Source organism: Homarus americanus, unplaced genomic scaffold, assembly GCF_018991925.1.
Source record: "Homarus americanus isolate GMGI-L3 unplaced genomic scaffold, GMGI_Hamer_2.0 scaffold40248, whole genome shotgun sequence".
NCBI lineage: Eukaryota > Metazoa > Arthropoda > Malacostraca > Decapoda > Nephropidae > Homarus > Homarus americanus.
Genome location: NW_024712526.1, coordinates 8,015,867 through 8,146,509, shown reverse-complemented (window position 1 = coordinate 8,146,509; position 130,643 = coordinate 8,015,867). Strand labels below are relative to the sequence as shown.

At 37.9% G+C, this 130,643-nt stretch overlaps 3 protein-coding genes across 20 annotated transcripts; 2 read left to right on the top strand and 1 right to left on the bottom strand.

Moving 5' to 3' along the window:
- Positions 1-41,676: 41,676 nt before the first annotated feature.
- LOC121861958 (uncharacterized oxidoreductase ZK1290.5-like) lies at positions 41,677-56,297 on the top strand. Of its 9 annotated transcripts, none has more exons than XR_006088159.1 (10): positions 41,677-41,775; positions 44,259-44,340; positions 45,461-45,585; positions 46,018-46,141; positions 46,656-46,741; positions 47,495-47,674; positions 50,073-50,243; positions 52,695-52,865; positions 53,798-53,945; positions 54,972-55,106. XR_006088159.1 is itself a non-coding variant. In XM_042359924.1 (10 exons), exons 2-9 carry the CDS (start codon positions 44,265-44,267, stop codon positions 55,128-55,130), a joined length of 1,092 nt encoding a protein of 363 aa, XP_042215858.1. In that variant the 5' UTR covers positions 41,678-41,775; positions 44,259-44,264; the 3' UTR covers positions 55,131-55,145; positions 55,876-56,297. The 9 variants fall into 9 exon arrangements, 8 of the variants coding, with proteins under 8 accessions (XP_042215863.1, XP_042215871.1, XP_042215858.1 ...); XM_042359924.1 differs by lacking the exon at positions 53,798-53,945 and adding an exon at positions 55,876-56,297 and having other exon boundaries at positions 41,678-41,775; positions 54,972-55,145; XM_042359929.1 differs by lacking the exon at positions 53,798-53,945 and having other exon boundaries at positions 52,695-52,917; positions 54,972-55,113.
- Positions 56,298-56,422: 125 nt separating this feature from the next.
- LOC121861946 (2-oxoglutarate and iron-dependent oxygenase JMJD4-like) lies at positions 56,423-68,873 on the bottom strand. Its single transcript, XM_042359917.1, has 8 exons — positions 68,463-68,873; positions 67,451-67,596; positions 66,616-66,764; positions 65,840-65,992; positions 65,531-65,645; positions 64,861-64,947; positions 64,356-64,503; positions 56,423-64,213 (listed from the first exon to the last, which is right to left on the bottom strand). The coding sequence occupies exons 1-8, from the start codon at positions 68,692-68,694 to the stop codon at positions 64,023-64,025; spliced, it is 1,221 nt and encodes a 406-aa protein (XP_042215851.1). The 5' UTR covers positions 68,695-68,873; the 3' UTR covers positions 56,423-64,022.
- Positions 68,874-68,926: 53 nt separating this feature from the next.
- LOC121861918 (centrosome-associated protein CEP250-like) lies at positions 68,927-129,897 on the top strand. 10 transcript variants are annotated; one of them, XM_042359830.1, is made up of 26 exons: positions 68,928-69,301; positions 93,247-93,432; positions 94,057-94,200; positions 94,659-94,762; positions 95,175-95,286; positions 95,985-96,134; positions 96,403-96,513; positions 96,958-97,083; positions 98,187-98,354; positions 99,838-100,041; positions 101,201-101,278; positions 104,998-105,108; positions 106,229-106,321; positions 107,210-107,347; positions 108,133-108,279; positions 108,481-108,576; positions 115,163-115,246; positions 116,947-117,126; positions 120,583-120,687; positions 122,208-122,327; positions 124,140-124,319; positions 125,561-125,665; positions 125,986-126,141; positions 128,411-128,518; positions 128,877-129,005; positions 129,649-129,897. In XM_042359830.1, the coding sequence occupies exons 1-26, from the start codon at positions 69,059-69,061 to the stop codon at positions 129,880-129,882; spliced, it is 3,612 nt and encodes a 1,203-aa protein (XP_042215764.1). In that variant the 5' UTR covers positions 68,928-69,058; the 3' UTR covers positions 129,883-129,897. The 10 variants fall into 10 exon arrangements, with proteins under 10 accessions (XP_042215787.1, XP_042215833.1, XP_042215764.1 ...); XM_042359907.1 differs by lacking the exon at positions 68,928-69,301 and adding an exon at positions 83,134-83,403; XM_042359901.1 differs by lacking the exon at positions 68,928-69,301 and adding an exon at positions 83,134-83,421.
- The last annotated feature ends 746 nt before the right edge of the window (positions 129,898-130,643 follow it).

Sequence of the window (130,643 nt, the reverse complement as noted above, 5' to 3'; positions counted from 1 at the left end):
GTTGGGTTGAGTTGGGTTAGGAAATGTTATGTATGTTATGTTATGTTATGTATGTCATGTATGTTATGTCATGTATGTTATGTCATGTATGTTATGTTATGTATGTAATGTTATGTTAATTAATGTTATGTTAAGTAAGGTTTGATTTGATTAGGAAAGGTTATGTTATGTTAATTTATGCTATATTATGTTATCAACGAGGTCTTTAATCATCAGGTGAAATAAATCTAGGGGTTCAAAACCTTTACATTATGAGATGCTTAAAAAAAAAAGAGCGACTCAAACACACAATCTCTGTATTGACGAACGAAACACAAACACTAACCACGTTTAATTTACTGAGAGAGAGAGTTTTGGTGACAGTAACTTGACACAGGTTATTGCGCCCCCGTGACATAGTTGTTTGTAGATAATAGTAAGAATTGTATGAATTGAGTTGTAACTGAGTGTTATTAGATTTCAACATGACATGGTGTAGTAGTGGTGTAATGTATAGTGAAGTCTCGTTGAGTTGTCGATTCTGTCTAAAGGAATTTGGTATCTGGTTTACCCTCTAACGTATGTAAATATGACCTACAGTAATGTAATGTAATCTTTTATTCCCAATCTAACACAATATAACCATTCCTTCCCTAACCTAATCCAATCGATCCAAACATAACCTAACTTAATCTACTGTAATTAAACCTAATCTAACTTAACGTAATCAAACCTAACCTAACCCAATCTAACCAAACTGAACCTAATGTAACCGAACCTAAGTTAACCCACACATATAGAGCTGGGGTGTCTAATCATCAGGTGAAATAAGCTGGGGTGAAGGAGGAGGGAGATGATGTGATGTTTCATAATCTTTAAGAAATCTCCTCATTTTTCTTTAACTGATTTAAACTGATTATATTGGAGCGAACTTGAACTGGGTCCCATTAGAACTGGGGCCCATTTGATCAGTTATCTTGATTTGGGCCCCTTGATTACTAACGATAACAGGATCACACCAGAACAGCCACAGGGGTTGGATTCTTTACGGTTCGTATGACAAAACATTCCTCGGAACTGACAATACTAAATGAAGAAAAAATAAAATAAAAATAAGTAAAAAATAAATAAATAAATACATAAGTAAAAATAGATAAAAATTAAACTTATACTAAAACTCTACCTTAATTATATAGTATGTTCACTTACTGGAGTGCCAATTAGAGAACAGTATAAATTGGGAAGTAATAAGCATATCAATGTTGTCTCCGTATCGGATTGGCAGTGGAAAAATAAACCGTATCTATATAAGGAAGTTAGGTTGTTAGGTTAGGTTAGGTTAGGTTAGGAGGAATAATTATTCATCTTACGCATTTTCTGAGAATCTGGAGTCTGGATAATGTGTGTGTGTGTGTGTGTGTGTGTGTTTTTCAGGGGTCGAAAGTTGAACACACTTTCACCTCCACGCCAAGAGAAAGCAAGGTACAGAATGTATGGTTGGCAGAACTTATTGCCCCTGACTGGTGCTTTCTCCCCTTCACTGACACTACCCCATCTGACAGGTGGGGGGAGAAGGGAGGGGGAGAAGGTGGGGGGTGGGGGGAGGAGGGAGATGAGGGATGTGTAGAGGTTTTTAGAGGTAATAAATGTATGTCTGTCTGTTTGTCTCTGGAAGCGTTGGTTGGCTGTCAGACTGGAATGTGTGAGGCTGTTAGGAATGTGTATATAATGTGAGGTATGTGTGTGAGGTTGTAGAAGCGTAGAGGATGCGATAACATACGAGGAATGTGTGATGAAGGATGTCTGTCATGTGCTGAAGGCTGTTAGAAATGTGTAGGCGCTGTCAGATATCTATAAAACTTATTAGGGATGTGCAGAATATTTAGTTTTTTTATATCTTAGAGTCTGTTAGAGATGTGTGATGGAGGTTCTTGATCAATAAAAGGTTGGTAAGGATGTCTGAGATCTGTCAGGCGTCGACGAAATACTTACTAGGAAAGAAAGGAAACAGCCAGAATATGAGATGTGTTGGAGGTTTCAAAAGATGTGCAGGAATCAATTTGGGGCTTCTCGTATCATAATCTATTCCTGTAAATTGCGTTTCTAATTCACTCTGACGACACTTCACGTAAAACACCACTTTCTCATCTTGCCACTAATCATATGGACCACAGAGTCCTAATAGGCCCCAAGTTAACTTTAATAACCATTTGGATTTGGGAGGGGGGCAATTAGAACTGACACCGAGTTAGAATAGGGGTCCATTTAAGACCGGGTCCACATGGTCCGAATCTGAATCCAGGTACAGTATACGTGCCCGGAGTCGATGGAGTTTGATTAGGCGTATCATTTTATCGTAATGTTTCCGGCTGGTGAGATTACCCACCCACCAATCATTACCTTCCGTCCGCTAAAAGTGACAGGAGTGATGATTACAACTGAAGATAAGTCAGTTTACCATGTCACACCACCTCGAGTCGACCACCATCACCACCGCACACTACCGGGACACTGGCTCGTTCCCGCCATGATGCAATGTTTACATATGCCGTGACTCCTGTATCCCCGCCCCCTCCGTGACATTACGACCTTCTCCCACCGTAATTTTCCTACGCTGTGATATTATTACTCCCCCCCCCCCCATATTATTTTACTAACCTCATCATTTTAATGTTACGTTATATCAATGCTTCCATTTAATTATTACACCTGTAACATTACTACCCCCATGATATCTACCCCAATGACACAACTACCCCCATGAAATCAGTACCCCATTACAAAACTACCCCATGACATCAGTACACCATTACACAACTACCCCATAACATCAGTACCCCATGACAAAACTACCCCCATGACTTTACGACCCCCCTCCCGTGATTACACTACACCTCATGACTTCTAACTGTGTAATCGACGGAAATACAATATTACGAAAGAATGTAACACCGTACTGCACACGAGACGGATATCCCCGATAATAATTTAATTCACTGAACTCATTTTATTTTATATTTTTCCTTCCCCAATAGACGGTGGTGGGTTGGGGAGGTGATTGATCTGTAACGGATGATAGCTTAATAGGGATGATGGTTTAACCCCTTTGGCGATATTTTAATTCTTGTAAGATGATGGTTTAACCCCTTTGGCGTTATTTTAATTCTTGTTCGATGATGGTTTAACCCCTTTGATTATGTTTTAATTTTTGTAGGATGATGGTTTAACTCTCTGATGATAGGATGAACCCTAAAGAAGTGAGAGTTTAAAGTCTTTATCATCATGGTTTATTTACTTTAAGGCGATGGTTTAACCCCTTCACAATAATGAGTTAAACCATCGTCATTTAGGTTTCAAAGTTATTAGAGTTAGAGAGAGAGAGAGAGAGAGAGAGAGAGAGTAGAACAGTATACCTCGCCAAATTTACCCCCCCCCACCCCTCCCTAAAATTATCCCTTAAAAAAATACCAAAAACATACTCATCGTTTACGCCTTTACTAAATTCAATATACATCACCTTCACTATACACCAAGGGGACACTTAACCATAATGAGGTGTATTAAAACCGTGTGCCGGCATGAATACAATAGTTCCCCCCCTCCCTGATATTTTATATTTTGGGTATAGAAAACGGAATAGAAAGTATGACGTCACAGTTGCGTCACTAACAAATCTGTAACCTTCCCTCATGACCTGTAGCTTCCCCCTCATGACCTGTAAGTTCCTGTAACCTCCCCTCATGACCTGTAATATACTACATAACCTGATTTTTTTTGTATTTTGGTGTCAATAATAATTCTACAGGTATATGAGGTGTAAACAGTTTCATTAAAAAGTTTGTAAATTTGTACAAGTATAAAGATGTGTTGGAAGGTGACAACTTTGCTTTTACAGTGACCCTTGATGTTTGTGTTTACAGAGACCCTTGATGTTTGTGTTTACAGAGACCCTTGATGTTTGTGTTTACAGAGACCCTTGATGTTTGTGTTTACTGGGTCCATTATAAAATTTACAAAGTTATATACAGACGATAATGGAGAACATAACATTGTTTTGCATCTGTAACATCCTTAAGGGTCACTGTAAACACAAACATTAAGAGTTTCTGTAAACACCCTGTATTAACATAACATCAAATAAACACAGCGATATACAAATTTGAGAGAAGCTATGAATACGTGTATGTATGTTTGTATGTATGTATGAACAGGTATGTATGTATGAACGTATGGTCTGAACAGGTATGTATGTATGAACGTATGGTCTGAACAGGTATGTATGAACTGTTTTGACCCAATAATGTTAGCATGTCGTCACTTACATCACCAAGCAGACTGTGTGTGTGTGTGTGTGTGTGTGTGTGTGTGTAGTGATTTGTAACCTCCCTCAGCCTGTAACGAGCGTAACCTGTCTCTTGTGGAGTAAATTATGATGACTGGCTTAACGACACCCATGACCTACGTGGGCGGGCGGGTGGGCGGGTGGGTGGCAGAACATGTGAAAGTGTAGCCAAGTAAGGGTGTGGGTGTGGTAGTGGGTGTGACTAGACAGTTGGGTACTTAACATAACGACCTGTGTGTGTGTGTGTGTGTGTGTTACCAGATGTCTGTCACTACCACACAGTCAAACTCCTCAATCATAACAGTACGGCTTCTTTAACACCCCCTCACAACGTCAGTCTGTCTTTATGAACTAAAATCTTAATTAATACTGAATTATCCCCATAAGTTCTTTTATCTCTTAATTTATACAAGATTAGGATTTTTTTTTTTTTGACGTATTTTAGATTATTTTTGTATTGATTTTATCTTAAGGGAATTTTTTTTATCGTACGTCTATTATTGGTAAAGAATGATGGTGAATTTCTACGGTTTATATATAGACAAATACGGGTTAAAATATTATCAAATCATCTTTATTGTTGATGTAATTTTAACTCGTATTATTATTTTTTTTTTATTATTATGCAGTAAGTTAATCGTCTTATTATTTACGTATTTTAACCACTTATTCATAATTTATTTATTTCGTTATTTTTCTAAAGTGGGATTTGATGTTATATAATTGTTCTTATTTTTTATTAATTTAATAGTCTAATTTTATTTTTTTTTATTTTTTTAGTAATGTTTAATTATCATGTGACTATTGTTGGGTTTTTTATACATAGTGGTGGTGCTGGTAAGAGAAGGTAGCGAAGCGTAATTATGCTGACGTATATACTGTTTAAGTTTCGGTAGCTGGTGTGTGTGTGTGTGTGTGTGTAGATATTTTTACGTGTTGTTGGTAAGTTTATAATATGATGTATGTACATACAGTATGTATGCTGTCTTTCTTTATTTTTTGTCTCTAATTATCTTTCTTTGTCTCATTTTCTCTTTTTCCCCCTACTTCTCTCTCTTCTCCCTTCCTCTCTCTCCGCCTACCCCCTACTTCTCTCTTTCTCCCCCCTCTCTCTCTCTCCCTCATAAGTAAACTAAGGTACACCAAAGTACTTCACCATCGCCATAATGTAAACATGACTTCAGGTGGTGGTAGTGGTAGTGGTAGACGTGTTTCATGAGCCAGGTGTTACAAGAGTGTGACCACCTGAGCTGCAAGTTAAAGGAATATTTTTCTCTTTTTTTCTCTCTCTCTCTCTCTCTCTCTCTCTTTCCTCTCTATTTCTTATCCTTATTTTTTACTCTCTCACTATGATAACTCTTAAACCTAGATGACGATGGTTTAACCTTTTATCCTAAAGGGGTTAAAACTAAACCATCGTCTTCAAGTAAATAAACCATGACGCTAAAGATACTAAAACCATCACTTAAAGTTCCTCCTACCATCAGAGTTAAACCAGTTAAACCAATCAGACCAGTTAAACCAGCATCATAGGTGCCATGTTCCTAGGAGGAGTATCTCACCAGACTGGAAACACCGTGTTTATATAGTAAGTTAGGAGTTAATCATTTAGTGAACATGTGTTGGTGCTTGACTCAGTGACACCTGGTGGAAGACGCAGGTGTGTGCATGTGTATGTATGTGTGTGTGTTCGCTTGGTTCAATCATACAACTGGTGAGACAGTTGTTTGGGGCTCGAATATATATGTGTGTCTGTATCAGTGTCTGTATGTATGTGTGTGTGTTATGAAGGAGAGAGAGAGATGACGTCACCCCAGGTAGATGAGGGCAGGTGTGGTGAGCATGTTTATTACTGACTGGTTGAAATACTCGTGGATGGACTTGTTAATGAGAGCCAGAGAGATTGACCATGACCTCAATAAGTTTTTTTTTTTATAATTTTTCTTCCTTCTGTTTTTCTTCTTTTATTTGTTCTCTTTTCATCGTATTCTGTGTTCATATAGTTAACTTACATACGTACAACATTTAGAAACACATACACATATATGCATACATATTTACATATACACACACTTCATAATATCAGTTTACAAGCAAGTAGAAATATCCACACACAAATACACAAACATACATACATACATACACACACAAACACAAAAAACATACATACATACATACACAGACACACACACACACACACACAAACACACATACATACATACACAGACACACACACATACACACACAAACATACACATACATACACAGACACACACACAAACACACAAACATACATACATACATACACAGACACACACACACACACACACACAAACATACATACACAGACACACACACACACACAAACACACAAACAACATACATACATACACAGACACACACACACACACAAACATACATACATACATACACAGACACACACACACACACACATACATACATACACAGACACACACACATACACATCGGTTGTTTACCTCCTCAACCTATTTCTACACATCGTACATAATAAATCACTCTGAACAAACACACACACAAAAACAACAACAGCGTCTGGAGGTGATGTATACCAACTGTGTGTGTGTGTGTGTGTGTGTGTGTGTGTGTGTGTATGTGTGTGTGTGTGTGTGTGTGTGTGTGTGTGTGTGTGTGTGTGTGTGTGTGTGTGTGTGTGTGTGGGAAGACTAACTAAGCTCGGGTTAATAATCTTCCTCTTATCACATAAATAAAAGATTATATCCAAGGAACAGTTCTCAGCCACCACCACCGCTGACAGTGTGTGTGTGTGTGTGTGTGTGTGTGTGTGTGTGTGTGTATTCCTGGTATTTGAGCAGGTACGCCCAGTCAGTTTACATACTATCTGTGGTCGAATGTTGAAATTCGGGTGGGGGCGTAGTTAGGGTGGGGGCGTAGTTAGGGTGGGGGCGTAGTTGGGGTGGGAAAGCTATAATAATCCTCAGGTAAACAACTATATCAACCCTCAGGTAAACAGCTATCAGTAGGTATAAGCACCAAGGGTTCAGTATACAAGAGTAACACTGAATCACATTTTGTCCTCTCACCTGCTGCATTGCTTACACTGACGAACTAAAAACTCAAATCTTAATTAAGGCCACAGGTGTAATAATGATAAAGACAGGTATTCAACGTTTCATCTGGTCATTCTCTTCGGGAACTGGTTACTTATTGTGAAAGATTTATCCTCGATTATGATATCGCTATAAACAGATAAATACAATGCTTGATTTTCCTACCAGGCGAGAGGCAGTTTAACCTAACCTAACCTAACCTACCAGACAACAGCCGAATTTAACCTAACCTAACCTCACCCCCCAAAAAAATAGCTTTAGAGTGTTTTTTTAATCTTTCGGTGAATTAAGCTATATGGTGGAGATTGTTCAGGTGATCCGTATGAGTGTTTAATCAGTGTGTTAAGCCTGTCTGTCTGTCCAGGTCCCAAGTGGTGTGGGTAGAGTGGATACAGGGGAAGGAATATGAGGGAGACTCCAAGTGGATTATATCTGTAACTCTCGTGTGAATCTGTACCTAACTTTGGTGTGTTTATATTATGTTATGTTATGTTATGTTATGTTAATAAAAAGACACTGTTGTTTTATTATTAATATTATTATCATCTCTATTATTAATCAAATCTTTTGTTACAATTAGTATTATTATTATCATCTCTATAGTTAACCTTATTGTTCTTATTACAATTAGTGCAATTATTATTATTATTATTATTATTATTATTATTAGTAGTAGTAGTAGTAGTAGTAGTAGTAGTAGTAGTAGTAGTAGTAGTAGTAGTAGTAGTATCATCATCATCATTATCATCATCACTATTAATACAAGTCCATTACCGCCACAAACAAACCCGTCCATTACCAGACCACCATCATTAAGTAACCCAACCTGCCAAAGAAATATCTATTGTAAACATGAGAAGCAAGAAGTGACTGTTTATAACTCACACTGTCGTAATTACCGTCTTAACAAGGCAGTAAATGACGGTACTCTGTCAGCGATAATTACCTGTTATTACCTCGAAAGTGGGATTGATGTTATGCTCTGCGTCACTCAAACAGAATGACGTCAACGGTGAAGAAACGGGAATACGTCAACGGTGAGGAAACGGGAACTGGAGGAGGAGGAGGAGGAGGACAACAGCACCACCAACAACAACAATAATGATAATAACAACCATTTCGCCGATGACGTCACCATGTAAACAAACACCCTATCGCGTTTTATCTGACGAAGAAGATCCCGTTCAAGATAACAACAATCCCAGTGACAGCACCTCACCACCTCTTCTACACAAGGACAGTACAACCATACCACCCTCGCCTTGCCCACTGTGGACACCCATTCACAAAAACATACTAATACTAATAATAAAAAATAAATAAATAAATAAAAAAAATAAATGACAAAAATAAATAAAAAAACTCCAATGATAAAGATAATAAAAATATCACGATACTATATCAATTATCAGACGATATCATAATTATCATATTCTGGTGATAAATAATAATTGATACGTCAACACACTGACCTATATATTGGAGATACAGATAGAGACATGTGTACCTAATAATATATCATGTGTATGATATATCTAACTAGGTAACTGGACAGTATGACCTTAGTAATTATCTAACTAGGTATTTGGAGAGTATAACCTTAGTAATTATCTCACTACAGTAGGTAATTGGACAGTATGACCTGCCTACTTAAACACACGAGCCAATAATGTGTGGTGACTCTAGATGAGAAAATAACTACGTATAATAATAATAATAATAATAATAATAACAATAATAATAATAATAATAATAATAATAACAGGAATTCTTATAAGATTATATATAGTAATGGTAATGCGTAACTAATAATAACAACAACAATAATAACAATACAGTAAAAATACAGTACCACCTCAACATTACCAGCACGGGAGCTACAAGGGGCGACTGTATCCTGCGGTCTGAGTGAGTGTCTGAGCTGCCTGCCGCCAGTTATAACGAAGGCACATTATGGAGTCAACAAGTGAAGTGTATTGGGGATGTGTTGAAAGCAGACGGTGTGTGTGTGACATTACTGAACTGCTTACGTGCTTCTGGCCTTACATGCTTACGTGCGTGTGTGCATATGCGGCTCTACTTTATACAGTATGAGTGTTATCTTATCTGCACACATACACACACATGCACACACACACACATACACACACACACACACACACACGCATACACTCGTTACAAAGAAGATATTACAAAATTTCTCCAATTATTTTTAACCATTGTTCAACTTACCTCAACACACACATACACACACAGCAGATAAACACACATATCCTCAACATATATATCCGTGTGTGTGTGTGTGTGTCTCAGTAAGCAATAGATGCCCCACTTTGCACACTGACCATAAAGGTTAACCACACAGTATCACCCACAACACAAAGAGATCAACCGAAAAGTTCACCAAGTTCACTGTCACAGAGTGTGATAGTGAGTCGTCGTGGTGATGGTGAAGGTTCATCACTGTCTGGCCTTTAGTGTTCGAGTCATGAACTACAATCAAAACAATCAGGAACTAGTCCAAACAATCAGGAACTAGTCCAAACAATCAGGAACTAGTCAAAACATTCAGGAACTAGTCCAAACATTCAGGAACTAGTCCAAACATTCAGGAACTCGTCAAAACAATCAGGAACTAGTCAAAACAATCAGGAACTAGTCCAAACAATCAGGAACTAGTCAAAACAATTAGGAACTAGTCCAAACAATCAGGAACTAGTCAAAATAATCAGGAACTAGTCCAAACAATTAGGAACTAGTCAAAACAATCAGGAACTCGTAAAAACACTCATAAGCGAATTAAGTTAACATATGTAACATAATGCTCAGAGGAAGATTATAAGTAATGGCGGCGCCTTTATCCAAGCTTTACTGTGACTCTTGACAAGGTGCCTAGATAACACACATACATAATTATATATCCAACATAGAGTACACCACAAGTTCCATGGTACACCCAGCATACACTCATCTGGTACGATTAGGTGAAAGTAGTTAATAATTAGGTACATATGGAGCATAAACAAGTAATTATGTATAGTATGTGGATTTTGTTTACATGTGGTTCCTGGAAAGCAATAACTTGTTGTGTGGTGGACCGTCAAGCACACTCATCCATGCCTAAATCAACACTGTTTTACTCTCCCAGGAATTCCGACTTTAAGTAGTACCCAGAAGTTCGTCCACTGGTACGTCACAACATTCTTATCATCCTATTGGTCCTCCAGGAAAGAAATGTTGACGTCATGCTCAACATTATAATCTCATTGGTTAAGAAATTTCAGGGTTTTTTCTATTCCCTTTCCCAAATTGAACTGAATTATTAATTGTGGCTATTTCTTTATATTATTCACAGGTAGTCAAAAGATTAATACCTGTCTAAATTGTTTATATTCATGTGTAACAGGGTAGCATGCTAGGCTCTCTCTCTCTCTCTCTCTCTCTCTCTCTCTCTCTCTCTCTCTCTCTCTCTCTCTCCTGGAGCTGATGACGGAAGCTTTGTGAGACAGTCCAGACACAACATACCGCCACAGCAGGTCTCCTCCACACAACACCTTAACACACACGTCACCATCACAACAACACACACACACGTCACAGCACACACACACACGTCACAGCACACACACACACACACGTCACAGCACACACACACACACACACGTCACCAACACACACACACACACATGAAAAATACAAAACAAAGAAAAAACAAAGAAACCTACACACACTATATTTTTTGTTTACCTTAGGAACAAAAACTCCTCTTGTCTAACATTACATCAGTAAATAACAAAGCCTCCACACACACACACACACTGAACTCATTGCAAAAAAATAAAAAAACACCTGTAGTTTGACAATGTAGGAGTGAGGAACCAATGGGTGAGAGATGAGAGAAAATATACCAAATAAAAAATACCTTCATGTGAATAAATAAGTTTGATGAATAGATGTGACGCCATTTCTTCTTTTTATTATTATTATTATCATTTTCAAGTGGAGGTAAGTGGGTGAGGGGGGGATGAGGTGGTAAGGAGGTGTGAGGGGTGTGGGTAGGTTGGGAGGTGTGAGGGGTGTGGGTAGGAGGTGAGGGTGAGGGGGCGTTGGTAGGAAGGTGTTTGGGTGTAGGTAGGGAGGTGGATGGGGGTATGGAGGTAGGTGAATGCGGGTAGGGAGGTGAGGGTAGGTACGGAGGTAGGTGAAGGGAGGTAGGGGGGTAAGTGGAGGGAGGTAGGCAGGTAGGAAGAGAGGTAGGTAGATGCGGGTGGGGAGGTAGGTGGATGCGGGTGAGGAGGTAGGTGGATGAGGGTAGGCAGGTGAGACTGGGGTTAGGCCTAGTGAGGGAGGTGTGAGGAAAGGGGTAGGTAGGTGGGGGGGGGTGAGGAGAGAGGTGTGGGTATTGTTTGTGTTAAAATGGTTGTTGGTTTGTTTTGGGGAGAAAAGACTTGGGGGATTCTTTTGTTGTTGCTGTTGTTGGTAGGTGAAAGGGAGAACATTCTGTACCTGTCATTTTTCTGATCTGAAGCATTTGTGTGTGATACTTTTTTACCTCTCTCTCTCTCTCTCTCTCTTCTTTATCTTCGCATTCGTGTGTGTGTATGTATTTATGTATACGTGTGTGGTGTATGTATTTATGTATACGTGTGTGTATGTATGTATGTATATATATAATTGAAAATCAAGAATAAATAAAAAAAACAAAAAACAGACTAAACAACTTACTGTATATACTTACGGAGGATAATAACTAATTAACTCACATACGGACGCTAACCAATGTTTATATTTTGGTGTAATGGTCAGCATGCTCGCCTCGCAGGATGAAACTGTGGGCAAGTTTCTTTACACCATTTGTTTCTGTCTACCTAGCAGTAATTGGGGACCTGGATGTTAATCGATTTGCGGATCGTATTCCCGGGTAATGGTTAGCCAGTGCAGTTGGCGAGTTGTCCAGTCTTCTCGGACTATTCCTTGACACTTGGTCATGCAGCTCGTTAATTCAGGGTGTGGTTGTTGTGTTGGCGACAGCTTCTACACCTTAAACAAATTCACGTTTAGGTTGTCCTTGGGCCGGCCATCCTCGTTACACGAGGGCAACCATTAAACATCTAGTCACCGAACACAAGTGGTTGACTAAAATGGCGGGAAGCAACCGAGACATCCATAAATACATTTCTATTCATCTCTGTAAGGACAATTTCTAAAATTATATAACTCAGAACTCAAAAACATTTCACCACGAGAATAAATTGATTTTCCAGGAATTCAAACAATCATCAAGTGCATAATAATAATATTTCGATGTGTATTTTTTTTTTGTGGGGGGGCAACCCGAATGACTTGTGGCGTCATCAGTTCAGCGTTCGTGTACAACAGTGTCGGAGTAATATCAATAATAACATTACAGGCGTCAATAGCAAATAATAGCAACATTACCCGTGGCGTCACTTAATAATATCACCCTGGCGTCACACTGATCAAAACATGCAGCGAAATCGACAGCAAATAGCAAAAATGAGTTAATTATAAAGATGAATATCGCGCCTATTTTCCATCATGGCGGACTGAGGTATCATACACATTTTTGTCGCTTCAAATCGTGTAAAAAAAGAAAAAAGAAATAAAAAACGATCTAACCTTACGTAAGTTTGGTTGGTTAGGTTACGTTAGACTAGGTTAGGTAAGGTTGCCAGTGTGTATAACAATAATAGCACCGTTATTCCACACAGCTATATCAACAGTGTTACCAATTCGCGTTTCCTTCTTGTGAATCCAATTATCAACGGTATCGGTAACATGTGTTAGTTACATTATACTTGGTAACATTGTTGATCCAAACTGTTTACAATAATGTTCCTAAACACTATTTAGTTGGTGCATAAACATGTCTGCAGTAAATATTATGGCATACACTGTTGATAACTTTGGTCCGGAATTTTCCCAGCAAAAAAAAAAAAAAAATACTGGCAGCCACAACAACAACAACATACTACTGGCAGGAACACCACATACAACAACAACACACTGGCAGCCACAACAACAACAACATACTGGCAGCCACAACAACTACTGGCAGCCACAACAACAACAACATACTGGCAGCAACAACAACAACAACATACTGGCAGCCACAACAACAACAACATACTGGCAGCAACAACAACAACAACATACTGGCAGCCACAACAGCAACACATACTGGCAGCAACACAACAACAACAACATACTGGCGCACAACAACAACAACAACATACTGGCAGCCACAACAACATACTGGCAGCTACTGGCAGCCACAACAACAACATACTGGCAGCAGCCAACATACTGGCACAACAACAACATACTGGCAGCCACAACAACAAACATACTGGCAGCTACAACAACAACAACATACTGGCAGCCAACAACAACAACATACTGGCAGCCACAACAACAACATACTGGCAGCCACAACAACAACCCACAACATACTGGCAACAACATACTGGCAGCAACAACAACAACAACATACTGGCAGTACAACAACAACAACATACTGGCAGCTACAACAACAACAACATACTACAACAACAACAACAACATACTGGCAGCCACAACAACAACATACTGGCAGCCACAACAACAACAACATACTGGCAGCCACAACAACAACAACATACTGGCAGCCACAACAACAAACACCACCACTCATAACACTACCGTACACCTGAGAATACAAAGCTCATCTCCCTTAATTAATCACAAAGGCATCTTCCCCCTCTCTAAGCCTCACGTTGGAATCCCTGGTCAAAGCTATAGGTGGTTAGGCCTCGCTCCAATGGTATGTTGGCAGATTAGGTTAGAAGAGGATAGGTTTGGTACAGTTTCCTGGTACTGTATTAATTTTCAAGCGTATAGAAGGAAAATTCAAGTGTTTATATATATATATATATATATATATATATATATATATATATATATATATATATATATATATATATATATATATATATATATATATATATATATATATATATATATATATATATATATATACACCTTTGGGGGAAATGTGTGTGTGTGTGTACAGGTGTCATGCATGCATGTGTGCGAGTGTACAGTGTGTGTGTGTGTGTGCATCAGAGAAACACCAACAAGCCAGGACCTACAGTATACAGGTAACACGTACACAGTATATATCAGTATACAGTGGTGAGGCTATAGCTGTCGTGAGAAGGGTTTACGGGTGAGGTAACCTGAGGCAACACAATCCCCGTTAAGATCACCTCTATTGATCCCATCCTGTGAAGAGAGAGAGAGAGAGAGAGAGATATTGGTCTCTCCCTCCATATACAACTAACAACACCCAACACGCTGAAAGGCTCCGAGTACATTATACCCAACAACCCCCTCCCCCTCTACCTCACTTCTCACTGAATGTAGCAACACTTAACGATAAAAATCTCCAGAAGAAAAGTTTGTATCAACGTCTCTCCAACCCCCTCACTCACCTCGCTCTCTTAAACCTTCTCAAAGATTCGTAAGGGCCTCCCTCTCCCCGACCCCCACAACCTACCTAACCCCCACTCAGAGACTCACTCCAGGATACACCCAAGAGTCTTTATACATACATAGTTACATACATAAGAAAAATAATAATAATAATAATAATAAAAATAATAATAATAATATTAATAATAATAATATTAATAATAATAATATTAATAATAATAATATTAATAATGGTTGCCCTCGTGTAACGAGGATGGCCGGCCCAAGGGCCACCCAAGCGTGAATTTTTTAAGGTGTAGAAGCTGTCGCTAACACAACAACCACACCCTGAGTTAACGAGCTGCATGACCCAGTGTCAAGGAATAGTCCGAGAAGACCGGACAACTCGCCAACTGCACTGGCTAACCATTACCCTGAAATACGATCAGCAAATCGATTAACATCCAGGTCCCCAATTACTGCTAGGTAGACAGAAACAAATGGTGTAAAGAAACTTGCCCACAGTTTCACCCCACCCGGGATCGAACCATGGTCCACTTGCTTGTGAGGCGAGCATGCCGACCATTACACTACATACATACATACAAAATCCTACGTGTTCAGAGTTTCCCTTCAAGATAGAATGGAGAAGGATGCACTGAGATATGTAGTCCCAGTGTGCTCTTACATCACTTGCAATCTCGGTGATATGTCCTAAGTCTAGAGAGAGAGATATATATATATATACGTTTGTTACTTTAGTTACGTTAAAGGTCCAATACGTAACGGAGATAAATTTGAGAAACCATCTTTGTGTCGTAGCTAAAGTGAGACAGACAGACATTCAGACAGACAGATGAGTTCCCACATGACCAATTATGATCAAGGCCACCAGAGAGGAAGACCTTGTGGACCTCTTGAAGGTGGTGACGTATATATGTCATGTTATCTCCTTCAATTAACCTCGACGGGATTTTCAAGGAATTTCTTAAGTATAAGCCGTTTGTGTGTGTGTGTGTGTAGAGAGAGAGAGAGTTCGATCTGTAGGTGAAAATGTTTGGGGGGGGCCTGATCGTCACGTAAAAATATCTGAAGGAGAGCTAATCTTCAGGTAAATCAAGGGGCTTATCTTCAGGTAAATCAAGGGGCTAATCTTCAGGTGAATCTAGGGGGCTAATCTTCAGGTGAATCTAGGGGGCTAATCTTCAGGTGAATCTAGGGGACTAATCTTCAGGTGAATCTAGGGTTCTAATCTTCAGGTGAATCTAGGGTTCTAATCTTCAGGTGAATCTAGGGTTCTAATCTTCAGGTGAATCTAGGGTTCTAATCTTCAGGTGAATCTAGGGGGCTAATCTTCAGGTGGAACTATCTGGGGGAGGGCTAATTTTCAGGTAATACCATTTACCACCTGTAGCTATCCTAGTTAAAACATGGTCCACAGTTGTGTCAGATGAATCACGTCAGCTGGTCAAATAACCAATGCGTTGGCTTATTAAGGTCATCAGTATATATTAATTTAGTTAGTTTACGGGTGAATATTTAGGGGTAAGTACATGGTCACCTACAGTACATGCAACCTCTCTCTCTCTCTCTCTCTCTCTCTCTCTTTCATCTCGTGACTCACATACATACATACATTCATAAACAAACAAATATACATACACATAAAGAGAAAAAGAGACCTCCAAACACACACACATACATAACCACCAAATGCAAACATGAAAACAGATACACACACACAAACTACCACTGACCCACACATTTTTTTTTTACAGAATTATTAACTAAACACTTCAGCCAATATACCGAAGCTCATTGACGGAGAATATTACCTTCACTACAGTAATTAAATCGTATTACTCTTTTGACCCCCTCTCTGCCCCCCCCCCCTATCCTGTACCCCATCTCCCCCACCCCTCCCCTCAACCCCCAATCCCCCCCTCAGTCTTCCTCTCTTAGTTCCGGGTTAGAGGGGTATTTAGCCTACCTGGTGGAGTTATGTCCGATGTTTTGGCCAGGTTTATAAGTGTGTTTTGTCCGATGTGATTTTTGTCCAGTGATGTGTGCTTAGTATGTGTCCAGTGATATATAGACGGACATTGAGTACATACAAGTACTGTACACATCGATTCAGCCTGTACTTAGAGCTTGTACACAATATACTGTACTGTATACATAGACAGTGCAAGTAAACAAACATAGATAGTGCAGGTATACAAACAATACACATAGACAGTGCATGTATACAAACAATATACATACATACATACATAGATAGTGCATGTATACAAACATACATACATAGACAGTGCATGTATACAAACAATATACATACAGTACATACATAGTGCATGTATACAAACAATATACATACAGTACATACATAGTGCAGGTATACAAACAACGGTACTATAGCGAGTGAAAGAGAAAGGCTAAAACACACTCACAAGGCCAGAGATAACGATAATAATCAAGGGGTTATCAGGATAATTGTCTCAGAGGGAAGATAAGGCAAGGTTTAAAAATAAAGATTTAAAAATTACGCTAATACTACGCATCAACAACCAGTGCGTCTAAGGTCTTAAAGTGCGTCAATAATTATAGGCTAAGGTCTTAAAGTGCGTCAAACAATAAAGACGTGTGTGTGTGTGTGTGTTTGTGTGTGTGTGTGTGTTTGTGTGTGTGTGTGTGTGTATGCGTGTGTGTAAGGTCTTCAAGTGTGTGAACAAGATCAGGAAGTGAGAAGGAAGATGAGGGGAAAGAAGGAGGGAGGAAGAAGATGAGAAAGAAGGAAGTGGGGAGGAAGAAGATAAGGAGGAAGAAGGAAGTGTGGAAGAAGATGAAAAGAAAGATGAGGAGGATGATGAAGAAGAAGGAAGTGAGGAGGAAGAAGATAAGGAGGAAGAAGGAAGTGAGGAGGAAGATAAGTAGAAAGAAGGAAGTCGGAAGTGAGGAGGAAGATGAGGAGGAAGAAGGAAGTGAGGAGGAAGATGAGGAGGAAGAAGGGAGGAAGAAGATGAGAAAGAAGGAAGTGGGGAGGAAGAAGGAAGTGAGGAAGATGATAAGGAGAGGTTGGAGAGGATTGAAATGTGAGAATCAATCATAAATAAAGTAACAGGAACAATGGTAATGAAAGTGAGAAATAGAGATAGACAGATAATTAATTAGAATAAGATGATATTGAGAAAGACACAAAGGAGAGGAACGAGAGGAAGCATAGGGGGTGATAATTGGGAGAGAGAGAGAGAGAGAGATAAGGAAGATAGGAATAATAAGAGAAGCACAAAAACAATAACTAGGGAGAATGAGAAAGAGGAACAAAGAGAATAAGACACACACACACACACAGTTGAGAATGACAAGAGAAAGACAGAAACAACAAGAGACGAAGCATAAAACTGATAAAACTGTGAAGGCAGACCCCCCCCCTCCCCGCACCTCCTCACCAACACCACAACAAACACGAGATTTAACAAGACTTAATATATCCAGACAGACAGAGATTCACTATACAGCCATAATAGTCTAAGTTTTCTCCTTGAAATTAGGTTAGATTATGTTAGGTTAGGTTAGGTTAGATTAGGTTAGATTAGGTTAGATTAGGTTAGATTAGGTTAGGTTAGATTAGGTTAGATTATGTTAGGTTAGGTTAGATTAGGTTAGGTTAGATTAGGTTAGGTTAGATTATGTTAGATTAGGTTAGGTTAGATTATGTTAGATTAGGTTAGGTTAGATTATGTTAGGTTATGTTAGGTTAGGTTAGATTATGTTAGGTTAGGTTAGATTAGGTTAGATTATGTTAGGTTAGGTTAGGTTAGATTATGTTAGGTTAGATTATGTTAGGTTAGATTAGGTTAGGTTAGGTTAGATTATGTTAGGTTAGGTTAGATTATGTTAGGTTAGGTTAGATTAGGTTAGATTAGATTAGGTTAGGTTAGATTAGGTTAGGTTAGGTTAGATTAGGTTAGATTAGGTTAGGTTAGATTATGTTAGGTTAGGTTAGATTAGGTTAGGTTAGATTAGGTTAGATTATGTTAGGTTAGATTAGGTTAGGTTAGATTATGTTAGGTTATGTTAGGTTAGATTATGTTAGGTTAGATTATGTTAGGTTAGGTTAGATTAGGTTAGGTTAGATTAGGTTAGGTTAGATTAGGTTAGATTATGTTAGGTTATGTTAGGTTAGGTTAGATTATGTTAGGTTAGGTTATGTTAGGTTAGGTTAGATTATGTTAGGTTAGATTATATTAGGTTAGGTAGTGTAAAAGCTAGGAGGATGAGGAGGAAGGTGGTGGTTAGGTCAGGCGGCTGTTTGTGGTGTGTGTGAATGGTGGTTGTGGCTGTTAAAACTCTCAAGTGGGGAGGAAAGAGTTTATATCTGTCAAGAACAATAACTTATTTGTGTGTCTGTCTGGTGGTTTACCTTCACTTATGAGCCATTAAATGTATAAATATATATTGTGTAAGATACAGGAAACGACACCAACCTTCCCAATTACACTCACTCACTCACTCACACACACACACACACACACACACACACACACACACACACACACACACACACACACACATTTCCAGGGTGATCGAAAAGTCATTGTGCAGCTGAAATAATCAACAATGCAAGAATAACACGAAACAACTATATTCCTTCAATGACTCCAACTGCACAGGGTCTTTTCGATCACCCTTTATAACTAACACTCATTTAACTATTTATAAAGGCAGGATATATACCGTAACTACATCAAGGCAGGATATATACCGTAACTACATCAAGGCAGGATATATACCGTAACTACATCAAGGCAGGATATATACAGTGACTAAATGAAGGCAGGATATATACCGTGACCACACCAGGAAGTATTGTACGTGGCCCAGGTGTGCAGGTAGGTGGGGTAGGTAGGTAGGTGGGGTAGGTGGGTAGGGAGGCCAGGTATAGGTGGTGAGGTGAGGCAGGAACTACACTCACCTGTAAGAGACGGTGCAGCAGCTGCATGTGGTTCCCCTTACACCACTACCACCACCACCACCACTACTACCACCACCACCAACACCACCAACAACACCACGAGTAAGTTATACACTGGCAACTCCCTTCTCCGTGTGGATTGTGCCTCCTAAATGACGCTCCGAGTTGGTTGATAGGAGTACACACACACACACACACACACACACACACACACACACACACACACACACCCTAACCTAAATGACTCACTCCACCACAGCACCAATTTATCATTACCACCACTTTCGGTTCGTGTTAATATCTGGACTACAAGACCTAACCTAACCTAATCTGTCTTGGTCAGAATTTAACCTAACCAAACCTAATTTTATCCTAACCATTCATTATCTAACCTAACCTAACCTGTCCCTAACCTCACCTACCTATACTTTCATTAATTCAGAAACACTACAGGTACAGCTATTAGCATAGGTTCAGTAGGTATATATAAAATTTCCCTATATGCCCCGGTACACTAATAGGTCAGGTCAGGTCAGGTCAGGTCACCTTGTATACATAGATGGTACAGGTACATACACAAGTACAATAAGAGGTACGAGATCAAGTACTACAAGTATATAGATAAAGATACAAGTATAGATATCATATAATTACAAATAAAGTACAAGAAAATACAGGTACCAGTGTATGTGTAAATATAGGTACAATTACAGTTACAAGTACAGGAACAAATACGGATAAGGATACAAGGACAGATACAACTACACGTTAAAAATGCAAAAAAAAAAAAAAAAATATTACAGATACGATCCCTACACACACACGCACACTCAACCCACATCACACACACGCGCGCACATTCAACCCTCATCACACACACACACACATACGCACACTCAACCCTCATCACACACACACACATACGCACACTCAACCCTCATCACACACACACACACACGCACACTCAACCCTCATCACACACACAGTAATTCTCAGTCATTCAAGAGTTGTTATTATGAACCGTAAGTCGTAAAGTATTTAAGTGAGGCGACTAACACTCACTCACCTCACTTAAACTTTTATCTCACCGCGTCTCGTGTTTATTTATTTATTTTTAATTTAATGGCTGGTGTGAAATACATTATTAGTTGTCTTTTTTGTGTGTGTCTGTGTGTGTGTGTGTGTGTGTGTGTGTTTGAGTACCTGTGTCTATATGTATGGTATGTGTGTGAGCCTGTTTCTTTGTTTAAATAGCTGGTTATCTACCTATCTACCTATCAAAATTTCTGCCTACCTCTCATGTACACACCGATTTACACACACACACACACACCTCCACATTCATCATCCTGTTAACTAGATTTTTATACCCCCTACCACACCATCCTTCCCTCACCACCACACCCTTCCCCACCGTCACACCCTCCCCCCTCCACCACCACACCCTCCCTCCCCTCCACCACAATCTCACAGCAACTAATCACAGCGTTTAATAAAGCCTAAGGAACCCTCACGCCTCTCTTGATCAAACTTACTAGGTCCTGTGTGTGTGTGTGTGTGTGCGTGTGTGTGCGTGTGTGTGTGTGTGCATTTCCAACAGGATGGTGACCTTTAAGACTCCCGTTGACCTTCTTAGAGTGAAATGACCGCCCTGTGATTGATTCTGTTAATGCTGTGTGATTTTCTGGTGATTAACTCTGGTGATTGATGATGGTTAAATCTCTCGTCGGTTGTTTCCATTTTCGATTGATTTTCTTCATAAATAACTTCAGTGATTGATGTCATTAATAACTGGACATAATTATCCTCTCAGTATCCATTTCGTTATTTATCTGTGATTTATTTTTCTATTAGGTGAGAGAGACATAGATAGATAGATAGATCGATAGATAGATAGTTAAGAAGGGTGGATAGATAGACAGATAGATAGATAGATTACAGTACAGGCTGTGGATGGACTGGCCTGTTATATCACCACCATCTTGTAAAACAAAAACGCATCTCATAAAAAACTAAAACCTGGTTTACCAAAGACACGGAAATATGTGCTGGAATGTGGCTATGTAGTTATAATGTTTTTGTAGGGGTATTGTGTGAGAGAGGAAGAGAGAGTGAGAGAGTGTGAAGCCTAGCCCCTAGCTGATGCCCACCCCAGTTGCCCCTCCGCGAAATTATCATGGTTGTCACACTCCATCGCTACGCTTAATTTTCTTCCGGCTCTATTAATTATTTCCATGGGTAATATACTTCACTATATTACTTATAAGGAGACACTATATATTATGATAACCAGTTTTTCGTTATTTTGTTTTAAGCCTAAGATGAATGTAAGGTGACTCCACAAATGTAGTACCGGATTACTTGTGTTTATGCTGTAGTTCGAACGTATAGCATAGGTTCAGATCCACCAAGGGTAATTTTGTACAATCACGTATTTATTAACTGCAATTCTTTATCTTACTTGTTATCTGACCTAAAATTTGGAGTATTATAAAAAATATCACAATATATAATGATTTTGTTCTTTGTCTAATCCTTTAAGTTACAATCTCCAGCAATTCCTCCTTTCTGGACCAGTCGAGTTGTGTACCATCGTCTAACGCGCTCACAGCATAACTATTTATTGCCTTTCAATCTTATTTTTTTTTAGGGCATTTAAGCCTCTGTTCGATTTTTCTGAGAGTTTAATTAAAGTACAACCACATATTTTAGCCTAAATTTTACGTGTAACTTAATTCATAATATAAATTTTCCACGATTTTTGCTACAAACACTTATGAATAATTTTGGTTACCGATATCCAGCCTAAAAAAATACACTGCAATACACTATCATGAAGATATCGTATATTGCCTTATATATTGCAATACTATTTATCCTTTCTGGCAGAGTAGAGTTAATTAAAAGGTACGATTAAGATATGACCATTCAGTAAGATAAATACTAACTAAGTAATATTCAAGTGATTTTAATACGGAATTATCACACTTACGAATCGGCGACATATAATCTAAGTTGTTGCGTCGCCCAGGGATGTAATTACCACAATAAATCAATCAAATAATCAAACAAACAAACAATTAATCAATCAATCAATCACAGTTAAGAAAAAAGTTGATATACTCAAATTACGGTCTCCAGTGATCTACATCCATACTAATTACTTAGATATATCACTAAAAACATAAACAAACACAGTAACACTCAAATGAAAGCAGTGTGTTATTGGTGAGGGTAAACTAACGTCACCCCATTTGTACGTGTGTATGTGTGTGTCGTAATGATTCTCCCGCCACTTTCTACACTAACGTTTCTGAACCCTTGATCTAACACCTGGGAGATATTTAAAGGTACTGGGAATAGATTCATTTTTTTCCTCCACAACATAATTATTTGAAATATATTCATCACTGTCTTTACGAAAAATTAAATAAACGAAAATCCACACAAATAATAAAGTATTAAAGCTCGCGCGCGCGCACACACACACACACGTACAAAAGGGGTGTTCAAAAGCTTACATAAGAGACACAACAAACACACAAAAGCTTAACTTCACGAGAGAAGGTTTACGGCAAACACCTGTAAAGGACTGTTGTATACCTGGGCGGCTTACACACAAAGCTAGGTGGGACGGCTTTGTATCAAGCATCCCACACAACCCCCAGACACACACCCAGGGTAAAAATATATATATAAAAATACGAAATAGGATTAGTAGGGTTAAAACTAAAAGCTTAGTAATCGCTTTTCACAACAAGGACGGATAGGGAGATGGGGTGAAAATGCAAAAATAACTCAAAATAACAAAACTTGCCTCTCAAACGCCCTAAGAAAACACTCGTCCACAACAACGTATGAATTTTTTTTAAGATGTTAACAAAAATAAAGTCAACAAAATATAAAGTTAAGATATAGCGGCAGAAATTTATAGGAATAACACGTGAAATAGAATACAGCACACTCTCTCCACGTAAATAAATACATAAATAAACTACTCTCTCAATGTACACGAATAATCACGTAAAAAAAAACTAACTCAAAATGTCCTTGACCCCCGCACTAGACTAATGTAGTAGGGTAGGCTATGATTTTGAAGCGATACATTCTGAGATCTATATTCCTCCCTTATACAATACCTCCCCTATACAATATTGAACCACAAAATTTAAAACAATAACACGAAAGACTAAAAATACCCCTACAAACACACACAGACACACACTACGTTAACCCAACACCCAGATCATGACGTTTAAAAATAGCATGAGATAGTTAGAAGGTGCAAACATGGACCAACTAGATAACCCACACCCACACACACACACACATACAAGCCCCTCACAGTCTAGGTTTATCACAGGGCACGGATGCATCACAAATGTTATTCTTATCGTGGTTTAAACTTTTAATGCACTTCAAACAGCATAAGGTCTTTGATCACATACTGTTTACATCATTCACTCAAATATGTCTGGCTCACTCAGATATATCCGGCTAGGCTATTTACCGTGTTATGAAAAGTACGGTAGTAGGGCATGTCCACGTAATTTCAGACATAGGCTAATACAATGATATTATGTGACTCATCATTATCAAGTGTCAGGGCATGAATCGCTATTTATACTTGTCTCTGTCGTTATAGATAATATGTGGAATTTTCACTTATCCGTTAATATCATAACATCAATCAAGAATGTATATACAGTGAAGATAATACATTAAATACTGTAACTTATTGTACTCTACCATAACCATATATTAAATGAGAAGATTTACATACCATTAAGCGAACTAAGGGAAGGAAGTATTAGGGGTTCAAGGTTTAGTGAGATACATATGTATTTTGGAATCTGTTTCTGTAATGCTTATATGTGCCTTTGGGTCTTAAAACTGTAATACCTGTACTATAAAATTTTACATACATTTATTATGATTTAATTACCTATAGGACATTAATACTGTATTCCTTCATAACTTAGAATCTCAAATTTAACATCTACTTGTTTTATTTCCCTGTGATATTATAATATTTATGTTCTTAAGGAGTTGTGGACAATGTACAAACCCCAGCCACTATGGAAATACCCAAGTGGTGATGATATCTTCAGTGAATTTCCTAGAACTAGATAACTGTTCCTAGCAAGAGGAAAAAGGTGAAAACATGACCTTTGAACCAAGTATAAATAACTACTACAACATGAATCATCTCAAATACATACTAGGCTAACACCACACTGCACCACAGTACACCACACCGCACCACAGTACACCAAACCATACACCATGGCCTTCAATACGATGGAAGATGATTGCTGAGGCCAAACACACGGGATTAAATTATCTCTTCCCATACAATAAAAAAAAATCACAAAATGGAAATAACTCAACAAAATATAAAAACAAGTTTATCATTGCCAAACATCCACACATCAAGAGATTAAAAAAATATATTAGCTGATAAAAGTCGAGGTCAAATGCTTGGAACTGGATATTGTAATAACTTCATATAACAAAAAAAAAAGAGCCGAATGAAAACAGTTCAATAATAAAAAATAAAAAATAAAACAAAGTGAACCTTCTCCAGCACCAACACTACACTCAACAACACCAAGTTAAAAATAGTACCAGTAATTGAAGAATATTGGGGTCAAACAACTAGATCTTGAAACTTAATACAATAGTAATGTAAGAAAATATCAGTAAAAAATAATAATACCTGTATACTGATCCTGAACAAGTTTTCATATCAAGATTCCACAAGGCTCAAGCTTACTACATACTGTACATACAAAGAACTGACAGTAGTTGATTATTGTTGTCACATTCTTGGAAGTATGACACTTATCTCCATGCCATACGGAAAACCGCACAAAAAATATTCAACTTAACAGTTATCAACAATTATAGCCTTTACACTCACACCCGGTTAAGACAGAACTGACACACCACAACGTCCTACACACGAGACTAAAGAACTCGTAACAGCTGCGTGGACTGCAGGAGTGGTCATATGCTCGGGCGGTGTTGCCTACAGGATGAGTCGTACAGTACAGTATTTGAAAACTCCTTCGTGCTTAAAAAAACAAAAAAAAAACACAGTCTGTCAGTCAGTCTGGCAGGAAAGACGTGCACTGGGCTGACTAACACCAAATATAGCATACAAGATTGTCGGGGTTAAATTCCTAGAACTCCAAGAAAGGCCCAGGAATGCACTGAGGATACTGCAAACTAGTATACAGTATCATAGTACACCCGGGGTCAAAAGTTATCTCCCTCACAAATTGAAGTGTAGTATAAACACCAAATGTAATAAAACACAACCGCAACAGATGAGTCCAGGTAAATAAGTTAGAAGACTCATTCCCTTGACTCAGACTTAATCACTGAGGAGCGAAGTTTTGGTCACAACTGTACATTATCTAACACTGTACAAATAACCATAACCACAAAGTGTAGGCTATACCCAGTGTGCAAGGTGATACCAATGTACTAATGTACCGTACATCTTGAAAACAATGTACAATATACAGTATAGTAATTTCAGTGTCTACAGTGAACAGCATAAAAAATAATATATCTATACTATTTACAAAGTGAGCATAAAATGTAGGGTATGCCCCAGTCCTCATGAGTAGGTTGGAACAGTGAAATTGAAGCCTAATAGAAGTCTCTTTCACCTACAGACCAGATAACACATCAAGGGCGTCTCCTGGTCGCCAAGATACTGAACGCAGTGACTTGAAAGCACATCCGTAACGGGCTGTATATCTCTCGTACTATCTTAGAAGATAACATAATTAGATAAATTTCTATGTCAATAAAACTCACCAGTAAACAGGGGGTTTCTCTTACAGTCTATACCGTAATGTGATTAGATATTCTCACTGCTAAACTTCATAAACTTACCACAGCTATCAAATAACACAAAAATAACTACATGAAGTAATCTTGTAGGAAAACCTAGTCCAAACTACCAGGTAATTACTGCTATGAGCCTAGTTCACACCAAAGCTGTATTATCTACAATACAGACACACGGCCCCCAAACCAACACACAAACTATACCTCTGTAATCTTCACTGGGAAAACCTGGCCCCTGGCAGGTGGGGAAGTAGGGTAGCGCTATAAGCCTGCAGGCTAAGCACTTGGTCTTCCTACGTCTGTGTCGTCCACCACTCAAAGCTGATTCACACTGAGTAAAAATCGACCTTTTTGTTCCATATAAAAGTTTGTGACCCCTACTGCCCTCTGTGTGTGTGTGTGTGTGTGTGTGTGTGTGTGTGTGTGTGTGTGTGTGTGTGTGTGTATGCGTGTGTGGTTATTCATATTATGCACTCAGGCCACATTCAATCAGGCTCCAACATCGGCTTGGTATAAAAACGTTGCTTCATGAATCCGCTATTGATTATTATCAGTAATCTAAGTCCTGTTGAAAAAAAACCCTATTGATGGTGGTCATGACTTTAGTGATGACTCAGTGAAAGCAAGTGGGTGCTAGTGAGTGATGATGATGAAGTGGTGATGGTGGCTCGTGGTGATGATGATGATGATGAAGATGTAGTGATTGTGGCTGGTGATGATGGAAGTTGATGATGATAACAATATGGTGGAAGGTAATGATGATGGTGGTAGTGGTAAGTGATGATGATGAGGCTGGTAGTAGTAGTAGTAGTGAAAGAGGATGTAGTAATGTATAGTGGTGTTAGTGGTTGTTGTGTGTGGGGGGGTTTAGTGGCGGCAATGGTTAAGAAGAGGGGTGGGGAGGGGGTGGGGGTGTGTGGTAACCCTGGATATCGGGGATAGTGGAGCAGTAGTCATATATGAGAGAGTTTTGGATGAGAGAACCAGCTTGTGTGTGTGTGTGTTTGTGTGCTGCCATATTAGGTCTAGGTACGTGCCTCCACTCTCACCCCGACCCACGATCCACTCCTCACCCCCGACCCACGATCCACCCCTCACCCCGTCCCACTAGCATACCCACCCCACCCAACCACCCACCTCCAAATCACCACAACCAGTGTTACTAACCACCCACCCACTGCCTCAACAACCACCATTTCCACAACCATCGTCTCCATAAGGATTGTATTATACAGTATACCAATTTAGAGGTACTCGTGAATGAGGGTTTTTACTTAACTCAATTTATCTTTTAATTCAACACACCAAGTTAATCTTACTCTTCATCCCGTGTGTAAATGTCTCTGCTAATGTGATAGAGACAATTTAATCCCTCAAGTCATCTGTTAACATTGTGGATTTTTTATTTTTTTATTTTTATTTTTTGCTTCTGTTTTTTTGTGTAATTAAGTATCTAGGTTTTTATTTGTTTACACATTTTAAAACATTTTTTTTTACAGTTTGCATTTTGTAAACAAATTCGTAACCTATTCAGTAATTAGTTAAATGCATAAACCTTTTCCTGTGTGTTTATAGAGTTTAAAGATAAATAAATTTCTAGAGTTTATTTCCAGCTACAAATATAACTCTCCTGCACAGTTTATTTACATACAATAAGTGATGTAAAAACCTAACCTAACCTACCGCTATAATAAACGCCATGTACGGTACTATGCCAAACTCACAATGATTTATCTACCACTGTTTGTTTTTCTTTTACATATGATCAACTGCAGTCTTATTAATGAGGTCACACAACTCATATATAATTAAACACTACAGAGTTAATTAAAAATAATAGATAATTTAAATAGCTGTTATCTAATACATAAAACTTTGTGTACAGTATATGCTCGACGATGTGAATGGTTGAAGCACAGAAATACTTTAAAAAAAATAGTAATATCCAATACAGAATTGTTAACTAATGTACAAACAGACTTAGTTAACGCAGATGAAGCACCATGGCAGTCGAGACTCGTAAACACGTAAAAACAACAACCAATCAACATTAAACTAAAATGACTCAACACTATTACAAATATGATAATAAATCTCTTAGGAACAATAAATAAAAAAATACTAGTAATCTCTTCTGTCCAATATCACTAAAGCATTTATCATTAGAAAGGTTAATGCCATGGACAAGAATCAGGCTCTCAATAAATGTATATGCCAGCCTGAACACAGAACAAACATCTATGATAACAAACACGAAGAAACTAAACCTAATCAAATGATCTTACGGGGGGTATATATTCTATCCCGCACGCCGCTGTTCACTACACAAGCACACGTTGACCAAACTGGCTTTATGCATGTGAGGATTGTTTACACCGGCTCTAGCAAAAATACTGACTGGTGTGTGTGTGTGTGTGTGTGTGTGTGTGTGTGTGTGGCAACTTCCTTTCAGTAGCTGACTAAGAGCTGGTCATAGGTTGCATTTTTTTCTCTCTCTCGCCGGCAGAACACGTCTCTTTAAGTCGGCACATTAGACAGTTACTCACACTGTCAGTCCTCTCAAGTCAGCCCGTCAGACAGTTACTCTCACTTGTCAGTTCACCAGTCAGTCAGTCTAGCCGTAGTCGGTTAAATCAGCAATGGTCTTCAGTCAGCTAGGAAAAGCCATTCACCGACCTGACTCACGCAGCTATAAGCTAAAAAGTATGTTCAGGAAAGTAGGGTCTTGTGTCAAGTCTCTTCAGCAGAGTTCATTACCTTGAAATTTCATCCCAGCCTTTGTAAAATATGCCAGGCATCTTCTATAAAACCTTCACTCTAAGAAACAAACAGCACTAACAAAAAAATCCTAAAATCAGAGTAAATAGTGAATTAAAAAACATAATTAGAGTATAGAAGTAAAAATAAATTTTAAATAAATAATATAATTCTCGTAAAAGCCCAAAGGGAGTTAAATTTCACCCTCAGATTAACACAAATGCCGACCTGTCCCTCAATCTGAAAGTAAATTGCATCAGTTGAGAGAAATTTGCGTAAGGCATAGCCAGGGGTCGTGTCTAAACTCCCTGCAATATTACCAAGTCAACTCAGCGTCAACCTCAATATTTGTCATACTTTATGGGAGATTCGTCGGCTCAGCGCATAACTTATAGATGGTATCACACTGCCTAGGAATGCGTACTGTGTGTGTGTGTGTGTGTGTGTGTGTGCAGGTAACCACAATAAAAAAAATGAAACAAATATCTCAAATGCTCTCCTGTAATCACATCGACAGGGGAACAAGACAAAACAATAAAGTATATAAACAGAGAAGACAATATATACTTGACCGAGGAGGTAAAGGAGATGTTACCTCAGATAAGACAAATATCAACAACGTCGGGTCAATATCCCAACCTTACTACTAACCTTTTTTTTTTTAATGAATGATGAACACAACCCCCAGTAAATGTGTAATATCAACAGTAACTAAAGAACCAAGATGTTATTTGTAAAGTTAGATTGTTTAAGTTCAACCCTATATAATACTTCTTTGTAAGTTTATGAGACATTTTAATGAATCGTTTAAGATATACACATATTAAATCAAAACCAGTATTATAAAACTTGGTCTCCTAACCCATAAACTCTCATGCTCTAAGAAAAAACAAATGAGAAGATTGATCATTCGACTCTCAGTGCGCTGAGAAGTTAATATACATAAGAAATACATTTGTGACTATCTTCAATATACCTAACATAAGCCATCTATTAACTCTATAAATCAAGTAATCCATAAATGGTAGCGAAAGTGCCAGAGACGATTGTGTTTTGTTTTATCGTGGTTACCGGCATCGACTCTGATCACATGTATAGAAATAACTCCACTTGTTAACTATTGTACTCATACTGATCTATATTGCCAAAAATTAAACTCAGATCAGGTAACTCAACCTTTTCACGCAGTAATAGTGTTGGAGACTACAAATTACTACCGGAGGGCAAGGGAGGATGGTCTGTGTTCACTCCAGGACTACACAGTACTATCTATGACACAAGAATGTTTCCACTTTCTGGATGGAAATAAACTGTTTATACTTGCCAGTGACAAATTCATGAACTGTATATTTTATGACAGTTTAGCCGCTTACTCATTCACTATAGTACGCCTTATTTCAACTGACTGATAAGTTTACGGCAATTTAGCCTCAAGCCGGTAATTGTGGGTAACCAATAATGGTCATTGGCTGCGGTAAGCTTGAAAAAAAAAAACCCACCTCACACCACCAACATCCTCAATAAGGTTAAGAAAGCGAGCTGAACAAATACAGAAAAACAAAAGACGGTCGGTATCACGGTATCACTTGCTCATACACAATACATTCATTTACCAGATTTAGTATCAGGTGGGGGTCGTCATCCTACTTGTGCCTGACGTCTTAAATGATTTATATATTAATGACAAGGCATCTTCCAAACCAGTTTCGCTTGACCACCTATCACACCAACTCACCCCACCGGTTTGCCTCTCAATGGCACACCAGAAACTTTATCTGAATATATTGTGATTTTCTGGTGTCTTGAGGCAGTAAATATTTATGTATCTATTATTTAAACTTTATTTTTCTCTTACTTTTTTTGTAACGAGTATATCAACAGATCCATTAACCTAAAAAAGGGGAAAATTGTAATAGGGAGAACAGTATATACAAGACAGTGTAGAAAGTTCAAAGTAACATAATAGCGTTCAGACAACAAGAAATATCCAAACATACTTGTCCCTACCTTCAATGCCCTCGACCAGTTAGTTTGGGTCAGGTCAGGCTAGAATATGTTGAATATCACTCGTAATAATCTCCAGCCTTCAATCACTGTCGTTTCTACACATGCACGACGAAAAATCTAAGAAAAATGTGTTCTTGTTGTGCACAGCAGAGCCAAATGTTAACAGATTCGATCAATTTGTCTGGCGGCCGTTTATCATGAAATCCATCCTACAATGTAACCCTCATTTTCACCTAACCAAATCTTCCTTATCACCAGCACCATAACTAGTAGTACGTCAAGCATGTTCACGATATCGATTACTTATTTTTCTTGCATTTTCTTCACCTTACAGAAGCGGTTATAAATCTCAAGGTCCTTATTCTTCTAAGGTTCGTGCCCTGAACACCCCTGGCAAACGTAGATGTAAAAATCCACCTAGTTGACTAACCTGAGCTAAAACAAAAATAATTTACAAAATCTCCACATTCAATTAGTTTCCATACAGTACTTTTTTCGCCTATTTAATCATGTAAATGTTTCTAGCTAGCTGTATAGAGTATCACTAAAATTTTATGCTATTTGCGAACGCGATTTTGTTTCAGTTTGAGTCAACCAGTTACCAAGAATATTTACCCTACGAACCTTTAGAGCATCCAAACCCAAAGCGTCTTTCTATGCCTAAACACATCCTACTGTTAAGCCTAATGTCATCTAAACACCTTTTTTTTATTACCAACGCCACCTAAACTTTCTCCAACGTTCCTTAGACGCCTTTAAATCCCGGGTCAGTTTCTTAAGCCATATAGAGTAACCCTCTAATTGTCAGATTTAATAGTGATTTGAGCATGATCATAACCCTCTAAGACGTCTATGAATTCCAAGTTATAGGTTTCAAAGTATCCAAATGTTAACGAACTTTACTCTGGTTTATCCCAACTTTCACCATTCCTTTTTGACAATAATGCATTTCAGTTTGGTTTTACAGGCCTATAAATACTCCCCTGTAAACTCGATTTTTTTGTACTGTTAACTTCTTAATTCATTAACTTTTAGCCCAATAGTACCTTAAAATAGTACTATCCTACTCTTACATTTTGTACGCACCACCTACCGCCATCACTAAACTAAAGCACTAGGCTAGTCGTGTGTAATAAACTCCTCGATCATTCTCTACGTCATCCCACATCCTCTTGATATGTTTAAAGTGGTAAATATAGTCTCTATCCACATTTACGTTAACAATTTATGTCATTAGTAACTTTAGTATTATCAACAGCTGCACTCTCTTCCTCAAAGGTTCAGTTTAAAATTTCCTCGTAACCTAAGATGAACGATACCATCTAACTGGCTTACTTCAGCTACAGTCCAAATATAACCGCCAAACAAGTCAGTGTAATTGCATTTAGACTATCAAAAGCACTTGCCTCCTCTTTTGATGTACCGGTATCTATTTTTTCCTCTAGTTTTTAGATGTATGTAAATTAATATACAGGCTCGGATACTACTATTATAAATAAACAAACAGCAAAATTCATATATAAGCTTGGGCAATACTTTGTTCTTTAAATAAACAAGCAGCAAGCCGCAAATTTGAGATACGGATTTTTATCAATGTAATCCCTGAACCCTATATTCGTTTAATATCTCCCTACAATATTATTACCATCACCACTACATCTGTTATCATCATTAACCACCACCGTCATCATAGAACATCTCAGTAACGACCCCCCTTGGCATCACTAGGCTTTAATCACCACTTGTCAAGGCTAATTACTGGTGGTTGGCCCACACCAGGGTGTCCGCAAGCTCAAACAGCCTTATTACCTCTCATGACTAAACAACTCTGGCAGAAACTACGAAGGATGTATGTAGCTAGTTGTATGTATGAATGTATGAATGAGTTTGTGACTTAGTAACAAAACAGTATGTAGATAATTAAACCTTTTTATTTTAATTCAATTTAAAATATAATTACTTAACAACTTACCACAGGGAAGAAATATTCATAAACTCAGTATCCAAATCTGTGCGTAGACTATAGTTTAGGTTAAGGTACAATACGAAATATCCACATGTGCACTTTTGATGACCAACTGAGAATTTCTTTAGTACAGTGATCATTAGTTAAAAGCACAGCAATGCTCGTTTTTTAACCCATGTTCATCCACTAGTATAATATTTCATACATTCATAAACATTATGTGATGGTCATATCACATATAAATGACGGAACAAGACAGAAAAATTATCCTCGCCAAACCTTCCAAAACATATTCCTTAGTTTGGGTGAGATTATCAGTGTTCTGTGACAATTGCTGTACTCCTTAAACTTTTCGTGTTACTAGGGTGGTGTTTGTCGAGGAACTCCGGTATTTGCCTTGTGAGATTTGTGGCGCGTGTATGCACATTGAATTGAAATATTTATAAATTGTAACAGAAACCCCTTAACAATACCTGAGGAAACCTAACGTAACCTTTTTACCTACCTTACCTAATATTATCTATTCAAACCTAATACTGATTAAACTAATATCGCCTGCTTAAGCTAACCTACCATCAACTGGGTTTAGTTACAATCCGTGAATAATAATTGGTCACTGCTGGCTAAGATGAGCGACACACAAAATCACAAGAAATGACTGAGTCACAGCAGGAAATGGTTAAATATGGCCGTCTAATGCAACCCAAAACAAAGTAGTATAAAAGTTATTGAATGGTAGCATGAAGTCGCATTTGAAAACATCCCGCAGATAAAAACTAAGCAATAGAGTGAGTGGGTGGTTGCAGGGAATACCTTCATCTTTAGGAAATGTTTGAAAGTCAATGGTAAAAGAACATGTAAACATCAAAGGCCTTCCTTCATGTGAAACAGATATGAACACATTATGCCAAGACTCACACACTGTATGTTTTCTTTTATGTTCACAAGGAATAGTTACGGCCTTGACACATTCACAGAACTTTTCAAGTGAAGACTATACCGTAATTACGTATAAACTGTATCAAAACACATACTTTATGTGTAACTGGAGAGTTCGAGCATCGTGAAACAAAACAAAACAAAACAAAATCTACAAGTTTCAGGATACGAAAAATTATCTCCGCTAATATTACCCGCCGCTGATCTACAGTACATTTCCCTACTTCCTGTCGAAACCATAAAGCACGGTGTGAATTTTATCATTAGGATTACTGTAGTCTACCCCTTTGTTTAATCGTCTCATTAGATTTTCGTTTTAAAACGCTTGGTACATCAAGCGTCCCTGTGTTGGACCTGCGAAAAATTACTTTGAAATTCCTTAGGAAACGGTAAACCCATAAGGCTGTTGGTCCCCAGGTTTTCGGCAATTAATAAAAAACCATCACAGAACACTCTGATTTTGATAGGAATAAGCTAAAATCTGACATTGCTCAGTGGTCAATGGTTTTTGTCAATTCGCCGAAGCACCAAGGGCTCGAGGCCACGTCCTACTTTACCGTTTCCTAAGTAAATTCAAGGTGGTGGTGATCAGTAGTTCCAGAGAATAAAATACGGTTCTTGAAACAGTATCATCATATTACTGACAACATATCAAGCGTAAAAAAATCATGCCTTTTGCCAAGAGTTCCAGATACTAACCATAACAAACGACCTCAATACAACTCCATTATGGCCCAAACAACATCACAGCACCATCCAATTCCTTGCGTGGTAAATGAATTATCAGTACTGTATCACACCAAAGGGAAAAAATAACAATCGTAACAGAAAATTTCTAAACCCACATCTTCAGTAACAGATACACTACGACTATAATTGCATTATAAAGACAAATCACAAGGTAAAAATCCCCATCGAGGTTATCCGATGAACTGTACAACCACTCATATATCATGAGAGGAAAATTACACTGCAACACCACCACAAGGTCATTAGGTGAACTACTGAAGATCAAGGATGTCTAATATCACCATAGTACAATAAGACCACCAGTTGTAGCAGTTTCCCTGATATTGATAGTAACAGTTTAGTTATATCACTGAGAATGGATTCGTAACTATTCTTTTTATCTTCTTTCCAGCAAATGGCGCGGGGTCAAACCTGGCATATCAAATACATTCACCGAGTCGTCCCTTGCCATAGAATGAAGATATTTGAAGCGCGATGTTTTGAACGTTTGGGGATTTTATGAGGCACAAAAAAAAATTGTGACATGGAGGTCCACACCCTGCTACGTCCTTTGTATCACCATATATAGGGCACTGTAAGCTCTGTTGCTTACTATTTATCACAGGTTCCAGCACCAGAGGTCATAAAAGAACGACTTCAGGGTGCTTAAGGAGGCCTTCATGTTGGTGTTTACAATTCTTTCAGGATATTATGCTTCCAAAACAATGGTATGTACTGTACTTCATCACTTTCTTCAAATAACATATACAGGACGCCATGATAAAATTATGTTCTTTACCGTTTTATAATCTTCCTGAATGTCTACGAATCAAAGTGGACATGAAAATGTATTGCTACGTACAGAAGATGGTGCACATGCCTTCGAGGGACCCAGTAAACATAATATCATAAAACCTTATAAACAACCTGTAAACAGACTAGATATCCTTGATGACTGAAGAGAAAATATACTTGTATTTCTCTAGAATATACTCTATACTCCTGATTTGCAAACACCCAACTTTCACAAGGGATAAAAATGAACTTTCATGAACTATATCAGCTATCTATTTCTAAGTTGAAAGAGGCATGGTTAAGGTTCAGTTACTCTACATGTCTACGATAGGGACATCACAGAAACCAAAAACCCAAGCATATTTAGCCAAGGTTTCAACATCTAAACGTGGGTTGCCTAACCTTGCAGATGCATTAGGCTGTACGGTGAGTCATTGTCAATGCTAATTCTTGCAAACAGGTTCTTGGGAAACATATAGCGGTAATAATCAACAACATGTGCACCTTTTATTTTGGCAGAGATATTGCACTGTAGCTTCCGAAGCGAGTTTGGACCATTAATGACAACAAAATTAACCTAAACGAACCTGTATAATTATCTAAAAAAATAGGTTTGGTTTGTCGGAAATTATTTAGTCATATATGGCCCGAAGACCTACTACATCTTCGCTCTCATGTCATACCGTACAACACTGCATCACAGCTTCTCTACTTGCCTTGGCTTTTGAAATCAAACCCACGTCCAAAAATTATGGACCGTGGTAAATAAAGTAATATTATTACAATTAAAGTATTAGCCCTCTCGTTTTACATAGGTACTACATAAAACTAAATCATATATTTTACCCATGGCCATACACAATCACACCCCGGACTCTCAAGAAGTTATTAACATGTTCTCTTAACTAATTTCGTCTCCTAACTGATGCTGAGTGAAAATATCTACTTTCTAGTCACATGTAATTGTTAATGTCATTTTACTAAACTTTATTTGCACGTTTTAGCTAAAGTCTACGGGTTAGATACACTTACTGTATGTAGTCAGAAACCAGAACATTACAGCAGATTTGAAATAAGATTATACTCATCAGCGCGAAGTATCTCCACTACAAATCCACGACGGTTAACACTATCTTGACTCCAGTCGTGCATGATCCCAGTAGCTTGCTTGCTTGCAACAAATATTTACACTCGTAGACCAATATATAGCTAGATCTGTTCAGGGCATTTATTTGGCAGGGTTATGTTAGTATGATTACGGTATTCATCCTTGTACATTCACGTACAAAAGGCAAATGAAGTTTTATATATAATCACAATGGTCTTTTGAAAAATTTCCTACTGTCTTAACCTTTAAATATTACAAATGTTTTCCAGGAAAATTAATTAACAGTATACGAGAAATTTCAGGAATATAAAGCAGCATATCACTGTGCAACTGCGACTGATTAATAAAATAAATGAAATTATCACGTCTCACACAAGTTAAGGTACAGTCGACTCTACCACCTCCCTCTTTGACCGCTAATGCAGCACTGTCAGTATTCAGCCGCTCGGAGACCAGGAGACTCGTCTCGGACAAACTTCACACCGCGGCCTGTTGTGGGTGAAAGTGATGACGTCACGGCAGCCGCACGTCTGCCAACCATCTGGCTGGAGGCAGCGCTGACGAACACACTGATAGAAATATTTATGCTCGGTGTATCTAATATTTTCACTGGTAGAAAGTGAGTTGCTACGACTATCCATTTCTTACGAACCTGCCTGCTACTTTTAGATAACCAATTCTGCTGTGATTTTTCTTACCTGGAAATGTTTTCCAATGTCATGGACTGATTTGTTGTGCTTGCAGAATGTGTAAATAAAATTCTGACTTCAAAATATACACATTCAAACGTGTCACTTATCAAGGTTTAAAACAAAGGGGTCATTAGCGTGTGCATCTATCTATATATGTATTTCATTGTCTAAAAAAAACATAGGAGCGGATGCAAAACCTGTCCGGGAACCGTTATCAAGTCGGGTAGATATCGAACTGGTGACGATATAACTGTAATTTAATTTAGTCAACCCTTGATACTCATTTTTTTTTAGCTCCGAAAATCCCTGTTAGTGTACGAACCGTTACCATGGCGCGAATAACACCAAAGGTTTATCCTGTGGACTTGACACATTTTATAATTATGACCATACTTTACAAGTTTGGTGCATATCTGCAAACCCCGAGACTACCTTAACTATAGTTTGTGGGGTTGAACATCTGTGATAGATAACACATCGTGGTTATTTTTCTTTTACTTATTATATTTGCATTAGTGAAAAGAAAATATATATCAGTATGGAACTAAGTTATGCACCTGTGTAGAGATATCGTAATGAATTATTTTTATTCCTTTAAAGGATTTATATAATCAGTGGAATTAACAATAATCAAGAGGTGCCTAAGTAACATAACCCATTAACCTTCAGTTTTGAGACTGCATAAATCTTTAAGTACTGTGATCGCTTGTTTCTAAGCAGAATTTCAGCGCGCTGAGATGGTGACAAAGCACTGAATTTAAACAATACACACAAATTCAATAGTAGAGTTGATGTACAACACAGTGAAGGGACTTCCTTGTTCCTCCAGCTGCCAGGTGACTGCCAATTGGGTTGCTTAATCCAATCTAAGTCTGCACGAGAGAATGTGGGCTGTGCTTCTCTTACAAAATAATTTTATTTTCTTTTTTTTAGATATGCTCGCTTAACCAATTAGGAGACAAAGTTAACGTAATGCTTCTTTGATAATAATTTTAATGTTAATCTTGCCCCCTGACTGACCAGTTCCAGGTGAACGTATGTAGTTATCGTAAAATCACATTACAGAGATGAATCCTTCAGGCAGAAGTGAGTCATAACATATCACTCTGACATCCAGGGTGTGGCACTGTCATTTGGTAAAATTCTCTTAATTGCTTCTATATTTTGTCAGATGCTGGACCGCGTAGTAATGATCGCGTTTTGTGTGGCGTTTTTTTTTTTACGGGGAATAGCCCACCCTGGCACAGGTCATCGACCCACAACGGGGCCTAAGGGGCGAAAAAATATGAGTAAGAAATTAAAATAGAAAAAAGGTTATATTAATATACACCAGGAAGATGCCGGAAAACCACCTTTTTAAAGTGAAACACAGAAGAAGACAGAGCATTCCACAGTTTGGCTGTGTGAGGAAAGAAGGATGTACTATAACGGGTTATTCTATAGTGACCGACACTCACAGAGAAACGGTGGGCACCGCGGACAAGACGAGTGTTACAAGCCCACACGACCTTGCTCGCGGTACACAGGATGCCAAATCCACCGAACATTGCCCGTTAACGTACCTGTAAAAGAGGGAGAGTGAAGCAACATTGCGGCGAAGAGAAAGGGAAGAAAGGTTATCGAACAGTTGGACAGAAGAAGAGCCACCCCAGATATGAGAGCAGTACTCAAGTCAGGACGAATGAATCCCTTATATACTTGAAGCAACTGCTCAGGAGTGAAGTAGCTACGGCATCTGTACAGCATTCCCAGCTTTCGGGAGACAGCTTTAGCAATGTTGAGGATGTTTGGCTTCCATGACATATTAGAGGAAATGGTGAGGCCTAGCATATCTATTTTAGAATTTGGCAGAATGGTAGCATCCTGAAATGTAATTGGTGACGAGATCATCTAATTTGGAAAGTGTAATTGGTAAATACTGAGTTTTATTACTATTGAATTTAACCAAGTTTCTACCTCCCCATTCGGAGATGCTGCACAGATCCGTTTAGAACAATTGTACCATTATAGTTCTGACGGCGGTGATATTTTAAAATGTCTTAGGGTAAATTTTTACTTTAGAACATGAGTCCCTAGGGGTTAACCAACATGTTTTTCCAGTTTATTTTGGTGTGTTTTAAACGAATCAGACCTTCATTTTTGGCGTAAATTGCGACCCCCCCCCCACCCCACCCCAATAGTAATGGGGGAGAGCCTGGGAAATCGGGGTTTTGGGGTGGGGGAGAAAACGAAATCGAGTCACCTGACCTAACAAAACCTAACCTAATTCCTAGCCGGGGTCTCCGCCTCCGGACCCCCGGTAGGCCTAGCTTAAACTAAACTAAATGTTTCAGTAGTTTAAAACTTTGGGGCACACCATGTCCGAAAGTACAATACCTTAATTAGAAGTGGAAGGACCCTTCTTCGAGTGGCACAGGTGCAGCACATTCGTTCTAGATGACAGTTACAGGCACTCAATAACGGTCTCGGGATCCCAGCACTTTTGCAGCCAGTGATTAACGAAAATCACAAACTTCCACAGAGGTAAGTGAGTGTGATCAAGGAAAGTGCCGTTCTAGTCTGAGATAACGTATTTACAAATCTTCGTAATTTTCTTCTTAACGTAACTCCTTGATTGATTGCAGAACCGCTGTTTCTTGTCTTTTCTAAATTTACACTGTAATTTACACTGCAGGCACTCAACGAAAGTAGGGAGAACTCCGTGATTGAGTAAAAAATCTAAAGCTTTATCGTCTTTTTCATAAAATTCTGCAATAAACTTAAAATAATCGCATGGGCACGATTGACACCCAACCTTAACCACGGTCATTGTCATACTGGTCATTGAATTTGAAATCCGTAGCTGCTTTGAAAAATATAAATGTGATTGGTTAAAAAAAATCGCGGGCTGATATCGATACATCATTGGTCACGACTGGATGACGTCAGTAAATATTGCGCAAAGATTATAATACCCACAAACATAAACTTATCAACTATGATTGGTTGGCGACTGTTGTGATGAAGAATCAGCGGAGAGGATGGGTGGAGGTCATTTATCCAGATTAGCTTTGTATATCCATTTCAAAACATAATTACATTGAACATGAACAACGGGAAATGGCAACCGGCTGATAAACAATATCGTCTGCCATCCAAAACAATGTTAAACAACTTGAAACTTCTATCTATTGAAGCTGAACAAAGTTGTTTGACATTCCGTTCATCAGTAAACAGCACGTATTGTTAACATCCTCGCCATCTTTTTTATCGTCCTGCACGTGTGCAACGTACAATACATAATGATTTCTAAGTTGTCTTAAGGAAATTTTGAAAATTTGTCCATGCTCGGGGTTTTTGAGGTTTCGCTCGTGAATTTTGTCCACAAACTGGTATTAAAGGAAAATACATAGTTGGGGGAGACTCAGCTCAGTTTTAATGCCGTATTACTTTATTTACTTTTATTCTCTTCGCCGCTTGGGCGGTCGGTCACGCCTGTTGTGCACTGTTGGTAAGTACTAGGCAGTGGGCATGTACTGACTCCTGAATGTATCTGAAGTTCTGAACCTGCTCCAGTGTTGGTCAAGTCTTGTCTTGAAAGCACTCGCACTTGGTGCCGTCACAACACGTTAATTTAATTGGTTAGGTTATATAAAGCCAATGGGAATCCACGCCCATGTCCACGTTAACTCATTAGAAACAACGGGAAAATTATCACTGGCTTCATTCCCATGATAATAATATAAAAATTATATTTAATTGTATACAACTCCACGATACTTTCCCGCTTTTCTGATTAACGAATCAACCAATCAGGTTCTGTCGTTCCTCTGATAATACCTGTTATATATGAATATGGTATGCACAACCCTCTTTCTCACTCTAACTATACACCTGAACACGCTAACAATATGATATCTTATGAAATAAAGACAGTTATTTATTTCAACGAGAGGTTGTGAATGTGGCATCAACCAACGACGGCAACACTGTCGGGTTGGGCTACACCACACACCATGGTGTTTACATTTAGCAGCTGATCGTCGGCACACTTCGTCAGGTGAGTAACAGGTGCACACACTCTCTTATCTTTATCTCACAACTGCATCATAACATAAGGCTAACACGCTCACGTTATAGTATAAATTGGTGTTTTATTCCCTGATGTATTAGATTATGAGGTAAGTTAGGTGTAATATATGTATGTATTAACTACTGATCTATATACGCAAATAGGGCATGAAGTGCCAAGGTCTCGCTCTAGTCTTGGCTCTCGGGGTTAATTTTAAACTCAGAATCTTCACGTAAACTTAATTGAAAAAAGCAAAAAGAAGATACTGTCGAATAAAACTTGGCCATATTTGAGTTGAGAAACTGGCTGAAACTAGTGACCTCCTAATTAAACTTTTTGTTTTATTTTTACCAACGTGAAAACTAAAAAACTTCAATGAAACAAGGACGGGGTATGGTATGGTATGGTTTGGTATGGTCACTAGACAGGAGAAGGACAAAATGGCTACCAGCTCCCCACTTAGCTTAGCCAAACTTAACATCAGCTGTAGTTTTTCCAGCAGCTTACATTTTTCTTACCAAAGGATGGTAGTGAACTGTTGCCACATGATAACTTTCCTTTGCAAGATTTCAGGTGTGTTAATAATTGTGTGTTATTAACAATAGGCATTTTGTTGGTACTTAGCCAGGTATTGTTCCACTGATGAGGTTTAAGAAGGGCCTTTGTTTATTTATGGATATTTTGTGTTGTCTTTCCCTAGGAATTTCACTGAACAATTGTATTTGTCATTGAAATGTAAATCTGGTGATAGAGAATGGAAAAAGATGGAATTAAATAAGAAGTGGCAAGTAGGCTTTGGCCTCACCTTTGGTCCTTCAACAATAAACTGAAGATGCCATCTGTAAGCTACCGGGACAGTATTGTATTTGCAATTCTATCAGAACTGAACCATTGGGAGATGTGCACACTATCAAGAGTATAGATGCCACTTTTTGGTAAGCCATACAAAATAGAAAAGCCCATTGAATTAAATTTTTTAATTTTAATGAAAAATGAGACTGGAGGAAATTTAAGATTTCCATTACAGTATTTGAAAGTACTATAGTATATGGTCTACCGAGCCGGAGTTAGGTTATATTAAGATAGATTATGTAAGGTTAGGTTAGGTTAGGGTTAATAGATGCTACAGTGTAAATATCCCAGTAGACCAACTCAAGCTCGGTAGACTGCGTACTAAGCAGCACCTTAAAAGTAATACAATGGAGAGTGAAATAAGGGAGAGAACCATATAAGGAAGGAGGGTGATTGGAGAGCTATTAAGAATCCTTAAGGGAAGGATGGTAAAGAGAGTGTACAGTACAGTAGTTACAGGGACAATGCAACAGGTGTGAAATCGAGGGAGACCGCCATCCACATCCTCGGGAAGAAAGATGATACTGTCCAATGTTTTACGGAGAAAACTTGAGAGGTTAAAGATGGAGTTTAGGGACTGGACAGCCTGGAAACTCCCCTATCATGGCCAACCAGTTTATTAGTCATTTTACTGTATTTGTTGATGCATAAACAAGTATGTTTCCTTTATTTTTGCTTTTGGATGTTAGCCAGTTAGACATTTTATGAAACTATATGAAGGCTGCATTCTGTGTCCACCATTTATAAGATCTTAAATTATACAGTACTGTACTGTGTCTTTTCTTCTGAAGTATAACTGGCCCCCACCTTCCTAAGAGGGGAACAGAGGAATGCATGCTTTGTGTTCATGTCTAGCCATATAGTTTGTCCATTCCTGTTTCAAGGACTTGTAAACAAATAACTCAAACAAATGGAGATGGATTTCAATCAAACTTGGTTCAAGATAGACCACAAGATTTCAAATTACTGTACCTGGTTGTTGAAAAATCAGCTTCTTTTGTTACCATTGCCCAGATTTATAGCCCTTTGGCCTTTGCTCTATTGTAGCAAGGAAGTTATTCACCATTAGTGATTACTTTGTTTATTTTATCTCCAATACTTTCTTACTATAACATACTGTATGCTTATTTGTAAATGCAGTTAAGTACAGTATATTCAAAGTGATTGAAGTATGATTTAATACAGTATATCTTTTTTTTTTTATGCCAGACGATTTTACTCAGCACAAAGGGTCATACTGGATAACCTCCTTCCCATGTCTGTCCTGGACCAGGACTTGAACCCAGAACACAGTTGTGAGAGATGTGCACATTACTATTGTATAGTTGGGCAAATGTGTTCTTACACCCCATGTGGTAACCCATGTCACCAAATGGCAACGCTGCAGTAGTACTGTATCACCATTTGTGAATGAATAGATATTGGTCTTGTATAACGATGGACGTGATAGGTGGATGGGTTTGCTATAGGGGGTATGGGTCATATAGGTTGGCCGTTTGGAGCCACTGGTTACCATGGAGCGCATGAACACATTTCCACAACTGTACCACCATTGTGAAGGTACATTTCTGAAATATTGTTCCAAATCACTTTTTTTTATTCATTTGTATTTTTTTCAGATTGTAATGGCTGATGTTTATACCAATCCAGAGAAGCATGTGGTACTTCACAACAATGTTAAATTGCCTGTTCTTGGCTTAGGTAAGAAGTTATGTATAAACAAAGTAATTTTTTTTGTAATGCTGCATATCTGTCCAATCCTTGGAGCTTTTTTAATTTCTCCTTCTCCCTCTTTGTCCAGCTGACCTTTGATTGGTCCTGATCCTGTTGTTTAGCATTACCCATAGCCAGGCAGCTCAGAACCTCCCACATCCCATAGATTACCGGGTAGTGCATGAGTCAGCTGGACCTGAATTATGATTAATGTTTTGGTTTCAGCAGTGGTAACCCCTAGTATGGAATATGCTTGTTAGATAAGTTCAGTTTATCTAAAATATCTTATTTCCAAAAAAAAAAAACTGCTTCATCAAAGCATCCAAAATAAGGGGAAGGTGTGTTGGGTATTCCCAGAGTAGTTAATAATACATTTGGGTTGGCATAAACAGGGACTGGAATGTATATCCTGGTTTTCTGATCAGCAATCTGTGCAGTACTGTACTGTGTTACAAGAAGTACCTGGTTATTGGCTTTGCTAAAAAAATGGGATTTTAAAGTCAATTCATCATTTGCAGTATACACATTACTGTATCTGTATTTATATACTTACATAAATACCTGTACACACATATAATACAGCTGCTCACATCTTGTCCGAGGATGGCTGGCCTTAGGGCCACCTCAGCATGAAATTGTTTAAGTTGTCACGAACACAAAACATCTGGCCAACTTCACTGGCTAACCATTACCTTAGAACACAATCTGCAAATTGATTTGGATCCAGGTTCCCAGTTACTGTTGGGTAGACTGGGGTAAATGGTGTAAAGAAACTTAAATACATATACAGTGGGGTATGCTATAACGAATCTAATTGGTTCTAGAACCTTGTTCGTTATAGCATTCGTTCGTTATAGGATTAATCCGTTCCAGGCCCCCAAATACAACCACCTTATAGCATACCCCACTGTACATACTGTACTGTACATGCATGTACAGTACAGAGTATACTTTTATACAGTCATTATATTGGCAGTCATGTCACGATTATGTTTAAAATGTATTAAGCATGAAAAGTAAATAAATTATAGGTTATGGGTACATATGGTTATGAGTTTGTCGTGCACTCCTGTATTGGTCAGTGAACTTAACTTACATTGTATTGCAGGTACATCTCATAATGGTGGATACAGCCATGAAGCTGTGGTTTATGCTCTGAAAAATTGTGGTTATAGACACATTGACACCGCTAAACGATACGGCTGTGAAACATATATCGCCCAGGCAATTAAGGTAATATACTATACCTGTATTTGTTTATATGTATGACTTTATTCGTTTACCACTTTATTATTTATCTTACTTTTTACTCTTCACCACTGATTGGCCTGTTAGGCGCTTGGGAAATCAATCACATCTTGTTACACACTGTTGGCAAGCACGTTTGTGTGTGTGTGTTAATATTTTGTAAAATAAATATTGTTGTCAGTTCATATCTATTACAACATGCAGTATACAGTATACAAAAAATAGCAAACATTCATATCCTTCAGACTTCAGGTTGCACCAAATATTATTTCTCAGTACTGTACTATACTCTTATTTTCTTTTGATCCACAAATTCTTAACTGTCAACTCCCAGTAAGCTAAAGTTGACAACCTTGGCCAGACTATAAGTTGACAGCTTTGACCTGGTAAGGAGTTGATAACTTTTCAAACTTGCAGGCATCAGGGGTACCACGGGAGGAAATCTTTTTAGCAACGAAATGTTGGCCAGCGGACTATGGCGCTGCCACCACCAGAGAAGCCTTTAACGGCTCCTGTCAAAGACTAGGAACAGATTACCTCGGTAAGTGAAATTCAGTTGGTGTGCCATGTTGCCACAGATTCTTAAAAGTGTTTATGATTATTCTGTCGTATATTAACCTCACAGTACAGAAGTTTTTGCAGTTCCCATACAGTATACAGGCCCCAGTGATGTGGGTTTTAAGTACTGTATAGAACTGTTAGTGTATTGCAGTTATAGTATGTTTCATGTTGAAATATGTGTACATTATTTATATGTCATGAGTAATGAACTGAAATTTACTTTAACTAAAGAATATGACAATGAAATGGTTAATATTTACCTACTAGGAACAGTATTTGCTATGATAACTCTGTGTATATAACAATACTGTAATAATATCACAGTAGTCTAAGTCTCTTTTGTTGTGCATGATTTAACTTTTCTTTACCATATGCTTGACATCTTCCTTCATTGATAGATTGTTGTATGCTGTATTGGTTAAAAGATAATTATCAAGGTATTTTTTATTTTATGGGCTTCATAATATTAATGTTTCTCCTGATGTTATCCCTAGATATGTACCTCCTTCACTGGCCAGATGTCCCATCAGGTGTAAAGGACAAAAAGAAACTCTTACAGGACACATGGCGGACGCTGGAGGTCAGATGATTCACCTATGTCAAGAACTTGTTGATATTGTATAGAAAGTTAATATTCATAAGAAAAGCATTCTTTGGTGCTGCTTATAAAGTCTGGAGCAGTGATTTGTTTACATGTACAGTAAAGTAGTATAGGAAAAGTAATGACTTTAATTATATCTTTGCCCTAAGTTTGCTGTTCTTAAGAATATTTATCACTGTATTGTGATTATTTTCTTTCATCCTTGATTTTTTTTGACAATACAGTACATGTATTTCAAAGGGAAATTAGACTTGTTTTATGTTTAGGAATTTTCAGTATGTTTTTGTGTTTTATTATACTGTATACCTGCAAATTGGAACATATAATGGTATGTATAATACTGTCTGTCTGTTAAAATTTAGGTTTCAGAAATGCAATAGAGTTTCTTTGTATTGATGGAAATAATATTGCAGAAATCTTTTGCCCCTAGAAAGAAAAGTTTCCTATTTATTTGTAGTCACAGTATTAGTCATCAAGGGGGCTTCCACAAATTTTGGAGGTGATACTCTGTTTTACTTTTTGTTCTTTGGAGTTGTTCATGAGATAACTGAAATTGAAGTTGGGTTTTCAGTTCCGTTATTGACCAGATGGCATGCATAGAGGTTTTTTATTTTTGTGCCACTTCTTCAGTTGGGAATACATTTTCCAGCTAAAGGTTTCATAGAGTTACACAGATACATACAGTATCAAGAGAAGTAAATCACATTTTTCAAAACCTTTTTATTTTCCCAGGTGTTACTTGACGAAGAGCGAGCAAGAGTCATTGGTGTGAGTAACTTCTTGGAGCATCACCTGGAAACAATCATGGATGAGTGTTCTGTTGTTCCTCAAGTCAATCAGTGTGAGTTTCATCCATACAACAACCCTAAAAAACTCCGTGCCTATTGTGCAGAGAGGAACATACAGTTTGAGGTGAGATAAATGATGTGCTGTGCTAGTTAGTATGGGAGTTTTAGTTACCGGGGTATTCAAGGATAAAATTATAATAGTTTTGATAATTTATAAATCTGTGAGGAGGAGGAGTTATCTTATCATGGAAGCATATCACAAGTAATGTTAAGCAGGACTGTATTGTATAAATGTATCATGCAGTGTTTAGATTATGTGAGGTGTGAATAATATTGGTTGGTATTGAAAGCTAGTGTAAAGTGTGTATGTTTGTCTGAATGATGAGTTTACAGTTTCAAGGTAAAGTCAGATATGAATATATTTACACTGCTTAATATCTATACACTGTGGAGGCTAAGAATTCACTTTATATACTGCTTGTGCAAATTGGGACAATGAGGGTGTTTGTGCGTGTGAATGAAGTATTTATACCTATTGTCTTAGACCTTTCATGTTATTTTCTACACCTACTCCCCATTTATTTGTCCCCCACCTCACCTGACATTTCTCTGTTTCTTTACCTTTTGATTTACCATTCACAAAACTGGGATTGGGGTTAATAGAATATAGTTACTGTGAGAAGTTGGAAGGAGGTCATGGTTAGCTTAGGTCACTTAGTACAGAGTAAAGGGATTGAGTATTAGATCTGCTGCCAGATATACAAAATACAGTATTGATAGTGAAATGATGAAGAATATCGGAACTGACTGTAGGATATGGAAAACGAATGTGACTGCAATTAAGGAAAATGGAGATGTTTTTTTTGAGAAAGGGAGATTATGATGCAATTAAAAGGTTGTATTGGGTAATAAAAGGTATATGTTAGGGTTATACTTTTGGTAAGAATGGTGGAATAGAAGCCAATTAGAGTACATTTTTACATTGAGGAATCCTTTGGAAGAGGAACAAAAGAAAATGTGAGTCTTGACATAGTTGTGTGGAGTGGTGTCATCTGCCTTCTGTATGCCAGTGGAACAGGTACTGTATGTTACAGCATAACGTACATTAAAGTGTGGGCAGGTGAAATTAATTTGTTGAAGTTTTGAAAGTACAGTAGATTGAGTAAAGGATGGTAGAATCAGAGGAAAATACAGTACTGTTTTGCAATAGGGGTTGATTACTAAAGCACGAAAAGAAATGTGGAGGTAATATGACTGAGTATCATCCTTGGTTCTGTGTGTTCTCACTTGGAGTCGGTGAATGATATGAAGAGTGAGTTTGTTGTCTGGATAGCTTTGTTATTACAGCAAATTACTGTACAGTGATCCCTCGGTTAACGAGCGCCTCGGTTAACGAATTGCCTTCCATAAGATTCTTCACTTCGGTTAACGAGCAAACCCTCGGTTAACGAATTCCTTACAAATTTTTCCCAACATGTTTTCACTTGCATTTGGCTGCCCACCAGCTGTAGTATTATTCCGCCAATACAGTAATTGGTTCTAGGGCTTAAATTCCTTACCATTTTAGTAAATATCAAGAAAGTTGTACTATTCAATAATATAAAAAGTTTTAAAATAAATTTTTTAGTCATTTTAACAATTATTGAACATAATTGAAGTACAGGAAACTAGTTTTTTGCATGCCAAACAGCCACTCAACACACCAAGCTTGGCGTCAGTTTGTTTACCAGTTCAGAGGAAGGAACATCTTGTTTGAGACTCTTCAACATAAACTCTTCTTTTCTGTGTTTCCAGTCAAATTATTGGTCATTTTGAAATATATTTTACATATTGATAATATATAGCGCAGTGCAGTATTGATTTAAAGAAAATAATCTTGAATTACACCAAGTGAACTAAAATTTTATGGGTGAAATGGCGACATGGGGTGATTTCTCTTCCACCCCAATGCCTTCTCTTCTCCCTTCTCCTCCACCCCCATTCTAATTCCCATTATCATCATCAACAACCAGGAGCCTTCTACATACACACCTCAAAGTAAGTGTACTTTACTGCATTTATTTTTAGTTTGTATGTAATTTTCGGTGAGCTGGAACTAATTACCCAAAAACCCAGTGAAACAATGGTTTCGGTTAACGAATTTTTCGGTTAACAAGCAACCTTCTTGAACGAATTGTGTTCGTTAACAGAGGGACCACTGTATTAAAATTTTATTTGGTGTTCTGTTTCAGCAAGAATGTTGTTCTGTACTGTACAGTACTACTGTAGTTTCAGGAAGCTGTTTGAGAAATATGTAATAAGGTCTCTTCGGTATTCTTTTGGTGATCTGTGGAATGCAGTAGGTAGTTGGAATTACTGTACTTATATGTACATAGTTATGTCTATACTATAGTGTAATTTTTTTATTTACTCTATTTTTTTTTCATTTATAATATTATAGTTACAGCCAGAGTGATAGTTTCTATGAAAGGAATACCTGTACTGTATATTGATTTGGTTTTAAATTTTTTGGGGTGAATCAGGGCTATTCTCCACTTGCTAAAGGCTTGGCCTTAAAGAACACTACAGTGAAGAGCATTGCTGAGGATTGTGGGAAAACGACGAGCCAGATTCTTATCCGCTGGAACTTGGACAAAAAGATTCCTGCTATCCCAAAATCAACTAGAGTAGAGCGAGTGTTGGAAAATTCTCAGGTAGATTATAAATCATGAACTACAAGCTGTTGGGAAAGAGGACGTTGTGTGAAAAGATTTCTGGGTGTGGCATTTACCAAGTGCAGTATTATATTTAATATATAAACAAACCTCTTGAGATAGGCAAATAATGATTAAATTTATAATTAACATTAAAAAGCATGAGATACTGTACATACCTACCTGTGTCATCCTGAAAGACATGTTTGATGTATGCTGAAGCTGACAGGCTCTTGAAGATACTTGTTTGCTGCCACATCCAGAGTTTCTTGTATATTTTTTTAGAGCCTTTGACAAACCATGAAATTAAAGTTTCATTTTTATAATAAATTTCAGATACTCTTTAATTGGCTGTCTCTGAATATATTGTGTAAGGATATGACTATGTTTTCAGAAGAGATTGGAAAGGAAAGACAGATTGCATCATTTATGGCAAATCTACTTTCGTGCTTAGGATACCTTCGTTTATATTTTTTATGACCTGTAAGATCCGCACCATTAGATCACCCCTGACAAACTCCACCTTTTATTATAGAGCCTTAACATATTTAACAGCAAGAAATATTATGAAAATGGACAATATCAATGATTTTTTTCAGTGCAGGTAATTTCTTTTTAACCCAGTCAAATTAAAATCGTTGATTCAAATCCCTTTTGATCTGGTTGTGCACTTAAGAACCATTGAAGCTTCAGGTTAAGGGTTGAATCCCCTTCAGCCATAAAAGGAATTGCATGCTCCTGCCATCAATTCCTGCTGTGACACCAAACCAATAAGAGTTACACCTTGTCTTACTTAGGCAGTGCTGCTGTGTCCAGATTAATTTGAAGATGTATGAACTTAAATTGTAAGGATTAAAAGTTCTGCATTTAATATCCACCAGTTAATGTATTCCTTTTATTTGGATATGATTATGTGCTTCCCTTGTTTTGATAAATTAAATTTGTGAAATCTTATGAGGAACTTGACCACAGAAATTACTAGGGATGCTCAGATGTTTGGATGTGATGGTTACAGACAACAGAATTGTAATTTCACAAAGACTGAGGATTACTTCTAGATTTACCACAAAACCACTTGTGGCTTTACTTCCTGCCTTGCAACCCAAGGGTAGTAAACTTATGGATTGCAGTAGTACATTAATATAACTCGCTCTTAATGCTCATACAGTACACATTTATGTTGGCAGAGTTTACATAGTAGTTGGGTTTTTTACCCAGACAAAGAATAATTTTGATCTTCATTATTTGGCATTGTCTACTTGGATAATGTATTCTCTTAAAAACATATCATGGCCCTCTGGCAAAAGGTGCCCACATCTGCTTGAGAGTGACTTAAGGATACTGTATGGATTTTACAGGTCAATCATTTCTTTTCCTCAGTCATCAAATGGTACTTTCTGCTTCAATCCTTTGCTTTCATCTTCCCTTATAATAAATGACTAAAAATTTACTATTAAAATCTCTCTCAATGCTTTTCTGTATCATCATTTAATGGTATAAATCTCAGTTATAACTCTAGATGTGATATTTTTGGCACTCGATATAATTATGTCCTCTGTGCTCCTGTTCAAGGAGCTGCACCTCCTCCTGAACAACCCATCGTGCTCAAATATATTCCTGGGCAAATTATTCCTTTACTATACATGGCATTTTGAACTTTATATATTTTGCTTGTTCTTTGTAGTTTAATCACGTCTTCCACATTTTCTATATTTTGAGCTTTTTTTTTTCTTTAAACACAAACCTCAAGCTTTAAATTTCCTCTGAGTCTCGTCTCCTTTGAAGTATCTTAAAGCAATCAGACCGAAACCCCTCAGACTAAAATCCTATTGTTTTCCACTCGCACTTCATCATTCGTACAACCCTTCTACCACCATTAGCATCACCAACCCACATTGTAGATCATCAACATTTCCACTATTTACCGTACAGTATATAAGATGAAATCCTTCGCATGTTTACTTTAAAAGAAATAACATTGAGAAGTAACTGGAAGGTTGTACGCTATTGGATTATGGTGGACTCAAATACTGTAATGTCCATGTTTTATACCGAGACTGAAAAGATACGCGAGATGACGCTTACCGGTAGCTGCCTAAATCTTAAAATAAGTCACAGGAAACATTTGATAAAAAAAACTCACAGTAGAGAGCAGACAGTGACAAAGAGATCTCCCTGAAGACTGACAATGCTAGCCAATAGAAATTCGTATGAGTATCGAAAATTTTTATAATGGTTGTGTCTCATTTGGCTGTCATGGCTAAGGTAAATGTCTATAAAGCATGTAAGTCAAACCTAAACTCTGAGTGAAGTATTTTAGGGTATAAACAGTATTTTGACTAGTTATTACAGATTCATCACAGTATTGCCAAAAATTATGACATGCCTTCATTTACAGCCTAATCTTATCAAATTAATTGCTATGAAAAAATCATTAATTTTATATTGTAGGGATACTGTCCACTAGGCAATGGCCAAATTCTTAATGAACCCCAAATTCAAGAGATTGCCGATGTGCACAACAAATCCCCCGCCCAGGTCCTCATTCGTTGGAATCTTCAGAGGAGAGTTGTGTGTATTCCAAAGTCCACCAAGGAGCACAGGGTCAAAGAGAATGCTGAGGTAGTGGATAAAGGGCATGGTAGTGTTTTATGGCTTGTGAACTTAATGTTTGGTAAGATATGGTAGTGTTTGTAAACACTTGTTCAAGAGAAGATAGTAATGTTTTATGGCTTATAGACCAAAATTTCCCCATTGATTACCAAGGAAGAGCTTCTAGTAATGTTTATTTATTTAGGCCTTTCGAACTGTCAAAAACCAAAGTACATTACTTGTACAGTTCACTTCATGAAATTTTTTCTCTAAAATGTAAAATGCATGCAAAGTACTTATCACTGATTATTTTTGGAGAATGTTTTTACTGTAAAGTATGAAATTATCCGTCATTGATCACTTCTTTACTCATTTTTCATTATAACCTGCAAGATTTTCACTCACCTTAAAACCTGAAACTTTATCATCTTTAGTCTTTTTTGTTTTGAATTAAAAATTATCCCAGCATGTGATAGGTTTTGACTATAATACATTTCAGTGAAGAAGCACAAAGCAGAGTCAAATGACACAACATTTTAAAGATAAACTTTTAGTTATCTCAACGTATAAAACAATTCTAGAGGACTGAGGTGTTACAGATAAGATGTAAGGATCACTTTTAAAATTAATGAGAAAAATGGAACACAATAACTCCATCCTTTATGTGGGAAGTTGACCAAGTGACAACATTGTTGCTAAATACATGTACTGTACTGTAAAATTTGGCATTGTGAACTTTCACTGCTATTCTAGGACTTATGTTACGTTTTACTATGCTTGTGAACGTTGGAATCTTCTCCTTGGTGTTAAAACAACTTTGTTTTCAGTACCTAGCTATTAAGTGCTTTATTACTGACTAAAGCACATGCAATTTCTTTTGGTTACTAAAACATTGTAGTGTATTTGTAGAGTTTCTTCTCTGTACAGTACTTTTAGAGTGTTGTAACTTTTGACCTTTACAGGTGTTTGACTTTGCTCTGTCTCAAAAAGATTTGGATGCTCTTGATATTTTACACTGTGACCTTCATATGTCATGGGACCCAAATTTACTGAAGTGATGTTTTCCATAACCCTTGTGGCACCTCACACTCACACGCTATCCTTGAGGAGGTATGTTTGATGTGGAGTGCACTAATTTTTTGAGGGATGGTTAGTTTCACTTTAGTTTTTAAAAGTTTATTGGTCCCTCAAGTTCAGTCTTCATATATACTTTTGGCTCTTGTTGAAAAAGTAATTGAACATCTATACTCTACTGTATAAAGATGTTGCAGGGTGGAAAATAAGAGTTCTAGCCCTCCTTCTATAGTGGAAGATTTAAGTATTTACTAAAGACTATTTAATGTTAGTTTGTAAGCTTATCTAGTACTTAAAAAAAAAACAGTTTACATGTATACTATGCAAATGTTAAAATCTTTCATTGTTTTTATATGTGAATAGTGTATGTATGAATATATCAGACTGATGGTATTCAGATTCAAAACTCAGTTTTAATTGCGATAACTTCTTTGCTTTATCCACCTACCATATATATTTACTGTACCGGGGTACTTATTTTTAAGTTTCTTGTGGAAGTCCTTTTATCTTGAATCAAAATTTACTCGGCATTTTCTCCAATCATTCATGTATTAAACACAGTTTCCTAGATATCATAGTCATGGTTTACAGCTTTCTTACTGAAACTGTTATTATCCTTGTGTTGTCTACATGTTACAGTATTTTAAGTCTAATATCTCATTTTTATTTTGTTTTATACTAACACCACCACTAAACATAAGCTGTCACATTGTCTCCAGAATTTAATCATTAGGGAACCAGAGTGATTTAGTGTTTCTTTCTTACTTCAGCTTTAATATTGTATTAGTTGACCTATTTAGGGACTAAAATTTATTGTACTGTACCTGTATTTGGTTCCTTATTCAGCTGTCGCAATTCATAGAACTTGGTTGCTGGTTCCTAAGTGATTCTTGAAACTACAGTGGCAAATTCTCAAAATATTTTGATTACTGAGGTGCAGCTTCTTGAATAACCAGTAAAAGTGGCATTAATTGTGTTGATTGTTAATGTTCAAGTTTCTGACACATTGTAACATTCTTATGCATCTTTTTGAGTACTGTACTAGTCTTCCCTTTCTCTCAGGTGTTTAATTTCGTTCTCACGGATGAAAACATGGCAAGATTGGACAATATGGCACAAAATTTAACCATCATGGATCCCAGTTCTATACAAGCTAAGATTGACAACCCCTTACCTGATGGATACAAGCTCAACATTATCAATGTACCAGCAGAACCATGAAGCATAACTTGAAAGGTACCAGGTGTTATTATACCTTTTGTCTTTATGAATGCAATTGCTGATCTCTGCTTTGGCTTGTCTGACAGTAGACTGAACTGTGTCTTCCAGAAGATTCGGCTTCATGTTGGAAGTCAGGGTTCAGCCTAGTTTGTGGTATTTGAGAATGAAGTTTGGATATGCTATAGTTAGGTGACAAGGAGAATACAAGCAGTGGAGTTGCTTGCAAACATTGAGTCTTGAAGAGAGTGCACTGAATGAGGTTTGAGGCTTTAAGATGAAGTTACATAAAATAGAAAGGAGAAATTAAAAAGAAATAGTTGGAGTGTAGGTCACTTGGGTATGTGTAGATGATGGTTGAAAAAGAGAAACATAAATCGAGTATAGAATAGTGGGGTGATAGCAATTGAGATCAACTGGGAAAGGTAAAATAAAGGAGTAATGAAACAATGTGGTGTTATACATGGACAGGAGTGCACAAAGGAGACTGAACCTGTCATTTGGGTTATAGGAGACAATGGTATAGATTTAACTTTTGCAGGACACACGCATATTAATTTTATAATCTGCCCCTCATCCTCAAATTCTGTTTTGTACTGTCCTTCAATTACTGCTATTATCTCATTCTATTCTATTTCTTGTTAGTTCAATTTATTTTTTCTATTATAATCACTTTTTAATTTGTGTTTTGTCTTCAATTGTATTATGGATAAAACAATGCTCATTACATTACACATTCTTCTTCCAGCTGCCAGTTGAGACTGCTTTACTTAGTGAATGGCAGATCAACCACTAGAAATTTTCAACAATTTTTTTTTGCATTTTTGTTTTGTCTTTAGAACTGGAAGAGACGTAGTGATAGTAACTGAAGTGTTTTTGAACGATACCGCATATTTTTCCCTTCAATGGATACTCAAAAGGTAACATAATGTAAATGGATAGAAATACCTGTACAGGTACAGTATTATCTGCACAGAAATTGAAGTTGAAGCATGTACTGTACTTGGAGCCAGAAAGCATTACAGTAGATTATAGAATGACATTGTCAGCAGATTCTGCCATATCAAGACTACTTTATAGGGAAGTTGATGGTTTGTATGGAAATGATTTAAGAATTTTACATTAATTTCATAAAATGTAAGGGCATTCTTATTAAAAATAGACGAGTGACATTTGTCTAATTTTCCACTTTTAAATTTATTATAAGTTTGAAGGTTGGTACGTATAGTGAACTGTTCGCAGCTCTGGTTGGTGCATTGACAGTATAGTATACAATTGGGAAGAAAAACAAATGCGAACTTCCAATTTTTATTGTGCTGTACACTGTCTAAAGTAGAGTAAGAAGATCATGACTAGCTTAATTCATTTTGAATTTTTTATAAATTCTGAGTTAAAATGTTAAACCCTTTAAGAGTTCTCTGTAGTATAAAGAGGAAGGCTATTATGGTAAGTTTGTTAGCAGGAAACAAAACTGTAAGTCTTGTGAATAAGTAGTCGGGAAATGATTTGCAAATGCATATTTAGACAAAGGTGCACAAGAAGATACAAATAGCCAGCAACACGCACTATATAGTAACAAAAGATCACGTGTTCCTTTTTTATAAAATGTTCTTCATATATTTAAAATCAATTCAATGCAGGAGTAAAACAATACAATGGAGTCATGATAATTTGCAGGTTAGGTACCAGAAGACATGATGAATTATCAAACCATGAATTATTTTTTTCAGGAAAATATAATATTTTTATGATAATTTTGTATTAACCTGGCACCAATTGAACTTAAATATTATGGTGAAATTGCATACTGATGTGCTAAAGGAGTCGCAGGGTGACAGAGCACTACGGGAGCAGAAGGGAAGGAATTTTTCGCTCAGTCCAGCCACCCAACTGCCCTACCTCCCATCTTTCCTGCACAGAATTCACTAAACACTCTTCAATTTTGTTATTTTATAGTTTTATATTGTATTTCCTTTATTTCTAAGTGAGCTTACAGCACTAAAATGATATTGCCACAACTTTCATGGTTTCTTATGGAAATAAACACTGCAGCAGCTGTCACTTGGCCACAAATGACGAGTAGCTGACTATGAAATTTTAAAGAAGACATGGTAATAGTTACCCATGAATTTAAGAATGAGAATCCATATTTCAGGAATTAGCGTGACTCCACTGTAACACCAAGCTAGAATTTTACTGGCAAATTACAATTCAGTTTAGTTGGTTGATGTTCCAAATTTTAGGCAAACACTACACAGAGTTTTGGGAAGTCCTTTGAATCAAGAACCCTGGCTTGATGAATTTCATGATTAATGAAAATATGCAAAAGGGGGTTAGGCCTAATTAAGCGTATTTAAGGAGATAAAAGAAAATGAAACCACATAGTACAGTACTGTACTGGGCTCTCTAGTAAAATAATGTTGTACATGATGCAATGTGTTGAACAATAAGGAGAAGGCAATTGTGGTTTATAGTAGACAAATATTATATATATATATATATATATATATATATATATATATATATATATATATATATATATATATATATATATATACTGTACAATTAATATCAATTACTTTCAGCATACCAAACAACTCACTACTCAAGTATTATGACAATAATTACATACAGTATAACTACTGGTAATATGCAGGTGACCTTAAAGCTGAATAGAAATAGCAACTGAAAATGAGACGTTAATATTTTCTTCAATATGTATAAATAAGAATTATCCTCGAGACTGTAGTGTACTCCTATTCATGGTATGTACTTTTATCATCACAAATATGACTACAGTACTGAAATACACATATATTTTTATACAGTATATAGATACATATCTTGTACATTTAAAACATATTTTTATAATAAGCTAATTATGAAGAATATTCAGTAGTATCTGGCACTTCACATTGTGGCCACAAACACTAAGGCCCATATCTTTGATATTTATCTCAGCAAATGTTAGATTGCCAACCAGTCTCTTCATTGGACATACACTCTGCCCTCAAGAAACTTGGTACACCCATGTCTTAATTTTAACATATTATACAGCTATTAATTGATGATCATTAACTGCTACAGTAACTGAAAACCTCTAGGCAGTAATAGCACCATCCAGTCCTGATAACTTGCAAATCAGCTTTTAAGCTACAATGATTACGGTAATACTATATTATTATTAGACCCTCCAGATATTCTTAGAAACTGTAAAAACTAATGTTAAACAAAAAGTTTGTCATTTAATAATTCTAACTCGAGTAAAAATATTAAAAAAAAAACAAATGCTATATGAGGAACTCCACATGACAAGGGGAGCCTGCCATGGGTCGATAATTTTGTTTTCTAAGTCTCTAGATAGCTCAGTCCATGCTGTATAATACAAGAGTGATATTATTTGGCAGGTTCACCTCTGTCAATTCGAAAATCAGTCATATGATGTCAGTCTAGTATTGTAGAGCATGGACTGAGCTATCTGGAGACCCTTTGTATTGCGGAGCACCTTATATGAACTACCGTAACACACTTTACTGTATATTTATTTTTGTCAACATTTTCATCACCAGCTTAATCAATGATTACTTTCTAATTTTACTGTTAATAAATAGTGTACTGTAGTATAATAAAAAGAGAACAATTTATATACAATATAAAAAAAAAAATCAAAAGTTTCTGAAGTAGTTTTGGCTGTAATGATTATCACTTTGCAATAAGATAAATAACCAATATATTTTCTGTCATTCATTCATTATACCTGCCTTACCAGAAGCATTTTACTGTACGATACTACGATGATGACCTTCCCCAACAAGGCCCGAAGATCTCCATCTGATTTACCCGCCCATACAACATTAGCATTACGCACATCCCTAAAAACCATCCAGCACCTGCTCTCTCTTCATACATGCACACCACTACTTTTCGCATCTCCAATACCTTCCTTTACCCAACCAGTCTACCTCCAATTAGTGATATAAGAAATAAGGTCAGCATAAAAGGTGTAGTACTGTATTATGTTAAATATATTCTGTCTTTGCAACAACTTTATCAAAACAACTTTCTATCACTTTTACCACTTCACTTCCTAGTGCAAAATATGCAAAAGCAGCCACATGAAGAATAATTTGTTTTCTGTTTTTATTTTGTTAACATGAAGCTAATGTGTAATGATAATTTATTATTAATATCTCTTTCTAAAATGTGCAGCATTTCTTACCTGAATGGAGTTATTCCCTAATGCCGAGTTTATTTTGACACGGTCAGAAACAAACATTGGAATGGGATAACAGCGCTTACTCACCAAGATCTAGGACATTACTCTTCCTTGTCACTGTCACTAAGTGCTTTTGCCATATTGTATCTCTAAAATATCAGTAGAATAAATATGTTACATGAAGACTTTTATGGCAGCTGTGATTACACTGATAAGAGAGTTGGGTGCGTTAGGTGGAAAGATTCCTGGTGAGGGAAGGTGGGGGTTACAGCTTGATTTTTGCCTGCATCATTCAAAGTAGCTCAACGTCACATTGGGTACAAATTTAAACATTGCATCAAATTTAAGGTTATGGACATAATCGTATCAGTTACAACATTGGATTATACATAGTGCATTTAAGTGAGTGGGGCTATTGAAATGAGTACTGTACTGTATTATAAATACTGTATAATACTGTACTGTACTGGCATTATAGTTATAAAAGAAATACTGTACATGCATAGTGAGAAAAGCAATAGAAGTGTAGAAAGTAATAGGAAAGAGCTGAAACATCAATTACGAACACTCCAATCTTTAACTTGCATACAAATTATACAAAGTGAATGGGTAAAATCCACTATCATTCTAATAATGTACAGAAAATTCATTCTACAGGTATCCCTCGAGATGTGAACGTTTAAGATGCGTATTCGTACTGTATTCACTTATACGAATTTCGTAAATTGACACCACAATTTAGAGAAACAAACGTCCCCCCTCCCCCCTTATACGAATTTGGGTCCCGGCAAAAATTCAAATTTCGCATTCTGGGAGTCAGCTGGTACGGCCATCTTGAGGAAAGATGCGCAGAGACGTATTCTTGCTCACTGATCATAACCCACCCTCCCTCCAGCATCTTTCCTTCTGGCATTCATTATGTGTGTGAAGTGATCTCTCTTTATCCATGTGTATTCGTGCCATCCTTTTGTTATGGCATCCAAGTGTTCTGCTGTATTTTCGGCTACCTGTACTACACCGAAGAAACCATGAAAGGCTGTGACACTAGAGACAAAGCTGGAGGTAATTAAGCATCATGAACATGGTGATGGCCCTACCAAGATTGGGAAACATCTTGGTCTGGCCGCTTCTACTGTGGCCACAATTTTCTTCACTCCTTCCACCTCTGGTGTGACTGTGGTGTCCTTGGCAGACAGCAGTGATGAGGTGGACAATCCTCCTCATCTCACTGAGTAAGGCCCTTACTCAGCCCACCCCCTTGTGGTGGTGAGCCCAGACTGCCCTCCCATAAGGTAATGTACCAAAGTTTAACAGTATTTTATTAATTTTATTTCATGTGTTAGGTAGTAAATTACTGTAGTTGTGTACTATTTATTATTAGTTAAGTAGGTTTTGTTCTTGCTTGTGAACCAATTTTGTGTTTTTGGTGTATGATATTGGGGTATTTTTCCCATATACTGTAAGTACTGTATTTTTCTATTTGTGATACGAAAATTCACCAAACAAATGTTTTTTGGAACCTAACCAATTTGTATCTCGAGGGTTACCTATACACAAAAAGGATAATCTGAATACTGCATTTTGTTTGTATAGGGTTGCAACACAATTCCTACATAGTAGACACTATATTGCTAATATATTTTTTACACCTACAAAGGAAATTATACTGTACATCCAGTTAAATATAGATAAAATAGTAGAACATATTCAGTCAAATTATGTAAACTAAAGATCACAGCTTGTAGAAATCCTTATGTTTAAATACTATTGCAAAGATTAATAAAGTTTTTCAGCATAGAAATAATATTCTTTACAAGTAGAATCAAAGAAATAAAATTACATTTACTGTGCCAAATGTTCTGAAACTCACGATGAAGAATTTTAGTAAAGTTTCCCTTCAGACTCAACCCCTGAAGCTTCGCTGTCACTTTACCCAAATTCTTTGCCATGGGTTTTGGAACAATGCTATAGGGGTGTAACACAACTTTTTTCTTTGATTATACGGTACATAAATGTTAAGATACGTATAGAGATTCTGCATACACACATTGTGCATTAAACTATATGGATAGTTCCTGTTATAATTGTCAACATCCTCCTGAGAGCCATCAAAATTTAATACAACAGGCCAACACTTCCAATATCACAGTGCAGTCAGGTTAACATTTTGCATTTCAAGGACTGCTGTCGTTGAAAATATTTTTTTAAACTAACTCCTAATTGGGAATGTGAACTCTACTCATTAAAAGAGTGGTGACCTACCCACACACTGTTAATAGTCATCCCCAAGAAGCTTATGAATACACATTATTTTACATATTTTGTAATGTCTACAACTATGCATTCATGGTAGATTTACAGTAATACAGCTGACATTTTATTCAGCCACAGCTATTAATTAACTCATCTACTATGTGAGGTTATGAATATTAGTACAAAGTGGCAGTATTTTGGAAATTATATGGCACTTAAGAGGGATTTGTACCTATCATTACCATAACTTCTGAGCCATCCTGACACTATTGATGTTGAATATATCATCAATGGTGTACTGAGTAGTAGTCAACTATTTACCCATCTCCATCTGACTGTTTCCTACTATTAAATAGGGTGGCATGTAAAGTCTCCTCCAGTCATTACTATGTTTGCCAGTCCACAGCACACCCATTCTTCCCTACACCTCCCATGTTCACATACTCCTTTGGTCGTAACTTTGTCACCTCTTCTTTTGCTTGCTCATGTACCCTCGGCTCTAAAGTTTAAGGCTATACTGTATAGGTTTTACAGATTCTAAACAGTCTTTCCACCAAATTCAACTGAATATTCCAAATTTTATAAAAAAAAAAAAAAAAAATACAGAAAAGGAGGCACAGCAATAGATACATCCAATGATTCAGAATCTTCTATAAATCCTCGGACTTATTCTAATCTTTAAGATTAAATAAGTCTCACTGAATAAAATCACTGCATGTAAACACACATAATATTAGGGGAAGCAGTCTGGATAAATTGGACTTTTAAAAACTATAATGTTCTCCACTTTCACTCTTGCAAATGGTTTCCCCATTATGGTACAGGGTAACTGTTTTCTGCAAATTGTCATGGGTAGGTGGCAGGGTTGCTACATTAAAAAAAAAATTGTCATTCAGTATAAACATAATAGGAACTGCTCTTGTGACATATTATGAGATACATAATGAAGTACTTCAGCTGTCATTCTTGGCACATTTACAGAGTTGAGTAAATAATTAAGACCCAGGGCAAGGTTTACCAACCTGTTGCTCACAAGCACCACTGTGTTCCCTGATAGTCTGACAATGCTCTTCTACATTGCTTAAAATCATGCTCAAGAACACAATCCTAAGAATAGCAGAAGAGCACTGTCAAACTATCAGGGAGCACAGTGATACATGTGAGCAACAGGTTGGGAACCCCTGGCCGAAGGTACCATAAGAAATGGTGTCTCTACAAATGCACATACCAGTATCCAAGGATTAACTTGCATCAATTAATTTTAGTTTACAGTTTACCACATGATAAATTTAATCCTAACATAAATTTCTTCCACATTCTTGAAGACTGAAGAAACTGAAAATGTTCTTGAAGTGAGACATTGGTTTTCATGTGCATCACCAGATTGGATCTTATATTTACTGTATAAGCTTTTTTATTTTGTATTCTATCTCTGGAACAAAGAAAAATTTTCCATCATCATAAAGTACAGGAAGTTTTTAAGATTTTTTTTTAACTTTCATAAAATACAAAAAAAAGGGAAATTGCTTTTACAATTTCCCCAGATATTGTTTTTGTTTTCCGGTAAAGAAAGACAAGTACAAAAACTTTTCTTGCTGTAAGAAAACTGAGCAAAGAGTTATGTAGTATATGATCTTATATAACTCCCATGTCAGCAGGTGACAGGAATTGTCTGAAGAACATTCAGTAAAGGCCACTTAAATCATAATAGAATATACAGAGTAATGACATTAATAATAAATACTGTATTCCAAAATCTGTCTAGATATATATTTATTATACGTAATCAATTATTCCTCTCCCATCCATGTGAGGTGGATCAGGGATACAGAGAATCACAAGCAGATTGAGGCACACAAACAATGACTGAGTCTTAATACTGTACTGTACTGTACATCTATAGCTTGGAGATCTTAATTTTTCAGAAAGGTTCTCTACCTTCAAATCCAACTCTTTTAAACATCTATGATACAAGGGAATATGGAGGAATAATTTTGCAATATTCAACCTATAGAAACAAAGGGTTGGATTTGGTGCGGAACCCTTTCAGTCATCCGAGACACAGGGATAGGGATGATTTATTTTTCAAGGTCCTGCCCACAAAGACAAAATTAAAAATACAAAACATGAGTTGTTAGAACATGTAAGAGTAGGACTCATCATCACTTCCTCAATCCTTCCCCCAGAGTGGACAAATCCACATATCCAGAGCAAAGAGTCAATGTGACTGTGAGCATGTACTGTAATTTACCTTCCCAGAGAAGTCAACAGTTACTGTATTCTCATCTGAGTTGAAAAAATAAAATGCCTTAGTTAGAGTTCAGCTGTAGAACCACAAACTTTATCAGCAACTTTCTAATCAGTTGGCCATAATTTATGACAGCAGGAGTTAATTTAGAATGTAAAACCATAAATAAAGTAAAAGATCACGATAAAGTTGAAACAACTTCATCGAGGAGTTGAGACGGGTGATCCTCCATGTTATTAAAACTCTTGATCGTCTCCAGACGCTCATCGTCCAGCAGCTTCTCCAAGCACCACTCTAATTTCTTCAAATCATACACTGCATGATTTTTGCCAATTTCCCAGTACCCAAAGCTGAGGACAGCACCTTTCCCTTAAGAAAAAAAATTACATGTTCTAAGATAAAGGAAAGTAATGTCACATACTGTACATATAAAGAAAAGTGAAGAATTTTGTTTGGATGAATCCACAAGCACGATGAAAGTTACCAAACACCTAAAATATATTTTCCTCACCTGCTAGGTAGTTAATCCTCCGCCGAGCAACAGTGCGAAGAAAAGTGTAGAATTCATGGTAATCCATCCCATGTGTGGCCCGCAACAACAGCTGACACTGCCCAACCCAATCATCCATTTCAGAACAATCTCGGATGGCATATTCAACCTGTAGTTTTGTTACTCATTTATCATTATCCTACTGATTATTTATAATGTTATGAAATCCACTTTCATACATTGTGTCATATTTACCTTCAATCAACTTTTATAATATAGTCCTTTCCATTTACAGTCACTCTGACAATTTCTAATACTGTATACTGTACTGAAATATTGTATGTACTGTACTATATTACCAAGTGTCATTACCACACATTTCTATGGTATACTTATGAAAGAAAGTTTCTGGACCAGAGATTTTGAAACTTGTGTAATACTGGGACCAGTGTCTATTAGCACACCTACATATTTATCTACACCAGCTTTAACACAACTTATACGACACTGTTCAGTAATATGTTACCTGGTCAAGGGACTCCACCAAAAAGTCCCAAGCTGTGTGAATGTTGGTACCATTTAACCAATTATGGTTAATGGAGATGGTGTCCTCCTGGAAATGACACCAATTGGGAGTACAGTAAAAGGTAATAACAATCTCATAATATTGTACATGAAAAAACTTCTAATACGGCATTCTGAGGATGGATAAACAGTAGAGGCATGACTCCCACTAATATTATTAAAATTATCAATAAATCAGGTATAAAAATAAGATACCCTTTAAGAATAGATCCTATTGCACAGTATGTCAAAAAGTAATAACATGATAAAACTGAAAATTTTATAATTACCCTAAAGAAGATTCATTTTTGTCTTTCCTAACAAGAAAAGTTTGGCTACCTCCTCTAGTATGTCACTATTCTTGCAGCTATATGCTATGGTTCAAGTTGCCTAAAAACCTTGCCTGATAAGTGTCATGTGGAGTGATGGTAATTAACTTTGTTAGATCGCCTTGGCATTTGGATGACAGAATGAACTCCTACAATACAACTGAACATAGAGGATTATATTTCCAGACATTCTGACCCTTAATACAGAACACAGAGACAAGGCATAGTACTGTAGAAACTAAACAAACACACAAGATCCCTGACACAGAAGAGAGGCAAGATAAACACTACACAAAGCCTTACAAGATTCCAGACTTGATGGTGCCATCCTGAAGGAACAAATATAGTTTCACCTTGTTCCTGGATCACCTCCAGGCGGCCCATTGCTGATGGTGCTTTTGGGTATTTGGACGAGTCACTGAGGATAATATGGTACATAAATATCTAATTTGTTTCCTCAAATTTTAGTCATATCACAGGTCTATGGCAGAAAATCCACTCAAGTGCTGTGAGCTATATTGTTATAAGCAACAAACAAAGATTCAGTACATCAGATATGAATTACCAGTATCATAAACACTTAAAAAATTTGCTAACACCACCAAACAGTACCTCAGTTCTGCAGAGTCTACATCATATATGGGTGTGCCAAATGGGTCTCGCAGGTACTGGTCCTCCCCTGGAGGGTAAAATACCCATCTCTTTCGTCCACAAACATTTGCAGACCAACTATATGATCGGAAGACATCGGCATGAAACGGAGTCCTGAAATATATATAATGTGATATTACTGTACCTCATTTTATATTTTAATTATTGCAAGAACTATTTCCTTCATTTTAGCATTTCTTGAAAGAGAGAGAGACTTCAATTAATATTGGTGACAAATATTTAGTACAGTACTGCAATCTTGAATTTTAATTAAAATTTTATATTAAAAATGTTCTGCACAGTACTATACAAACATCCTCCTTCGTCTCATCCTTTACTGCATTACAGTACATGCAACTAATAATAAAGCAATTCTCTCCCTGGACATACAACTGTAGCTCTTTAGAAGTACAGACATCAGGCACCTCCTATTAGCTATGAACTAGCATTCCTTAATGCTATAAGGTGTAAAACAAGCTCTACCAGAGCAAGGGGAACAGTGTAACAATCATGAAATTCCACACTACATTTAATCAAGATTCATGTATCAAATTCACTTAATCCTGCCTCCGTAGAGAAATATTCATTTCAGAAAGTTAATTTCATAAAAAAATTCAAACAGCAACCAAAGAGAGCATTTTAGTCACTAAAAAGTTGTTTGGTATATTGTATCAAGCAAAATATCCACAATGCCCTTAAATTTTAGTTTTGGTGGTCCTAATTACAACACAGCTTACCAACTTCCTTTCGGTCCCATATACACAAACTGATAATCATCCTGGATATCCTCCCTGACTTCCCAAAATTCATTGAGCCAATCAGATGCAAAGTATTGGAGGGTTGTATAAGCACCATAATCAGGATATGCTCGCACAAAATGCCAATCCTGAAAAAATTGCAGCTTTATTAGAACATGGGGCAGTTTGTGCTTCTTGTATGCCTGACCTAAAACACAGACATATCGTTGGTGCATACAGACATTATAGTAGTTAAAATCTACATTAAACCTATATAAAAACTGACATGCAATAATAATATAAGTACAGAAATTTAATTTATGTGAATGTTTTATTTTTCTGTCAATTCAAGATGATCTGACAGCAGAGGTGTACCACCTTCAGGAGTTAAGGGCAACTGACACTGTATTACAGAAACTAATACAGTGTATTTGATAAAAAATATTTACTGTTTATGTGATATCAAATAAGAGGGATGTTTTTGCAATTTTAATTGGTCTTAAACTTCAAGGAGAGAATAGGGTAGAGGGGAAAGGGATAAGATGACAACAGAGGATAAAAGAAGTACAAAGTGATAAGGCAACCCGGAGGCTTTTCCGTTGTGGCTCTCCAATAAAAGTGAGGCACAGCAAATAAGGTAATACTGTATATGATGTACTGTACAGTACTACTTATAACATATGATGCATACCAATTTACATGTGCACTGTAGTATCTTGCTAACCTTTCCTCACTATATAGATACAGTATCTCTGATAAACCCAAACTGTAGAATTGCCCACTCCTCTATCCCTGAGTGCTACATCAAGAAAAATTAGGAAATATCAACATTTACCTTCAAATAAAGACACTGCTTGGTTCCTGAAGGTGTTTCCCTGAGGCCTTTCCAATAATCTATATAATCCTTTAACTTGTACGTTTTTTTCTCCTGTGAATCGTAGTGCTTTTGGTCACAGTCTGCTACAGGCACTTCTGCTTCACCTGTATTGACAGCGGGACATGTTATAATATAGCTTTAGAAATGAAAATACTGTACATTCATGACAACTAGATTAATAACAATTAAATACAGTAACAATACAGTACCTTCAATTTTTCTCAACACTTAGTTTTATGAATGAGATTAAAAGAACGGAAATTTTATATATGTGCAGTACAGTAGTACAACACTGAATGATAAAAGACATTGATAAAAGGGTGTGAGTGTGGAGTGGTGTCTGGAATTTAACAATGATTAACTGGTATGGCGGAGCTTATAATGTGAATTACATATTTTATAAAAACTAAGGGACAGCTAGAAAGACATCTTGTATCACATCCTTAGCAGGATAAAATTTCTTTTTTAGTCAAGTTTGGTAGGCCAATGTTAAGTGTGGATTGGTAACTAAACTTGAATTGTCTTCCCTATATTAAAGACACTGTATGATATTCTCAGCCTCCATAATGAATTTTTTTTACAATATGGTTGTGCTTAATAAGGGCACTTACACATATTTTCATTAGAATTTATCTTCTCTTGGGGCCAGAAATACCCTAATTTGGAGGTCACAAAATAAGTTATATATTCTATGAGAAAATCTTATTTGAGGAGTAATTTAGTGCAGAGTAAATTATTACTAATTGGTCAATAATCAATCGTTTAACAGACATGGGGTTGTCCTGCTTTATTTCCATCAAATAAATTATTATTTGTCATACAAGACAAACAAGATCTCTAGAATTAGTGGCACATAGGAAGCTGATAATTATAAAAGGATAACTATCTTATAAAATATGATACTCACTTATTATTACACTGCTGTTCATTGAGTTACTATGGTATAAACATAAACAACATGCATAGTTACCAAAATTTTCTTGTAAATAGTCAACATCAGGAGTAAAAATTGGTGACACCCAGTCAGCCCTCGCCCGCCAGTCTTTGGTGAAGCTGCCAGAGAACACACATGGCTTATTTTTCTCTAAGAATTCCCTAAAGAACTCATCATACGCTATCGACTCAGAAATCCGCGGGAACGATGTAATTTTCTCGTTATATAGGCCATGGGCGTGTGACTCACAGCTGCTGAGCTCGATCATCTGGAGGTGTAAACAAACGACCACCTACGCCGCTTATACTAAAAACACCGACATATACAAAAAAATCCAGTGAAACAATATTCATGCAGGAGTATGAATAAACGTTCGTAATTAAAATGATTGAGGAAGAGTTCTTTAATACGGATTAGGGATAAGATTAGAGTTAGGTGTTTAAACAGAGCGCCACTGTCACACTGCTGCCATCTGTTGAGACTGTGTCGTCTGTTACAGTCGTCAGCAAGATGTGAGCAGTGCCAGGCGGGTCATCTCCCCAATACCACAGAAAATGTAGCTAACACGGATAATATAATGCCAGTGCGACATCTCAATAGTGTATACCGCAGCTAAATTGTATCAGTAAATAATGGAGTCACCAGAGGAAAGTTATAATAGAGATCAGCGTGAAGAAGAGTCGGGGAAGAAGAAAGAGATGGCACTCGGAGAAGGGGGACGTGATGAAAGCGGGGAAGGGGGTAAGGAAGACCCCAAGAATAGTAGCTCTTCCCTGATGCTCGGTCTGCTCGATGAATTTACAAAGATTTATTCGGATCGTCTCCAGCGCGTAGAAGAAACGGCCATGAAGTGTGACGAGAAACAGTACTGGGAGGTAGGAAAGGTTTAGTGGCATTTGATCCCTTGTGTAAATATAGTTATGGTAAAATAGATTAAAAAGGGTCAATGTAACAGTATAATTTTGTTAGACTAATTCTTTGTTTTATTTTCTTTAAATAATTAACAATATTGTCTGCTTCATTTCTTGATATTGAGTTTGAAAAGGTTATTGAACTCCTTTGATTTCTGATAAGCTTGTATGTTAACGTATATTTCTTCAGTGGGGCAATTACTAACGTTGTCGGTAATGGTTCAGTACAATACTTGATATATCAGTGGTCTGTCATTTTCATACTTGGTGTGGCATTTATGATGGTTACAATGTTTAATCCTATGTTATCTTGGATTAAGTTATTTGATGGGTTATCTACCGTGTACAATTTACTCTTTACATGTACAGTATATCATCACTTCTGTATTTTAATAATTCTCTGGTAACATAAAAGAGCTTCTGTTGTACGCCTTTCTCTGTACAGTATATAGAAAAAAATACCAATTAAACTTTGTACTGTAGCTTATCAGCTTGGGATAAACTATAAGGTGACTCGAATTTAGCAACAGCTGGACTGAAGTGAAGGAGGATCATACACTCATAGCAGGTAATCTTATCGGGAAATTAATTGGAAAATAGCAGCCACGGTCTAGTAATCCAGAAAAAAAACGTTAAATTTTTGTCAAGCTAAGACCAAGGTAGCAACTAACAAGGTCACTCGATATGAGCTCTGCTTGGCGTATTTTAAGTTTTAGTAAATGTAAACAATGTTTTGTCGTGAATTAAAAATAAATAGCCTGTATCAGATTTTGCATACTTAACATTGTAAACATTGTGGCTGATTATGAAAACATCTTTCATTTTATTGTGTGTGCACAGCGCAGATATTATCGGGTAACCCACAGGGACATCGTTATCATGTTACTTCCATGGGCCGCTATCAGCTGGTGAATCGTCAATATCGGTGTTGGATTTCAACCCTCTTCCGAATTTCACCCATGAACCTTTTCTTCCATTTAACATCTCGAGTGCTTGTGATTGTCAAACCTGTTGACGCATAATTCTTCTTGGAATATCCAAATGCAGTACGAAAATGTGGATTCGTGTGTGTGAGAGAGAAGAGATGGGATAGAATTTGTGCAATATAAACGACTAAGGAATGTTTTCTGAAAATTAGACCCTAAGCTGTTTAGTTATGGTTTCGACCACTGTCTGGCAAGGCTAAAATGATAGTCCTCGCAGTCTTAACTATAGTCGTCTGAAAATAGAGAAAATATGGCATTGGTTACTCCGTTGTTTTTTTTATGTATCAATAGCAGATTTACTAATGAGGAAATTTAGTGTCTTTAGGACGCTAACAACAACAGCATGACTGTAGAAGAATTATAAGTGAAAGCAGACGTGATGCTTGAACATACAGTAGTTGAGGATGTTCGGCGGCCTTTTGAACTGCTCGAGAGTTGGCAGAGACTCAAGGTTGCTGTAAGCAGTGACGTCACCTACCCGTGTGTAGGTTTATGTGTGGTGGGAGGGGCGCTTGAAGGATTAGGTCCCTTGAACTCATTTCCTTCTACCTGAGCTCTTCCAAAAGTTTTCTACTCGAATTTGATACTAAATGCGCTGGCAGACGTACTGTATATATCCAATTTTGATGCGTATCTTTTAACTTTATCTGTAAGAAAGTTAATTTAGGTTATTAAAACTACATACATTCCCGGTTGATCGCTCCTGCAGATGATGGCCGAGTGAAAAATCAAGATGGGAAACCTGGGTCATGGGACTAAAGAAGGGGTGTTTTGTGTGCCCGCCGCCATCACTGTATGACGACGTGACATTGCATTGCTTGCCTTCCTCATTCGATAGCTGAGAATCTCGATGATTTCCTACGATGATTTTCTCCGTAACTGGTGCTAAGTGTAATAATTTTGTAAATTTTACATTATTTTTGTGCTGTATGTTCAGTGAGCCAGTTAGAAAGAGAAAACAAATTGTTATAAACCTTTGAGCATAAGGACCCAAGTATGAAATATTAATCCTTCGGGTTACGTCTTCTCTTTATAAGATATATCGTCTGTTTTACAGATATTCTTTTGCCATTCTACCTTTATCTCAGTCTGCATCACTAAAAAAAAAGGCTGGGGATATTAACTTTATCCTCTTCACCTGGTGCTAGTTGAATGTCTCAGAGTAATTGTGATCCCTTTGTGTATGTTATTTTCAAACTAAATTGAACCGTTTCGGGACGTTCTTATATATAAGGTACGAAGAAAATTAAACGCAAGGATCTCTGAGAAACTGTAGCCGACACCATAGGGCAGTAAATGTCAAGGCGTATCATAAGATGGCAGCCTTGGGTGGTGGGGGTGGGATGGTGGTAAGCACGGGAAAGGCGACGGACAAGGCTGACATTTCCTGACACTTAGCCATTGTTGTGGTCACAGAGATAGGAAGGCTGCACTGTAAACTGGTTCACTGTTGCTGCTCACGTAAGCAACAGAACGATGGCTTGTGATTTGCGGACAAGTGTGAATATTCATTTATAAAACATTCTAAACCAATAATTAGGAAATATCACAAATGTAGTGTTGGAAATACATTGAATAGGAGCAATAAATCATTTGCATTTCAACGACAGGCTCCAAATATACCTAACGTAACCATGTACAGTATACCCCAGGATCGTTTGGTTATGTTGGGTTGGGTCTTGTCGTATGCAAACTACTGTATACGGGTTATCATGCCATTCATATTCATGTTTCTTCTCCAACGTTCATCTTGCTGTCATCTCTAGTACAATGTAGAGATTGGCGCATTGTAAATTAGTGGTTATAGTTAAATTCAGTAAGATGGATGTATTTATTAGATCTTTTCGTTGGTGCCATAAAATAGATGCCATTCAATTATAGACTTAAACCTCAAATTATGTTTAAAGTTGCAGTTCTCTAAAGGCTCAACTAAGTACCGTAATTGGTGAATGCTACGACGCCATTTTTATCTGTAGGTATTCAGATTATCTAAGCAGTTATAGTTTCAATAATGTAACAAAAACTGTAAGTAAGTATGGAAAAGATTTTGTATACGCGTCAAGGAAAATACTGCATGGTAAAATATGCTGTATACGTACTGTACTATATCCCTCATCCTGCTGCACACTTGTGACCTGTGTTAATATCAATTTTGGCAGGTGTGTGCGTTGATCAAGTGCAGCTACGAGGTTTTAAAACAGAATCACATTGGATAAAACCACGAGGAGAATATCCAGGTCACGTGAAGATTACCTTAAATCACCCAATGAGTAAGCACCCGAACGCTATCTGGGGGATGGGGTTAGAATAGTTAAGGTTAGTGCTAAGATAGTTAATATTAAGTTGAAATAAACTGGGAGATAATCTTCACGTGATCCGAAAATCCTGGACAAAAGCCCTCAGTTGAATAACCCGCCAGCAAAATGAAGCTAAAATCTTGGTTGTTTCCCTATCATCTTTATTCGTTTGGCAACGTTGTGGAATTTTGTTCTTGCTGTGGGTTAGAGTGTTATCACACTGGTGAAGTGAGCAAGTTAAGAGAATTGAGTGGGGGAGGCAGGCTGCGGGTTTGCTGGGGGGGGGGGGGGAACTCTAGTCGGTTGGTGCTTGTGTGTGTGTGTGGGAGGAGAGGGGAGGGATTAGAGTGGTGTGGGTTAGAAGGAGAGGCAACAGCTGTGTTTTCACACACCAGTTGTGCCACTGCCCACTGTCGCCTCCCTGTCCGAGCACACATCCATTTTACATGAGGACCTCATGATGAGGTCAGGCGAGTACTGATTGGTTGGAGCGCGGGATATTTCACTAAATAAATCTAACCTAATCACCCAATCGTTATAGAACTTAACCATACGTACTCTAGAATAATGGTTAGTTAGTGTTCTCTACGTTCATTATGAGGGCTGTGAAAATTCCTAATCTATATCAAGAAACATTTGTCACACGGGAAAACCAATCAGACGGGCACTGCCCGGTCGGATGTCACCTATTTTAACCGTCACACGAATGGCATTTTTCGCCGGAGAAAATCTCACTACACAATTTCCTATTTAAAATATTCGTCCAATAAAATAATAAATATAAAATCTTTAGCTCTTGTTTATGTTTCAAATAACCTGCTGCTTGATTAGATGTAGTGGGAATTTGTAGTACAACTGTTTGAAGGATAGTACTGTAGTGGAAGCGGAAGTGTCTGTGCCTATACTGTAAATAACCATGGCTTAGTATAACGGTTGGTACGTGTAACTACAGTAATAGAAATCCAGTACTGTCTGCTGGTAAATTTATGAGAATAATCAGTAGAGTACTTCTGAGACAGTAGGATCTGGTGAAGCTATGGTTGAAGGGTGGGGCAGTCTAACTTAAGAACATAAGAATAGAGGAAACTGCAGCGGGCCTATTGGCCCATACTGGGCAGTCCCGTTTACACCCAACCCCTATTGCTCATATAAGCATCCAACCTATGTTTGAAGCTATTCAGCGTATTCGAGTTAATGATGATATTTGGTAACTTGTTCCATTCATCCACTACTCTGTTTCCAAACCAGTGTTTACCTATTTCACGCCTAAATCTAAATTTGTCTTATTTAAAACCATTGTTACGAGTTCGCTCCTGGTTGGATAGTTTGAGTACCTTTGTAATGTCCCCTTTGTTTAGCCCTGACTTCCACTTATACACCTCTATCAGGTCGCCCCTCGCTCTACGTCTCTCGAGGGAGTGCAAATTAAGATGCTTTAACCTGTCTCTATACTCAAGGTTCCTAATGCCCGGGATTAGTCTTGTCATTCTCCTCTGAATTCTTTCCAATGATTCTATATCCATCCTGTAATACGGTGACCAGAACTGAACTGCGTAATCCAGGTGTGGTCTCACAAGCGCAAGATACAGTTTTAGGATGACCTCGCTAGTCTTGTAACTAACACTCCTTTGTATGAACCCAAGTACTTTATTAGCCTTGTTACGAGCAAAAACACATTGTTTACTTGGCTTAAGGTTCCTACTTATCATTACTCCTAAATCTCTCTCGCAGTCGGATTTCTTTATGGCATCGTTGTTCATCTGGTATCTGGTTTCCCTGTTTACATCTCCTATACTGAGTACTTTACATTTGTCCACGTTGAATTTCATCTGCCATTTTTCAGACCATTCGAAAAATTTGATTAAGGTCTTCCTTTAGTTTTGTGGAGTCCTCGTCAGATTTAATAACACGTCCTATTTTAGTTTTATCAGCAAATTTACTTATGTTGCTGTCTATGCCGATATCTATGTCGTTTATGTATATAATAAATAATAATGGTCCAAGTACTGAGCCTTGAGGAACTCCACTTGTGACGTTGCTCCAATGGGACTTAGTGCCGTTAATGCTCACTCGCTGTTTCCTGTCCTGTACTCACGCCCTAATCCATTTAAGGATGTTACCTTTGATGCCATGTGCTTCTACCTTTCTAATTAGTCTTTCGTGGGGGACTCTGTCGAAGGCTTTGCTAAAGTCGAGATATACCACATCATAATTGTGCCCCTCGTCCACCGATTCGAAAACTGATGAAAAGAATGTTAATAGATTAGTTAGACAAGAACGTCCGCTTGTGAAGCCATGCTGGGAATCATTGATCAATCGGTGCTTCTCCAGGTGATTTCGTATAGAGTTTGAAATGATTGCTTCCAGTAATTTGCCTACTATTGATGATAGACTGATTGGGCGGTAGTTAGAGGATAGTGATCTATCCCCCTTCTTGAAAATCGGTATTACATTCGCTATCCTCCAGGATTCTGGTACTACACCTGTTTTTAAGGACATGTTAAACAACTTTGCTAAGGGCATACTAAGCTCTTCCTTACATTCCTTTAATACTCTGGCAAATATCTCATCGGGACCAGGTGACTTATTAGGCTTTAGTTTGTCCATTTGCTTACTAACATCGTTACTAGTCACTACTATCTCGCTTAATTTGTTTTCTTCACTATCTCTGAATAGAGTCGGTGCCTCGGGTATCATGGAGGTGTGAGGCCGGTTGTGGCCGCTAAAGGGTATAGAATGGTGAAATTTATTCTAGCATCAAACATGAAGACAAAGTTTTCTTGATGAACAGACCAGAGCGACTCGCTTCTTTCAACAAATAAATTTGAGAAGCAAAGTTTTCTCAACTAGTAGGATAAACTTGACAACAAGCTTTTCTCAAACAATCACGTTGAAAGTCGAGGTTTTCATGATGGTTAGTATAAATGGTCATAATTTAAAAAAATATATCAAGAAAAACATGTTCTTCGGGTTTTATGATTTTACAAACTGTGATCATCTTTTATTATAGATATCAGAGCAGTAGATCAAGCCTTCACTAAAGGCGGGTGCATGATCTAACGTTGTAAACTACCAAGTGTTTCCTGTCAACACCGGGAAGCTTGTATAGTATTGTACCCATTTAAGGGACCACCAGAGATGATGCCCATTAACAACATGCCGATATTGGTAACAATCAATAATTATGTAGTATTTAAATAAAGAACCATAGCTCCACGCAAGATGTAAAATAAATTACTGTAGAGGTATAATGCGAGTTTTTAATTCAGGAAATTCATAGTTAAAAAGCTGAAAGCATAGTGAGTCACTTTTAGCTCGTAAAATGTGAGTAGCTTGAAGCACGCGCACGCACACACACACAGCAGCAGCCACGTCAACTGTTATGTTGGCCCATACCAACTCCCTCCCCTGAACCCTCCTCCCCACCGGAATATCAACAAGTTCTCGCCAGAAGTTACTATTTCATTTGGGAAAGGAATGGAACCAGTGGTGAATAGTGGTGAACAGTGTTTAAATCAGTGAAAAACAACTCGGCAGTTGAGTCTTACCCAAGCTAACCTTCACACAGTGAGGTCCCAGGTACCCAGTGATAATTCCCCTGAAACTCCACGATAGAGAAGCCTGGGACCACACCTCACCCACTTGAGTGAGTGAAGTCCTGTGACAACTGACCACATGGTGTCCCCATGATGCTACGACACCACATAGTGAATGAGTTGCTACAGCATCATGTGAAGTTCCGGATAACACCATCTGTGAGGGAATTACTACACCACGTGATGCCCCTCATAACACCATCTGTGAGGGAATTACTACACCACGTGATGCCCCTCATAACACCATCTGTGAGGGAATTACTACGCCATGTGATGCCCCTCATAACACCATCTGTGAGGGAATTACTACACCACATCAGGCCCCTCATACACCATCTGTGGGGGAATTACTACATCATCAGGCCCCTCGTAATACAATCTGTGAGGGAATTACTACACCACGTCAAGCCCCTCATAACACCACCTGTGAGGGAACTAGTACTCCACGTAATGCCCCTCATAACGCCATCTGTGAGGGAGTTACTACACTACGTGTCTGCTGTTCAACACCTCAGCTCACATGATCTACTGTACGTGTGTAAACATTAATCTGTATGTTCACTGTATGTTCCTTCACCTTTCTCTAATGAAGGCTTTTGTTGAACCACCAATGTATGTAATAAGTCATATATGTCCAATGTATATTTTCAGCCTTCGGGCTGCAAACTTTTTCAATAAACCGTTTATTATTATTATTATTACACACACACACACACACACATATATATATATATATATATATATATATATATATATATATATATATATATATATATATATATATATATATATATATATATATATATATATATGCGCGCGCGATCCTCTGATAACGGATCGAAATCTAGGGTATGTAGATACGGCTCGTTTTGGCCTATATTTTATTGTTAATCTGCCTTGATAGTGGAGCCTCCCCCTCCAGCCTCGCGCCCTCTCCTTCCCGCTCTTTTCCAACCGTCTTGTGTACATGCTGTAATGTACACATAGGGGTCGGACTGCAGGTGGTTGGGGATGAAAAGAGCCACAGTCCTAATAAGCCCCAACCAAATCTAGCCAAATGAAACCAAGATTAAGCTCTATTAAGTTTGGTGCCCATGAAGGTTAGAACCCACCCCATTTGTACTGTCCCCTAACCCCAGTGGTTGGATTGTGGTCCACTTTACTGGGGTCTATTTGAATGGTCCCTGGAAGAGGGCAGGTTTGTATGTGCGTGTGTGTCAGATCCAACAGCTGGTACACCTGTGTACCTTATCACGGCACGAAATATCCACGTTGTAATCCTCGCTACAGAATTATCAGTGCCTGTTGCCGGGAGTGGACGGGTTGTGGGGGGCCTCAAGAAAGTAAGTGAGCAGTTGCCGTGGTTTTGTTATCCTAAATTTTGACAGTTTAGTCAGCCCAGTCCCGCCTTACCTGATCTGACTGGTAATGGTTTTCGCACTTTTTTTTGAACCAAATGCGACGTAACTTAATATCTTACTACTACAGTACTTCTTGGTCACAGTTGGTAAAAGTTGCGTGTTGAAGTTAACCTTGTGCTTGACGGCGGTGCATAGCTTTGGCGGTCGCGACACCTAAAACCAAAACAAAAATAACACCAAATCCACTAAACCTTAAAAGGGTGTATTTATAGGTGTACTTATGTTGTAGAGAATGAATCCCTTCGCCCTGGCGGCAGTGTGGATTGAGCGCACTGATTACTAAACCTCACTACACAATGAGATAATGTAAAGGCACCACATTCGCTGTCCTAACTGAAAATGTGGTACCCATTTGAAACTGGGACGACTTGGATTGGCTTTACCATAAGGCACAAACTGTAAACATTAAACGCAGAAGATGAGCGCTGTGACCACTTGACCGCCGTACCTCGAAACCTAGTGAAGGGTGCTTGATGACCCTGTTAGTTGAAGCACCTAAAACTAAGACATGATTGGTGGTCTCAAGTGGTGCTGAGGTGATGGTGATGTCATGAGATATTTATACTTCGCGCTCTCCTTTTTCCTGCTCTCGCGTTTTCTGCTCACAGCCGAGGTTGAGTGTATCAGATGACGTGGGAGGGAGTGTTAGTGTGGGTGTGTACAGGTGCAGGAGGGATGGAGCGAGTGTGGATGTGGTAGCGTAGGAGGCAGCATGGGAGGTAGTGTGGGTTTTATGGTGCAGAATGAAGGTCATGATGTGAGTGTGGGGTGTGCAGCAGGGAGGGAGGGAAGTAGTGTGGGGTGTGCAGCAGGGAGGGAGGGAAGTAGTGTGGGGTGTGCAGCAGGGAGGGAGGGAAGTAGTGTGGGGTGTGCAGCAGGGAGGGAGGGAAAGTAGTATGGGGTGTGCAGCAGGGAGAGAGTGAAGTAGTATGGGTGTGCAACGGAGGGAGGAAGGGAAGTAGTATGGGTGTGCAACGGAGGGAGGAAGGGAAGTAGTATGGGTGTGCAACGGAGGGAGGAAGGGAAGTAGTATGGGTGTGCAACGGAGGGAGGAAGGGAAGTAGCAAGGAGCCGAGGGAGGTCATGTAGAGGTGCGACAGGGAGGAGGGGGAGTAGTGCCTGGAGTCCATCAACTGGCTGTGTTGTGAGGCTTCTGACCGCTCCAGATTTCCACGCACTAGGCTTGTACACCTGCTCCCTCTCCCAGCACTAGGCTTGTACACCTGCTCCCTCTCCCAGCACTAGGCTTGTACACCTGCTCTCTCTCCCAGCACTAGGCTTGTACACCTGCTCCCTCTCCCAGCACTAGGCTTGTACACCTGCTCCCTCTCCCAGCACCAGCACTAGGCTTGTACACCTGCTCCTCTCCCAGCACTAGGCTTGTACACCTGCCCTCTCCCAGCACTAGGCTTGCTGCCCCTCTCCCAGCACTAGGCTTGTACACCTGCTCCCTCTCCCAGCACTGCTCCTGCTCTCCCAGCACTAGGCTTGTACACCTGCTCCCTCTCCCAGCACTAGGCTTGTACACCTGCTCCCTCTCCCAGCACTAGGCTTGTACACCTGCTCCCTCTCCCAGCACTAGGCTTGTACACCTGCTCCCTCTCCCAATGTAAATTCGTCTTATTCAATACATTGGTCGCTCTCATAGATTGGTTATACGCTGATTCATCACATTTAACACTTTGTAACACTGATATCAATGTTCACTAGTCACTAAGAATGAACCTGTGTTGCCCACGTTTGAAGTTAGTACTGTGCCCAAATGTAAGGTAGTTACGCGTTTCAGATATTTCAGATAATTATTCTCTCGGTATCTTAACTAGCCCATTGCGTGATTTAAATATACATTAGGTTCTTTGTTATCTTTAGCTGTGTTAGCCCAATGTCCGTCTTTTCTGACTTTACTGATAGTAGTTATTTTGTTCGAGGTATTTTAAATGTTGCTTAATGCTGCCAATAATCAATTCATTGCCATCTCCCTTTTAAATCATATTGGATAACGGCTGATGTGCTGGGTGGGTCAATGTGGACGGAGCGAAGGCATGAGATAACGTCAAAATTTGTAGTAGTAATAATACACGTACTAGATACAGTATTGAAATTTTAATATAGTAGTCAGGCGGCATCTGTCTCCTAGATAACGGGACTGTATCACTAGTGCTCACTGACTTGTCGTTATCACCCGAATTGGTTAAGTGAGATAGATGTAGTTAGGTTAGGTTGGGTTAGGTCATTTTGAGAAGGTTTAGCTTGTTTACGTTGGTTAGGCTAAATAAGGTTAAGTGTAGGTAATTGGGTTTATTACATTTGGCTATGCTTGGTTTTATTGGTTAGATCGAATTAGGTTATGTTTCATGTAATTAGGTTTGCTTGGTTAACACTCCAACTAGTCACTGGTTGGTTGGCGGACGCCCCCTAGCCTGGTGAGTAGGGTGAGGTAACGTCTAGACCCGTCGTGTATTTACAGCTGGTTGCGGGACCACCTCGGGGAAGTTGGGTTTCCCGTCTCTTCGATTTTAGACGGTGGCCGTAAGTCTCGTAGGCTCAGATACAAGCTACAAACTGTGATTGGATTTTGGGATACTACTGCTACAGCTACTACTACTACTAATAATAATAGTAATCATTTTAGTACCGGCGATGATAGTACAGTAATACCGGCAATAATAATAATAATAATCATAATAATAACAGCCATTTTAGTATTAGTTTGTGAGAATTTATGAGTACATCGCGGCTTATTTTTGTATGGAATATAATATATCATATAATACCGGTACTTGTAAGCATCCACTTTATGTACCGTATTAATGAATGTATGTGCACCTCCAGTTTGTATAACTCGTGTACCCAAGAAAACACTTCAGGTAAAACGTAAAAACTCATCACCCTCGCGTAAGTAGACGTACGGTACAACTCACAGAGGAGAACACCGCACTTGTACGGCTGTGACATAAACGAGTTGGGTTACGTCACTGGTGAGGGGGAGGGAGAGATGAGAGGAAAAGGTAGGGGAGTGATAGTGAGGTAGATAGAAGGTAAAGGGGGGGGGGGGGGGCTGCCAGAGGAGGGAGATGGTGGTGATGAGGTGTCCCGGAGGGCGAGGGAGGGAAGTGCCAGCCATCATTGGGATTTCCGGGTGCCAGTTTAGACCGCTGCTGTTCGGGACTTGTGCTTACTAACCTCTATATTGGGACGGTGTGTTGTGGGCCCATTATTGTAAGGGGGTTAGTTGATTGCCTGAGAGAGAGAGAGAGAGAGAGAGAGAGAGAGAGAGAGAGAGAGAGAGAGACTGTCACTGCATCATTACTTTTTCCAATTGGCGGTTAATCGTGGTATGAATAAATAAGCAGCTTAGGTCGGGTCAGTTAGTTCGCATGTGCTAATATGACTTCTGCATTTGTCAACATTAACACCTCACCCAACTCTCCTGTCTTACCCACCATGTCACGATACGCCCATTCCTCTTCGTGTGTGGAAGAATTATCGGTAACTGTAAATGATTACGGTCAGTACGTACGTGATCACGCTCAGTACGGTAGTGATGACAGTTATTGTGTTGGAGAATGTTGTTCCTGAAGTACTCAAGAACAAAGTATACGGGATCCATACATCACTCCATTTTGTTAAGTTTCTCAGTAATGACCATCACATTTAGTAGCGACCTAGCCAGGGGAATAAAGCATGGAGCCAGTCACTTAACCCGAAATTCATCTCTATTCAAGAATTTAATCCAGAATCACTGACTATACGAGGCAAGAACGATATCCACAGTAGATATAATAAGTAGTCAGTATGATTCTCTCGGTAATATGTCATGTAAAGTTTAGATTATTTCCAGTTCCGAGTAAAAAAATAGCGGAAGACAAAGAGTATGGCAGAGGAATGTGGTAATGCAAAGCCGATGGGAATAGCAACACAAAACCACTGGACTTAAGAGATACAACTGTGGTGAGGGAAGACCCGAGTGACAAATCCTAAAACAAGGTTAGGAATAATAAGGCTTAAATGGAGAATATATGTAGCCCCAACTCTCAGGCTACTTGCTCACTCCTCTATGCTATTAGGTGTGAATAAACACAAATTCTTTAGGAAACTTCCCGTGTTAACGTATCGTTGAGGTTACCTGCACATTTTTTTTTAAGTGTGTGTGTGTGTAGGTCAGTGTACGAGTTATTCTCGAAGTCGAGTATGATGAAACTTAACACATGCTACTTGGACCCAAGTCTTTTACAGAATACAAAGCTGTTAGTCGTTTTGAGTTTGTTTATAGTACTCTTTTATTTGTAACCAAGAATTCTTACGAAACGTTATTGGCAAAGGATATACTCCTGCCATATTATCAGAATGTAGGAAAAATAATCACAGAAAATAAAGTATGACTTTTTTCTTTGCCCAAATTGTGACGTGTTTCCTGTGACTTTTCTTTTCTTCAGTTTACCCCTGTTCAGTTTTATTTGACGGGGTTCTGTTTTCTTGTACACTGTTATCCCAGACGGAGTTTTGCGACTTAGATTAACATATTTATAATTTTGATAACTTTTGACCCGTTAGACAGCGAATGGTCTGCGCAGTATATTATATTACCAAAAGGCATTCAGTGCAGAGCAGCAAATGTGGCATACCTCCTCCAAGTAATAAGTTACAACACTCAATACGCTTGAGTGGATTTAGCCATAATAGTGTTTATTCACTAATAAAAGGTTTAATCATTCCCATGTTATACTGGTTATATACCACTAAAGTATCATCTTCGTAAGCAGCCTCAACAAAAACTGAGTAAATGAAAATGGAAAGGTAACATGAACTGTTGATCGTCTTAGCGGAGTTTTTACGCTTATTTCTGGAGATTGGTGATCCATTACAGTACTTAATAGCTTACTGACCGTTCGGGCAGTTGGTCTGTTTTTTGCCACTTTATAACCTTCATTGTCCAGTGTCAATGTTAATAGTGGAGTAAACCGGAGTACTGGAGAAAACCTGCGATATTTGGTATGGTCTCCCGGAGAGTGAACCCGGATTACACTGGTGAGAGGCAAGTGCACACAGGTTGTAAGGGGGTGCTCAATAAACTAGCCCCTAAGCTGGGGAAATTTGAATCACTACCGCTGTACCACGAACACCTGATTTTACCTTTAAGCTTGCTATCAAGACTTAAATTATCAGCGTTCCTGGGCGTAGAGGTAAACAGTAAAAACAAAAAACTCAAACAGGAAACGGGAAACAGGAGTCAATTAAACTCGACTGCCATTTGCTCGGATGACACGCCACTCAGGTTCTCCCACAGGAGCTAATCAATGTTTAGTTACTCAGTGATGATGTACCCCAATAACATTACTTCCATGGGGCTTAGCAAAACCGTGAACTCCACAGTGTGGTTTTTACGGGGGAGAATTTGTTGTGGGAAATGGTAGTAGTTGGCAACTACACTGAGTTGCAGGCGTCCCAAGAAAACGAAAAAAAAAACGAAGCGGATGCTTCAGTTAGTATTGTGTGGTGGTATAGGATAGGCACGCCTTAAGCTTGTCTGCGTACCGCTCACTGAATTGGCTGTACTTCTCAGTTTATGATACAGTATATTAAATTGTATCAGATGTTGTGTAACTTTGGTGTTAATTTTTGTAGAAAACATAAGTAAACAGAAAGTTTATTGATCAAACTTCTTTGGGTGGATTTAAAGTGTGAGAGGGAATTAAAGTGTCGAGGAACGGACATGTGCTTGTGGTGTTTAGTGACGTGAGGGTATTAGCAGCCTGTGCCACAACAGTGAGTAACAACCATACAGTAAGTACTGTTGGATACTTTCTGTCTGTTCTTGCTTTTTTTTCGCTTGTCTCCATCTTTACATGTTCTTTATCTAACTGCATCTTTTTCTGCGTTGTTCTAAGGGTATTTAACTTTCGACATTTCTTATCTGTTAGAGGTCAAACAATAAAAAGTTATGTTACCAAAATTAAATTGTTGTTACGGAATTTCAACTTGCGTATTTCCGTGCTTCTAGTTACCGGTATCATTCTAATATTAGGAAATTCCTTACTCGACACTAGTAACCGTATTGTGAGGGAATTCCCTGTAGTCAGTAGTTTGAAGGATCCTGCAAGTCTGTTGGACATGGCGGTACGATATAATTAATCATACATCTTCATACACAAAGTACAGTAATGTCTTAGAGATGGTGTGTAGGAGTTATCTGGATTCTAAGCTTCTGGTCATCAATCCAGAGGAAAATAAGAGATACTACAGGCATGTAGACATCCAAATGTATACTGTATATGTAAGTACTTGCTGTGCTCCCACTTGCTTATCATCTTGCCTAACTCAGCCAAACAGCTTTTCGGTCAGTTCTGTGTGGTGCGCTGTTGGCTAGTACTGAGCAAAATCAGGCACTTGAATATACCTGAACTAGTGCCAGTGTTGGTTTAGCCTGCACTTAAACGAGTTCACAGTTGGTGATGGCACAGTCTTCATTGGTAGATGACAGCCACCAGCTAAATCTTAATATGTACTGTTGATTAACAAGTGGCCATGCAGTGATCAGTTATGTTTCATCTTGCTCTTCTGTGGTATAAACTTGGCCTAAACGTTTTAGTCTCGAGGTAGCTACGTGAGATGTTTGAATTCTGGCACCTGTGACATGGTAGCCCATCTTTGGACGCTCTCGATCTATGTATTAAATGTTATGTACTCACTTTCAGTAGATCATACCTGATGCTTGTACTACAAACACAGGGTACCGCGAACATGCTATTCATGTGTCACAGGTCGTGCACCATTGGGAAAATTCATTACTAAATAGCATTTTCAAATGTTTCATTATTTCGAAACACACGTTGTTTAAATGTGAATACGATGCCTTAACTCATTGGCAGGTCTATAATAATCCTGTTGCATTCATACGTGATGTTCTACTTTAGTTTCTCAATGATTCTTGAACTTAAGCTTAGCCTCGTGTATGCCAAAATTCGGAAGACTGAGGAGATAAACCCAAAAATTACTCCAGTAAATTCATGGCAGGCTTCACAAGTGTGTATGTTGTTGTGCCTGGCGTGACATTGATACCGGAAATGCCAGAGCCAGTATTTAATTGGTGTAAAGATAATGACCCTGACAGCGCCCCCTCCTCCTACACTCCTCTAACCCTGAATCTCGTAAACAGATCTAACGACTGGTGGCGGTGACGATTGTGATGGTTTTGGTTGTACTGTATTGTGTTCTCTTTGTATGCTTGGGCTTTACTTTATATATTCTCTCTCTCGTCAGTTGTTTGTTTGTATGTAGTAAATTGGTCCGTAATTCAGTAACCGAACAGCTACGCTTAAGTTGTGTCAAAATAATGTTTGTTTTGAATTTTTACAATGTTTTCTTCTCGTCCATGTGATTTTTTTTTTACTTAACTTTCCAAACACCCAGCGTATTACTTTAGGGCTTAGGCAACCGTGATGCTATCCCTATTTATTTTTTTTAATGCAAGTATTTGCGACATTTTGCAGATGCACAAATTCCATTTGCTATCGCCTGCAAAGTAAAAATTTGACTGGAAAAAGTACAGTATGTGGATGCAAGGCACTATCATGAGGGAGGTTGCGGGCTTAAAGTTACCTAGCCTTACCAAACTTGACAAAGTACTCCTAAGAATATTAAGTTAGGTAGGTTAGGTTTGATTCGTTTAGTCTTAAATATTCGCCAGAACTTAGGGACTGTACACTCACATAGATGTACCCAGGTGTGTTTAATATTAAGATTATAATATGATAGTGTTCATTGCTGCTATTTAGACAATATTTTTCCTTGAATACCAGGGGCATCCAATTGTTGGGGGCGGGGTGCTATGTTTAAGGGCGTAAGGTAGCAAACCCACTTTCAGATAGTGTCAGTCGCAGAGTTCCCACAAAATATATGAGGTGGATGGAGTTGGGTCTGCGTTGGGGGTAGATGGCAGGCAGGATATTGAGGTTGTGGACTTTAGGCGCTTGGTGAATTTGCGCCCCATGCCAAGGTCACCACTTCTAACACGTACACATGCATCCTGGTGGTGATCCAGTCAATACATTTAATTGTCGAACTACATTCCTAAATGTTTATTTAATCTACTTTAAAATTAAATCGTAAATATTTTTGCCATTATGTTTACAGATTTTATAGTGAAAGTGAACATGTTTACACCAGTCAAGATTCAGTGTGGGGGGTACGTGAGCCACTTAAGGCGGCGTCACTAGCATTTACTTTTATCCTCTTCGCCACTGATCGGCTTGTTAGCCGCTTGGGCGATCGGTCACGTCTCTTTTCCTTTATATTCTTCACCAAAAGGTCGGCTCGCTAGCCGCCCGGGCGATCGGTCACGTCTCTGTCACGCACTGTTGGCAAATACTGGGCATGCACCGGCTCCTGAATGTACCTGAACCCGCTCCAGTGTTGGTCAAGTCTTCTCTTGAACATTTGTATTTTCAACTTTTTCATTTCATTTCTGTCAACTTTTTTCACGAATCGTCGATGTCGATGGCTGTTTGTCAGACCGTCTGCACTGACACCTCGTACGACAACTTCGACAACTTACCAGTCAACTCAAGATCTATAATTGATACTACAAATAGTTATACAAATAAATTAATTTCTACTTTAAATATAAAGCTAAAATTATTTGGAAGTAATTATTCCTCTTCTTCCCAAGATTACTCATTATTGTTTTATTTTCGTGATTTTAAAAGGGTTATAAAATATCATTTGTTGTTTACATTTTGACCACGCGGGAATAACAATGACGGAGCCAACAGTTAAAATAATATCTCAAGTATGGACACGCCTCTCCGAGGAGTTCTTGGTGGACCAGATAAGGCAGCGCCGCTGTCTCTGGGATCACCAGGATTTTCATACACCAAAAAAGGCGTAGAATTGCTTTTCTTTATTCGTCAGTTGGAACCATCTTGATTTTTGATAGTTGGTTCTAAACGCATGTGTGGCGGTGCACATAAAAATAATGGAGGATTTTCTGAAATTTGACAAAAAAGTTGACGAAAGAATGCCAGTGTGACGTCGCCTTTAAAGTGAACCTATTGCAGCCGTCCTGTGATGATTAGTGCCAGACTCAGGAGTGCAGGTAACACTTGAATCGCTTCGGACGACTGGGGGTGAATTGAGAGAAATTGACAAAGTATATACGGTACACACACAGTACATTCTAGGGCGGGTGGATGACAGTATTATAAATATAGGAGCCAACGGTGTGCCCAGCTCTAGACCATCATGTCCACACCTAGAGTGGCAGACAACAGCGTATTGAAATGTATGGTTTCCAAATATACATACATCCTGGCTTGTCCATTGACGTTATGCGAGTTATGATTCTCTCTCTATCTATATACAGACATACTGTATGTATCGCACTTCTATTTGATTCATATACACACACACTGGTACTAGTGGTTACATTTTATTTCAGCCACTGTTATGCGTGCAGGTAAGAGAATCAGGACAGATGTGTAAAGTTATATCCTGACCAGGTGTAGATGTGCAGGTGCTGATGGTAGTGGACTGCGTGTAGTTATGTTCACTTGCACACTGGCTGGTCCCTCTTTCCCTCCCTCAGTAAAACCCACAATTTATTTACACTGATCTAATGCTATGACCAGTAAATTAAGTTGACATTATACTCTCTTCACTTAACGCAGACATGTGAAGCCTTGAGACGTTGTGAAGAAAGTTGTCTATTGGGTGATACAATATAGTGCGGCATTCGGTAAATCTACAGCTCATCGTGATTTCACTTAATGTTATGAATATACGAATATCGATTGCATTATGAGCAGCTAGTGTCAATCTGGAATAAATTCTGAAAGCAAAGAGGTGAAAATTAGCTTAAAATAAATTCCTCAAAATACATGGCAGCTTGGAAGATTGTCATGGTGTATATACTGGCTATATAAACTAGCTTTCTGTTCGCAAGTGCCAAGGACAAGGGAATTTTTTGAAGTTTTGATATTTGTCTCATCTTTAGACCTTAAAACAGTAGCAGTTGTGCTGGTTGGCATGGTGTATGCTTTTTCCAAGGATGAATCATGCTGCAAACGTTTATAATTTGAGTCAGTTGTATATAATAATCTAGCCGTCACTGGCCCCTCCTTACACAACTCCATTGACCGAAGCAGTGTATCTGCTGCAGCTTCAAATTGATTCGATTTTGGCTCCAGCAAAGATTAAAGTATATGCTTTATAACACGTTACTTCTGACAGTGTTATCCATCTCTACTGCTATTTACTGACTGAAACGACCGCCCCAAGTTAAAATCCCGAATCCGAAACGCGCACACACACACTGAGCATGTTTTACAGCACTGTATGCACCATCAAGAAGCTGACAAATTACAATATACTGTGTTCCTGGTGGTATTTTTCAAGCTAGGAGGAAATGTGCATGAAATTCGTTCGGAGTACGCTGATAAAATGTGTACAAGGAAGTATGATAATAGAATAATCTTGTCTGTCTGTTTATTATAGAAATTCAATATAACTTGCATACTTATGATATTAAAGTGTAAAACTGGTGACGATTTAAACTGGAAAAAGTGAAGAAGACACGCTTTTATATATTAAGTTTAACCCATCTAGAGGTCAGGTAGAAAGGGAAAACCCAAAGTCAGTTCCAGATAAACTCCGGATAATAATTAGGACAAACAGTAGACTGAGTTAGCAGGTTTATTGTGTGTGAAGTGTGTTCTCATATAGTATGTAGCGATTTACTTAGGTCATTTGTTTCAGCAATGGGATGCCGTGGCGTGGTCTTAACAGTTGGGAATTTGATAGTCATGATATTCTTAATTATAAATACTACGTTAGAGATTTTGGCAATATATTAGGGATGAAGGGATAATAGTGGAAATATTAATTGGTTGAGGATAGGAGGGCTAAGGGAAGACTGTCGTGGATAGGTAAATGAAATTATCAGCTGGTTTTCTGGAGATGCAGAGTCAGAGATGTTTGAAACGGTAACCCGAAAACGTTTGGAATAGAGGTCCATGGTCGCCAACCCTCAGATGCGAGGTTGATATCGTGACTGATCAGCAATTTTTTTCCAGTGGACAGAAACCCGCCACAAGAATCAGTGGAGTGAACATGGATCTAACATCAAGATCTTTAAGGGTGCAATGCCTTTTTTATCGTATGAAAGAACTATTATCCTTAATTAAAAACAAATTATCAAGTGTACAAACTAAGAGCTGGTAAACGGTGCTTAGATACCCCAATAGATGAAGTATCAAATGCATTTAAACAAAGACAGTAACAACCCACTAACATTAGGTTAGGTTATGTTATGTACGACTTGATTTTATCCTATCATTATGTTAATATTGAAAGACTGGTATGATGTGTCTGGCTTTTAGAAGTATGATTCGATTATTTCATGCTAGATGATGTTATGGAAGATTATGCTGAAGTCTTATCATGTTATGTTATAGAAGATTAAGTCAAATTAGTTAATTTACATGGGGCATTTTTCATACAGTTTAGGTACGAGAGGGTGGAGAAAAACAGAGAGAGAGAGAGAGAGAGAGAGGGGAGGGGAGGGGAGGGGACGGGACCTGGGGCCGGAAGTCTTGTCCAGATACACCACCAGTATCTCTAAATTTCCTCCCCGATTGACGTCAGACTTGCTTGCCTCACGGACTCGTCTGTCGGATTTAACGGGGGAGGGGTGGAGGTTGTTTACTACTAAAAGGGGGATGGGGGTTAAGTTGGTAGCTAACGTAATTAGGTGTATTCTGGGAGGGCAGGGGGAAATGAAGGGTGGGTGTGGGGGAAGGGGGTAGTTATATTATGAAGTCTTGTTTAGCTCTGTAGACTATGTGCTGGTTTATGTAATGCTGCAGACCTGTATTGCGTGATATTACAGGGCTTAGTAGTTTGTTTCCAATGCAAGTGTTTGTGAGGTACTGTAAACCCATCCATAGTGTAATATTTACGTGAGGGTTTGTGTGATGTAGATTCGTAGCGTATAGTATTCCAGGCCTAGAATTGTTTATTTTGTAAGTGTTTTTATGTAAGTTTTTTTTTAATAGCACCGGAGCTTAGTATTGGAAGGCTAGATTGTTTGGATGATTCCAACTCCGAATTCAGGGCACTTATTCATTCTAGTGGGAATTATGAATAAAGTGAAGGTTTCATGATGTAATACTGTAGTTTCCGGAGAGGGCTACAGGTTCCCCAATAATTTCTTGGAAATGTGTCCTCTGCTCTGACGTCAAATACCCTGTGGGTCATGGTCAGGTTAGATTATTTGTTTGTCTCTATTAGTGAAAATAAAGCTATGGTTTCAGCTTACCGGGATTAATTTGTCCATATTGTAGTAATACTCTCAGATACTAAGATTATTATGTAAGAAGAACGCCAATAATAATAATAATATTAATAATAATAATAATTATTATTATTATTATTATTATAGCACAATACAAATAATATTGACTTAAAACATCGTAAGATTTGGTTGGGGAAGTTGGTGCCGACTGTATGCACTGTGTGTGGGTGTTGGTTGTATTGTGGGGAACACTACAGTATGGTGTGTTTGCCTTCCTCTCTGTGTACTAAGGTGAAGAATCTCACTGGGCATTATTCAGTCAAATCCATACAGTTAGAAATAGCTCGAACATGTTTAGGTGCATATTCAAGTGCCTGTACAAGCCCAGTGTTCGACAGAGAACGAACCAAGTATGTGGTGAAGGTGTCACCTATACACCAACTTCCCACGGCGTGTCGTGGGTGTGGGTGTCAGTAGAGAGAAAGGAGGACATTTATTGTCGTTGGGATCTGATTACTGGGAAGGTAGGGTTTGGTGGTCTCTTTTTCTCTCCAGACCTCGATAATGAAATATTGGCTGGTGTCTAAAGCATACCGTATCGTTCAAAAAAGGCAGTTTTGATTACAAAAGGAAGTGTCACCGTAAATATCCTAACAGGGATTCTTTTTATCTGTGAAGTAGAATAGAGTTATGAAACTTCTTCATCCGCCCTGGCAACTCTCTCGAAGATATTACTTACGTAAGCTGATGGTGAAGGGTCGTGGCTGCGAGTTAGTTGCGGTAACCCAAGAGTTATTGTGATGGCTGGTTTAGTAGCTTTGTCATCTGCAAACGTTACTTTGTATAAACCTTGTTTTTTGGTTGTTATTGTTTTTGGTACTTAAATGTAATTAGTACTACGAACTCATATACAGTACTCGTAATAGGTGTGTGGAATATTACAATATTACTTAGGCAGTACATTAGTGCAAGTTTACGTACGAGTACTGTATGCATAATTTTTAACAACAAATTTACAACGTACATACTACAAACTTTTACGTATAAAATCATTTACTTTACTCGTAAAAAATACATGATATTCTGAATTTGTAAATGCTGTTCATGTAATCACTGTATTGCGTTTATACAATACTTATGCAACAATTACTAAGTACATATTTCTTGTGGATGTTGTGTACAGTATAATTGAGCAACAGGTAATTACTACTAGTTGATCCTCAAGCATTCTGTATCATAATTTGGGTTTTGAGAGGCATGGGACTCCCTTTTTTTCATTAGTGGCCTGGTTAAAGTATTGAGGACTCCCAGTGGTTAATAATACACGTGTGGCAGGGATTTATTGCAACGTCTGTTAATTAATTATTGGTGTTGCCAGCCTTTTATTTAGGCAGTGTCGTAACTTCCTGGTCTCTCTCTCTCTCCCCTCCGCGCCCACCTTGACCCGACCCGACCTTCCCCTCTCTCTCTCTCCGCGCCCACCTTGCCCTGACCCGCCCACTCTTCCGCGCCCTGACCCGACCCGACCTTCCCCCGACCCGACCCGACCTTCCCCCATAGCCTACACCATTACCCGTTCGCCATAGAGTTTACTGGGGCCATTGAAGGAGAAAGGGATGCGTGTGCTGTGGCGAGGTGGGATTTGATTTTTTTTTTATTGTGGTGGGAGTCTGCTCAGTGGATTTTGTTTAAGGTGGGAAATGTTTTTGATGGGCTTTTGTCGAGGGGCAAATATTGTGGGATTTTTTTCCTCATTGGGGAGTATATCCTGCCACGAACTGGAAATATGTACTGTGGATGTAGTGTGGAAGATGGAAATATGTACTGTGGAAGTTTGTTGAGTGAGGGGGGAAGATTGGACTTAAGTGCACGATATTTGAGCGTATGTACATATACAAACAAGTACACAGCCACAAACACTCAGTGACGAGCTATTTTAATTCCCCCCCCCCCTCCCCCTCTGTCTCCCTCACCATGGTCCACATCCTCTTTGTGCCACATGTTGCTCCACACTGCTGCCATTTCACATATAGCGTTGTGTTTTATTGCATAGTAAATTTTACTTGCCTTTAAGGAGGTAAATGATTGGTGTCTGGTTCTGTAACTAGTATAACATATAGTACAGTATTAAACAACTACCGGTACTATTGTAATACTGTACAGTAGTTGTCTTTGTCGGTAAACACAATATCCAATACAAGTTCCATACTATGTTCTTCTAAAAACATTTGGTATCCCGAAGTTATATGATCCAAATTAAACAATTATTCAACAAAATAAAATTAATGTGTCCATGAATTAATTGTCACCCTGTACAATCAACAATTTAAGTTAGGTTAGATTAGGATTTGAGTGTTTTCTGTGGTCATGTCATATTTTGGTTGTACTGTACAGTATTGTATAATTAAATTAACGTCTTTTTTATAGAAAATTTGTCTACAGTAGTTCTATACAATGATTTTTTTCTTACATTTAGATGTGTATACGTACATGTACTGTACAGTACCGGTACTTGTGCAATCAGTTCTTACATAATTCAGTATGGCAGTAGCTTGATTTAAAACTTGCCACAAACTGTTTTATACATGAGGGGTATATAGTATAATTCGTATGAAAACTATGTTTGGAATTTTGTCATATTACTGTACAGTATAGTATAGTTTTCTGTCATTATCCACTTAGATCGCATTGTTGGTACAGTGGCGCTGTAGTCACAGAACAGGATAGCTGCTGTACTGTATTCTTGTGTTTTGATGCACTTATATGTTTATTACTGTATACAGTACTGTATACTGTCCACATATTATGTGCAGTCATGCATGCACATTTACATATTTGAAAACACACATCACCTCTGATAAATTTTTCAGTTGTGTATACAGTACTGTACTGTGTTACCAGCCCCTGCATATGCAAAGGCTTACTGTACAGTATGGTACAGTATTTTGATTTGCACATGTTTGTTCATATGTATGTCCATGCTTCTGTCCCTCTCGAGTTTGTTGGTAAGATTATTTTTTAATATACTGTATGTTCACTAAAAACTTTATTTCATTAGCATTCTCTTGGCAACGTTATATTCATTGTTAGATGATTAGATTAGATAGTTATGCCATTTGAATGATTTAGCGTAAAAAAAATCCTTAGCTTTTGGCTCGACTTTTGTAGCTAGTGGAGGCAAGTGTGTTTTTTTAAACACAGCCCTAATTTTATGAACTGTACAGTGCAGTATATTGTAGAACAGTACTGTATTAACATCTGTTTTATTTCCTGTGATCCACTGATTTATTCAAAACTATGTACAATGTATTTATCTTCAGAACAAGGTTTGCGTGTTAGAGTCGTGGGTACGTGATCTCGGGGAACAGAACGCAGTACTGGTAGTCACGGTGGAGGAATTGGAACGAGAGGCGGCAGATCGTGTCGCCCTCCTGGAGGACCGCCTCAACAAGATGGCCGCCACGACCAGAGAGTCGTGTGTATCTCTGCGAGACCACCAGATCCAGGTACAGTTATGCAGTGGAGTAGGAGTTGTGATCGTGGGAAACAGTACGCAGTCCTTTGTAGAGCTTACTTGGTATCATCCCCAAGGACTCTCTTCTGTCTTTGCATCTCATTATACAAACATGCTGGGTGCAGGGCCTGATTGTAGACCTGTGGGTATTAAATGTGTCAAGAAAGAATATGCTGCTGTTGATGCAATTTAAAATGGTCACCTCTCCTGAAATTAAAGAAAAAATTGCAATGCAACTATTCAAACCTGAAAAACTCAGTGCTTACCTGTAGGACCTGTTCTTGTGTTTTGATTAGGGATACTCACCGTTAAATCACCTTCATTTATAGTTACAACTTTACCTGGCCACCCTTCAGGTTTCACACAGTACCATAGTTTTAAAAACCAGTTTATGATGTACTGTACACTCATAAGAAATGTGTTAGAATGCTGAAGAAAAAAGGGGTTTTCTTTTAATGTACGTGTATGTCGAAAATATGTTGGAACATTACGTTGGTCGTTGGATGGAGGATAAAGACAAGGGTTTTCCTGATTGTATTGTCAAGCCAGTTATTGTGTTTTCTTAAGAATGATAATATATGGTTCAACTCTTTATTGTACAGTACTTCCTTTGCAGGTGTCATCACTAGTCACAGACAAAATTGGTTTAGAAAAGAAGGCACAAGGGTTGGGAGAAAAGGTACTCACTCTGGAAAGGAAGAATGTTTGCCTGAAGGAGGAGAATGTTAACCTGCAGAGTGATCTCAATAATCTTGTACAAGTAAGTTAACTCACCTGTTCTCTTAGCTACTTCAAGGTTCGGTACTGTATTAGCCTGTCAGTCTAATTATTGGAAGAATAAAGACAGTGAGCAGATGATGTCAAACTAGAGCATGTTGACTGCCAAAGTTAAGCCATGGAAACCTTAATGGTCTGTTACATAATGTACTGTACCTTCTTTTGAATCTTTGGCTCCAGATTCTTATTGCTAATACTGTACAAGACTGTATTTTGTTGTCTAATCTGATTATTTTATATAGAGTACCTGTAATTATTATTTTAAACTCCTTAATTCATCACCATTGTCATTATATATCATCTTCAATCATCATCATCACATATCTTAAATTGTCACCACATACCATCTTGAGTCATCACCACCTCATCACATACATCTTCCTGAATTGTCATCCTCATTACTATAACTCATCGTCACCATTATTACCTCAACCCCCATAGGTGATAACCCGTGCAAGACAGACGGGTCAGTGGGAAGCTGATGACCTGACATTCTCGTGCGTTACCCCAGAGCAAGTGTTCGGACCTGTGTTATCCTCCTCCAGGTTTGTGATGTATTTATTTTATTTCATTAAGGGTGGATAGCAAACGGATGAGTAAGTGTGTTTTGAGAGTAAGGGAAGTGTTGGAAAAGAGAAGGATGTGTTGGGAGAGTGGAAGGAGTGTTATGAGAGTAAGAGAATAGAAAGGAGAGGAAGGAAGAGATTAGATACCACTGATGTGTAAAGATGGTGAAAGAATGTGAAGGTACTGTACTTTATACAAATGGTTGCTTATGTTATTTAATTGTTATCATATGTATTTGACATATTGATTTATTTATATACTGAACTTGATTACCAAAAAAGTACAGGTATAGGGTCAGTGGTAAATAAAAATAGGATCAAAAGCTGTTAAAATATATATATTTATCCATAAGCCCAATCAGGAGTTGAATATGTCCTTTGTTGTGTCCAGAAGATCCTCCCAGTCTCTTAAGGATGGCCAAAGAGATTACCTCCACCAACTTTTGGAGGATCACCTTAGAAAGGACAACTCCTCCATGGCTAGTTCATTTTCCAATCTTCAGGTGAGTTGGAGAGATACAGTTTTATAGAGGGGAAGATAGTTTTAGTGGGTATTGAGGTTTGTAAAGGATACAAGTTTTGCATCTTTTAGCAGACTGGATACTGTGGTGTGGGGGTTGATATTCATAGGCTTTTGTATCTTTTAGGTAAATGAACAAGACACAAGTTTGATCCATCAGTTAGGCAGGATTGGAGAGACATAAATATCTTCTATGTGCATAGACCTGGTCATTGTATCATGTCAAGACACTTTTTTTTAATGTTTCCTCGAAGAAACTGAGAGATAATACGTCTATTTTATGATTTAGTCCATCTTAAGGTCAAAAAATCTAGAAATCCAGATTAACCTATAGGTATAAGTGGCTAGGAATAATTCATGAATTATTAATGCTTTCCTGTCATAGTCAACATCCCACAAAGTTATCTTGGGAAACAAGTGTCACCACACAAGGTTGAACCAACTATTTGTTACATACAGTACCAATATCAGTTTGTGTGCACCACATTTATAGCTTAGCTTGGCCATAGGGTGTCAATTCAGGCTTCAAACCTTTGTTGCAACTACTATTCACAGCTGTAATGACACTTTCCTGGCAGCAGTGTCTCTTTGATTTTTTAGCAAGGTAGATGGCTGGTTTTCACAGGTATGTACAGTGAATCCTCCAGTAAATAAAATACAGGTTATTATTAATTACCCTAGGATGCAGAAAGTAGTATGTATGGAGGACGAGGGTCTGAAAAAGACCTGATCATCATGAAGTTGAGGTCTGACTTCAGAAATTTACAGTCATCATATGAGGAAACCAGCCAACAGCTGCTAGAGAGAGACAAACAGATTGCAGATTTGCAGGTACATTTTAATGATGCATTTGGTCTGTTACAGAAATTTAAAGAGTTTAGATTAAGTTAAAAATATTCTATTATTTAATTTATTTATAGAACATATTGAATATAATATGACAACTATTTTTCATGGATACAGTACAGTAGTATATTTTTCTTATGCTTATCTTGATTTAATGTATGGAATTCACATAGGTTATGTGCATATAATGAAAAGAATTTGCCTATCAGATTTTTTCACTATTCTCCCATGCTAACCTTATGTCTTTTAATAGACACAACTGACAGAAACCCATCATGAACTAGCCCTATCCCAGGCTGAAGTCAACACTGTTAAGCATACACTGCAGGAAGTACGTCATCGCAACAGACATGAAAGTGTGGAGGTGTGTGGTCACTTAATATTTATTTTATTCGTGTTTCATCTCCATTTGAAACAGGAAGTAACATGCAAGTACCTCCCTCAGAATTTCAAAGATCTGGATGTCCACACTGTTTTTGGCCTTAGACCTGGTAGTGGCCTTGAAAATACGTGGGAAAAAAATTATTTACTGGTTTATTATCAGCAGCCACCTGATAATATTTTGGACTTTTAATTTATGAGGTGTGAGTTTGATGTTACTGGACAAGTGCATATGTACCAAAATTACAACTAAAAAAAAATATCAGAATTTTTGGTCAAAAGTACCTTTTCACCTGGAATTGAAAACTAACTTGAGATTAAGATTCTGTGTTATCTTTCTATTAACACAGGTAGAGCCAGTCATGATGTACAGTGTGTAGATAATGGTCATATGATTTATAAAAGTTCTTCTCTTGTCTTATTTTAGATCACCCGCAAGGAAGAAGTCATCCGCCATTTACTCTCCAAACAAAGCTTCTTAAAGAAAGATTCTATGAAAGGGTCGTCACCATCTATGGGTGACATAGACACAGTCATTACCGGTGAAAATAATGTAAGTTATATTAACACTTATTCTCATTTTATTATACTGTACAGGTAACTCGCATTTTACGCGTGTTTGATTTAAGCGTTCTTGGAATACCGCAATTGTTCAATTAATACCAAAAGTTAATTTACACGCACCTATTTTTGAAATAATATACTCAAGACATTTTAAATTTGCTGCTCATATTCGCCTGGTCGTCTGGCAGTGGAGTCGCATGTGATCCCTGGTGAGGTGCTTGTAAGTTAGTATTATAAAGCCGCAGTCATATTAACATCAACAATTTTATTATTATTGTTAATTATAATTATTATAATAATGTAATAATAAAGATTATTACTAGTAATGATGATAGTGAAGTATTCTGTACAACAACTGTGACGACGTCCACCAAGCTTCCCGCGTATCACTTTCTCAGTTCACACCAGCACTACTTTTTCTCTGTGCTCTCATTTGCATTGTGTGTTTATCACGCACCTTTTTAGTGTTAATCGCTGTTTCCCTCATTGAGCATGTCTGGAAAACTTCCATCTGCCTTCTCTGGGGTGCCTAAAGCTAAAAAGAGACAAAAAACAATCACAGTGGACGTGAAATTAAATGTGATCACCTACCTTGCATAAATTGTAAAGAAAACAAAAAAGTTATATTTAGTTCCACTTTTTCACTAACACCCAGTTGGACAAACCGTTTTTGTTATGTGCATCTCTTTGTTCAGGTATCCCACACCTGCCTCATTACATCCCTTTTTACCCCTCAGCCAGTTTGTACTTGTCAACTACCTGTACATTGTACTGTAGTTTTGAATTTTTGGATACATCAGTTAAAATTATGGTACATTAGTCAGACCGATTGAAGGGATTTCTGTAGACTTTGTTGCTAACCCATGCAAGCTGCATTTCAATTATGATTATCCACTACCACCTCTGTATTTTCATATTGTCACCAAATATTTTTCATAAGTTAAAAAAAAATCTCACTTTTAGCTCTTCAACATTTCTTAATTTTGTTTTCTTTTTCATCATGATTTTACTTTATAAGCACTTCTATATCTATATAACTTGAACCCTCATTGACTCTAGATTGTTAGACTGATAGATCAACCTTTCATTCAGGTTGAGGCACAACTGAGTGAAAACATTGATGTGTTAGCAAGTCGTCTAGCAGACTTAGAAGATGAATGTCAGCAGCTGAGGAACCAACACACAGCACTCCAGGAGACACATGCCCTTTGTTCCCCAACCATCAATATGCTCCAGGAACAACTTAATAGGTCACATCAGGTTAGCAGTTCATTCAACTTCTGCTTTGGTTATTATTTTTAGTTTTGTTCTCGTATTTGAAATGTAAATAATTTTTTTAACTTGGCCTCTGAAAATTTCCAGGTTTTTTAAGGTAAGTGAGTTTTTTTTACAGTGCTTGACATTAAGCTGTATATTTAATCTGCTTCAGGAGTAGACTGTGTATTATAAGTTTATTTTTGTGTTTCTTGTGCATAGACCCTTTAGTTAAACTTAAGCATTAGTGCATAGTATAGCATACCTGTATCACATTCAGTGTTGCTTACTCATGCCAGTAAATGATGTACTGTACTGTATATTATAAAATATAATCCATGTTTTATATTTGAGGTCAAATTTAGAAGACCATTATTGATTGTGGCAGTGACCTCCTCCTCTCACTAGGTACCCTTCTCAAACTTGTTTTCAAAGGGTTGTATCATTACCTAATTTCAATATGGGAATGGACGAGTTGATGGTCGGAATTTTTTCATAAGATGGCAGGTCAATGGGTAAAGAAAATGCTTAAATTCACTATGGTAATAATATTTTTAAATAAATTGAGCCAAGAAGTGTAAAAATAAGGGTTAAAGGTGCTAAAAAGTCATGTGACTGTGAAAAGCTCTGTGATTGGTTGTGACATGTGAGCCGCAGACCGGGAATCAGCCAGTTGTGGAATGCAGCAATGAGCTTGATAGAGCGTCGTCTGCAGGGTAGGGTGTGACGTCATTGCAAGTGGCGGCCCTGTTTCTAGAGAAATAAACTTATCTTGACTATTATAGCAGAACTCTAAACTTTTATTACAAATTATATACTATACCGTATCACACTATGAACGTGGCAGAGTGTATTTCTTGTTTTTTTACCCAGAACTGTCAGCTTGTCCATTATGTTTTAGTTCGTGTCACATAATTTGCATGAATTGTGATTTGTGCTTAGGTGATGGAATGTAATACTAACCCACAATTTGCCAAGATCCAGTTATATTTTTACTTTATTCCTTATCCTAATGTGAATGCCATTACAGCACAGTACTGTATTACTGATCCAATGCCCTATTCTCCAAGTTTCTCATTTCAATACTATACAGGAGATACCAATAGTTTGTGTAGAGGGTGATTAATTTTAATACTGTACTTATGTAAGTCCTTGGCTCAGGCTTGCAAGAGATATTAATACAGTACTCTTATGGGGTGGGTAAATAAACTTTTATACTACAATAACTAGAATATTTATGTTCTTGTTTAGATGGATCCTTTGCATTTTATACCTTGAGCAGTGTGAAATACAGTACAGTAATTGGCTCTACCAAGGGTATTAAAAGAAATACCAGTTTAATAGTAACATATACCATAATTTAAAAAGTTGTAATAATATACTGTAATGGTAAGTGGTAAAGGGGGCACAGGATTTGGCATTTTTCTACACAAGATTGTTGTAGGCGAGTGCTAATTGCTACTGTAATCCTGATACTCCGCCGATGTAGACACAAGTGGAGTTACGCACGGTACTAACAGCTGAGGTTGCCCAGCGGCACGATGAGTTGGTCACCCTCAGAGATGAGTTGAAAGAGCAGGAGCAGATGCATCATGAAACTCAGATGCAGCTTCAACTTAAGGCTGAGGTCATTAAGGATCTCAGAAAGGAATTACGTGATATGAAGGACAGGCAATTGACTGTTGATGGCAAGGTAATTAATTTTGGTCATCTAATTCCAAATCTTCATCTTTCTTTCTATGTCTTTCCATCTATTTATATACTGTATATAGAAAACTATCAACTTGAAAATTTATCTATAAAATGTACTGTATCTATAAATATATGTGTACTAATCACTAATTATATCTAAATCAAACTTTATTCTCAACTTATTTGAACAAGTTACTCGGCCTAATAAGTTTATGAATTGAGTTTGTTAACCTTTGCCTGATGTTCAATAGATGTTAAAAGCATTGAAATACAGAGTATTGTATTCACAAAGTCTTGTTCTGGTTTTAAAATTTTACCACAACCAAACCAAAAGATACAGTGATGTTTATTTGTGTGTGTGTGTGCATCACAAATTATAAAATAGTCTTGTATTCTTTGGTAAAACTCAACATGTGCACCTTTGTGGCACCTATTACATTCAAGCAATATTCTATTCATATCCACATGCTCTCTAACAGGAAGTGTTTCAGTATCAGTAACTGGGGTTTGGAAAACATAATCCTTGACATACCCACAAGAAGAAGTCTCAGGGCATCATATTGGGAGACTGTGGAGGTCAAAGGACTGGCCCATCACATTCAGTCCATTTACCAAGGAAGTTCTCATTAAGGAAGTTGTACACTTACAAACTCCAGTGTGAAGGTTTCCTAAATAATAAAGTATGGCTTTGAATCTGTCAGTCAAGCTTTCTGTCTCCAGAAATTTACAAGACCAACTCTTAATCCTGCGGTAGATAAGGAGGGTCCTTGCCATATTGATGACAGTAATTTTATTGGATTACTGTTTGTGATTTTGACTCCATGAACTAGATGACATGTACTTTCTCCTACAGAGTTGACATTTTTATTTATCATTCAGTTAATAGTAACTGGTAACTCATATTCAGATGCGCACAAGAAAGTCTAAAAGTTAAGTAACAAATTGGATAAAACTGCATCATTGCATCTTTTATGGTTATGTTGTGGACACTATAAATGTTATGTACTAGCATATTTCATGCTTTTAGTCTGAAGATGCTTTTGCATTTCATCATTGTATTTTTGGTATTTTGTAGAAGAATTTCATGTTTTTGTTTAATATATTGCACTTGTAAATTAATTGTAGCAGTAGTTAACATAAAGTGTGGTGTAACTTTACAGAATACTTTAACCTCAATGAAGGATGGTGTGTACAATGGTAGCAAGGAGACTAAGTCAACAGAGGTGCAGACAAGTGAGGTGGGTGTTTCTCTACTCCTGGTATTATTTTTTTTATTTATATGTATAATGTACAGTATAGTATATATATATATATATATATATATATATATATATATATATATATATATATATATATATATATATATATATATATATATATATATATATATATATATATATATATATATATATATATATATATATATATATATATATATATATATATATATATATATATATATATATATATATATATATATATATATATATATATATACATACTGTACTCAGTAAAGCCTCAAAATAATGAATCATTAATTACCATTTAAATACAGTAAAGAAATAATAATGAGATGCATTCCCCAGTGTGGCATTTTCATAACTTTTGTGTGGCTTTTTACCCTCTTTTCCCCCAAAACAATACAATTAATGAAAAATACAAACTGTATTCTTTAAATAATGTTTATGAATGCACCTTCTACAATATAAATCAATAATAATATCACACAAGAGGAGATGGGATGCAATTGTTGTTGTCTTGTTTACACCCATAATGTCAATTATCCACCTGAAACAAGGAAATGAGACCCTGGTTGTTGTTATAGTAAAATGAATGTAAAAAAATATATATGTTTTGATTAATGTTATTTAATGTACAGTAAAAGTAACCATTGATAAAGAAAAAAAGAGAGTGATAGTGGAACGGCAATGTGTACTTGCGCCCTCAAGGAAACTGTGTCATTTATCTTAAGAATATGTACAAAAGATTCATTATTGTTTATTACTGAATATGTATTTGATTGAATAAATGTTTATATATGTGAAATGAACAATGCAATACATTAATAACATGTAGAACATTAAAACACACAAGAGGAGACGAGACGGCATTGTTTTCGTTCATGTTTACAACACCCGTGACGAATGACGATGGTTTTACTTCTACATAAGAAACTGAAAAAAAATAAGACCCTGGTTGTTACTGTAGTAAAATTAATGCCAAAAAATGAATATGTATGTATTAAGTACTGTAATGTTATTTAATGTTAATAAATAGAACAATAGATGTAGCTAACCATTAATGGGAAAGAAAAAACTAAATAGATTGAGAACACCATCATATGTAAGTTCGTATATGTGAAAACATCGTCATTTCTCAAGTACATAAGAATATGAAAGCAACACTTATTACTGTTCATACATGTTTCAAATAATACTTACTAATGTAAAACAAAAATTCTACACACAAATGGTGGTAAAGTCTAAAACATAAGGACACTCAATGAATATTGTGCTAGTTTTTACTCAGATGATTTCATCAATCAGGTTCAGCTCTGGCTGAAGCTTTCCATACAGATATCATAGCTGTTGCTGAAACTGTTACTGAACCTGAAGTTGTTGCTGAATTTGATGGTGTAGCTGAAGTTGTGGTTTAGGCCTTTGAATAGTAAAGCTGTCAAAAGAACGTTTCACAGCCACTTTATTTTCTCATTATACATCCTTATGTAGAGGTCATATGTGTTTTTCCTGTCTGTTAATTTTAATGCTTTGTTCTGTTTATGGATCTACATCAGAAAATATTATTATTTCAATGCTTGCTCCATATAATATCCACAGACCTCTCACCTTTTTCATATCGTTTTAACACATCTAGTTTCTTGGCTAAGCTTATGCGCTTTCTTTTAGCTTTTGAACCAGCACTACCATAACTTGCTCTCTAGCTCTTGTTGAATAGGGACTCAAAAATGCCGTAAGAAGCCTAAGAAAGTTTTTCTCCTGTTCCTGTTCAGATGTGTGAAAACAAAGGGACCGCCAAGCTCCGACTCTTGTTTATATTTGATGTGCATTACCACTCATTAGCTAGGTAGCTTCTTTGCACAAGGCACTCTTCTTTTTTTTCAGTATTTTTTTTTTTATAATACATATCGGGATTTAGTTATTTTATTTTATTTTTATTATATTTTCGTCATAAAAAAACATAAAATAATGATGTAAATTGAATTTGGTCCTAAATTAACCAGGGTCTTAAATATGAATAATCGTTGGTAGAACTGTCGTCATCAGAGGCTTTACTGTATCTCTCCGTTAGCCAAAACAATTGGTGCAGAGCATTTTTGGGAATGAGAGATTTCCAGGTAACGAGACGACTCTCTCAAACCAGGAAAAACTCCCCATCCCCGTAATTTTTTGGGTACTGTATTGGGAAATTTTTCTCTGAGTCTTCTGAGGACATTAAATTCCAGCTATCAGAGGGTTCCGGGTTTGAGGGATTCTGGCTAACGAAGATATTACTGTGTATATATATATATATATATATATATATATATATATATATATATATATATATATATATATATATATATATATATATATATATATATATATATATATATATATATATATATATATATATATATATATATATACATATATATATATATATATATATACATACAGTAGCCCCTCGTTAACCTCAACAGAAGGTCGTTGTTGAAACGTTTGCATTGTTTCAATGGGTTTTTGGGTAATTGGTTCCAGCTCACCGAAAATTTCCTAAATTCAACAAAAATGGTAGAAAAGTTCACTTACTTTGAGGTGTGTATGTAGAAGGCTCCTGGATGATGATGATGATGATGGGATTTAGAATGGGGGTGGAGGAGAAGGAAGAAGAGAAGGCATTGGGGTGGAAGAGAAGTCACCCCATGGTGCCATTTCACCCATAAAATTTTAGCTCTCTGGTTTAATTCAAGATTATTTTCTTTAAATCAATGCTGCACTGCATTATATATTGTCAATATATAAAATATATTTCAAAATGACCAATAATTTGCTTGGAAACACAGAAAAAAAGCATTTAGTTGAAGAGAGTCTCAAGCAAGATGTTACCTCCAGTGAAAACAGAGAGAGACTGACGCCTGTTTGCTGTGTTAAGAGGCTGGATGCCGCGCATTAAACTAGTCACTTTACCTTCAATTTCGTTCAATAATTGTTAAAATGACTAAAAAATTGAATATTAAACTTTTAAAATTATTGAATAGTATAAACTTCTTGATATTTACAAAAATAGTAAGGAATTTAAGCCCTAGAACCGATTAATGTATTGGCGGACTGATACTAAAGCTGGTTGCCCGGTCAGTGCAAGCGAAAACATGTTGAGGTCGGTTCGTAAGAAGTTCGTTAAGCGAAATTTTTTTCGTTAAACGAATTGAAGATCCTTATGGAAGGCAGTTCGTTAATCGAAATTACGTTAACCGAGGTGTTCGTTAAACGAGGGGTCACTGTATATATATATATATATATATATATATATATATATATATATATATATATATATATATATATATCATAACCATTTGAGCAGTGGCCTTCAGATGAATGACTTCTAATGTCAGCTCATTTACATGAGTAAATAGCCAACCTATTTTGAGATGTACAGTGAATTTGTGTACAGAGTATTTGCTAAGTTTGGGGAGTGAAGGGTTTGGTGTGCTTTCCTGATCATTGTCACATTTGTTGTTGGAAGCATTACTTTTACACCCTGATTTAAGAAGCTGATGCACACTGCACAATACAGTACAGTGTGTACAGTACACTTTTGGATGTGCTTGGCATTGAGGGAATATGATCTTTGGTAGACAAGCACCTGCTAAGATGGCGGGGTAGTCTATACAGTATTTATTTTAAACAGTAAATAATGAAAAATTTTCCACTATTTCTATCACATTGTATTCTCCCAGATATTTTCAAACAAGAACATATCCTTGGCTGAAGAAACAAACAGAATGTCATCAAATGGATTTTACTCACCAGCATCTCAACCTTCCCAAATATCAAAATTGGAAAATGAGGTGAGACACTTCATTACTTTTTCATTACATCTGTATTTTTCTGAACATTCTCGAGTTTACTGTGTATCAGAAATAAAAAATTTCCATTTTCACATGTTTGCCAAGTTTTCCATTTTCCTTTTTGCATCGCTAGCTTTGCATAAGTTAGAGACAAGCTTTTAGTTTTGTTGTCAGGGGATGATATAATAGTGGGTAGTGATTGATTACCTGGGAGTTGCAACCCAGCATAGCTAAGTGTTCCCACCCTGTGGGTTAGTGGTAGGAAGGGCATCCAGCTGTAAAACTTTGCTTCAACTTACCTGATGGCAACTGGGTCACCATAAATGTGACCATCCCCTGGTCACTGCTGCATCATCTGAGCTGGCACCCTGGGTTTGCTGTAGTGAACAGAGGGGACACATCCCATTGTGGTTTTACCCATCAGGTAATTGCAGCTAACCCATGCAAGCATAGAAAATGGTCATAAAATGTTGATAATGATGATGAGTATTATTATGTTATGACAATGGTTGTTGCAATTGTAAGACATTGTTGTGTTAATGTTCATTTTTATCTAGTATCACTCGGTACTTTAATAAGGATTTGACATTATGGCCTCTGATAGCAAAGAAGTACCTGTACTGTAGTTTGCTTCTTGTCACATGGTTTTCAAAAGATTCATTGTTGAATATAAACTTTGGGTGATAGTTTAATATTTTAGATTGTAAAATCATAAAAAAAAATTCTTTTGTGCATATTGTTTCAAAAGTAGACTGACATAACTTTGTTTATAGCTTCTGTGGTTTTGAAATTTCTACATCAAAGTTTCATATGTATGTAAGTCATCCTATTTTCTGTCATTAAGGTTCAAGTTAGTGTCCATATTTTGATTATACAAGTTCAGTATCTACTAACTTAATCATACTGATATTGTCACCAAGGTGTAAAACAAACTGGTGTAATATACTGTAGGTCTGTGTTGTTGCTGTCTCTGCATCCACCTTTGCTACCCCATAAACAAACCAACAAACAAAAAATAAGATAAACACTTGCAAACTCAAAAACACACATACACAGCTTTGTGCAGCCTCTCTTTACAAATGTTGCTTTGCCTTGACTTCCCTACCCATCTTATATGTAGCTTGCGGAGAAATGCATCCTCCTGCGGGAGCTTCAGAGCCACCTGGCTTCATCTCGACAAGAGTTACACTTAAAAGATGAGACTCTCCAAAAGGTATTGTTCAGATATGTTGTATTTTTTAAACATTTAATGTACTCTATGTGCATTATGAAAATATAACAAAATTACAGTGAAAGGCAAGATAAAGGAGAACCCAAAAAGTGTTTTTGTGAACTACAGTTTATCACTTCATTGTGAACTCCTTTTGTGGCATTGCAGACATCAGAGAAGCATCGTTTCCCTCCATACATTTTGTCGGACACTATACAGTACTGAACTTTTCTAACAGTCTCATGTATCCATCCTTCCTTCAAATTTCCAAGTTACTCTCATTGATGGAACAAGGACGTCTATTTTTACATAGTACCTTTTTCACAATGGGGTTACAACATTGCTGAGTAAACACCTGCCTGATCTTTGGATAGTGTATGGGGGTCCATTTGTTGGCCGGCTCATTTGTCCAATCTAAGCCTCTTAACATTTTCCTCTGGGGCTTCATATATCAAGTATGAAGCAACTATGGGAAATCTGAAGGGAAGTTTATGTGAGGCTGTTAGAAAAGTCCAGTATATATATTACAAAATGTATTATTGTAATACATTTTTATGTCTGCAGAGCCATAAAAAGAGTTCATATTAAAGCTAGATAATAACCCTTTTTTGCTATTCATTGTACCTTTGTTAGTCGTGTCATAATAAATGTTTAAAAGTAGAAATATTTTTGGAAATCAACCAGTATGGTAGTTTATATTAATTCTATAGGGAAGCTTGTACAATATATTGCTACTATATACAGGGTATTTGTATACATTTTATATAGAATCTTGTACTGTGGATTGTTATTTTTGAATATATTTTAAATTGTATTTTGATTACAAACTTAAAATCTAAAGGTAATTAGTATTTGTTTAAAAAGTAAGCAGTATTTTGTTTACTGTAACAGTTAGAGCAAAAATTGGACTCATCACGACGTGAAGGAAGTCAGAAAGGAGAACGTATGCAGTACTTAACAGGTCAGCTGACCAGTCTCCAATTAGAGGTTGGTCGCACTCATGGTCAAGCTGAACAACTTCGCAGACAGGTAAGATACTTGTTCCTTTTAACTTTAATCACAGATGTCAACACCACCTTTTTTATCACCATCCCCAGGTAATTGTACTCACACTATTGAAACAGATCTGACTAAACTTATGCAATGTTATGCCAACATAAAAATCAATATTGTTTTCTCTGTTAGTTTGGGAATGGCAGTTAATTTTTCCCATCTTTGCGTTTGTCAGTCAATCATTATGCAACATACACAGTTGATGATGCAGCAAAAAATTTCACATTAATAATAATGGAAGACTGCAGTACTGTATTTATACCAGTAATGTTTTTTTTTGGGGAATACATCACACCTGTTATAGAAATAGTTAAAACAGTTAAATATGGAATTCATTTGATCTAGCAGTCTGTATTGAACCTTGGTGAACAGGGGAAGACCAAGGAGGAAATGTTAGCTTGGGGTCGGAACCACTAGAAGCAACAGTGTGTGTGTGTGAATGACGGAAAACACTTTGTCATGGGATTTTAGGGATGAGTTGACGGTGGGTGATGCTACATTGTGCAGCAACAATTATAAACCAGATAAATGTTTGGGTCCTTTTGGAAGAAGAGTACCATAGTAGATGGATATGCAGTACAATAAATTGTTTTACTGCAGTAAAAATTCATGAATTACAAGAAAATGGAGGGAGAGTCTGTGTCTGTTTGAGCTTGGTGCCAGCCGCCCTACATCATAGTGAGAGTTTAAACGAGTAGGAAAGAGAAACTTGTTCACATTTTCATTGTGGTGAACTTCATCTTTTTCTTTTCTCTCATCAGGTCGAAAAGAAGACAGAATTAATTGAGAAGATGGAAACCGAAAATTCTTCTTTAACTCAGCAGCTGAATGAAAAATCATCCACATTGGAAAGATTCCAAACAGAGATTCTCAAAATATCAACTGATCTGGAGAAGAGAAGGAAGGAGGTATTAATTATATTTTAGATTAGTTTTTAATATACAGCAGAATCAACCATATATTTATTTATTTATATATATATATATATATATATATATATATATATATATATATATATATATACAGAGAGAGAGAGAGAGAGAGAGAGTTCAGTTATGGCACTTCTTTTATATAGACTAACCAAGTTTGCAATCTTGATTCTGTTACAGGTGGCTGAGCAGAGAATGACAATTAGGACCTTGCAGGAGGCATTGGTGTCCAGTAAAAGACAGTGTGATGAACTACACTCCCGCCTGGACAATGATGTGAGTGCTGGCATGTTGCACCATAGCCTTCCCCCACAGGTGTATGATAGTAGCAATAACCCTCTTGCCAGCAACCCCAGTGTGACTAAAAGCATCCTTGTGGACAATTCAAGTCTACAATCTCAAAGTGAATTGACAAGTGCATGTATGGATAACACTAGTTCTGTTAATTCTGTTGTTTCCACCCTTCCTATGAGTACCAACAGCTGTATGCCAGGGGCTCCACTGAATGGGAACTCCAGTCCACATCCTAGATCCTGGCAACATAGTGCTTTGCAGCCTTTAGACAGATATAATTGTGACACAGAAAATATGGTACCTGATATCAGACCCACTTATCAATGTGCTAAGGAGGTTTTGGGTCAGAATGCCTCATGTGCCATAACTCCAGATGTGTTGTCATCTTGCAGTGGTAACTCATTTTTAATGAACTCATCACAACAAAGCAATCAGAGTCCATGCAGTATGCCCAGTGAACCCCCAAAAACTGTTAATGGACAAAATATTTGGGATAACAAGAGTGACACAGATAGTAAGATTAATGTAGATCATACTCCTACTGGTCAGGTGTATGATGTATAGGGATGCCTTGTAATCAACATAAGCCTCAGGTTATACAGTAATGGTTGTATCCTTTCAGTCAGAAAAGTCATAGGTTGGAAACACTACTGATTGCATATTTTTACAAGCCTTGGTATGAAAAAAAAATATAGAGAAATTTCAAGTAATTCAAGTACTTAAGTTGGGGTTTAGTCCATATAGAAACCAATATATGATGCTACAAATTGGTTGTGATAATAGGGCTCATTTGTTTGAGCAATGTAGTTATAGTTCTACTTAAATTACAGAGATATTTATGTGTGCCAACATGGAGTACCTTGTGTTGCAATATTGTCTTTTTGCTTCTAGTCATAACATGCTATAATATTGTTGACTTCCATATGGCCTTAGATCTGTGTGGCTGAATTGCTTACATGAAGAAATACACTCTGTAACGTATAATCTTTCTTAATGAAGTACAGTAGAACCTCCATAAATAAAGAGTAAAAGTCAGCAGGACTTATTTGATAGAACTTATTCACATTCCTTGCTCGTTTTTCATTCACTGTAAAAATTCTTTGTATTTACTTCATTCCAGATTGTATAGATATTTGTGAAAACAAATTTTTCAGTTCAACAGATCCAGATATCTGTAATTACTTTACAGTCAGTTCTGCTATAACGCGATAGTTGTGTTCTTGTAAAACATCGTGTTATAGAAATTCACGTAATAGAAATAACAGGGCTTATGAAGAAAATAGGGTTAGGTGCAGATTACTACTCGAAATCGAAAAAATTTTAGTAGCCTAATACAAAGGTTAGCACATTCTAAATAAATGTTACATTCATATCTAATAATGAAATCATACAGTAAATGTAACTCTTTACCGTGAAGAAATATGAATATAACGATGGGGGAGAAGGGTGATTTTGAGGTTGATAACATCGAGCTTCTCTTCAAGTGTTATAGCCTTTCTTTTACGATCATCGCCGGGAATGCGATCAACAGAACGCTTCTTGGAGATATTCTTCTTTACCATATTCACAGTTAATACCACAAAATTGGAGAAATAGTAAGCAAAAATCGCGTTACAGCAAACAAACGTTCGCGTTATACAAATATCGTTCCTCTATTCATAAATCGCGTTAGAGCCAATTCGCGTTGTCAAAACACTCGTTATAGCAGAACTCACTGTACAGTATTTGTAAATGACTATACAGTAATGCTAATTTCTTTAGACTATGACCTTCTTTACTGCAAGCCGAAACTGTATGACTGCACTGCTAGATTCAGTGGTTGGTATGCATGTACAGTACCACAGTTTTAATTTGCAGGAAAAAGGGTTAGAAACTTTGTACTGTACAAGTATTTTTATTCTTATGATTGATTGACAAAATGATTAATAATCTTGAGATACGTTAATCCCTCTGTAATTCAGAAAACTATGGTATCAAGTCTGTCCAATTTGGGGAGGGATTCCAACTTTGTTAATATTTTTTAATACAAATATTTTGAAGAAAATTGATTCCAAGTTAAATACATCACTGAAAGGACATTTTAAAGCAATAAATGTACCAACTCTAACAACTGGTTATAAACATTGAAAATACTGTGTTGTGTGTTTTTTCACTACAACAAACAACTCTGTGTAAATACAATAAATAAATCAAATGTATTGCACAAAATGAAAGAACAATTTAAGATAGGTTTTTACACAATTTAACATAAGAGTGCAATGCTGTATGGGATTCAAACTGCTATAGACAGGAGCCTCTTATGCAGGCACACACATACAAGTACAGTATTTATCACTGTAAAAGGCTGCCAATTCACGTGCATAAATCATATCGTAAAACAATTGTATTAATGCACTGACAATATTTTGCAAATACAGTATGAGAAAATATGATTAGTACACTACAAGTATAGTGTACTGTATTGTTGACTGCTAAATTTGACACTGAAACTACTTGAGACTTTAGAGCTATATTTTGGAACCACCAAAATTTTTTGGATTTGGTGAAAATGAATTACGGAGGGATGACTGTATTTTTAAATTATTAATACAAAAAGCTGTACTGTATTCTCGATGAGGTTCTATTGTAGTTAGAGTACAGTATACTGTGTTTTTAATAAAATTAATAAGAGTTAATATTTCTAAATAGATTATCAGTAAGGCATAACTGATGAATCTGTTATTCCTGCGATCATTTTCAACCCAGCTGCATTAGTAAATTATTTCGTAACTTATGTATTTCTTATAAGTGAATTAGTGTTCAAATTCTTAGATTTTATTCAAATTTAGAAATTTAGTTTCTAATTGTGATAAGAGATTTAATGTATTGTATTACTATTTATTTTAAAATTTATTAGAATTATTATAATGTAATGGAAATTTTTATTTATTTTAAAATGTAATATAAATTTATGAATGAGGTAATGGAGAGTGAGTATATTTTTTTTGGCATTGACAAGAATAATAATATTAAATAATAATAATCCAGTAATAAATGAGAACTGCAAGATCATTTCTGTATCCTTTTCATCAATCAATATGTATGAAAACCATTGATGATAATTGAAGGTAGAGTCTGTTTGCACAGACCTCCAGCCACCCTACATAATAGTGGGAAAAACTTTTGAGTGAAAAGTGCAATGAGAAAAAAATATATGGTATAATGTGTAAGTACAGTATTAACTTGGTATAATGTATAAGTATTAACTATCATTATTTGCTTATTTATTTTTCTTCCTTTCATAATATCAACCTAAGTGAACCTATTAAGTAATATTGCATGTGAATATGTTTTGCATTTCATAAATATTGTAAACAGTAATTTGAAATTGGCCTGATAAAGTATTACAATGCATACCTGTTGAAACCTCTGCCATGGATGATTATATTATAAAGTGAATGTAATTAGCTTGACAAGCAGTGCATTATTAATATATTGTATATATACTACCATTCAGATATACTTAATACAGTATAATGTGTGTTGTTATATGTTTACTAACCATTTTGGGTATATTTCAAACCAGTTGGTAACATTTCACCAAGGCATAATGAGATGAAAAGCAAGACAACTGAACATTATTTCAATAGACTTTTAAAAGGTGTATATTCAGTGCTTGTAAGTTGACAGATGTGAAATATTTAATATGGGAAGTTCTCTTTCACTTTTCTCATGCAAAAGATATGATTTAATCTCTTGCTAATATTTATTTTTCTTCTAGAAAGTCTTGATGCCCCATATTTAGCTGGGGTTGGAATGTGATTGACAGATGAGCTACTTGTCAATCACATTCCAACCCCAGCTAAATATGGTAAATTTGTAAATTATGAAAATATTTTGAAAAATTAAAGGATATTTCTACATAATGAATGCTTCTGTTGCACTTAGAACTATAATTCATAATGAGAGGATGATAATGATGCAAAGTGACCTTATCAGTTACTACACAGAGAATAATGACAATAAGTAATATACACAGCAATGAATGGGGGGGGGGAACCACGTGGAATCTTCCAAACTTTTCAGCTAACATCTTCGAGAGAACTATTGTAAAACACACCTTAAGCATTATGAAGTACTGTACTGTAATTGACATGCTGGTTGATTATAATGTACAGGTATATAAAATATTATGATCAATAGTTATTACATTTCAATACTGTAGTAGTAGATGCATTAATTTGCTTGTTTCACTAAGTTTTTTCTTATTAGAATGGATAATTTTGTCTACAGTTTGTAAAATTTACCCAGTACTGTAACCTATCCTAGATTTAGTGGGTTTGAATAGGAGCTTAAAGTCTCGCAAGAAGCCGGAAAATTAAAATAAATTTGTGATTATCAAAGATTACGGTTTGAAATGTGCCCAAATTAGAAACTGCTAATGACCAATCTTAATTATCTCTATGCCATGGATTTCTGCAACTCAGGGATTTGAACTCTCTGCTGACATATATAAGCTGCAGTATGAGGTAAGTACTAAGTAGCCCAATATTTCAATTCTGAAGTACAGGTAGCCTTTACCAACTTCTCCCAGTAAGAGACCCTATAGGCCATCTTGCACTTTCCTTATCAGAACACCTCCATGATACTTGTGTACCTCCACTTTGCCCACATAACCTTTACCTATGATTTATATTAACACCCACTCAGTATTCTCGGTATGTAATAATAATAATAAAGAACCATAAAGAAATAAAAAAATAAAATAAAAAAAGATCAATTGTGAGAAACAATATATATGTTGTGTTGTCAGTAAGAGAAACAATTGAGACCCTGCAATTGTGTGTAAATGAGGCAGAAAGTCAGATCAGCAACCTGGGACTTGGTCACAATTTTTGTGATGCCATATGGCAGCAGGATCTAACCATTAGACATATTATGCTTCCAATATCTTCCCAGGCGGTAGTTCCCTGTTTGGTAGCTGCCTACTACCTACCCTGTATTGTTGTCTACCCCATCAAGATTATACGAGGAAGTCCAACCTTCCTGTATTCAAATATGACCCTGTAAGTCTGGAGCATGGCAGTAATACAGCATGGACAATATACTGTATTTACCATGACTGCCAAGGCATTTGATATTGTACCTCATTAAAGCCCGAAAATTAAATAAAAACTGATATGGAACACTTTGCCATATACATGTGCTGTATATCCATGACAAGCAGTGTACCACAAGAAAGCATGCTATGAATGATGCTTGTCTTTCATAAATGACATGCCAGATGCTATTCACTCTTCTGTGCCAATGTTTGCTGATGATGCTAATTTATGAAATCTTACAGGATGATCTCAATCCACTTAGCCCATAGTCACAAGACTGAATGCTGAAATTCATTGTTTCAAAATACATGAGGATATACCTTGGTTGTATTACATGTAATTTGAAGGAAAACACCACACACCCCAACATCATGAAGACATTTCCCAAACAAACTACTGTAGATGTGAAGAAAGATGTTTAAACTGACATTAACTGAATTTCAAACATCAAAGGAAATATGAGATACAGCATGTCTAATTAATTAATATTAAAATATATTACATTTCAAAATTAATTATAAAAACTGTTAACACGAATCACAACTTCATAACCTGAAGCAACATGCTCAGAAGTACACCTTTTGAGTAATTTTGAGCTGAAACAACAATTGCCTGAAAAAATCAGTTATTCCCTTCGTGTATTCTCGGTCAATAAAATACAGTATTTGTCTCAGAATTGCAATATTACTGTTCATAATAAACCGGTTGAAGAATTCCAGTAAAACTAAACTTTCTGGTTAAAAACAAAAATCCAACAGCATTTGATAAGGAACAAAATACTTCATACAATCAAATAGCATGTCCATACAGGGAATTAGGCCTAATGAGCGTAAAAAAGTAATTATTGTAAGACTACTATACTTATTGCAAATACCTGTACAACTTTTTCCCTCGACCCTCATAATTTTGTATTGATAACTGCAATAGTGTAATTAACCTAGTTATGTCCTTAAAGGCATAAGATGTTGAAGAGCAGTACAATAACATCATAATTATGATATATTGTAAACACCTTTTACTTAAAATTTGCTGAAAATCTTTGGAGTTAACGTCCAACATCAAAATACAAAAATTAGTACAGTTATCAGAGTCTTGTAGCGTGTAATTTCGGACGTTGTTATCACTGGACATCATTACTTTATTCCGTTACTTGAATACGTATAACAGTAACTATCATTTGAAACCATGAATATAATTGCAATAATACAGTAATAATGCTACGTTATTTTACTGTTTGTTCCCTTGCATATTGACCACATTTTAATTATAATCACAATAATGATAGCTGTTGTAGATTAAATAGTAGTAATAATAGTTGATAATGACTATGCCAAAATAATAATGGTAACACTGTTGTATACAATACAGTAAATAGTACAATAATAATCTCATAAAAATAATAATAGTGGCAACAGTAGTAATCAATACTATTATACAAGCACTGTGTACCAAGCAAGTGTCACAACACTAGTATGGACGCCCTACAGGTCAGCACCAAGGAGTCTGAGGCCGAACGTCTTGAACGAGATCTGGAGGAGGCACAGTCCCTACACCACCACACCTACACCCAGGTCTGTGTATGTGTGTGTCCTCCCATAATCTTGTCTTGAACCTTATCTGTTCAGTGGGCACCTGTAAACTCTCCAGTTTTGATTATTCATCCCCTAGTTTTGTTTTCTTAAAATTCCTTTAACTTGGGTCCAGTGGAGGATTTCCTTCACCCAATGTTAGTGTGTTCTTGTAATATGCCCTGTACACTGTCAGTTCAGTTTCCTTTCCTTTGCACTAACATCTCTGAGGCCAGTTTAAGATGTCGCCTGTTTGTTTATGTCTGTATGTTGTACCTAGCATGCATCTTTTCGTGCTTTTTGTTGTTATTTGTAGTCTGTGCATTATTTTTGCATTTAATACAAATATTTCGCATCCAAATCAACTGGTAGCGCGCACTTATGAAATACTTTGTCTATTAGACAAAGAAGCATTTTGCTTTTGATTTCACTTAACTTCCATAGCCATTGCTAATTAATATGTTGACTTTTAAATTTTGCCCTCTTTTAACGTCGTTAGCAACCTTCATAATGTGTGGGTGGTTGATTGGTTGCCGGTTAATAAGGTTCTTTCACTGAGCACCCTCCAACCAATCATCTATGAATGGTAAAGCTGCGTTTATACTGGGAGTTTCCTTCAACGTTTTAGGCTGGGCTGAGCATAGGCCTATACTCAGTCCAACCACAAACGTAGTCTGGCTGCAGAAAAGTCCAAGGGTAGCGACCAGACGGCGCTCACCCCTCAAGTGAACCGTCTCCGTTCTGTCTTGCACACTTTGTGCTCACCAGTTGTCAAACGAGTATTTCAAGATTCAGTATAGCACTTAAAAATTATTTGAATTATGCACATGTTAATTGAATTTCATACATACTCACAATATTCCAGTACAATTAATGCCACTTATACTGTAGGTACAGTATAATACTATACGTCCAGTATATGATCTCATTTGACCCCAGAGTCAGGAAGGCGGGAGACACTAGTAGGTTTGTTTACGTTAATGGGCGGTGGTGATGAACTGATGGGTCTAACGTGAAAACTGGAGCCTCGCGGGAGGTTGAGGTTCGAGTAAAAATCGATTGTGGCTACGTTGAACATCCACTGTAAACGCAGCTAAAGTAAGGTGTGTATGTACTGTATACTGAAAGAATGTGTGAAGTATCTACAGTATATAGTGAATGTGTGTTCATGTTTGCTTACCTGTATTATATTTTCACTAAAGAGGATTGTGTATTATATTCATACATGTAGAGACTATAAAATTATTGTGGATGCAGTTTATATATTTGTGGGTATCAATGTTTGTGTATACCTGTACAGTATGTGGGTGTTTCTGAACTGGGTGGTTTAAAACAATATTATCGACGTTACCACCAGCATCAGAATACAGTATTGCAAAACACAAACGAATGCAAGTTTGTGTGAACACTGTAATTTAGGTGAACAAGTTGAAAGTATGGAAGATTTCACAATTTACAACTTGTATTAATTTGATTTATAAGAGATTTTATTCATACAACAGTATGTGTGTATATAAGAGTAGTTATGTGTGTATATAAGAGTAGTTATGTGTGTATATAAGAGTAGTTATGTGTGGATATAAGAGTAGTTATGTGTGGATATAAGAGTAGTTATGTGTGGATATAAGAGTAGTTATGTGTGGATATAAGAGTATAGTATAGTTATGTATACGTGTGTGTTTATAATACGCCGTGTCCATTAGCTGGTAGAAAGCGGAGCGCGCGGTGAGGTGCTACAGGAGGAGAATCGCGCCCTCTCTAGGCGTGTGGGAGCACTTCAGGAAGACCTCTCCCACGCCCACAAGCATGACACGCGCCAGACTCACTACTGGAAGACCCTGGCTGAGGAGGCTACCCAAAAACTGACACAGGCGAAGAAAGAGGTGAGTCACAGTGTTTACCATAGGCAACTCTCCGCTCGCGGTACGCAAAGCCCCCCCCTCTCAATTACGCCAGTTCAAGGGATCACAGCGCCTGGTATTCCTATCCATGCAACAACACGCTTAAGCTACCTGCCTGTGATGACGTTGTTCAATAGTAAGAGCATATTATCCACCACAACATGAGATAAATATTTTGGTGGAATCGCAGAAAAAGATAGCGTCTCTCTAACTGAGAGGTCACACCGAGTGAAATGCTGTTTACGTGTTACATTTTTAAATAAATAACTTAAGTATTTCACATGTATATGTATCTGTTGTATTTACTTGTCTCCAACGTTTGTGTGGTGTGGATCAAAGCGTATGGAAACTTTGAAAAAAGGGAGATAATAGAAAGACTCGAGAGTACTGTAAGACAAATGAAGAAAGTGAAATAGAAGTACCATGACAAGAGTATAAAACCGCGTTTACTACTTATTTTCAGAAATAAATTATTGACAATTATTGACGGCATTTTAAGATAACGATATTCAAAATAAAACCTGTAGTGAACATCTGCTTCCCAGGACGAACTTTTGCCCTCCAGATACCTTCAGGGTTATGAAGTAAATTTTTAAAAGTGGACAACCACGGCTACTTGGCGGCAAAAATCCTGGTCAAATTCCTCCTCATCACAACAAAAAAACATCGGAAAAACACATTGCTCAATAACCAAAAAGCACAAAAATTAACCTAACCAAAGAAACCCATCCAGAAAAATTTCATGGGGCTTGTTGATTGTCTACTTCTAAAAAAAATGCCGGTTATGAATACTAGAAGCGTTCCTTGGTAATGGAAACAAGAATGTGATGTAAATGAGCAATAAAGCTCGGAGGGGGGGGGGGTTACTACCAGTTTAAATGTATTATGAACGAGCATTGTGCACTAAAAACTGAGAGAGCTGTCCTCACATAGTAATCTAATAGATGAAATAGATTACATGGTCATATATACAGGGAAAAATATAGGAATCTGGATTTGTAGGCAATAGGCATCCATTTGAAACTGAACACCTCGAAGTAGAGCAGTACTCACCCCTACTGACTCCTGAGCGAACTAATATACCCCTTCAGCATAAAACTTTCCACTGAGGGGCCCCAACTTTACCCTCCCCAGCATCTGTACATGAAAACGCGGTCAGGTAGCCGGGAGAACGTTCAACTGGCGTGTCTCCATAGGGCAGCGCTATTAATAGATGGTTCATAAATGGCGCTAGTGATCGGTTATACTAGCGCTGTGGTAAGTACAGTAAACTTTCTTCTCGTGTTACACCGCCTCTCATGTACGTTCGGTGGCTGATCAAATTAGTCACAGACCTAACCTAATCAAAACTATTGCTGGGGCGCTGTCCTAATAGGCTTTAATTGTATGGTTGGGTTAGGTAAAATTAGGTTGCATAGGTTAGCTAGATAAAGTTAGGTTAGACTAAGTCAGATTAGGTTAGGTATAGTTAAATTAGGCAGTATTATGTTAAGCTATTTAAAGTAAAAGTATAGATTAGCTTAGTTTATGTCCAGAAAAGATTAAATTAAGCTAGATTTGGTTAGGTAAGATTATTAGATTCGGTTTGAATTGATTAGATTACGTTTGATTTTATTCGATTTGGTTACATTAAGTTAGATAGGTCAGGTTAAAGAAAGCTGGATCAGGTTGGGATTAGATTTTTTTTAGATTGCCCCCGAGGGGGCTAGTTTATTGGGCACTCTCTTACATCCTGTGCAAGGTGAAGCGCAGAAGCGTTTACAGCGTCCATCTGGGAATCATGCTAGTTCATGCTTGCCTTTATGACTCGTGCATTAAGGGCGTAAAAGCCTGAAGGGTCATGGGTTTTGTCAGCAAGTTACATAAAGTGACAGAATGATGAGTGTGTGTGTGTGTGTGGGGGAAATTTCCGGTACAATTTATCTGTTTATGGCAAAATGTGGCAGGTCCCTAATAATGTCAAGTGCCAGGCCTGTCTCAAGGAGGAGGGATATCTGGTCAGGGAGGGAAGAGGTGTTGGTAACGGCTGGGGACCTGTAGGAGAAGGTCATAGGGCAAGTGAGGATGTAGTGAGAAAGGGTGTGAGAGGCGGGTTGACCACAAAGTTTACAAACAGTGCGGCCAGGCTCAGGGTTGCCAATGTACTAGGCGTGGCGAAGTACAGTGGGGGTGGAGGTCATATGGTGTGGTGAGACAGGTACAGTAGGGGTGGGGGGAGGCACATAGGCATTGACAATATTGGGGGACACACCTTTTAGCGTGGTTGTGATGGCGTGTGCGTCGACATGCCGGTGGGGTACGGGTAGCCAGGAGTGGTGTCCTCAGGTCCAATAGGTAGCCCTGGTGGAGACAGCACAGACAGGAGCGGACGCCGCTCGCGTGGGTGGACAGGTTGAGGCACCACATGTGAAGATGAGGCAGGGCTTGGCTCGGGGCCAGCAGGACACACCAGGGCAGGCCCGGTAGGCGCTACACCAGTAGTCAAGGCCGCCGGCGGTGGAGTAGGCCGTGAGCAGGGGGGGCTACCAGCTTGTGTCAAACCAGAAGAGAGGAGTGACTGGGTGGCAACAGAGGGCAAGAGTAGGTCGGAGATGGTGGGACAGAGTGTAGCGAAGAGTTTTTCAATACGGTTGGTAAATTCTTGGAAGAGGGATATGATCTGTGTCATGTCACCGGAGGGGGGTTGTGGGGGGACACCGGTGGGAGCACAAGGCCTGACAGCGCCAGAGTAGATATGGGGAGGAGGCCCAGTAATAGTTGAGTTAGGAGATGGCCGGGAGTGCTGTGTTGCAGCCAGGTGAGGCTGTGTTTCATAGACCTCAGGAGTGTGACACTTGATAAAGTTCCGGTTCTTACCTTGTCGGAATTGAATGTTGAGACCGTGTTGTCTGCAGTACTTCATCATCCAATTAAACCGATCCTTGACGGTTTTCAGTGAGTCCTTGGGGAAGTGCAGATATAGTTTACTTCGCTGGTTGGCAGAGGGCTGGGTGATAGGGTCCGTGGCATTGGTGTTTCCACTCCGGCTAGTGTTTCCCATAGAAACATTACCGTCACTGTCATAATCACTGGGGTTTGACTCTTGAAGGGTGTTGAATTCAGTATGACCAGGCGAGTTGGCGATGGCATCCGTATCGGAGATGTCTGCATCCATGAGAGAGCCTCTTCTGGGACGTTTATGTCGACCCCCCATGCTGGCAAACACTTGCTGGCTGAGGGGACCTTTGTGGGATGATCGGGAAGTTAAGAGCACCTATGGGCACGTCTGTCCCCTAATGTGGTCACGCCACGACTGTGATCAGGTTGGGAGTCTTGGAGCAGAGGACCCCCTAAATGACCTGTGACCTTTAACTCCCCTTTCCGCCACGGGAGAAAAAGGAAGGGGGGTTCACCCATCGAGTGTTAAGACTGACTTATTCTCGTGTTGATGCCCGACAGAACGAGACGGTCAGCAGGGAGAAGGAGCAGCTGCTACGTCAGGCACAGGAAGCGGAGAGGAGGAGGCAGGAGGTACTAAACTCTTTACACCTGCTCCAGGGACAGGTAGGTCTTGGGGTAGAAGGGGAGGGGGGAAGAGGGAGGGTGATAGATACTGTAGATAGATAGATATAATAAGTGAATGGAAAGACAAATATGCACATTGATTCATAATGTATATACTGTAGAGGGAAAATACTACCAAGTAAAATTAATACAGAGCGGATATACAAACTATGGTAAAACGTACACGTGTGTATATTGATTCAACCGACCAAGGGTAGGCCAACAAAGCCATCAGATATTTTATTTCTATTAAGATCCTTTACTTAAACCTTTGAGAGTCTTGAAGGGTTAAATCACCGTCGTCAAAAGGTTAAACCACCGTCGCTAAAGGGCTAAACCACCGTCGTCAAAGGGTTAAATCACCGTCGTCAAAGGGTTAAATCACCGTCGTCAAAGGGTTAAATCACCGTCGTCAAAAGGTTAAACCACCGTCGTCAAAAGGTTAAACCACCGTCGTCAAAGGGTTATATCACCGTCGTCAAAAGGTTAAATCACCGTCGTCAAAGGGTTAAACCACCGTCGTCAAAAGGTTAAACCACCGTCGTCAAAGGGTTAAACCACCGTCGTGAAAGGGTTAAACCACCGATCAGTAAACACAGGAACTCACTCTGTTTTGGCTGTGGCTTCATCAGTTTTGTATTTATGATTTATTTTTTATTTTTTTTGCTGTTTGATGTTATTACTGCTGGATTTATTGTGGTTAGTTAAATTTTTCCAGTTTTTTATAGAAGGTAAGAAGGGAGGGGGTAGAAGGAAGGAATGGAGAGGGTAGAAGGATGGAGGGAGATGGTAGAAGAAAAAGAGGAAGAAAGAGAGAAGGGGGTGTAAGAATAAAAGGTCAGGAAAGAGGAAAGAAGTAAAAGGGTTAAAGGATAGGGAAAAAAAGGAATGGAAGGAAAGAGAACGAAGGAGAATGAGAGAAAAGACGACAAGATGAGGAACCATTGAATGAATAAAAAAATTCTCCATCTAAAAAAAAGAGAGAAAGAGTATTAATCATTTTACTGAAGACATAGCATGAAATTTGTGGGTGAATGATTGACATGAGTGACGGAAGTAGCGTTTAGGCCCGACAGGTGAAGGTGAATAGGAAAAAGAAATGTATTTGGTGTTGGTGGAGGGAAGGAGGAAGGGGATGGGTGATAAATGCTGGTGTGCAGGGGTGGGCGGAGGGAAGGGGTGCTATGGCAATTAACACCCGTATGGTCTTAATATTTCTATTTCTTACAATTATTTTTAGTCTTGTTGGTTTATTCCTTCTTTATCCCTTCTATGTGCATTGTTTTTTATCCTCGTCTCTATTTTTTTTCATGTCTATCTTGTTTCTCTGCTGAAGGAGACAGAGAGACAAGGAAAGAGAGAGAGAGAGAGAGAGAGAGAGAGAGAGAGAGAGAGAGAGAGAGAGAGAGAGAGAGAGTCCAGCAACACAACACCTTACTTTTTACATAAGTTTCTAAACAAAAAAATAACTTCATAAGCGAGAGATGACTTCGTGTGTGTGACCTGATCTGACCTCACAGGTACAGACTCTGGAGGAGGAGGTCACAGCAGCGGCGGAGGCGAGGGCGGAGGCGGAAAGGCGGGCAGAAGACATACAGAGGAACAACTTGCAGTTACAGGAACATCTCTCTGTCCATGAGGTGTGTGAAGGAGATGGTGGTGGTGTTGAGGAGGAGGAAGAGGTGTGTAGAGGAGGAGGAGGAGGATGAGGAAGAAGTGGTGTAAGCAGGAGGAGGGAGAGGGGGAAGAAGAGGTGTGTGTAGGAGGAGGAGGATGAGGAAGAAGTGGTGTGAGGAGGAAGAAGATGAGGAAGGTGGTGTAAGCAGGAGGAGGAGGAAGAGGTGTGTAGAGGAGGAGGAGGAGGATGAGGAAGAAGTGGTGTAAGCGGGAGGAGGGAGAGGAGGAAGAAGAGGTGTGTGTAGGAGAGGAGGAGGAGGATGAGGAAGAAGTGGTGTAAGCAGAAGGAGGGAGAGGAGGAAGAAGAGGTGTGTGGAGGAGGAGGCGTCACTGCAGTAGTAATAATTTATTATGTTACCAATATGTAGACACACCTGTAACACACCTTTAGCACCTTTGTATCACCTGTAACACGTCTTTAGCACCTTTATCACCTGTAACACACCTTTAGGACCTTTATCACCTGTAATACGTCTTTAGCACCTTTATCACCTGTATCACGTCTTTAGCGCCTTTATCACCTGTATCACGTCTTTAGCACCTTTATCACCTGTAACACACCTTTAGCACCTTTATCACCTGTAACACGTCTTTAGCACCTTTATCACCTGTATCACGTCTTTAGCACCTTTATCACCTGTAACACACCTTTAGACCTTTATCACCTGTAATACGTCTTTAGCACCTTTATCACCTGTATCACGTCTTTAGCACCTTTATCACCTGTAACACGTCCTTAGCACCTTTATCACCTGTATCACGTCTTTAGCACCTTTATCACCTGTAACACACCTTTAGCACCTTTATCACCTGTAACACGTCTTTAGCACCTTTATCACCTGTATCACGTCTTTAGCACCTTTATCACCTGTAACACACCTTTAGGACCTTTATCACCTGTAATACGTCTTTAGCACCTTTATCACCTGTATCACGTCTTTAGCACCTTTATCACCTGTAACACACCTTTAGCACCTTTATCACCTGTAACACGTCTTTAGCACCTTTATCACCTGTAACACGTCTTTAGCACCTTTATCACCTGTAACACACCTTTAGGACCTTTATCACCTGTAATACGTCTTTAGCACCTTTATCACCTGTATCACGTCTTTAGCGCCTTTATCACCTGTATCACGTCTTTAGCACCTTTATCACCTGTAACACACCTTTAGCACCTTTATCACCTGTAATACGTCTTTAGCACCTTTATCACCTGTATCACGTCTTTAGCACCTTTATCACCTGTAACACGTCTTTAGCACCTTTATCACCTGTATCACGTCTTTAGCACCTTTATCACCTGTATCACGTCTTTAGCACCTTTATCACCTGTATCACGTCTTTAGCACATTTGAAACGCCTTTAATACTTGTTTAACATTGTAACATTTTGGCACTTTTGCAACACCCCTTTAACATACCTGCAGCACATATAAATATCTAGTTAACACCTTTGTAACTTCTGTAACTCCTTTATCACCACTTTAACTCATTGGAAACACCTGTATTACCATCCTTTTAACACATTCATAGTATCTATAACACCGAAACATTTGAAACCCTCTTTAACCACATTCGTAACACTTGCCGTAACACACATGTAACACCAGTAACACGTCTGTAACACCTGCAGACGAACAAGTGTGTGGAGAAATCATTTATATCCCTAACAAACCCCACACACAGTGGTCACGTCTTTGAAACTCCTGTGCAATACCTCTAACACCTGTGCAATACCTTCATACACAAAAAACACCATTTTAACACCTGCAGACGAGCGAGAGTGTGGAGAGACTGGGTCAACAGCTAGAGGAAGCGGTGGCAGCCCTGACAGCGGCGAGGGAAGAGGCAAGGAATAAGGGCGAGCTACTCCGTCGGGCACAGCAGGACGTGGATCAGCTGTCCGACGCCCTGGGCTACGAGAAAGACCTCAACACAACTTTACACGACCAGGTGATTATTTGTGTGTGTGTGGTTGTTAGTGAGCTGTGGTGGTTATTGTGAGATTATAATGAGCTATGGTGGTTATTGTGAGGATATAGTGAGCTGTGGTGTGGTTGTAGTGAGCCGTGGTGTGGTTATAGTGAGCTGTGGTTGTTATTGTGTGGTTGTAGTGAGTTGTGGTGGTTATTGTGTGGTTGTAGTGAGCTGTGGTGGTTATTGTGAAGTTATAGTGAACTGTGGTGATGGTTGTGTGGTTGTAGTGTTGAACTGTAATAGTACTAGTGAGGTTGTACGGAGTTGTGGTGGTGGTTGTGTGGTAGTTTTGAAATATGGTTGAGAGAGAGGGGGGGGGAGCAAGCAGACACTCTTAACCAACGGGTAGATTCAACTTACTCGTTGCACCGTTTTCAATATTAACGTTAAATTGACCAGTAATATCCCTTACATGTCTTACACGGATTTGCAACATGTTTATACAATGCTTAGACAATGAAGACATCTTAAAAGGGTTAAACCACCATCATCAGAGAGTTAAACCATCGTAATTAACAATTTTTATAAACCATCGTAGTCAGTTAAAACATACATGTTTGCTTCATATACTTAAAAATAAGGCTGGTGATGTCTGTAAACGCCTTCTGAGCGTTTAAAGGTTAATCAGACTTCACGTTAAACTCAACGTTATATTTCGGTAAAACCTGTTGAATACAATTCATTTTAGTATTTCAAATAAATCATACATCGACAATCATACATAAATGTTTAATCCAATATATATTCACATAACAATCATAGCTATGTAATTAGTTTAATCTTAACACTTATAATGAGTACTTAATTTGCCATATTTCTATGTTGTCACAATGATAACCAATGCAATGGACATAGTCTACCTATGTAAACTTAAGTACAAGTTAAACTTACGTGTTGAAAGCCTCAAGAGAAACAGGTTAGGTATTGACTCTACTGTATGATGGGGATCGCTACAGTGGCAGTGCCCTGCCCGGCGTCACATGCCCAGCCCTGGCTGGCCGACTTTGCTGCGTCAGGCGTTTATACGAAAACAAGCTCCCCTTACTACCACCCAACACCCCAACCTCCTCTGGGTCTCTCCATCTCCACCATCTCAACACTCTATATACTGTATACGGGCAGGCACACCCAATAAACATGACATGACTTGCAGCCTAACATAATGTTTGTTTATGTGTCATCCTACTCATTACTGCTTGCGGTAACAATGTCTGTAGGTGGAAGTGCTCATGAAGGAGGCGACGATGCAGGAGAACAAAGGTGGAGAGCTACAGCAAGAGATGAGGAGACTAACACGTGATGCACTACAGAAGGATAGACAGGTATAGTACACTCCCTATTACCGTGTTAGGTTAAGATAGGTTAGGTTGGGTTGGGTTGGGTTAAGGTTGTGTCAGGAATTAGGTTTAAGTAAGTGTTATTATACAAAGTCGAAGGTTAAAATCACAGCACAAAGTCGAAAGTCATTCACAGCCCCCCAAAAATCATAGATAGAATCACAGCAAAAAAGTTTATGCCACAGTAAGAAACTAAAGTATGAAATCACAGCCAAAAAAAAAGAAATACATAATCATTGTGTCAGGCGTCCTAGCTGACCAACACTCCCTCACAACCCACCACCCTCTTCCTTCATTCCCTGCAGGTGGCAACACTACAGTCACAGCTGGAGGGGTTGAGGTGCCAGGTGACGACGATGGAGGAACTGCTAGACGAAGAACAGCGTGAGGTGGCTTCCCTGACCGACTCCCTTACCCAGGAGAACAAAATCCTTCAGGAGGTCAGGATCAAGTGTGATAGAGTAAGTACTGTACACTGGTTGTTGCATATCCATTGTGGGATCCATTAGAACTGAGACTATTTTCCGCCTTGTTACTTGCAGTAAAAAAAGAAAAAAAAAGCCCATTGAGAATGTTCGTCTTATAATTCCTTCTCTCTCCCTCTCTCTCTCTCGTAATATTCATAAAAATATATAGTTTGTATATCGGGTAATGATAATAGAACAGATAAACAAAAACAATACAAATATAAATATACTGGATGAACTTAACCAAGCATAATAATAATTTAACCAACATATCTCTTGTACATTTTAAGTTGGTAAAACACGAGTCGTATTTTCAGTTTTAACTTCGCTATTGTTCAAAGTCATACAAGGACGCATTTGTGGAGGTGTCTGGTACGTGCGTATATAATAAGTCACAGATTAAATCCCCGTAACAATAATCGGCAATCAAAGTAAACCATTTAAAAGATAACGAAAAGTGTGCATGCCTTAATTATCTTGAAACACCTGCACTGCTCAAGGTTTTGTCTACACGCACGCACAAGGGCAAGGCGAGGTAATAACAATAATTCTTCGTAATACTCCTCGTAAACCCACTAGGTATGACGATCTTATTTGAGGAATTTGAAGAACGTGTGAGAGGAAAACACCCGGGTCATTGTGGTGGAGATAACACCTTTATAACTGTGATATACGAGTAACTTAAACTGTCTTGCACATTGTTATATGCGACCCAGTAAGTGGTTTAATTAGCCAAATTCTCAGCAATAATCCTAGTGTATTATTATAATCATTATTACACAAACACACACACACAGACGGTCTAATAATAGAATAACAGCATACGTGAGCTTGAGAGACATTGTTGTTGTTGTTGTTTTATTTCTGAAAACCAACCCACTTCTCGTGTTTAAATACATAAATTATATACTAGTAAATAGGAGCTGTGTACCCCAGACGTCTCCCCGGGCTATATTGCAGTACAATTATTACCAAGATGAATCTTTTTATTCTTTAATTATCGCCCTTGGTTAGACAATTTCCTGAGTTACTATCACCAGGAAATTTTATATCTTCAGTTTCGGGAGAATTTTACATAACAGAAATTTCACAAGTCAATTTACCAAACAAATTAGTTGAAATTATAGGTCCTGCTGAATTAAAACTAGATTAAACATTGTGTAACTTCCCCATTATAATGATCAAGGGTATCAGCCAGTGTTGTACGTTGACGCCGTTAATTTAACGCCGTCAATGGACGGCGGCAACTTTTGTTAACGCTGACGCCATCAATTTTTGGGGCAGGTGACGCTACAGGTGACGCAGTCAACTTTTTACCCGAGCGGAGCGTCAAGCGTCAATTTGTTCGTCAAAAAAAAGGCCACTAACCAGCTGTCAGGGTTGGTGGAGAAGTCCGTGCACGAGACAGAGCAGCAGCATCAGTGAGGGAGACGACAAAGACCATGACGTGGAGGACGAATTGTTCCAAGCCCTGTAGACCCCCCCCCCCGCAGGAATGAAAAAGACAGTGACCTTTTCAAGCGTTTTCTGGGGGAGAAACCTTCGAAAAAAACTTTCGACAAGGACTCCTTCCCCAACAAGGCCATGAGGAAGTTGTTCATCAAATACAACACCCCCATCCCCTCTAGTGCTGCCGTGGAGCGCATGTTCCCCATGGGCAAGGACGTCTTGAGGCCCAAGCGCAGCAGAATGAGCGACAAGCATTTTGAGATGCTAGTATTCTTGTGGGGGAACAAATGAATAATTAAAATGATATAATATAAATCATAATAAATTATTAAAAATGAATGAATATTTTTTTATTTTGTATATGTTACTCCCATACACAGGAGAATACGCGTTTCGGGGCTGCATTTGTACGTCACTGAAAACTCGCTGACGCTAGGTGTTGACGACGACGGCATCAAATTTCTCGGCCGTTTACGCTGACGCTGGCAGCGCCACTTTTTTTCGTTGACACGTACAACACTGGTATCAGCTAATACTGGACTAGATGAAAATGTACCTCAATACACGTAATTGGATAGTTGAAATAGTGAGATTAATGAATTAGTCGTGTTAGGGGCGAAATTGACAGAATATATCAAAATGTACATGGAATCTGATGAAATATGTAACTCATGTGAGTGTAATCTTGTGGAAGTTCAGTACGATATTTAATTGTGCATTTCAGTCATCCCTATTACTTATCTAGTTTAGTTAATGTAAAGAGGTAATATGTATAATATATTGTAGCTCGTTTCTTCTCTTGACGCACCTGCAGGCCAGGAAGGAGGCGGCGCGGAGTGAGGAACAGATTGCAGCACTGAAACGTGAATTGCAGGAAACGCAAGACAAGATTTCTCGCCAGGATCGCCGCGCCAGAGAGATGGTAGGTGAAGGAGCTAACAGCAACACAGCAAACACCTTAGGTAAAACTCTTGATTGGTGCGTTAGGTGACCACCACAACAATTACAGCATAGAAGGTGGCTCATGATTGGTACAACAGCGGGGTTCAGCAATATGGTTTCAAAGTGGCTAAATAGTAGTATGGATGAGTAAATATTTTAGGTAACCATAGACTGTGCAGTTGTGGTTTTATTGACATTATGTACTGATAAAATTAAATGAAATCAAAAGAAAACAGTTTAAAGCTCTGTACATTGACCAGACTGGGCTGTGACGTTACAATACTTGGGATATTAGAAATTCACAAACATTACTGTTTCACGTGTTTGCACTGGTTCAGGAGAGTGAGCGGGAAGCGGAGGTGGCGGCGGTAGCTGAGAGGTTGACGGCGATGCACGAGGAGAGTGTGAGGAGGTTGGAGGATACGTTACTAAGCTATACTCGCATGCAGGCACACGAGGAATACCAGGTAAATCAACTATTAAATTTATTCATGTTAAAAAATGTTGACAATATGATTTTTATACTATTGTTAAATTGTATTAATTCTTGTTAAATTTTGTCTAACCAATGTTGGATTTTGCTGAACTGTTTTTAGGAAATACCATAATTAAACAGGTTCTAGACAGGATTGGAATTGTTCTATTTACGTTGACATTAAAGACCAAACAGAACGTGAGAGTATTGTGAAATGTGATGGATGAGAAAATACATTGTTTTGACCTACTTTTAACGACCACTAAGTAGCCTCATAACTTCATTATTTACGCTTCACGGTGAAATGTTGGTGGAGTTTTGGGCTGCCATCTTAAATAATATACGACCATTAAAGAAAACAACCTTGTATTTTTACTTTTGTTCTCAAAGCTTCAGTTAGGGACGAAAGCTAATGTGCAAACATCTGCAAATACAATATAATTTTGAGTCCGTCATAGCTTAAATGATCCAGATGCGTTCCCAAATGTTAGTGAGTCACTTAGCTTAAGGGAGACAGTCAGATGGATTATCACACCACAATTTACGGAGAAAAAATAACGTATGAACTTGTTAGAATCAGGACCTTAGGCTACGGGTGAAGTAAGCAACAGACCATTTGGCATGTTTGTTAACAGGTGGAGAGCCTGGAGGAGTCGGTCAAGGAGTTGGGAGCTCGTCTGGCGGACTCTGAGCTGCGGGTGAAGGAGACACAGAAGGAGAGAGACGCCCTGGGTCGCAGCCTGCAAGAGGAGCGATCACGCCGGGAACAAGATGCCCACGAGCACCAGCGGCAGATCCTCAGGCTGACTGAGGAGACCTCTTTGTTGAAGGTGAGGGGGAGGAAAGAGATAAATGAGGAGAGTGATTAAGGAAGGAGAGAAAGGGGAAGAAATGGTAAAAAGAGAGAGGGGGTGAGGAAAGAAAGATAAACGTGAAGAAGGTTAGAAAACACGAGGGAAGGGACAATGGGTGGGAGGAAAGGTGATAGAAGGGAGGGAAGAAAGGAGGAAGGGGCGAGATAATGAGGAGGGAGACGACAGAAAAGAAAGATTTCCTGTGTAGGTTAAACCACGGAATAAGAATTATTTGTTAGTTATAGAGAGAGAGAGAGGAGAGAGAGAGAGAGAGAGAGAGAGGACAAGAACAAGTTGAGGTATATAGTTATCCAGGAGAAAGAGAGAGAGAGAGAGGACAAATGCTGAGGTATATAGTTATCCAGAAGAGAGAGAGAGGAGAGAGAGAGAGAGAGAGAGAGAGAGGGCAAGAACAAGTTGAGGTATATAGTTATCCAATAGAAAGAGAGAGAGAGAGAGAGGACAAGAAACAAGCTGAGGTATATAGTTATCCAGAGAAAGAGCGAGAGAGAGAGAGAGAGAGAGAGAGAGAGAGAGGACAAGAACAAGTTGAGGGTTATAGTTATTCAGGAGAAAGAGAGAGAGAGAGAGAGAGGAGAGAGAGAGAGTGACAAGAAATAAAGTTGAGGTATATAGTTATCCAATAGAAAGAGAGAGAGAGAGGCAAGAACAAGTTGAGGTATATAGTTATCCAGGAGAAAGAGCGAGAGAGAGAGAGAGAGAGAGAGAGAGAGAGAGAGAGAGAGAGAGGACAAGTGAACAAGTTGAGGTATATA

Coding starts and splice junctions, on each gene's coding strand:
- LOC121861958 (XM_042359924.1), top strand. CDS start 44,265: ATGGCTGATGTTTATACCAATCCAGAGAAGCATGTGGTACTTCACAAC. Junction 50,244..52,694: donor GAGTGTTGGAAAATTCTCAG/GTAGATTATAAA, acceptor TTTATATTGTAG/GGATACTGTCCACTAGGCAA. Junction 52,866..54,971: donor GGGTCAAAGAGAATGCTGAG/GTAGTGGATAAA, acceptor CCTTTCTCTCAG/GTGTTTAATTTCGTTCTCAC.
- LOC121861946 (XM_042359917.1), bottom strand. CDS start 68,694: ATGATCGAGCTCAGCAGCTGTGAGTCACACGCCCATGGCCTATATAAC. Junction 66,765..67,450: donor AGCAGTGTCTTTATTTGAAG/GTAAATGTTGAT, acceptor CAATTTTTTCAG/GATTGGCATTTTGTGCGAGC. Junction 64,948..65,530: donor ACCATCAAGTCTGGAATCTT/GTAAGGCTTTGT, acceptor TGTCATTTCCAG/GAGGACACCATCTCCATTAA.
- LOC121861918 (XM_042359830.1), top strand. CDS start 69,059: ATGGAGTCACCAGAGGAAAGTTATAATAGAGATCAGCGTGAAGAAGAG. Junction 115,247..116,946: donor ACCACCACACCTACACCCAG/GTCTGTGTATGT, acceptor CGTGTCCATTAG/CTGGTAGAAAGCGGAGCGCG. Junction 122,328..124,139: donor AACATCTCTCTGTCCATGAG/GTGTGTGAAGGA, acceptor TAACACCTGCAG/ACGAGCGAGAGTGTGGAGAG.